The sequence below is a fragment of the Silurus meridionalis genome, chromosome 3 (genome assembly GCF_014805685.1).
Source record: "Silurus meridionalis isolate SWU-2019-XX chromosome 3, ASM1480568v1, whole genome shotgun sequence".
Taxonomy (NCBI): Eukaryota; Metazoa; Chordata; class Actinopteri; order Siluriformes; family Siluridae; genus Silurus; species Silurus meridionalis.
Window position 1 is genome coordinate 28,017,847 of NC_060886.1, and position 144,179 is coordinate 28,162,025.

The 144,179-nt window shown below is 38.5% G+C and overlaps 3 protein-coding genes across 3 annotated transcripts in view; 1 reads left to right on the plus strand and 2 right to left on the minus strand.

Annotated features, from left to right (window-relative positions):
* Positions 1 to 237: 237 nt before the first annotated feature.
* pth2ra (parathyroid hormone 2 receptor a) lies at positions 238 to 64,556 on the minus strand. Its single transcript, XM_046845993.1, has 13 exons — positions 64,066 to 64,556; positions 60,739 to 60,838; positions 51,076 to 51,186; positions 49,669 to 49,784; positions 49,475 to 49,572; positions 44,870 to 45,056; positions 26,500 to 26,653; positions 20,299 to 20,359; positions 15,976 to 16,042; positions 7,844 to 7,938; positions 6,247 to 6,385; positions 1,106 to 1,147; positions 238 to 964 (listed from the first exon to the last, which is right to left on the minus strand). Exons 1-13 carry the CDS (start codon positions 64,129 to 64,131, stop codon positions 572 to 574), a joined length of 1,629 nt encoding a protein of 542 aa, XP_046701949.1. The 5' UTR covers positions 64,132 to 64,556; the 3' UTR covers positions 238 to 571.
* A 19,055-nt stretch (positions 64,557 to 83,611) lies between these two features.
* Positions 83,612 to 86,551, plus strand: LOC124383151 (2-oxoglutarate receptor 1). Its single transcript, XM_046845561.1, has 2 exons — positions 83,612 to 83,737; positions 84,825 to 86,551. The coding sequence occupies exon 2, from the start codon at positions 84,843 to 84,845 to the stop codon at positions 85,794 to 85,796; it is 954 nt and encodes a 317-aa protein (XP_046701517.1). The 5' UTR covers positions 83,612 to 83,737; positions 84,825 to 84,842; the 3' UTR covers positions 85,797 to 86,551.
* Positions 86,552 to 91,910: 5,359 nt separating this feature from the next.
* The window catches only part of hs6st3b (heparan sulfate 6-O-sulfotransferase 3b), a 61,797-nt gene continuing 9,528 nt past the window's right edge, over positions 91,911 to 144,179 (minus strand). Inside the window, exon 2 of the mRNA XM_046841075.1 lies at positions 91,911 to 92,901. Within this exon, the coding sequence (XP_046697031.1) occupies positions 92,211 to 92,901 (691 nt within the window). The 3' untranslated portion in view covers positions 91,911 to 92,210. The remainder of the gene's footprint in view (positions 92,902 to 144,179) is intronic.

The following is a 144,179-nucleotide window of genomic DNA, read 5'->3' on the forward strand; positions in this document are numbered from 1 at the left end:
TTACTTTGCACTGTTGACCCCAGGTACCTGAACTCCTCCACCTTCACCACCTCTTCTCCCTGTTATATGAAGTATAACTAAAATTAACTAAATAACTAAAACTTCCCTGACTTTTTGATATCCATGTGTTAAATAGCATCATATGGGACTCATGTGAAGTCTAGTCTGTCAGAAGATTATTCAGAAACCTCAGAAGAAAAGGAACCTAAGAAGAAGTTAATACAGTGGTTCAGGTGTAGTCTTAATGCCAAACTCAATTTATTCAACACAGTGCTTTAAAAAGAAACCAACAATTCAAAGAAATAAAGTCACAGTCTGTCATAAAAGGAAGGATGTTGTTTCCAGATACAGTTTTATTTCTCATGCTTCTTAGAATTCAAAAAAAAAAGACATGATGATTGTGCAGTAGCCTGATTCTCCTTATCATCCATGATGGTTTGAAATCATCCAGCTGATTTTTTTAATGTGTTTCAATAGTAAGCTAAGAAGACAAAGCTTCTTTTGTAATGTCCTCTCATTAGATGAGTGGTGAAATGTTTTTGTCTTATGTCAAAGGTCCATATATTTCCGTCTACAAAGTCTCCTCGTCATCCTCAGGACCACTACTGAGACGAGCAGGCAGTGATTCTTTCAGCAGAATGTCATCTACTTGCTTTGCACTGTCCTCTGACTCCTCAGGAATGGATGGTGGTAGGCTGTCAGCGTCCGAGTTGCTGAGCACATAGCCTGGAAGGGCCATGTGGGCGCTGATGGAGGGGGCTCCTGTGCTACGATATACCCGGCTGGAGTAGAGTGTGGTGGAGCGTGTACCCGGTGCTCCTGTGGCTAGATGCGATTGGCTGCTGGTGCTGTTGTTGAGACCTGTTGGCACCGAGCCGTAGCGGTAAGAGCCACACATCACTGGACCCTTCCAGTCAAAGGCCAAGTTCCAACGTGTCCAGGTCTTTTTGATTTCGGTCTGGACCTGAGAACGATGGATAGATAGATGTAATGCTAGCATTTACCCAATCGCACTTACTAGTTCATCCATTATTCATTAAAAAAGAGAGGAAATTCTGGTTCAATATACAGGATTTGCAGACGATTTGGTTTGATTGGCACTCACCTCTCCGTTGCAGTAACAATAGATTATTGACACAAAGAAGCCCTGGATGAGAGAAAAAAAGGCAATAAGCCAACATCCTTGGTTTGTTATTTGTAACAATTAAATATGAACAAGTAAGCATTTCACAATCATTATATATCGTGCCTCATTATCAGTACTGCCTTGCTTTTGTATAAGGTTATAAACCACAGGTAGACATACTGTACTCTTCTCACTGGTTCGACTCATACTGCAATAAGGCAGAACCATTTCAGCCAATCAGTGTAGTAATGTGTAACCTATGCACCTATTTGTACAAACATCATCTCAAACGTAGCACATGTCATAATTCCTACATTTACTTTAGCAGACGCCCTTATCCAGAGCGACGTCTGTAGGCAAATCATATTTCATAGCTTTTATTAGATTACAGTGTGCTGAAAAGGTGAAGAAAAGAGTGCGGGCGGGGTGGAGTGGGTGGAGAAGAGTGACAGCAGGAGTGATTTGGGATAGAAGAGTATCTGTGAGAGTGAAAGGGAAAGTTTATAGGACTGTGGTGAGACCTGAGATGTTGTATGGATTAGAGACAGTGGCATTGAGTAAAAGACAGGAGGTGGAGCTGGAGGTAGCAGAGCTGAAGATGTTGAGGTTTTTTGTTGACGACGATGGACAGGATAAGAAATGAGTTTATTAGAGGGACAGCACATGTAGGACGTTTTGGGGACAAGGTGAGGGAGGTGAGATTGAGATGGTTTGGACATGTGCAGAGGAGGGACATGGGGTATATCAGTAGGAGAATGCTGAGGATGGAGCCACCAGGAAGGAGGAAAAGAGGAAGGCCAAGGAGGAGGTTTATGGATGTGGTGAGGGAAGACATGCAGGTAGTTGGTTTGAAAGAGGCAGATGTAGAGGACAGGGGGGTATGGAGACGGATGATCCGCTGTGGCGCCCCCTAACTGGGGAAGCTGAACAATGTGCTGAAAAGCGATTCACAGAAGTACTTGAAAGCCACGGAATGAAATCAGAGTAAACGTGCTAACAACAAAAGCAAGACGTGCAAACATACAAGCGTCTATAAACTCGAAATCCCTTTTTGTGCATGCGATTAAACAAATGTGTTGGGTAAAACGCCTGGGAAAACCTCTGTCTGTCAGTGATTAGCACAAAGTATTTGCTAAGGGGAAAAACCTCACAGACAAAACACACAGGACTCCTGATGGGGAAACAGACAAAACATAATTGGTTACAAATTAAGTTCTGTCTTTTTTTATTGATCAAGGTAAAGTACAGGGTAGAAATAAATAAATAAATTAGCACCTAATTCCTTCTTTCAGAACTAAAGAACCCAAATAAGAAAAATAACATTTTAAACATCTACAAATGATAATAATTGGACAGCTATAAGAAATACTTGACAATGGGGGAAAAAATAACACACCCATACTACTTCATATGTTTTTCATTATTCAATGTTGCCAGCTGTCAATTAGTTCTTGATATGTAGTACTTGGAGATGAGAGGGAGAGAGAGTGAGAGAAAGAAAAAGAGAGAGAGAAAAACAAAAAAGCATCATGTCTGTTATTGCAGATGACCAAAAAGCCTGTTTAAAATATGACTATTTTTTTTTCTTTGTTGTTTTTTTATTGAATTTCAATTCAATGTATTTTTGCAAATAATGAGTCAAAATAATAGAAATAGTCTGTCAGTTTGCTTGTTATTAAATGCGTGTGCTGTGGAAAAGTGATACGGAAGCATAATATGGTCAGGACCTGCCTGGGACTACTTTGGCTGTGCAATAACTTACATGCACATGTTTGAACATCAGTTAACCAATCAAAATAAAGTATTAAATAATACTAGCACTGCATTTTCCTTTCATTCAGCCAAAACTGTTCCATCATGACAATGAACCTGTGCACACAATGAGAGCTCAATGAAGATATGCTTTACAAAGGTTGGATCAGAACATCTTAAGTGGCCTGCTACAGAGATCTGATTTTAACCCTATTGAACACCTCTGGGATGAATTGGAACGCTGACTGTTCCCCAGACCTCCTTACTCTCTCTAACATCAGTACCTGACCTTACTAATGCCCATGTTGCTGAATGAGCACAAATCTACTCAAGTACAATCTAATGGAACATCCTCCCAGAAGAGTGGAGGTTATTATAACAGGGAATGGGCATTAAATGTGGAATGGGATGTTCATAAAGCACATACAAATCTCATAGTCAGGTGTCCACAAACTTTTGTCTAGTTTAGTTTTGTGCAGTTTAATGTAATTGTTGGATTTCTCGAGGATGGTGAGGTCATCTTTTGAGAGCAGGACTAAATAAGATACTGTGGCAGGGAAAGTGAGGCAAACACTTTGGAGACTTGGGGAGAAAATTGACTGATGAATGTTCTGTATGATTCACTGAAATGTAAACAAATGTTATACTTCAAAAAATGATCTTTATGAATTTTACTTCTACTCTATATAGACAAAATGTTTGTGGACTTCAGATCATACGATTTCTATGTGCTTTTTAAACATTCCATTCCAAAGGTGTTCAGTAGGGTTGAGATCAGAGCTCTATAGCAAGCCACTCAAGATCTTCCACTCCAACCCATAACTTCATGAAGCCGGCTTTGTGCTGCCATGCTGGAACAGGTTCGGGTCTGCTAGTTCAAGAAAAGGAAAAAAATTCAATACTACCTCATCCAAAGACATCTAATACAATTGCGTGCTTACAACTTTGTTGTAAAAATTGGGAAGAACCACATACGTCTGAAGTCCATATAGTAATTTTTACTAGAAATAAATGCTTCAAATGTGCACAATTATTTGCCACAATTATTTGGTTCTACTGGCAATTATTTGGCAGTAAAACCGTAAGCTTAAAAGATTAAAATGAGTACAAATGGGTAAAAATAGGTGAATTTTAATCTTCTCATTAAGCTCATTGAACATTTCTGAACCAATGCCAATGCTTTGTGTCCAACAAATTAGCAACCTGCCGTATGAACATAGACTTCAAATTGCAAATTGCATCATTAAGTAAACATTCCTTCATGTTTCAAACTGCACAAGCAAGTTGATTTCTTTTCAGCCCAGTGACATTTGAGGCACATCAACCCTCAGTTATCTGCAGAGTTTAATTATGATGGCAGACAAGTAGACACAAGCCATGGGTATCAAGTGTGCGGTCAGATTTCAGGTGGATTACAATTTCTATAAGGTATAAATTTTTGCTATGTGGAACCACGTACCATTTTCATGTTAATGGATGTAAAGTAATACAGAAAGTGAAGATTAGACTCTTCCCACTGCACCAGTTTCTCTCTCTCAGATCCAAAATGATCATCCATTATATGAGTACCCTTCTCCATTATTGTAATCATAATAATAATTTGTAACACAATCATTAAAAGGCACTTCATCATTATTCCATAATAAATAACCAACAATTATTTTTCTATATTTTTTTTTGTCAAATATCAAAATATCAATGCCTTAGAAGTCAATGAATAAGATGGCAATTATGAAAATTGTGAACAAAGCCCCTTATTAAATTAGGTAAAAAAGAAAAATACAGGACTAAGGGTCAATATTGCGTTTGAATAATTACACCAGGAGAGCGGAGCTCTGGAGTAGAGCAAGCTGTCATCATTTAAGTGCATGCTGTCATTTAATTTATGTAGATTGCTAATCATGTTAATTATGCATTAACAAAAAAAACCTTTAGTCAAGGTAAGTATATTTCATTAGCATTTAAACAGACCTCAAGTATTCATTCACTTTGTGTTTCAGGATGATGGAAATCTGGGGCATGTACAAGGAAGGAAAGAAAACGGTGCACTGAATATCAATATGAGAGATTTAATTTCAGCTGAGGTTGTGTGTGGGGACCTTAAATGGACTGCCTGGGTATTTAATTTATATGTACTCCTGCACTGAAGGCCTATATGAGATTGGGATTCCAATAACAAAGGGTTTTCAATAACTTCTGCATTCGATTTGCAGACCAATTTAAAGAAATTGAACCGGTGGATAGTTAGGGAGTATACGTTTCTGTTAAAACAGTTCTAGTTTTCTGCAGACGAACATGTGATGATTTCGAACGAGAAGAAGCTACCAGACGGTGCAAAATGCCCAAACTGCACATAGGATTTTCAGGCTAAACAGCAGCTGTCAGGCTGCACTTTAAAGTCCCTGACAGAAGAGTGTGAGGTCTGGGCAACCAGGAGCGCAGGCTTTGTCAAAACAGCAGGTAGATCTCATGAATAACATTTCAAAATGCATAAAACATGGATTTTAAAACCGGCACGGACGGATTTGTAAAATACTGCACAATTCTTGCGTTTTCGTTGTACACACTTATTGTGTTAACTGCAGCTTTCAAGAATACCACACACACTGAGTGCTGAATGGGAAGAGAACTTCTACTGAAATTATACCTTCATAATAAACATATAGGACTGTGGTGAGACCTGAGATGTTGTATGGTTTAGAGACAGTGACATTGAGTAAAAGACAGGAGGTGGAGCTGGAGGTAGCAGAGCTGAAGATGTTGAGGTTTTCGTTGGGAATGACGACGATGGACAGGATTAGAAATGAGTTTATTAGAGGGACAGATCATGTAGAACGTTTTGAAGACAAGGTGAGGGAGGTGAGATTGAGATGGTTTGGACATGTGCAGAGGAGGGACATGGGGTATATCAGTCCTTATAAAGCAAGCTACATAAGGATATTGTTTGCCACAGAACCCTTACCCCATCCTCACTGAACCTCTATGGGATAAATTACAATTCACAACATACCTCAGGCTTCCTTTACCTACAAAAATTCTTGTAGCTGAATTATCAAATTCCCAAAGAGAGAAGATTATTATAACAGCAAAGAGGAAATATATCTTGGAAGGAATGTTCAGGAAGCCCTGTGTGCCCTTACCATGAAAGTGCTGATCTGGAACCATAGTGTAAATTAGAACACATAATAAGTTACTAAATACTGGTTAGTTATTAGTTACACCTTGAATTCCCTCTGCAGATGCATACGATTCAATAATTATTATGTAGTTTATAATAGTCTAGCAAATCATTGCATCATTGAATGAAGATCACATGATATGTGATTGTCTGAGGTGTGCAAATTGCACCTTAGCTGATGAATAAGTACCTGGAAAGAGTTGAAGAAGAGCTCGCAGTACATGCGAACTTCCCAGCCGAGTCCCTCGAAGGTGTGTGGCATTCCCACAAACACAATGTAGTGCACACCAAAAACTAAGACCAACACCAGCGTGGATTTAGCCAGCTTCCTGTTTGCAGACACAAGAGGTCAGGTGATGAAGTCATTACGATGATATTTCAGAACACACAGCAGCATACAATGTACAAATTAGCCTACGAAACATGCGAGCAGAAATCATTCTTTATCTATGATAGATAACAGAGAAGTATTATTAAAAAGACAACACTGTACAGTACATAAATCCAACACTAGGATTAAAGAAGATCATTTATCTTTCTAAGACTTTATCCAGGTCAGAGCTGCAGTGGATTTGGGAACTACTCCCAAGACGATTGTTAAACAATGGTACACAACTGCTGGGGAAGCCAGAGGGCTGATTTATAGTAGCTAATCCACCCCTGGCAGTGTATCACAAAGCACCTGGACAGAATCCACACAGAAAACATCTGCAGTAACATGAACTCAGTGCCACCTCGCTGATGCAAGAACTTATATTTTGCACAAAGCTCTGAATTACCAGGAAATTTTACATACAAAATTCAAATAAATTCGGTGTGACGTTACAGGGCTCATATTGGAAACTTTTTAACGGGCAAAGACTAGAGAATACATCGGGTTTAAAGCTCCTCAATTGATCCACCAACAATCCACTAATCCACTCCCATTGAGGAATCGATGGCGTATAATAATGTTCTCTCTTACACACAAAAATCTAAAACTCGTTGGAAGTTGAATCGAATTAACAAAGTTTTGGGGAAAGTAGATCATTTCATCATATAGCCAGCGTTGTGATGTTTTATCGAAAACTCGTGTTCTTTTGAAAAGCACGATTTAAACGATGCGTGTCGACACCCTCTTTTATAATTTTGTAAACATAGGTGATGTGGCCTTGTTGGCAAAAGTGCCACCTGGTCAGACTGGCAGCTGTGATTATACTGCATATTTCAGTGGGATAGCTTTTCAAAAGAATTGATTACTGTTATTAACCGCACCAAATTGCATGCCTTTGCAGATTGCTTGCTTTCTGACTGCGTATATGGACAAATAGCTTTTGAACACTAGAAAGCAAAAGGTAGCAATTATCATCACTTCATGTGCATGATCTGGGCTTGTTTTTTTTTCACCCTTCTGCTATTTGCAGTAAAATAGTAAAATACACTGTTTTGTAAATGTATTAGACTTAAATCAGCAAACACGTAGGATCAAATAGAACAAGACGCCTGACTAGTGGAACAAAACCACAAAATACCAATACTGTGATCAGGATCATATAATGCTGCCTATAAGCAGGAGCACTACGGGATCTATTTCTTCCTTGACTCATATAATTCCTAGAGCATGCACTCTTGGCTGAAAAGACTCTACAACATTTGCCTGAAGCTCGTTTCTCATCTACAGCACCTTACTACCGCGGGGGCAGTTCACTCCAGGAATCCCAATGCCAGTGTTTCACTGAGAATTAAAACTGATACTGCGTGATCTCTAGATATGAAATGATTGAGGTGCACAAAAATGGTACACAAACCTGTACTGTTTTCTCGTGTCATATCTGCCTGCGTTGGTCTCCCGGATCTTGGTTGCCAGCACCCGAACAATATTCACAAATAGGATGAAGTTTAGCTGAGTAAAAGAGAATGGGGAAGGAAAAAAACAATCACTGAATCACTGAGGTGATGAATCGCTTACAGAAATGTACATAAGATATCGAGTTTCATTTTGTGCAATAAAGTCTCCTGCTGTAAGCTGAATCTAGTTATGCTCACTACACAGAAATGAAACAGATCTTAATTCCAAGACCTTCACACACTCTACTCTTTATATTGCTGCTTTTAGAATGATTTATAATCACACCCATAGAAAAGCCCCCAAAATCACTTATCTACTACCGTAGATTCAATGTAAAGTAAAAGAACGCAAGTCTATGTAAATGGCAGGTACTGACACGAGTTGTACGAGACCCGGAAGTCCATTCAGGCCGAACACAAAGCAGCGAATTCATTAGGCTTTTGACAGTTGCTGAGCTTACTAACCAGTTCATAGATATAATCACTCTCCATGAATCAAAGCCTGTCACTGCAAGCTGCTACCAGATGGCTATTTTTGAATCACGAGTGTTTTGTTTAGCGGTTGGAATGAGAATAATGGATTTTTTCCCATGCTGGTTAAGGAATTATTTGAAAACTGCTAACTGCTTGCTGAATGAGCACAGTTGGAAGTCTGTGAGTCAGATTTCTAGCATGGTTTAACAAGGCTTCTGAATTAGAAGAAAAACACACACACACAAAACAAACTCTGAATCTCATTCTTGTAGTTTAAAGAAATAAACAGACACACAAAATTACAAAAGAAAACCAACAATGTTAATTTGTGGTCTAATAAGACGCAGTCCTGTGTTGGTGTCATTGGAGTTTTATCACATTCGAACATTATTTATGAATTGACAAGAATTTTAATAGCAAATGTATGCACATGTATCAACATATGCAGTGACAGTGGTAAAGAGTGTTGTCTAACATGTTGCTCCAAATTCTCCAACAGGCGTTCAATTGGGGTTTAGATTTGGTAGGTGTTAAAGTATATGCTTTATGTCTTTTTCACCTTCGTCAGTCCATTCAGTAAGCACTTATGCTTTGGGGAATGGGGTGAGTATTATGTAGGAAGAAAACTTTCTCATTGGCACGAAAAGTCAGAAGGAACTTCATCGTTATTACCATTTTGATCCAAATGACAAATCGACACGTCTATGAATGCATTGGGAACCTAATGTGTCTTTTGTAGCAAATGTGAGCCACCAAACAGCTGGCAAAGTTCAAGCACAAGGCAGCGAAAGGAAAAAACAGAGATCGCCATCCTTCCTATAGAAGAAGAAAGAAATGTTGTGGGGGAACTTATATACTGTAATAAGGACTATGCCTGTTGCCCACAAGAATTTATTACATTAAGGCTGCCTTGCAGTTGTTGTTTTTGAAATTTCAAAGCATTCAAGACATTCTCCAGTTATGGAGGTGTGTGTTTTTATATGTGACAAGATCATAAAAAAAAGCAACAAATTAGAATTCCAATCTTTTTGCATTGCTGTACATTCTTGGTTAGTTTAAAAGATTTAATAAATAAAGTGTATACTCTGTGAATGAAACACTGGTTATCTTTAAAAGTGCTAGAATGAATTTCAATGGGAATTGTTTTTTCATACACTATTTAGGATACACATCCGTAAATAAAACTAGGTCAAGGTTAAAACCAGACCGAGCCCAGGAAAAGGGGAGGTGATGCAAGAAAATTAGCGTAAAGCTTAAACACTTAATGTGCATATCTCTATCTTTAGCCACTCTTTTCATAAAACCTTGTTTACAGTGTTCATAACACACCCTAAATAATATAAATGGACTTTTCCCCTATTTCCTGAAATTGCAGGTTATTTTTTTAATAGCAGTTCTAAACCATGTACAGTCTAAATATTATAAATAATATAATATAGTAATAATACAGTAATAATATACAAATTATTCCTGTTTCAAACAGTGGAGGTTATGTGATCCTACACAAAAACTACAAGATCGAAGCATGCTATATAGACAAAAGGGGTGCGTTCGGTGTTCCAGTAAATTCCAAATGTGTTGAATATTTTGAGATCTTCCATTCCAACCCATGTAAACCATCTTTTGAAGGAGCTGTCCAGTCCTAGTTCATGTAAAAGGAAAATTTTCGGCTAATGCAATGCTTCATACTACAATGTGACTTTGTCCATATAGTGCATACGCTCAATAGAATTAAATTTATATAGATGCCTTAGCAGTGAAATGAATAAAAGGATCCCCTATAAATGTATCCCTAATGAGTGAGCAATGCTGGTAATAATGGTATAAGGATGATGCCTTGAGAGGAACCAGACTCATCCAGGTGACACCTAAAATCCATTCATTATAGTTTATCATTCTTGAGTTGTACTGGATAGTGACCCGTTCACTGATAGGCACTTAAATGCAGATCAGTTCCTCCGAATCCATTTATGCGTGCATAGTATAACAGCGAAGTTTTCCTTAATGACATATGATTAGATTTCACATTTTTACAGGTGATTTAATAAAGAGTACCCCCTCTTGTTGAGTTGATTGTTGATTTAATCAGCACACTCTCAGCATGTCTTAAACAGATTGAGCTGTACTTTCCTTTCATGCGACTTTCTTTCCACGGTTAAGCAACATATCCTGTTCACGCATGACCGACTGCAGTCAGGGCCTGAATATTCAATCACTGTTTAAAGCTACAGGACGTCAAATGTTGAACATGCACATTGACCTGAAATAATGCTGTGCTGCCGTTTTTCCCAATTAGCAACCGAGGCGCACGCAACAATGCTGAAGCAGAACTTGCACACATTTAGCAGGTAGATTTGTGTGTGTTTGTGTATGTGAATGTGTGTGTGTGTGTGTGTGTGTGTGCTCTCTGGGGGATTTCCCTGCAAAATGTGATCGATTAAACATCTGTTTTTTTAATTTGCAACTTGCGTCATAATAATTATAGTCCTGTGTCCAAGTGCTTTATCTTGATCATTTGCTTCAAACCAGCTGAAAAAAAAAAATACAATTTTACATAATTTTATTTATGTTACTGATTGTGTTGGTTTTTGTGGTTGCCAAATAGAGCATTTATAATAATAATAGTAATAATAGCAATAATAATAATAATAATAATAGTAATAATAGCAATAATAATGATAATAATGATAATAATAATAATAATAATAATAATAATAATAATAATAATAATAATAATAATAATAATAATAATAATAATAATAATAATAATGATGCAAAACACGCAAAAATAGAACAAATGATATCAATCTGGCAACAATCAGAAGAGCATTACTTGTGGAGCTGAGCTTTTTGGGGAGGCCATGGATTGCAGCATCAAAATAGGTCAAGCAAGAGACAAAGCATTACTGTGAAAACTGAATTTGGAGAGATATGATCTAACCTGCTGTTGAGCCCAAAAACTGAAAGAGTATGCCATTTTTTTTAAAAGAACAGTGTTTCAAGCTATTATTATCCCTGTAATCTTTCATTCAACTTCAGTACCTGCTTTAGGGTCAGTGTGGAACTGGTGTCTAATCTCTAGAACCCTAGCTATGAGGCACTAGGTCATGATGGATCTGGAAGCTATCCCTGGATCCTTGCCTTTGTAAGCCTTTCTGTGACTACTACGATGAGATTGAGGAGAAAGAGCCAAAAAGAGCTGGAAAGAAATTCAAATTCATCACACACAGCAAATCTGCACACCCAGTTTTATCAACTATTTGTGTGGAAGAGCGAGAGCAAAAAGTAAACACAATAACACATCTCCTCTGGAAGTGTTTCCTTTTGCACTATAAGCATATGCTGTTTAAATGGGATTCACGTATGTATAAAATATGTGTAATTCTTTACACAGCACTACTAAAGGCCACGTTGGTCTACAGTGTGTCAAAAGCATCAACTACTAGACAGACACCAGTTGTGGCAAAAATAAGGGAACTGTTTAACAACAAATAAACAATCCATCATTCTAACATACATTATATGGACAAAAGTATCAGGACACCTGACTTTACCATTCATATAAGGTTCTTTCACAAACTGTTACCACAAAGTTGTATCCATCATCATCCATAAACCTCCTCCTTCCTCTTTTTGTCCTTCCTGGTGGCTCCATCCTCAGCATTCTCCTACTGATATACCCCATATCCCTCCTCTACACATGTCCAAACCATCTCAATCTAGCCTCTCTCGCTTTGTCTCCAAAATGTCCTACATGCGCTGTCCCTCTAATAAACTCATTTCAAATCCTGTCCATCGTCATCACTCCCAACAAAAACCTCAACATCTTCAGCTCTGCTACCTCCACCTCCACCTCCACCTCCTGTCTTTTACTCAATGCTACTGTCTCTAAAGCATACAACATCACAGGTCTCACCACAGTCCTATAAACTTTCCCTTTCACTCTCGCAGATACCCTTCTATCACAAATCTATCCTGCTATCACTCTTCTCCACCCACTCCACCCTGCCTGCACACTTTTCTTCATTTCTCTAACACAAACTCCATTATTTTTGCACTGTTAACCCCAGATACCTAAACTTATCTACCTTCACCACCTCTTCTCCCTGCAACCGCACCACTCCACTGCATTCCCTCTCATTCACACACATGTACTCTGTCTCACTCCTACTGGCTTTCATTCCACTTCTCTCCAGCATGTACCTCCATCTCTCCAGGCTCTTTTCAACCTGCTCCCTACTCTCACCACAAATCACAATATCATCCGCAAACATAATGGTCTACAGAGACTCCTGTCTGACCTCGTCCTTCAACCTGTCTATCACCACTGCAAACAGGAAAGGGCTCAGAGCCGATCCTTGATGCAGTCCAACTTCTACCTTTAACCATTCTGTCGTTCCTACTGCACACTTCACTGCTGTCACACTGTATATACTTCTCCATCAACATTCTCTAAGCAAATAATGCGTCTGTGGTGCTCTTCCTCGGCATGAAACCATAAAGTTGCTCACAGACGGTTATCTCTTCTCTCAGCCTGGCTTCCACTACTCTCTCCCATAACTTCATGGTGTGACTGATCAACTTTATTCCCATGTAGTTATCTCCCTTATTCTTCAAAATCGGTACCAGCACACTCTCCATTCCTCAGGCAACTTCTCACCTTTCAAAATCCTAATAAACAATCTGGTTAAAAACTCCACTGCCATCTCTCCTAAACATCTCCATGCTTCTTCTGGTAAGCCACCTGTTCCTACCGAATTTTCATTCTTCATCCTCGTAATCGCTGTTCTAACTTTCTCCTTACTAATCCTGTCCACTTCCTGCTTCACCTTCTCCACATCATCCACCCCTCTCTCTCTCATTTTCCATATTCATTGGCTGCTCAAAATACTTCTTCCACCTTCTCAACACACTCTCCTCACCAGTCAACACATTCCCATCTGCATCCTTAATTGCTCTAATTCGCAGCACATCCTTCCCAGCTCAGTCCCTCTGCCTCGGCAGTCGGTATAAATCCTTTTTTCCTTTCCAACTTTCAGTTTATACAAAGCCTAGTCTTCCTGTTTCATCTGTTCTCAAGATGAAAGAGGATGTACAGTGTCTGCATCAATATCACCAGTGCTGAACATAAAACGTATTCCCTAAACCTACCAGTGCTCTGTGCTTTTACTTTCCTAGCATTACACATGCACTCCAGTGCTCTAGGAAACCAGTAATAGACTCGACTCAAATTAAGGGAACATAATACCCCACTACAACGTAAATAGGCTATTTTGGAGAGAGAAATAAAGTTCACTATTTTCTCATTGCTTTATTGCACAAAGAGATACATTTGTGAAAGAATAATTGGCTCTCAGGAGCACAGTGAATTCCAGCGTGGTACCGTGATAGGATGCCACCTGTGCAATAAGTCCAGTCTTAAAAGTGGTAGGCCACGAAATATCACAGAGCGGGTCAGCGGATGCTGATACTTTCTGAAGAGTCAATAGCTACAGACCCCTAACTTGTGGCATTCAGATAAGCTCAAGGACAGTGCAAAGAGAACTTCATGGAATGAGTTTCCATGGTCGATCAGCTGCATCCAAGCCTGACATCACCAAGTGCAATGCAAAACATCAGATGCAGTGGTGTAAAGCACTTAAGGCACTGTCTGGCAATCCGATGGACGAGTCTGGGTTTGGTGGTTACCAGGAGAACGGTACTTGTCTGACTGATTATGATGTATTTGTAGTTGTTTTTCAGGAGTTGGGTTTGGCCCCTTAGTTCCAGTGAAAGGAACTTTAATGCTTCAGCATACCAAGACATTTTGGACAATTTTATGCTCCCAACTTCAACGTGACTGCACACCCATGCACAAACAAGGTCCATAAAGACATGTATAAGTGAGTTTAGTGTTTAAGATCTTGACTGGCCTGCAGTCCTGACCTCAACCTGACTGAACACCTTCGGGATGAATTAGAGTAGAGACTGCGATCCAGACCTTTTCATCCAACATCAGTGTTTGACCTCACAAATGTGCTTCTGGAAGAATGGTCAAACATTTTCATTAACACACTCTAAACCCTGTGGAAAGCCTTCCCAGAAGAGTTGAAGCTGTGATAGCTGCAAAGGGTGGGCCAACGACATATACTTTTGGCAATATAGTGTGTGTATATATATATATATATATATGATGTTAGCAGCAGATCCTTTAGATCCTGTAAGTTGTGAAGTGGGGTCTCCATGGAACGGACTTGTTTGTCCAGCACATCCCACAGACGCTTAATTGAATTGAGATCTGGGTAATTTGGAGGCCAAGTCAACACCTCAAATGTCTTGTTATGCTCCTTAAACTATTCCTAAACCACAGTCATCTGGGAATACATGGTCTGCAACAATGCTTAGGTAGGTGGTACGTGTCAAAGTAACATCCACATGGATGGCTGGACCCAAGGTTTCCCAGCAGAACATTGCCCAAAGCATCATACTGCCTCCGCCAGCTTGCCTTCTTCCCATAGTGCATCCTGGTACCATTTGTTCCACAGGTAAGCAACACATTGTTCCCCTTCAGGAACTGAGCTGCGTCGAACGCTATGGGAGGATTTTCAAGAGCGCTCCAAAAATCCTCCCATAGCGTTTCGACGCAGCTCGAGTTCCTGAAGGGGAACTAGGGTTACGTTCGTTACCTAGAGACGTTGTAAAGAAAACGTGATTTTTCAGACCAGGCCACCTTGGTCCACTGCTACGTGGTCTAGTTCTGGTTTCCGTGGTGGACAAGAGGCACCCTGACTGCTCTAAGGCTATACAGCACTATACACAACACAATATTTATTCAGACACCTTTCTATCAGAACCAGCATAAACTTTTGAGAAACAAAAGTTTATATGTAAACATTTTACTAAATAAAAACTCTTTTTATCTTTTAATTAACAATTTGCTAATTCTGCTGGGTGTATTTGCTCTTATTACACTTCACTCCTCTGGATAGATTTCAGAGTTTGCTCACAGAGATTTATGTTCAGATGTTGAAATGTCCAATGCAATACATATTTAATGACTTATCCAAAAAATATATATTGAAATTTACAAATATTATCTAAACTAAGCATTTACGGTGTGGTTGAGCATTAGAGACATAAAGCTTTGATCATTTTCTTTGGAAAAAGCACAGTGTCTTTTTCTAACACATAAATCTGAGCTGAACATGAAAACTCCTGTGATATGTAATTAGTTCCCTGTTGAGCTCAGCGGTTTTTTTTCTGTTAGTCTTGCTGTCTTTGCCTGTCATAGTCCTCACAAACTGCACAAATCAAGCCTGTGTTTGGTATAATGGTTCTGCTATGTGACTATATCTGTTCACTTGCTAATCCCGTTAATTGAAGGCGTAAATGTGAACGTGTCTCGCGATCAAACACACCTGAACACAATATGGAGTCTAATCTGTTTCCTGTCTGAATCACATTCACTCAGGGGCTTCAGACTCACAGTTGGGGGGGGGGATAATATTTGCGCAAAGGCAAGCAATTTCCTTCACCTTATGTGGAACCGCCTCAGTTTTTCAGCACTTGTTCAGACACACTCAGCCTCTTGAGAAGTGTTTATTGCATATGTGTGACATGGTTTTTTTTCCTCACTTACCCCAATGGCTGTCAGGATAGGGACTTGATAGATCCATTTGATGTTGCCTGCGCTTAGCTCCCAGCATCTACCGAGGAGACGAGAGATTTGAAAATCATGTAGGAAATAATGTAGGAAAAAGGGACCAAGACTGTGAGTAATAGTAAGAAGGAAGTGGGAAGACAGAGACAAAGGGCAGAATTTTTAAGATTATTAAGAACTATTGGCGGAAAAAACTGCAAAACCAGCTGTGTTCTAGTTCATCTTACATAAATAAATGTACTGCTTGGATACATTTCACATCTCATCTCAGTTGTTCCAGCCTCTCTAATCTGGGTATAAATGTTCACTCTGAGCTGCATCGTTGAGATCTGAGGATAATTATCCCTGTAAACATGATCATCAATGGAGCATTTCTGAAGGGTCTTTTTTATGTATACAAAACATATCACACCGCCTTAATCACCGGTTGCAATTAAGCACTCAAATACCACGGGCTAATCTTGTTCATCCTGGTTACTATGCTCCTTTAAATGCAATAAAGCTATGGAACCTAATAACAACATGCCAAGTATAGAAATTTTATACAATAGGATCTACATAACAAAAAGCTGCTTATTAGTAATATTAACAGCTCGATGGATTAATAGTTGAGATCATAAGATTATATATGCCTTGCAGAATTTCCTAATAAAACAAACAAACTAACGAATAAACTTTCTTTCGGCTTCTCCCATTAGGGGGCGCCACAGCAGATCATCCGCATGTTTGATTTGACACATGTTTTACGCTGGATGCCCTTCCCAACACAATCCTCCCCATTTATCCAGGCTTGGGTCCGGCACTAAGAGTGGCTGGGTTGGTTCCCTGACTAGGGATCGAACCCGGGCCGCAGCGGTAAGATCCTAACCACTAGACCACCAGGGGACCTTAACAAACAAATGAATAATATATGCAATTTAAATTTGCATTTCGTTTGTTATTTAGTGCTGCACACAAACATTCGAACATTTTTAGAGATTTGGGGGGCATTTCGGCAGGCAACCTAATCCAGAGCAGCTATAGGGTTAAGGGCCTTGTTTAGGGGCCCTGGGGTTGCAGCTTGGTGGGGATGGGATTTCAAGACTTTTTAGATCCAATACCTTAACCAATAAGCCATGACCTTCCAAATGAAAGGGCTTTTGAAAAGGGCTCACATATGCAGTAGTTTATGCAAGGCAAATATAAAAGAAAAATGAATTGACACATATGAGAGAACAAATGAATGGCGGAAACCTTAAACAAATCTATTACATATTTATAGACAAACACTACATAGTACAGAAGTTGGTGGACACCTGACAATCAGATTTGTATCTTCTTTTTGAACATCCCAGTCCACATTTGCTGTTCTAATAACTTCCACTCATTGAGAAGATGTTCCACTAGATTTTAAAATGGGTTGTGGATATTTGTGCTCATTCAGCGTTTCATGAAGTCAGTGTTCTAAGGGATGTTGCTTGGAACTTTTATGAATGAATTCTAGATTTATGCAATAAATGTATAACCTTTTTTAATACTAAAATTGACAATATTTATCAACAATTAACTCTTCGAACTAATATAGCGCTTGATCTGTTGTATCTGCTTTCCCATGATTCTCTTCTGTCTTCATTTTATAGCTTTGAACTTTTGACTGTTGATGAAATATCAAGTTTTATTCGGCAATCTAAGTCTTTCATCTGTTGGTTAGATCCTCTCTTCACTCACTTAGTCAAAGCCTGCTTATCTTCTCTATCTGGTATAGTAACTTTCTTTCGGCTTTTCCCATTAGGGGTCACCACAGTGGTTCCGCATGTTGGCACATGTTTTTACGCTGGATGCCCTTCCTTACTCAACCCTCCCTATTTATCCGGGCTTGGGACCAGTTCTAAGGCTTGTGCACCCCTAATGGCTGGGGTCGGTTCCCTGACCAGGGATCGAACCCGGGCCGCAGCGGTGAGAACACCGCATCCTAACCACTAGACCACCAGGGAACCATCTCTATCTGGTATAGTAAACAGATATAATACACTCTTCTTTAACCTCTGGTGTGGTTCCTTCAGCTTTTAAGGTTGCTGGAATAACTTTAAGATTAGGAAATTGACCAATGATACTAATTATTTTGCCGATTTTCCCACATTTTCCAATTTCCCCTTTGGAAATTTGGAAAGGTTGTTTCTTCTCAGGTTTATTCCCAATTTCTAATTTGTCCAACTTAAAATCTTCAGATCATACTCCTCATTTGTTACCGCTGGTGTTCCACAAGGCCCACTTTTATTTTTAATTGACTTATCACTTCTTAGTTATATTTTTTCAGGAAATATGGCATTCATTTTCATTGTTAAGCAGATGACACCAGCTCTATTTGTCCTCCCAACCAATTTGTAGTCGTCTTTTCTCCTCTCTTTTGAATTGTTTAGAAGAAATTTCTAGTGATCATTTTATAATCTCCGCATCTTCTCAGAGTCTTGGTGTCCTCCTTAATAGTACATTGTCCTTTGAAAAGCACATGAAAAATATTACTTGGTCTGTGTAATTCCATCTACAGAACATCAGTCCGTTCCTCGTATCCAATTTTACAGTCATTCTTGTACATGCTTCATGATTTGGTTTACTGTCAAATATCAAATCGAGTACTCGATTCTGCTTCTCACTTTTAGGGCTCTTCATAATCTTGCTCCCTCATATCTCTCTGACTTGCTTCATACTGACATCTCAAAGCATATCCTCAGATTTTCTTAATCTGTTTCCCTTGTTGTATCTTCTGTTTGTTAAGTTGGGCTGCTCCTCATCTTTGAAATTCTCTTCCACAATCTATACAAGAAAGTGTCTGTTTGACCACTTTTACATCATGCCTTTTTACATCTGTTCAGATTGGTCCATGTAATGTATCTACATCAAAGAAAAGAAATGACTATGCCAAGTACATTGAATTAAATGTATGTAAAAAATGCTGATGATGCTGATTTTAATTTAAAACTGTTCGGTCTTTATATGAGATATGAAAATGATATTTTGTTTAGCCAGTTTTTAAATAGACTTACAGACAATTATGTTTTAATCTATGTGTGTTTGCTAAGATGATGGATGTACTTTTATCTTTTCTTTAAAATTGATTGTTGATGGCTTTATTCTATTAATCCATGCCTAAACAATATTATTATTCGCATCCATATGATCGTTCTCTCGTACTGACCCAATTTCATTTTCTTTAAATTGTATTTTGCAGACATTATATATAAAAGCAAACAGTCTCATTTGAGTGGAATAACAGGCAAGTGGTCTCAGCTGCAGATGTTGGGGGTCCCACTGATTTCACCACTAAAGTAACACAACGCAGAGATGAAATGGATTACAGTTAACTTGCTAAACATATCAGTAAAGATTTTATTCAATACTTATTCTTCATTGATTGACAAATTATAAAGCTAGATTGAAATCTTGAACTCTGCTTGCCCTCAAGACGGAGAAACAATTAGCAGATTAACCTTTGAAGTTGAGATTTTATCACGGCAAATATGCAAATGGGAAAAATATACAAAAGCTTGTTGCAATTTCATTTGCATTGGTGTGTAAAATCGTCTGGACGTAACGGTTAGTAATGGTATAGGGTTTTTGGCAGCAAAATCTTATAATTCTTAATAAATAATATACTACATCCCAGGCAAATAAGGTCACAAAGTTAGTGAAACATCTTTAACACTAAAGCTTTTACATATATGATATTTACATGCTGAGAACGGATTCCATACACTTTTTACCACAAAGTTAGAGGCACTCAAATGTCCAGGATGTCTTAATTAACTGCTACTTACAAATCCAGGTCAACGTATAAACTGGAGTAGAAGATATTTAGTGTCCTGCTATAAAGCTTTCACCTCAGCCCAACTAAAAACCTTTGAGATGAATTGAAACACCAACTTCACCCTACATCAGTATCTTACTTTACTAACACACTTCAGGCTAAATGAGCAGAAAACTCCACAAGAACACACTTCAAAATCTAGTGGAAGATCTTCCCGAAAGAGTGGAGGTTATTATAAGAGTGAATTGGGATGAAATGTGGAATGGGATGTTCAAAAAGCGTATAGTCGGGTGTCCACAAAGTTTTATCCAAATAATGTATTAGCATCGAATTGTATGCTAAATTTTGTCTTCAGCCTGCATTTAAGGATTTCATGCTAAATTAGCATTAAGCTATAATACATTTGAAGTTAAATAAATAAATATGAAGGTACAATAAGCAAATGTTTTCATCATGCTAAATCTAGGCCCTTACATCACAGCTCAGTTTTCATTAGTGTGCATGCAAAAGCCCTTTACCTGGAATCTGCTACAGTTGCTCTTACGATTGCCCAGGCTGAGACAAAGAGAGCAGGAACACCTGAACTCAGAGTCGAAGAAAAAGACAGTAATCATTTACAATCAGCTCATGTTACAAGAAGCTCTCCAATGTCCCTGCCTTGAGTCTGTGCATTGTTATTTGCAATCAGTTTACAAGAGCCGTGCAGACAGTGTACATACAACTTTGCACTAACATTGTACACACTAATTAAGGCATAGATTTTATAGAATAATTGGGAAATTAATGAAGAATTTGAAAACGCTTTGTTTCTTTGCTTTGTTTTATTTTTGAAACAATTTTTTTTAATTATTATTATTATATTGTCTGCTTCTGTGTGCTGTCATTCTTTTATGGTGTGTACTGGAGCGTGCAGTCAGCAGTCAACCTGAAAAAAAAGGACTAGTTCTCTGAACAATGTAAAATATATATTTGCAAAATAATAGCTAATAAAAATATTAATTTTATTGGTTAATGTGATTTTTGCTTCTGAACCTCAAACATTTCCTTTTCTTGGATTTATCCATGGTTGGCCTTCCAGCGGACAAAAGCTCAACATGATCAAGATCAACAAGATCACCATAATCTTCAAATTTAGACTAACATGTAAAAAAAACCTCTAAACTAAACTAAAAAAAAATTCGAATTAAATTACCGGGAGCTGCAGGTTGCCCACCCCATAATTAGATATTAATTTATTTATTAATATCTAATTATGGGGTCGGCAACCTGCATCTCCCGGTAATTTAATTAGGTCACAGCGGTGTAGGAAAACTCCACTAATTTACAAAAAAAAAAAGAAATTTGAAAAAAAAAAATGTAATTTGAATTTATTCAATAATTTGAACAATGTATTAATTAATTTATTATTAGCTCCGGATAAATTAATTAGAATTGTTTTTATTTTACTTAAGAGTATTTTTACATGTTAGTCTAAATTTAAAAAAATGATGGTAATCTTGTTGATCTTGATCTTATTGAGCTTTTTGTCCGCTGGTAGACCAACCATGGATAAATCCAAGAAAAGGAAAGGTTTGAGGTTCAGAAGCAAAAATCACATAAACCAAATAGAATAAATATTTTATTTCGCTATTATTTTGCAATTATATTTTTTTAATTGTTCAGTGTAATTGTCTTTTTTTTTATTCAGGTTGACTGCTGACTGCACGCTCCAGTACACAAAATAAAAGAATGCCAGCACACAGAAGCAGACAGATTTTTGGTTTTGCAGCAGGTGGATAAATTCAATTTGGCTTTTTATTTCATCAAATTCGAAGGAGAACTCAAGTAGGCATTGGGTGTTTTATTTAAAAGTGACATTCAACCCACCGTCTTTTTTTCCGAAGTTGGGTCAAAAGGGTTTTGTGGCTCCCTGTGTTTCCTATTCTTTGGAAATCGGGTCCAAATGGCTCTTTGAGTGTTTAAGGTTGCCTGATATAATCTATCGATTATAATTATCAATTAATATCGAAAGGAAAAAAAAAAGGCAAAGCATTTCTTTTTGTGTAAAATATCTCTCACACAATAATCAAAATGACACTGTCTGTTGGATGTATGATTATTCACATAATAAGACCCCTGCGAATTTACTGTACGTATGTGAAAGCACTTTGTTTTGTGCTTTACATGTCACAAGTCTCTCACCATGTTTACAGCCCTCACCTACTCTACATCAGAGCAGTATTAAATCAAGACTGAAATACTCAGACTACACATTTCTACACTGACATTTTTGTATTTTCTTCCTGATTATGGTTTTACTAACATTGGTTTCCTACTCCTTATATTTTCTTCTCAGGAGAACAGCAAAACGAAAAGACTGAGTAGTTCTCGACGTCAAAGGAATTTAGTATTCTGCTGAATGAAAATAGATGGGACCTGGAAGAGCTAAACACTTTGTACCATGGTTTGTAAGTACTGGTTTGGGATTGGCATTTGGACCTTGTTTCATTGGTTATTCGCTTGGATCAGCACATTATGGAGAGACAATGATGTATTGCCTTCAGGAAAGAAACCTAGTTTTGCACCAAACATCAAACGTTCAATACCTCCAAGTGGTTTTAAGACATTTAACCATCGGCAAAATCGATATCACACCATGCTAGGAGCGGATAGCGAAAATAACCCGTATGAAACTAGTGGATCCAGTTTCCCGTCAAGCCAACCCTGGTTTAATAGAGTAACGTCGTTAGTATATCCAGCATTGTCAAGAGTATTTCATTGGCGATCCCAATAAACCTCAATTATCAGAATAACCCTATAAGAGAGACCATAATTCCACATTTAGTTGGGCGAAAGGGGTTTTGACAGGTATAAAGGCGCTACTTTCAGGAGAAACAAAGCAAAGTTATACTCTATGTATAAATGATTGTAGACAGCTCAACAAAAAATTGGTGTTTTTGAACATCCCATTCCACATTTAGTCCCTATTTGCTGTTATAATAACCTCCACGCATCTTTTTTATTGCTCCTTTGCACAACATTTTGTTTACATTTTTGTTAATTACAATGTTCGCTTTACTCTTTTACACACACGGGTTTACTGGCGGCGCTATTTTGTGTTTTTGTGTATTTGTCTTGCGCTGTCCTGTATTGTCTTGAACTGTCTTGAACACGATGCACTTTATGTGGGGAGGCTACTTATTAGTCCGTTGTTTTATGTAGCACCAGGGTTCAGGAGGAACGTTGTTTCATTTCACTGTGTACTACGTCAGCTATACATGGTTAAAATGACAATAAAAGCTTCTTGACTTGACCTCCATAATCTTCTTGGCAGATGTTGCACTAGATCTTGGAGTGTGCCTGTGGAGGTTTGTGCTCGTTCAGCTAAAAGGGTGTTAGTAAAGTCAGGTACTGATGTAAGTGATGTGAGATGTTCTGGGGTACAGTCAACATTCCAATTAATCTTGCTCAATAGGATTGAGATCAGAGCTCTATAGCAGCCACTTAAGATCTTTCACTCCAACCCATGTAGACCAAAAGTTCATGGCACACTTTTTGTTGATAATGCTGGAATTCGTGAAAACTTCAGTGCCCAAAACACTCTACTGTACTTTCGGTTTATCCCATTATGGGGCGCCACAGCCGGCCATCCGTCTCCAAACCCCCCTGTCCTCTACATCTGCCTCTTTCAAATCAACTACCTGTGTGTCTTCCCTCACCACATCCATTAACCTCCTCTTTGGCCTTCCTCTTTTCTCCATCCTCAGCATTGTCCTACCGATATACCTCATGTCCCTCCTCTGCACATGTCCAAAGCATCTCAATCCCGCCTCCTTCACCTTGTGTCCAAAACGTCCCACATGCGCTGTCCCTCTAATAAACTCATTTCTAATCCTGTCCATCGTCGTCACTCCCAACGAAAACCTCAACATCTTCAGCTCTGCTACCTCCAGCTCCACCTCCTGTCTTTTACTCAATGCCACAACAAAGTCTTCTGCAATATACATATAAGGGATATAAATACCACAATTTCTCCATTATATTTATTGGCCTACCAGAGTAAAATCTTTGGTATTGTCAGCGTTTATCTCAGTAATATGCTACTATTTATGACAACATAATGGTTTCGGGAAAACACATAATTATGCTGTCTAGGTGATACTGATGTATCTGGCGTACACTACAATACTGCAGATTTAGATAATTACATCTTTGATTAGGACCTAAGAACTAAACATGCGAAGATATTCGAAGATGCTTTCACTCTTTGTTCGGAAACACAAACAAATGAATGTCATATCTATTTCTCGTCTCATGCTTCGCGGTAAATGTACTCATTTAGTCCACTCGCATGGAGAGAAGTCGCATTGTGGAGCCTCGTTATCACCAAGCAATTATAATTCTGACTTGGCGAAATAAAATCCAGCATATTTCTTGTTATACAAGGTCAATTACACAGCGGGTCCAACTGACAATGTAGGTTTTTTTAGGAGGAATATGCTGATTAAGCCTATAAAGAACTTTTAAGCCCATAATAAAAACTGGTTCTGCATATCAAAGCTGTGTTCTTCCTCAGCCCTGTCGGGAGAAACACATCAAGTGCAATAGAAAAATAAATAAATTAATACAAGCCACTTAAAAGGGAAGCAAGTTATCCAAAAGAAAGCAGTGGATGTGTAGTTGAGAATGTGAAGTGCCGTATGGATACAATGTGTCCAAGTTGGAGGCACTGGGTGTCTTTGGATGCAGTCTTCTCTTGAACCAGGAGACCCAAACCTTTTCCAGAATGACAGTTCCCCTGTGCACAAAGCCAGCTCCATGAAGATATGGTTGACCTGGTTTCAAGTGGAATCTCTCTGCACTGAACTCAACCCTACTGAACACATTTGGGATTTATTGGAATGCTGACTGCACCCAAGGGCTCCTCAGGATTAAAACCTTTGTGGTTGAATTATCACATTTCTCCACAAACACACTACAAAATCTAGTTGAACATCATTCCAAAAGCACATGAGAATCTTATGTTCATGTGTCCACAAACTTTTGTTTGTATTTTTTTGTCTAATCATATTTCATCCTCTATGTGCTGCCATGTCAAACTAATCTGCCCAGGGCCTTCAAATTCAGTACTGCTGGCCTTCATAATCTGTTTCTTTAGCAATCAGATTTCAAATTCTCCTCACAGGGCAGCTAGCTATCCCAGAATAGCATCAGCATTTTTCCGTCCTCTGATTGGTCGGTCAGAGGCAAACTGCTACAGCCAAGTTCGACTGGCAAAACACGTGTGTAGCTCTGCACATATTAATACATCAGAGTTAGACTTTTTTATGCCTACGGAGGAAGAGAAATTGATTTGGTCTCGGACATACTTAAAAATACATTTTCAAGAAAAGCTAGACATCGTAAGGAGGTCGGCTAACCCCGAAGCTAGCTAGCGTGTCTCAGCCAGGAAAGGTTTTGTTTACCAATTCCAGACTAGTGAATACGAGCCGTACCACTGGATTACAGCCTCTGAGGAGCGGTGCACATTATGAGTCTCTGGTTAGTAGGTCGTATTTTATTCAAATTGTAATGTTTTTGTCATGTTATTAGACAAATATTGATTCTGAACTGCTTCAGATGATGTAGGTGGCACAGTTGTGGTTGTAGTGTAGAGGTTTGGAGTTGTCTTAACTGGGTTTCTTAAAAATCTCCAAAGTTTAGTTCATTACAAAGCTTCTTCACCATAGGTTTATCTCTTAAAAGTGACTTGCAAGTTCATTATTAAGTTAATGATGCATTAGATAAATAGATATATAGAGATTTAGGGATTCATATGTGTTTTTTAATCATTCCATTCCACATTTAGTCCCCATTTGCGCTCATGCTAACCTCCACTCATCTGGGAAAAAGTTCTACTAGATTTTCGATTGTCCCTGTGGAGATTTGTGCTCATTCAGGCACCACCATGCTAGTTTTTTCTTTTCTCAAACATTTTCTAAAGAGCATTTTAATTTCCTAACACAGTAAGTAGCTTTAACTTAATCTATCCCCAAATTAGTATTATTATTCAGTTATTTGTTTTTCGATCCATTCAGCTGTAAAAAGAATTTGATCCTTGGCTGGGTTGCAGCAGTAGAGGTGTGAATACACCCTGGAAGGAAAATCAGTTCATTACAGATCACAGTGCACACATTCTTACTCAGGGGAAATCTACAGTCCTCAATCTGCCTACTAGACTGTTTTATTGGAAGATACAAGGAAACAGGAGAGCCCTGAGGAAACAAATATGAACAATGGGAGAAAAAAGAAACCGCAGAGACACTAACCAAAGCTCCTGAAGCTCTGTACCACTCAACCATCTCATGACTACAGTGATATTAATAGGAGATGTATGAAGTTCCAGGAGCTGTTTACTTGCGATTGATTCCTGATTTCAAGGCGGTCGATTCATTTTGAAATGCGCTAAATGAGATTGTAGAATTCTGCACTTTTTTTTATAATAATATACTATAAAACTGAGTAGGGCACTTAAACAGAGAACAATGTTTTTTTTAGCAAAGCAGCATCATTGCAACTCTCTGACTGCATCTCCATCTTAGAGGATAAAGAAATTAGAGTATAATTAGAAGCACTTTAGAGGATTCTGGTGAAATGCAAAAAAAGCAGATGGCTATGTTCTTGTCTAAGTTTTCATAGATCAATACAACTCACCCTTACAGAACGACTGACTAAAAATTAATGCCCTGCTTCATACTCACCCCATCCGATCAAAGTGAAACCCCACAGGTACTTTGTGTCTGACAGGAAGGCCATGAAGATGAGGCTGTGCAGGTACAAGCCTTCAACAAGGATCCAGTAGTAGTTTGTTGCCAGAAAATAGATGAACAGAAGGACTGTCACCTTACAACCTATCTAGAAATGGAAAAAGCAACATCAATATCACAATTGAAAGGTGTAAAAATAGATTGCTGTGACACATTGACTTATTTTATCTCCTCACCAGGAAGTCGAATAGTAACCCTAAAACTGTGTTCTTCTGGCTTTTGTAGAATAAAAGCCAAATTGGTCACAATCAATAACAAAATGTCACTTTGTTTCATTGGGATGGTAATCAATCCAGAGCCTTGGTCACAGTGTGTGTGAATAACTTGGTCTACATGGCTTTCACATCCCAAGAACATGCCAGTGGCTAGATTGTTTCAGCATATCTCATGTTTTCATGGTGGGCTCCAGAAACCATCTATTTAACACATTATTCAAAAGATATATTGCAGGACAGAATTTCCAATAGTTTTTTATTTTAAATTACATTTCAGACATGTAACCCTCCAAGTCCTGACCAATGATCCCAAATAAAGTACCTGAGCCTGACAGAATGTTTCATGAATAAATATTGCAGATAAACCATACAGCTAGACTGGTTTATTGATTTTCACATATCATGTCAAGATTTCATCTTCAACAAGATTGCCTCTTCACACATGGTGGTCATGACAAGTCATTTGATTCTACTTCCTGCTTTCTTTCTTCCATAAAAAGCCTTTATATATTTTGAGGACACCACAAGAACTAGACTCATGAACTTAATTCATTTTTTCGAACGTACGCTCTAGTTTTGTTAATGATGTTAATACACCTAGATTTGTTTAAGCTTACTCCTGAAATGGTTTTGCAACTTTCTTGAAGGCTCTCCATTTTTTCAAGCAATCTGTCTCACTGTAAAAGAGTGTATTTCAAACTGCTTGGAGATAGCCTTAAACCCTTTCACGGATTGATGAGGTGCAATAATTACATTTCTGAGGCCATGGATGATGTCCTTTTTTCTTAGCATGGTTTCCTTATGAACTTACAAAACTGTTCTTAATGTTTAACTAATCTTCTGCGGTTCATTAGTAATACCTGGCTTATCATCTAGAGACGTACCAGCGCCATTTGGATCCCACTTCATGTGGAGTTTGGACATTGGACCTCTTTGTGTAAAGGCTCTGGCATGGAGAAACTGGTGTTGGATCTATGATGATCTCAAATGTTGAGCTATTTTATGAGTTGCTCAGCAACTCCTGGTTTCACAACCTCGAATGACTGTATAAGACTGCAGAAAGGACATTACTTATAATCTTACACTCCAGTGCTTATGTTAGTTCTCTCTCTCCAGTGTTCTGTATTGTTTAAAGACTATAATCACACTCTTGATGTCACCCAAATGAGGATGGGTTCCTTTTGAGTCTGGTTCCTCTCAAGGTTTCTTCCTCATAACATCTAATGGAGTTTTTCCTTGCCAAAGTCGCCATGGCAGGGATAAATACACACCATTCACCTTAACTGTTAAGTTCTATAAAGCTGCTTTGAGACAATGTCTGTTGTGAAAAGCGCCATAGAAATAAACTTGACTTGACATGTTGAGTGTATGGATTTTCATAAGATGCCTTCAAACTTCATATGAGCGCTTCTACTCATTGATGCGAAACAGCCCCAAAGTACTGAAGATCTGGGGTCAAACATTTGCAGGTTCTTTTTTCTTGTAGGAAACCCAAAAGTGTATGAGTGAAAAATGTTGCCTCAGTTTACCACAAGATGTAATTAAACTTGAGGTAAATGAACAGGCCCCTTTTTTTGTTCTTTTCTGGAAGGGTTTATTTTTTGCCAAACCTTTTATATCAGCATGTTATTGTGAGAGAAATTCAATGTACAATGTTAAACTGAAAACCTAAAGCTAAAACTTTTTTTTTACATATACAGTATACAGTATATATATATAATCTTGTTATACTCCATAAGGAAAGTATGTTTATGCATCTAATTCCAAGCCATAGTTGTGGTTTAAATGGTATTTTACTTCACAATTTATGCAATGTTTTACAATCAGTAACTCAGCATATCCCTAGCCAACTTATAAATGTACAAACTATAAATTTTATTGCAGATTGGTGCTTGGAGGTGATCAATGAGAATGTTATTTGACATATGTGCAACCTTTTCCTCCAAGAAAACAGGAAACAGCAACAACCCTGGTTGGAGACTGTGCAACTAAAGATTGGTTTTCTTTGCCATTTTGCAATTTGCATTTTACAAAATCTTTATGAATATCCATCCTTTAAAAGTCTGTTTTGTCCATGGACGGCCAATTCATTTTGCCAGACTGTTTTGCTGTTAATTGTACATATTTCTTTAATCATTTTGTACATTTTAATCCTGAACGTTCTGTCAGATTTTGTTTATTACAGCTAGTCTGATCAAGTGGTTCTTCTGTAATAAGTGTTTGCCGTAATCCGGGTCACTAAACTGTCAAGTGGTGCTCATATTAGATGTGCATTAGAAGAATTGAAAATGCTGCCTGCTGTCGTTGACCTAAATGCTGAAGAGGAACTCAAGTAATACATATACAAGTGTCACGAACAATCAATGCACTCATTTTCATAGCGTTCCATAGGTAGCTCGGAAGGACAATATACTCTTCTGAAAAATGTTTATCTTAACAGGGTAAAGCTAAGATGTGAATTATTCGAAGAAGATCTCAAGTAATCATTCCTCCTATTTAATTACTGTGAAAAGCCATGCCTCTGAAATTCTAATATCAGGCAGTAATTGATGGATGGATGAAGAGGAGATGGTTATACCTGAATTGTATTTGAACTCTTCACTTATATTCGTGAAGTGTTAATAACAATTGTTGATACGATAAATGTTAGAGGTTTTGCTACTTGGCAGAATCAGTTGGAGGTCAAAAAAACATCATTAGTGAGAACCTTTGGGAAGAGCTTTTTGTAGTCACATCACAGCCAGTTGGAGACTCCAGATCCAACAATCGGTGAGGGTTCCAAATATGGCAGCCCTGACCTACAACTCCGAAACCACACACACTTGCCGACTCTGCATCTTCAAGCTACCGATTGAGTACTAAATTATACCCCCCCCACACACACACACACACAAAATAAAAGAGACTCCATTCACAGACTCCCTGTACAGTAGCAGAGAAGTTCTCCATTGAATTACCACCCCTTATATTTCATGATTGATATCTCAGAAATATTCTGTCACCTGGTTTGCCTCTTGAATTCAGTTCACACATTACACAACTTCTGCTGGGTTCTGACTACGTTTTTGGATCGTTTTGGATTTGATTGCTTGGATCAATAAAGACTCTTTTTACTACACTTGCATCTAGTTGTGTGATCTTAATAACAGAAATGAGGGATCTTTTACAAACCATTTACTGAAAAGTTATTATAAGGAACCAAAAATAGCTCTTCTGTGTCATTGCTGTGAAAGTGTGGGAGGATAATATACTCTTATGATATAATTCCTCTTAACTGGGGGACAAAAGGTAAGATGTGAGCTGATTATAGTAGATCTAAAATGAACACATGTCTCTTATTCACTTACAAGGAAAAGCCATGCCACTGGAATACTAATAACAGGTCCTGATATAATGGAGATGGATGGAGAGGAAATTGTAGAGAATAATAAGGGTATTGCTATCTTCCTGGTCATTAGGAGGCACTTAGCATTTTTTCAATAATGCATCATGTCAAGGCTTGTTGAATATTTTATTCATATTCATTCACAGATATTAATAAAAGTATTAAGGACAATTGTTGATAAGATAAATGGAGGGTTTTGCTTCTTGTGGGAATCAATTCAAGTCATAAATGAATAAAGAGCGGTTCCACAATGATCCACTGGGAAGAGTTATTCATAAAAATAATAACCAAGTGGAACCATTTACTGAAAGGATATCTATATTGTTATTATGGAATCAAAAACTCAGCGTAGCGAGAGAAAAGAAAACCTAGTACTCATTGTAAATTCTGAACACTGGGGAAGGGAAAGATGTCCTTTTAACCTCAGTCCCAAAAGATTTTGGTAAAGCAGCAGCTCAAGCAGCAGCTGTACACATTTAATATTAGTATATGATTAATAGCATGCAAATAGCTGATATATCAAATTGATACAGAATGCAAATCTAACAGTTGACAGTCTAACAGTCAGATTAACACCAGGCCCACTGCCTACTGTATATAAAGTCTTTACTTTATCCATGACACCAAAATACACTCTGTGTACATTTCTATTTTTAATTATTTTAAAACATTCTGCATTTATCCCCTGTCCATCCATCTGTCCATATCCATATTTAGACTGTATATCCTACACAGTGTCATGAAGAGCCTGGAGTAGGTTAACTCAGGGTACATGACACCATAGACTGGGTGCCAACCAATCCAATTACAGGCAACATACAACACACTCCCACCCCCACACACAGATACACAGTATATCTGATGTATGATATCTGTCTGTGGGTTTTGGTGTGTGTGTGTGTGTGTGTGTGTGTGTGTTGGGCTGTAATTGGATTGGTTGGCACGCAGTCTACGCAAGACTACTGATGCTCTGGCAACCCATGTTTTACTGTATAAGCTTGCCTATTAATAGTACTGAGTGTGCTGTCAGTGCTGTCATTTATAAATCCAGGCCCATTTCATATTCTTAGAAAATTGAAATTGCTTTCATTAGTATCGTGAATGGCCTGTTATGGTCAATAAAGCCCTATGTTAAATCATAGAGTGCCTGTTTTTATTACTGTACAATGTACAACTACAAGGCACATTTACTCATAGCGTTAAAGCTCATTGTAAATGAAGATAATTCATATTAATATCTGGCAAGATGATTAAGCAGGACGAAGATCATTAGCTGTAATAGTTACCAACAAAAATCTTCGGTTCATGAAGGAAAACACTATAATGTAAAAACTTAAATGAATAGAAATTCATCCTTGCGGTGTCAGTTGGCAACTTTGGTCTGTAACAGGGGTCACCAACCTTTTTAAAACCGAGAGCTACTTCTTGGGTACCGATTAACGTGAAGGGCTACCAGTTTGATACACACTTCTGAAAAAACAAATTTGCTCAATTTACCGTTCATTATATGTTATGATTAATAATTAATGATATTTATCTATATCTAGTCATCTATATTTTAATATTGTCATTTTTAAATTCACACCAATGCAAGATTGATTCTGTCAGGGAACCACCAGCCACGCCTTCCTCCAAGGCTCTAACTCTCACTCAGACTCGCTCTGCTCTAATCACCTACACCTGTTCCTGATTACCTTTCTCCATTATAAGCTCCCGATTTCACCTTATTCACTGTCGGATCTACTCGTTGCCTTAAGAGATGTACTGGACTTCCTACCACTAGTATTTTCTGTACTTCCATGCTTCATGCTCCATGCTCCGCTTTGGAGGAAGCACTCAAGATAGGTTTGCCTTTAACGGTTTACATTGGCGATCATCCCTGGACTACCCAGCATTACGGATTCTACCCGCTCTTCAGTTCGTACTTCTCCTCAAGTCTTTGCCTTGTATATGTTCAACTAAATGACTCAGTCTTTCTGTGACAGATTTAAAAAATAATACTGGTAAGTGGCGCTATGGTGAGGTGAGGCCCGCGGGGGACTCGTGTGGTCCTTGGGGGCGACCTGGTGTCCGCAGGCTTTACACCTTATGACCCCTGGTCTATAAGGTGTAAAGGGTGTTTCTTCTGCTTAATATTAATGTTTAGTTTTTTTCAAAAGTTGATTGTTTAGCATCTATGAAAAAGGAAAGGACATATTTAATATGACACATTCCTGCATGAATGAATAAAGAAGTATTTCCCCAAAGCAAATAAACTGTTCTCCTGCGCAGATGTTTTTCTATAAAGAACAGATGTCCTAAAGAAAATGACAAAAATATATATTAAAGTGCTGCAGCTTCCTTGTAACAGTTTTGTGTGCCTTTATCAGTTTAAACATATGTTCCTAAAAATCTGGCAACCAATGCAAGTTCTGTAATTACAGTACACATTAAATATTTACTAATCCGGAGAACAAGGCAGAGAAAAGAACGTTTTATGTGAGAGGAGCACGAGGTGTACAATGAAAAGCTTTATAGAGTAGATACAACCTGCTATGCATAAAATAGGCTTTATCTGCAAAATAACGTACCTTTCTAAAACTTTATTTCAATAACACATTTCTGCTGTATTCTACAAATAGCATGTACACAATATGAAAAAATACTGAAACACCTGATTTTCAAGCCATATGAGGTTCTTCCCCAAACTGTTACCACAAAGTCAAAGGCACACAATTATATAGAATGTCTAAGAACTAGGAGAACCAAATCTGTTCCAGCATGACAATGCCCCTGTGCACAAGGCCAGCTCTGTAAAGATATTGTTTACATGGGTTGAAGCAGAAGATCTTGAGTGACCTCCAATACCATCTGACCTTAATCCTATTGAACATTTTTGGGATAAAGTGGAATGCTGACTGATCCCTAGGCCTCCACACCCTGCATCAGTATCTGACTTATAGTATTACTTAGTATACTAACTCCCTTGTGGTTGAATGAATGCAAATCTCAACGAGCACATTCCAAAATCTAGCAGAACATTTTCAAAAAGTGGAGTTTATTATAGCAGCAAATGTGGACTAAATATTGATTGAGATGTTCAAAAAAACACAATTTTATGATCAGGTGTCTACAAACCTCTGACTATATAGTGCACCTGAATTGTGTTTGAGTATTCTATGCACATTACTAGTATATAAAGGTCATCGTTTAGTCAAACGACTGCCACAGTTTGGCCATACTAATCCAATTTATTTATAAAATCTAGGATTTTTAAAATTGTATAGGTCCAAATTACAAATTGCATTTAAGAACCCAAGTACATATAATATATTACAGTCATGATCTAAACCTGCAGTTAATATAGCAGGTATATTTAAAAGACTGTGGAAACAGGTGAGGGTGACACAATTGTATTTCTCAACTACACACCTATTTAAAGTATGACAGTGAAATGAGTTTAATGGCAAAAAAAAGAAAAGTACATGGAAAAAATATGAAAAAACAATGAATGATTCCTGAATTTACAACATAAAAAAATACAGTTAATAAAAGTCAAATAGGATTTGCATATGAAGCAGCATTTATATACTTTAAAGTACCACAAAATGCTCATTTGGTGTAATTTAGTATCGTTTAAAAAGATAACTGGACCCTTTACCTATTAAACAAATTCATTAATCATTTTATACACAGATAAAAGTAAATTCATAAACAGTTACACAGAAATTCACCACTTTTATTTACATCCAATAGACAAATAGAGTAATAATTATTCATCTCTGAATGAGTTTAATGAGATCAGAGACATATTTCTGCATCTCCCTTCACACCTTCGTGTAATTAGCAGCAGCTACGGGAACGTAAATCTATAGGAGGGTCTTTTATTCACTGAGTTGCTGTACAGATGTAATGCATTTAATGGACTACTTGGATTTCCTTGGATGACGCATAGGTCCTATACTAGTGCAGCTTTGGCAATCGGGAGAAATATTTATATCGGGTCTTGACTGAGCAATACGTAGCATGTGTGGGTGGAATTCAGAATGAGTAGTGTATACAGTATGCCGTTTAATACGCTGCCACTCTCGTGCAGTCTCTCGTGAGTTATTATCTTGCTGCACTTACTGCTCAAGTGTGTCACGTGCCAAGCTAAATAAAATACAGCTCATGATACTTTTATCAAAATGGAAGAAATAGTTAAAAGACTTTTTTTCACTTACACATGTACATAGCCATGATACAGTGCTGATCAAACTTGTGACCTTAATGCTAATGATCATGACCTTTGGAACAGTAACCAAGAGCTGGGAAATGTGATCCTTCAAGACTTGCTTTAAATTATAATTATTTAATGTCATGTTACCTACAGTACAGACCAAAAGTTTGTACACACCTTCTCATTCAAAGAGTTTTCTTTATTTTCATGACTATGAAAATTGTAGATTCACACTGAAGGCATCAAAACTATGAATGAACACATGTGGAATTATATATGGAATTATATACATAACAAAAAAGTGTGAAACAACTGAAAAATGTCATATTCTAGGTTCTTCAAAGTAGCCACCTTTTGCTTTGATTACTGCTTTGCACACTTTTGGCATTCTCTTGATGAGCTTCAAGAGGTAGTCACCTGAAATGGTCTTCCAACAGTCTTGAAGGAGTTCCCCGAGAGATGCTTGGCACTTGTTGGCCCTTTTGCCTTCACTCAGCGGTCCAGCTCACCCCTAAACCATCTCGATTGGGTTCAGGTCCGGTGACTGTGGAGGCCAGGTCATCTGGTGCAGCAACCCATCACTCTCCTTCTTGGTCAAATAGCCCTTGATGCCTTCAGTGTGACTCTACAATTTTCATAGTCATGAAAATAAAGAAAACTCTTTAAATGAGAAGGTGTGTCCAAACTTTTGGTCTGTACTGTACGTAGAAATTTAAAGGTGTGATCTACTGAAACATACTGACATGCCTATATATGTCTAAAGGACTGCATCGTATACAATCATCCCTGCATTTTCCAGAAAAGTGTGAATTTCTTTGTTCAATTATAATAAGCCCCAGTTTAAAAACAGGGCATTGCGAGTGCATTCATTCATTAATTTCTCAATGACTGCGCCTGTTAGATGATCAGAAAGGAAGCATGCTTTAGCTAATGTACAGTGTCAATTGGAAAGTTTTATGAAAGATTATAATAATATATATTTCGAAATGCGCCATAATTATTCTGTCTATGTGAAGCAACCAGACTCCTAACATTCCAGGTCTTCCACAAATCATTTTCACAATACCAGCACAGAATAAAAGCTTGACACACTCTTTGCACCTGGACAGTTAGTTTCTAAATCCAATCAGCTAAAATGCTTTGCCATGCCTCTTATAAAATTAGCAAACGTGTTCTATGCTAGTCGGATATTCCTTTCTGACCTTGTGATCCAGTTCAGTCACCAGTTGACTGAGCTTAGATATATGATTCGGATCTCTGCCTGATGAAGTTGGTTCCCATTAGCTGCAGTCCAGACAGAATTGCATGGAGTTGTAGTATTAAAGGTTTGACATAGTGGTCTAGTTTTCCTTTCAACCAGTTTCCAACCTTCCCTGCTCCAAATCAACCCCAAACTATTAAAGGTTCTTAATGTATTAACACACCAACATTGGCCCTTTGTGGAAAACATTGGACACCCCTGATGTATGTCCACACATATACACCAATCAGGCATAACATTATGACATAAAATTATGACCAGTGAAGTGAATAACACTGATTATCTCTTTATCATGGCAGCTGTTAGTGAGTGTGATATATTATGCAGAAAAAAATGGGTACCGTAATTTCCGGACTATAAAGCGCATATATAAGCCGCACCCACTGAATTTGACAAAGATTTGTCTACATTGAAACTAATGAACTTTACACAGGCTTTAACGAAAGACAGTGACTGTTACACGGTGTAATAGGCTGCTGCCGCATTTTTCCGCTATTACCGCATGTGTGCAAGACCCAGGAATATGTCCTTATAATTTTCTGATGCTCATTTCTAAGTTTCTTTGACTAACCCGTAACGCTGTTGCCAAGAAAAAAAAAAAACACGAGTTTTAGAAACCTGTCTGTGCTTATATGATTTTTGTTGCAACTGGAGTTAGCGAGCTCTCCCTTCACCCAGACTCAACGCGCTACAACGGCTTGTATCTAAACAGTAGCCTACCAAGAAAGTCATTGTTCACTGTCTTCCCCTTCCTTTCACAACTATTTCTCTCGGGAGTTTATCTTTTGGCATCATCGTGCATTTGAAAAAAAGTTTTTTCACCCGATGGCGTGCAGCTCAGAACACAGGTGAGGTGCGTTTTTTTGTTTCCGTTCGGAAATTTCATTGGTCTAATGTTATAGGGTTCAGTTTTTTGGCTTGAAGTTTGTAAAACCGGGAAAAATTCATAAATTTCAAAAAATGTCCAAAAAATTCCAAAAATTCATAAATAAGCCGCTTCGCAGGGTACAAAACGTGGGAAAAAAGTAGCGGCGTATAGTCCAGAAAATACGGTAAGTGTAAGGATTTGAGTAAGGGGCAAATTGTGATTGCTAGAAGACTTAGTCAGAGCATCTCCAAAACTGCAGCTCTTGAGCTCTGCAGTGGTCAGTATCTATCTAAAGTGGTCCAAGGAAGGAACAGTGGTGAACCGGAGATAGGGTTATGGGTGGCCAGGGCTCATTGATGCACGTAGGGAGCGAAGGCTGGTCCGATCCAACATACGAGCTACTGTAGCTTAAATTGGGAACACATTGCATTTCTATTGAAATTCTTGGTAAGACTTGGTAACCTGCAAATTTTGAATGCCTGTCCAAAAGTTGTTTGACCTTGGGGGTTAATTTGTTTCTCTTTTTTGAATGTTGCAGTGTCTGTTTGGATAAAAAAAAATTCTAGAAGCAACCAGACACTGGGATAAGTTTATCCATAGAGTCAAGTTACTTCCACAATTAACTCCTAATTGTGACATCTGGATAATAAGGAACTTTAAAACTGTCCTTTTCATTTTTTTTTTCCAGATCAGCCTAAGTGATGCCATACTTCTAGATGAAGTTTTCTTCAATTGTAAATCCACTTGTGGTCCCACATTAACATTTTAAAGATCCATGAAGTTCCTTTCTGAGTCTGGTTTCTCTAAAGGTGTCTTCTTTATACCATCTTAGGGAGTTTTTCTTGCCACTGTCACCACTGGCTTGCTCATTAGAGTTAAAATTATAAGGATTAATTCATATATTTATATTTATAATCTATTTAATGCTGTAAAGCTGCTCTGGGACAATGCAATGTCTATTATACAAGCACTTTACAAATACAATTAAATTGTAAAATTAAAATGTTTAACCCACTGTTTTATAGTGAAATAATTCAGAATTGAACAGAGCACATACCCTAAAATGAACTTCTGGAAAGAAAAAACTCTTATGAAATCTGTGGAGAAGTGAAAAAAACAAAATGAAATATCTGATCACAGTGTACAGTATATAAATGTTTTTGGATTAAATGTATATTTTCTGATTATGATACGATCAAGTGAAACCAATGGTCACTCTGGAAAAAGGGATGCCGACAGAGGTTTGCATCTTTCCCTTATTACAGCACTCCAGGACCAGCTCGGGGGTTAATAAGCTCATTTACGAGCACAGCCAGGGCTTTGTATGTGAACAAGGACCTCATAACCTTCCATTACTAAAAGCAGCCAATTTCATACTGTCACAACTCCTCAATCAGAGCAGCGTATACCATTCATCTTTCCTTTACCTCTCAAGCAAACATAGTCTGCACATAGCATCAGAGTGACCAATGAACATTGTCTCAAAGCAGCTTTACACTAATAATTTGGTGATCAAAATGAATATGTTCTATATAAGTGTAAGTTTGTCCCTGATGAGTGAGCCGGTGGTGAATGTGGCAAGGAAAAACTCCCTGAGATGTCATAAGGAAGAAATTATGCCAAAATATTCTGTCAGTCATCCCAAATCATGTGGAAAATAATGGTACAAAATGTGTTATGGCACAAAGCCAATACCAAGGAACACTATATCAACAGTGAAGCTTGGTGGAGGTAGTATTACGATTTGGGGCTGCTTCTCTTCAACTGGGCCAGGAGCACTTGTCAAGATCGATAGAATGAATAGCCCCAAATACGATCCAAGATCGATAGGATGAATTTGGAGCTATTCATTCTATCGATCTTGACAAGTGCTCCTGGCCCAGTTGAAGAGAAGCAGCCCCCAAATCATAAGCTAAACTGTTGATATAGTGTTCCTTGGTATTAGCTTTGTGCCATAACACTTTTGGACCATTTTTCCCCACATGATTTGGGGTGACTGACAGCATCTTTTGGCACAATTCAGACGAGCTTGCATATATTGTAAGAAATTTCCCACAGCCCAGACTTGTGCAGAATAGAGGAGATAGTAGTCACACAAAAGGTGTGACTACGCCAGAAATTTCTATACTTCATGCAGTGTTGCTGTTGGCCTTTTGGTAACCTCCCTATTTAGTGTTTTCGTCTTCTCATCAACTTTGGTAGGTCATCCTAATCTTTCCAATGTCTCTGTGGTGCCACATGTTCATCACCTATTGATAATGGTTTTGACAGTTCCCCATTGAACATTTAGTGCCTTCAATATTCTTTCATATCCCTCTGCAAGTTTCCCAGTTTCTTTGGCAACTCTTGGTGGCCCATCGCAATTAGTAGAACCCCAGACATTCAAGCAGTTAGGTTAATTAGGTAAATACAAAAGCAGATGAACAACACATGACATATTGCACGGTCATTATTTATTTTTGCAAAATTTAAGCCGACAAGGATAAGCCATGTGTGAAAATTTTAGTACACCTTCTGATTCAATAGCTTGTAGAGCCACCTCCAGCATCAGGAAAACAGTAACTAGAAATAATCATGTTCTGTATGACTTAAATATTCTCTCACATCGCTGTGAAGAAACTTTGGCCCACTCCTCTTGACAATGCTGATTCAGTTCTTTGAGGCTGGCAGGCATTTATAAGTGCATCATGCACCACTTATGACCTTAAAAGGTCCTGACACAGTATTTTTCAGCCTTTCTAATAAAGACTTGCCAGTGTGCTTGGGATCATTGTCCTGTTGCATGACCCAATTTTGTCCTAATCTTTCTAACTGTAAAATGATGAGCTAAACATTGTTTGCTAATGGCCTTATTGCTCTTCCCAGATTGATGTGCAGCAGCAGTTTCTTTTCTGAATCACTGGTGATGTCTTTCTTCCTTGACATTGTGTTAACGCACACCTCAATGCTCCGTACCGGCAATCTGAGCAAAACTTGGGCTTTTATAGAGGTGATCACACTGATGATCAGTTAATCAAAGGGTGTACTTTCTTTTTCTCATGGCTGTATGTAAGGCTGCAAATTAAAAACCGGCAAAGAAATTCCACATCTGTTCAATTAACAGCCTATCCACTGTAATGCATCATAATAGATTTCAAATGAAACACAGCTTTCAATTACTCCAGCTCTTGCACTAATAGAGTTGAAAATACAGTGCAAACGGCGTGTCAAACATATGAAGTCGAAATCGACGCTATGACTCCAGGCATACAAAAACATTTCTAATTCAGGTTTGCAGCAGTGTCTCTGAACTGCATAAGTATGTACATGACTTTGTGCCAAGATTAAGCCCCAGCAACAGAACAAAACAACTGATCTCCGAAGACCATCCACCCTCAGACACTGGCTTCATTCCTGTATGAGCGAAAAAATAAAAAGCTGTGGGTTTCTCACAGTTCTCATGCTGGCTGTTGTAGACATGGTGAAAGTCTCAGCATGTGGGTTACAATATATAATTAAATCCTACCAAAATGGCAGCACTAGACTGGATAGGAGCACCATGTAGATTTAAAGGGGGTTAATGCTATAAAAATCATCACAATGCCAATAAAGACTTTGTATGGAGGGAATCGCTCTGAAATAATACACTGTGGCATATCGTACATATTTACAGCTCGCTGTCATTAAATGTGCTGACTTTCAGCCTTGTGGAGTATTTTGTGGAGAAATATTTCATTTATTCATCCACAATCAATGCCAACACAGAGACCTTTATGTCACTACGACAACACGTATTTATTGCTTCATTCATCCTGAATGATAACTGGGGAATCAGATATAGATGTCATGCATACCAGCCTAAGCCCAAAGTTGTAGTTGTATCTGAAAATGATCCGGACATTATTACCTACTATATACGTTTATTCACTACATTTTAATTCTTGCTTTTTCAATCCATTGCATTTCAGTAAACCTGCCAATGTTCGCATATGCATACCTGATCCCCATTCATTTCTCGTTTACTTGCTGTTTATATCTCTTTGTTCATTACCAAAGTCTTACCATTTTTTTTTTGCTGCATTTTCTAGTTCTGACACTTCTGTATTGTCACTGAAACCATTCTCCTGTTAATTTGCCAATTGCGCTTTTAGCCTTGTTCTGCATATATGTAAAGGTCAGCAGCTAAAATCCATTGATAAGACCTACATACATAAAAAGGGATTTTTCCAGAACTTTTTTAATTCATTCTAATATGTGGTTCAGCTTTTTTGACGCTGTCCTTGTATACAAAATATTCAAAATATTCACTTGTTTAACATTATGAATGTACACCACGAATTTTTAAAAAATTCTGTACATCTAAACATACATTCCACTTTTAGTCCCCGTTTGCTGTTAACCACCGCTCTCCTGAGATGTTTCAGAAGAATGTACCTAAATGAGTGTGGGCTCAGGGCCTGGGGTGCAGTCAGTGTTTCAAATGATCCCAATGGTGTTTAAGAGGGTTGAGAGCTCTATAGCAGGCCATTTGTTATTTTCCACTCAAACCCGTGTAGACCGCATCTTCATGGAGCTGGCTTTGTGCACAGGGGCATTGCGGTAGGCTGTTTGAACGGGTCTCCTTGTTTAAGTGGAGGGAAAATGTAATGCGATGGTGATAAAGACATCCTATTACAAATTTGTGGAGCAGCTTGGGAAAGAGCCCATATAGCTAGAAAAGTCAGGTAAATACTAGAGAAATTAGTAAAACAAACCTGAGCATGAAATCTGGAAAAAAACGTGCTGCTTACGTTCTACGCTACAGAAGCTAACTGAAATCACCAGCACTACATCACATCACTCTGCCTGTACTGGAACCTGAGGCTCTAGACTCTCTCTAGTGAGCTTTAGCTCTATCTTGAATTTACTCTCTTCTGGTAAGGTAGGATTCTAACTTTGTATATCTATTTAACTCAGTTGATTCTAGAGTGTTGGTCTGTGCTTATTAGCTTGGTCAGGTGATTAATCAAGAGTAGTTTCAGTCTCACTTGAGGTGTGAATTGTGGGCAGGGCTTACTCACTTATATTGAAGGCGTCTGTAGCGGTAGTAGGTAGTCCCCACAAGTAGGTAACCCCCTTAAAGTCAGTAACTCTTAGTGTATTTAGAAAGTCCTATTTATACTATTTCTTACTTTAAAAACATTGATCTCAAACTGGGAGATTAGTCATGTGCCTCAAACCCATCTCTGTAGTAATCTCTTACAGACACAGACGTTCCTATCCACAGAACAGATGTCACATCGTCAGTAACCTCATCTACCCTTCCCTGTTGTCTCAATCTCAAACAGCGGTGGTAGGTGGGCTCTGGAATTGTCAGTCTGCTGTAAGGAAAGCTGACTTCATCACAGGCTTGGCTTCCCACTACACATTTGACTTTCTGGCACTTACTGAGACCTGGATATCCCCACAGAACACTGCTACACCAGCTGCTCTGTCTTCTGCCTATGCTTTCTCTCATTCACCAAGAGAAACTGGTAGAGGTGGTGGTACAGGTCTACTTTTATCACGGAGATGGTGTTTCACACCTCTCCCTTTGTCTCATTTAACCATCTCTTCTTTTGAATTTCATGCAGTTTCAGTTACCTCTCCAATCAACCTTTTCATCATTGTCATCTACCGCCTCCTGGTCCCCTTGGGGACTTCCTAGAAGAGATGGACACGCTCCTCAGTACTTTCCCTCTGACGGCACCCTCTGACAGTTCTTGGTGACTTCAACCTCCCATCCGACAAACTTCAGTCATCTTGCCTCTTGCCTTTTCTGAATACCTTCTCCTTGACATTTAACAGCTGCCCTCCAACACACAAGGGAGGAAATGTCCTGGACCTGGTTTTCACCCGTCCTACTCCAGCTACAGACATGACTGCCACTCCACTTCCAATCTCTGATCATCACCTGGTTTCCTTTTTAATCACTCTTCCTATTCAACCTAAAAATAATTTACATGTCTCTCTTATCCGTCCTAACCTTCACTCTATCTCCCCTCCTCTGTAACTTCATGTACTCTTTCATCTCTTCCTGACCCGTCTCCTTTTCCTCTCTACCCTTAGACGTTGCTACGGACTCCTTCCTCTCATCTCTTTCCTCAACCATGGACCTCCTTTGTCCCTTGACTACAAGACCCAAGAAGACTTCTTGTCCCACACCGTGGCTGTCAGAAGTTTTGCGCAGTAATCGACGAGAACTCCGATCTGCAGAGAGGAAGTGGAAAAAATCACAGCTTGATGTAGACCTCTCATCTTACCGTGCACTCCTGACCAAATTTTCTTTGGAGGTGACTTCTGCCAAAACTGCCTTCTACAAGGAAAAGCTTGAGGCCTCTGCACAAGATCCTCGTAAGCTTCACAACATCTTCTCTTCTCTACTAAACCCCTGCTGCACCTGCTCCATCCTCCTGACTGCTAATGACTTTGCCTCCTTCTATGATGAGAAGATTAGGAAAATCTGCCAGACCTTCACTTCCTCTCCAACAATGATTACACAACACAGCCAACAATCCACTACGTCTCTGTCAAGCTTCTCAACCTTAACAGAAGATGAGATACTGCAAGTCATCCGATCCTGCAATCCCACCACCTGTCCTCTGGATCCAATCCCTTCAACTACGCTCCAGACCATCACGCAAGATCTCCTGCCCTTCATCTCCACAATCATCAATGGGTCATTAACATCTGGCTATGTACCAACTACCTTCAAGCAAGCAAGGGTCATTCCTATCTTGAAGAAACCGGCTCTGGATCCATCAGACATCAACAACTACAGACCGGTATCACTCCTTTCCTTTCTTTCTAAATCTCTGGAACGCACTGTTTTTAACCAACTGTCTGTCTATCTCTCACAGAACAACCTCCACGATCCGAACCAGTCTGGGTTCAAAGCGGCACATTCCACAGAGACGGCCCTATTGGCTGTTTCTGAGAAACTACATGCTGCTCGGTCAGCCAAGCTGTCATCTGTACTTATCTTTCTGGACCTTTCAGCAGCATTTGACACAGTCAACCACAAGACACTTTTGTCAACCCTCAAGAGCCTTGGTATCTGCGGAACAGCATGGGAATGGTTTGCTTCCTACCTGGAAGGTCGCTCATACCAGGTAACATGGAGGATCCACATCTGCCCGTGCAGACTCACCACTGGTGTCCCACAAGGCTCGGTACTTGGTCCCCTCCTTTTCTCCCTCTATACCCACTCCATTGGTGAAGTCATATCCTCACATGGGTTTTCTTATCACTGCTATGCAGATGACACTCAACTCATCTTTTCTTTCCTCCATCAGATACCACAGCTTCCGCTCGGATCTCAGCATGCTTGTCAGACATATCTTTATGGATGAGGGCTCACCAACTTAAACTCAACCCCAGCAAAACAGAACTGCTGGTCATCCCAGGTGATTCATCTCCAGGTCAAGATCTACAAATAACACTTCATGACTCTCTGCTCTCCCCTTCAGCCACTGCTCGTAACCTTGGGGTAACTATGGACAATGAACTGTCTTTTTTCCCACATATCGCTAATGTTGCTCGTTCTTGTCGATTTCTTCTCTATAACATCCGAAGGATTCGACCATTTCTGTCCATACAGGCTGCCCAGTTGCTTGTTCAGTCTCTTGTCATTTCAAGACTGGACTACTGCAACTCTCTGCTGGCAGGTCTTCCCCTGAACGCTATTCGTCCACTGCAAATGATCCAAAACGCAGCTGCACGACTTGTGTTCAATCAGCCCAAGTTTTCCACACCACCCCACTGCTGCGCTCCTTCACTGGCTTCCAGTAGCTGCACGTATCAGATTCAAAACACTGATGCTTGCCTACAAGGCCAAAATGGACCAGCACCATCTTACCTCAGTGACCTCATCACATCTCGCACTGCACCACGCTGTCTGAGATCCTCCAGCACTGCTCGACTGGTACCACCTTCTCTCAGAATGAGAGGTAAGTACAATTCAAGGCTCTTCTCTGTTCTGGCACCGAGGTGGTGGAATGAACTTCCCCTAGATGTCCGTACAGCAGAGTCCCTGATTATCTTTAAGCGACGACTGAAGACCTACCTCTTCCTGAAATACCTAAATTAGCACTTTCCAAGTTTGTAGAATTCGAGTTATATTTATATTGAGTTTGTATTCTTGCATACCAGTGTAGATTTATTCACTACTAGAGATTTAAAGCACGTTTGTACGTCGCTCTGGATAAGGGCGTCTGCTAAATGCCGCAAATGTAAATGTAAATGTAAATGTAGACTCTATGTTAAACCTACCATGGGGCAGTACCAAATCATGAAGTGCAATAGATGCGATGAAACCTGATGCGTTATGAAGTGATGGATCGAAGAAGTTAGCATTTCCACAGGACTCAAAATTACTCACATACTGAGAGGTGTTCACCGGTGCCACATCCACTGTGTTCGTGAGGTTGTTCATTAGCACAGCATCAAACTCCTGGAGCCCAGAGCTGGTGTGCACCACCCGGTCTTTCACAAAGATGCTTATAGCTCGCAGTATGAAGGACACAAACAGATGCATGTGGATGTAGTTCCTTGTGCAATGCAGCCGCCTATAGATGTCCAGAGGTAAGTTTGTACAGTGAAATATTCATGTTTCTTATAATAAAAAATAATATATTTGAATATTTTCATGATGGAACAGGTTTGGGTCTCCTAGTTCAAGTGAAGGAAAAATTTAATGCTACCTCCAACTTTCTGTGTGTGTTTATGTAGGTGTATACGTACATATATCCAGGATCTCACTGTGTACAAGTGAGTACACCACTTAAATTTCAGCAACCATTTTAGTACATATTGTAATGGGACAATTCTATAGAAATGTGGATATATTTTAGAGTAGTCAATGTGCAGCTTGTGTAGCAGTACAGATTTACTGTCCTCTGAAAACAACATACAGCTACTGCTGTCAAAGTAGTTAGTACTATTCATCATGTTCATGTTTTTGTCTGCTTGACAGAACCATACAAATTTGTGTTTCTTGTGTTAGAGCAGTTAAAATTTGGTGCTTTGGGTAAAATTCTCTCATACTGACCACTGGATGTTCAACATGGCAACTCATGGCAAAGACTTTAAATTGTTGCTCTCCACAAAAATGGCCTTGGCTATAAGAAAATCGGTAACACCCTGAAACTGAGTTACAGTACAGTGCCCAGGGTCATACAGAGGTTTTCCATGAAGGATTCCACTCAGAACAAGAGTAAGCTGAAGGTGAAGGTGAAGGTGACGGAGCCCTGGTGAATTCCATGCCCAGGAGACTCAAGGCAGTGCTAGATAACAATGGTGTTCATAAACATATATTTGCATAAAGCAGCCATTTTTGTTCAATGCCAATGTTGATTAGAGTATTAAACTTGAAAAGTATTCATTTAAGCTCATGACAATCTTGTAATTAATCTCAATAAATATAATTTAGTCGATTAAAAGCCCTTATTTAAAACTTGGCACATCAGTAAAACAAATGTTTAGTAATTTAAAAAAAAAAAATGTTGGTGAAGTTTATTATTATTTTTTTTTATATCTGAGTAAAGAATGGACATCAGGAATAAAATTGTGTTGTGTTTTATATATATATATATATATATATATATATATATATATATATATATATATATATATAGTGATATAGTATAGTATAGTCTCTTTTCATACCTTCAGTATAACATTAACCTACTACAGGATTAATACTTTTTTTTTTTTTCATCAAATTTAATTAGCCTAGGGTTTCAGTAATCCTGAGTGTAATTGCAAATGGACTAGGGCTCATCAATTTTAATCAAATGTGCTACCGGAATTTAAATACCTTTTATTTCCTTTTTCAAAAAACACTACAACCGTGTCTGATACATCTTTATAAATAGAATTTTTATTTTATTTTAATTCCTTTCAACTTTTGAGTCATTCTTGATCATTGTTTAAAATGTGTGTTCAAAACCGTGTTAAACAATTAATAAAACATCTATTCATCTTGTGCAGTTTGGAAATAAGAAATGTTTAACAATGATGAGAACAGCAGATTTCAGCTGAATGTCAATGTTCTATTAATATAATCCTGGCTTTAATTTTGTCTTCATACAAATATCGGGACAAATGTTGCGGTCTCATTAAATAGAAGTGTTTCATTCGTTCTCCATTTTCCTACAATTACTTTTGTCTTAGTTGGTAATTACTTATTGAGCCAGATGGGAAGCTAATGGACAAAACAATCTTTTTTATGAATTTGGTTTAACCTTTAAACTGCAGATAATTGTGTATAACATGCAGACATGTCTCCTGCCAAATAAAGAAATGTATTTTTTCCATTAAAGTATGCTAGCCACCAAGAAAACACTTATTGTCTATCCTCTGGAGCACATTATCTAGTAATTGATAATGTCTAAAATGACGTCATTAGCAAATAGCTGTCTGGCTACCTGCACAATAATTATGGTGAATCTATTTTTTGAATGCTGAGATACTTTCACATACACCAATCTTCCAAATCAACATTGCCATAAGGTGGTGTACCTCACAGCACTGCCCATTTTTTTTTTACTTTGAGAATTTGCTGTTATTGATGCCACTTCTCATGTGATTCTAATGTTATAGCTGCTGTACACTATATACACAAAAGGAACATTCCATTGCACATTTACACCTCGTTTGCTGTTATGACTACCTCCATTCTTCTGGGAAGACATTTCACTAGATTTTGAAGTGTGGTTGTAGAGATTTGTGCTCCTTTAGGCAACACAAGAGCTTCCAATCCAACCAATGTAAAGAAGATTCTCATTGAGCTGGTTTTTATACTGGAACAGGTTTGGGTCTAATAGTTTAAGTGGTAATGGTATCACATTTGAAGACATCCTAAACAATTGTGTACCTTCGATTTTGTGATAACGGTTTGGTCCAAAGAACCAAATATGGCTGGAAAAGGCGCAGTATTTTTGCTGATATAGTGTATTTGTGGGTAAACTACATGTACATGAATGGCCAGAATTTATAAATCGAATAATTTGATTTAATCATGGAATCATGTATTCCTGTCCAATGCTTTTTTCGTTTTTCAACACTCCTGGTTAACTTTTAACTGCCCAAAAATGTTAAAGATTGTTCATCGAGATATTCTGCAGAACTTTCTACTACAGAGCCTGCTGCAGGAGTGGGCAAGTTCAAAACCAAACCGGGCCTCATTCTCCACATCGCCATTCCTCCCTCCTAAAAGGGCTTGGAATAACTATGTTCAGAAAGATATGACGGCAAAAGATCTTCTGAGTGCGATGTACCCTAAAGGATTGTTCCATGACTCATTTCACACTTCAGTTACTGTACTGTCAGTGCTGCGCCTGTTCACTTGGCTTTGAAACGCTTTGAGCCTCGTTCGTCAAGTGTTCAGATACCTTTGCGCCTAAAATCTGTTTGAAACTTTTCAACTGTTGATTACTGAATATTTTCATTTTACATAAAATATAGCATGAAGTGAGTAACCACTTGAGCTCATATTGTACTCAGTGTAACTAATGCTTTTAGCCTATAGTTTTAATGGTGTTTAATGTGTTCGCTCGATTTGCTTTGAACACTCGTGCATGGACAATTTGGAAGCATTAAAGCTCATTAGCATAATTTATGCACAACCTGCTCCTGAATCTACAATTATGGTTTGTCTTTTGTATTATTTTCAATCTTTTTTGTTCTGTCCATAGTATTATACTCCAGAACATTAAGAACCAAATGTACAACGTGAGGTTGAGTTGACAACATAATCTTCTAAACCTTTATATTATCAGCTTTTGTCACTGTGTTGTGATCATCTTAGCTTTAATTGCTATTCTCTCTCTCTCTCTCTCTCTCTCTCTCTCTCTCTCGCTCTCTGCTTTTGTACACCACTATTTCTGCAGCTATTTGGCTTTCAATCTCAATTTCAGCTTATTTGCATATTGGCATTGAGCATGGTATTTGCAACATACAAGTTGAGAACAAAGTGGATGGATGGATAGATGGATGGATGGATGGATGGATGGATGGATGGATGGATGGATGGATGGGTGGATGGATGGATGGATGGGTGGGTGGATGGGTGGATGAATGGATGGATGGATGGGTGGATACCTGGATGGGTGGATACCTGGATGGATGGATGGATGGATGGGTGGATGGATGGATGGATGGGTGGATGGATGGATGGATGGATGAATGGGTGGATGGATGAATGGATGGATGGATGGGTGGATGGATGGATGGATGGGTGGATAGATGGATGCTTTGCTGATTGTACCCAAGGCCTTCTCACCTCTAAATGAGCACAAAATCTTCAAAATCTAGTGGAACCTTCTCTCAAAAAAGTGGAGGTTATTATACAGTAACAGCAAATGGGAACTAAATATGGATTGGGATGTTCAAAAAAGCACATACGAATCTACTGGTCAGGTGTCCACAAACTTTTGTCCATACAGTGTAAATGAAACAGCACATTAGTAAGGCTAATATCTAAAATCCTGTGGGATTGTTAAATTGTGAAACGGAGAACAGAGAATCTTGACAAAGGAAAATAATAAAATAGAAAAAAATCGAAAAAAAATTAAATAGAATTATTATATAGCAAATATAAACATATATAAAAAAAATGAAGTTTGTTTTATTCTATAGGCAAAAAAAATATTCATATTTACAATAATATATATACTTTCAAGCTTCAAATGAGTTAAATATTTTTTTAAATAGGTTTAAAAAAATCCTATATTTGATGTTTGATATCAAATAATTTAGATTCGCATTCTAGTGACATAAAAGCTTCTATTAATTCATTTTATAATTTAGAAAAATATGTATATTTACAATAATATATATACTTTCATAAGTCAAATATAATTTAAATAGGTTTAAAAAATCTTATATTTGATGTTTGTCGTACGTATTGTTGTGTCAATATGTATTAATGATTCAGTAAGCAACTTTGACAATAAAAAAATACACACATACTGTACAACCTTACCTAAAATATCCAATGATGAGGATGGCCACCAGAAGAGACCCAAAGGACACTGCATACCCCACAGTGTACATGATATAAAGCCTTTCAAAAAATTCTTCCTGCAAGTGTAAAGGTACAAATGAGTGTTTAATTCACACTGGGAATATCTCCATAAAAGGAAAATAAAAGCAGAACATTATTGGGCAATAGCTTACTCTCTCTCTGTTGGGCCCAGGAGATTTTATACACTCTGTGTAATTAGCCCATGTCTTATTCAAGCCCTCTCCAAGCACCCAGGAACTATTGGATTCACACCTTCTGTAGGCATAACCTGTAATGGTGAAAATATGTTAGCATACAGTATGTATTAACATATTTGTTGAGTGCATTCACAGTATTCAAGTATTCCAACCGTCATTTAATCTTCATTCAATCTTATTATATTTTTCCAAATCAATATACATTCCATACCCCAAGCAAATTTATTAAAGAAAAAAATATCCGGACTATAAGCCGCACCCACTGAATTTTACAAATATTTTTATTTTAAACATAAATAAGCCCCACCCGTCTATAAGCGGCACTGTCTACACTGAAACTAATGAACTTTACACAGGCTTTAACGAAAGACAGTGTCTGTTACACGGTGTAACAGGTGAAATATGTTGTGGCTCCTTTAAGAGCAGGGCGGCATTTTGGGAGTAGCCTGCCGCCGCATTTTTCCGGTATTAGTGCATGTGTGCAAGGCCGAGGAATATGTCCTTATAATTTTCTGATGCTCATTTCTAAGTTTCTTTGACTAACCCGTAACGCTGTTGCCAAGAAAAAAAAAAAAAAGCAGGAGTTTTGGAAACCTGTCTGTGCTTATATGATTTCTGTTGCAACTGGAGTTAGTGAGCTCTCCCTTCACCCAGACTCAACGCATTACAACGGCTTGTATCTAAACAGTAGCCGACCAAGTAAGTCATTGTTCACTGTCTTCATTGTTCATTGAACACAGGTGAGGTGCGTTTTTTCGTTTCCGTTCGGAAATTTCATTGGTCTAATGTTATGGGGTTCAGTTTTTTGGCTTGAAATTTGTGAAACCGGAAAAAACACAGGAAAAATCCATAAATAAGCCGCGGGGTTCAAAACGTGGGAAAAAAGTAGCGGCTTATAGTACGAAAAATGCGGTATATATATATTTTATTGATATAACTATTCAGACACTTTGCTATGAAGCAGCATGCTTCTCTGGATCATCATTTAGATGTTACTCATATGTCTACTATAATTGCAGTCCACCTTTTGGCATATTTCTTTGAATAGGCATTGTTTGGAAACATCTGTCGATATAAGGTCTAAAAGCTGAGCAAAAAACGTAGGTCGAAGCTGAGACACAGGACTGTTTTAAATCACAAATCCTGGAACGTTGCAAAAATCCTGCCTTATTAAAAGATCCCAAGAGTACAAACGGCCTCCATACATCTCAAAATGGAAGACGTTTAGAACAACTAGGACGGTTCCCTTTTGATATTATTCATACACCTTGACCTGTTTATACTAGTTTGAGGAAAATTCTTTGACAACAAATCAAGTCACTGTAGATCATTACAAAAATGCTGTAAATTTTAATAACATACCTGCATGGTTGAAATCGTAGATGTATCTAGGACAGGGCACTTTGGTTAAAAATCCAGGGGAACCTTGTGGCCAACAAATCAAACCGTCCCATTCTGGAGGGCACACATCCACTTTTTACCATGGAAAAAAAGGAAACAGAAAAAGGGTGATTCATAGCCAAAAACCCTCTAGATATATAATCCTCATGGAGGAATTTTCATCTCAGTGTAGAAAACTTGCTTTGTGAGATATATTTTTCTGGCTTTGGCAAACTTCTTTGTGTTTTGTGCCAACACTACCATATCAAAAATTATTAAGTATTGTACGTTCTATGTCTAGGTGGCAGATTGTCAATTTTTTTCTAATCACAGCGACTGTTACTATTGATTTATTTTTTGGATTATATCCATAAGTCTGACTTATTTTGAGATTTACTTCCAGTCTAATTACTGTACTTTATATAAAATGATAAAGACTCCAAGTTCTGATGTTGTTCACTATTAAGATTAAAACGTCAAATCAGGTTCAAATATGATTCCTGATTATGTAGGTTTTTTAGCACTGCCCAGAAGCATGTGTCAAATGGCATTAACCCATCCTCATTTGGGTGACATCAACAGTATGATTATAATCTTTAAGTAATGTCCTTTCTACAGTCTTATACAGTCATTTGAGGTTATGGAACCAGGAGCTACTGAGCAACTCATAAAATAGCTCAACATTTGTGATCATTATAGATCCAACACCAGCTTCTCCATGCCAGAGCCTTTAAACACTCAAAGAGGTCCAAACTCCACACATGCCAGTGTGCTGGGATCACCAACAGGTGCCAGATCTATCTGTGCCACTAAGACCCTTATCTCTGGTAGAGCATTCCAGTCTGATGGGTAAAGAGCAAGAAGGGGCTATCAATAGGTCTGACAGCGGGCAGATAAAAGATCTGTACAGCCTGAATGTCAGCATGGATTTTATACATAATGTGCAGCCTGGAGAAAGGCATGTGGTTTCAAAACACAAATCCATTAACATCTGCCCATCAACGTCTGCCTTTTCATAGGCGTTTTAGGTGAGCCACTTTTTGTCCAATCTTTAAACACAGGCATGCTTCTCGACCATAAATCCTCTGTCTAATTGCACTACCAATTGCCCAATGAGTAGGCAACTCTAGCAAATGTAAAACAACATCATAGCATTGTCTGTCTGCGCTAGTATGTGCGACACAGGTTTTTGAGTATGTTGATATGCCGATTTTAGAACCACATGCCATCTTTCTTTCAATAATAACTTCTGCCTCTCAGTCTGACTTAGTCACATATGCTTAGTTCATATTTCAAACCAAGAAAGCAGTGCCTTCTGAAACTGTGCCAAAGACCAAGCCAAGGCGCTAGTGGCCCGATGGCAAAAAGTGTTTTACCAGTCTCTTTAGTGGTATATATATATATATATATATATATATATATATATATATATATATATATATATATATATATAACAGAATATATATTATTATTTACCATAGCCCTGTTGCTATAGCTTCCTTAGTTTGAAATCCTGGCTGTAATTTTTCTGTGGTTACTACATCCCACATTAGGGGCTTCATCTCACTGAGGGGCAAGAGCAAAGGTGTTAGCAATCCGGTGTGCACGTCACACATATTGCAAACCAGTGTGTCGGCTCGTTATTACGTTTGTGATATTTAGGTCATTGTTCTCTCATTTGCAGCCTGTCGTTTCCACAGTCATCATGTGTTCTCTTTTACCTGGTCACGGATTTCTGACACTCTCAAGCAAATTACAAGCTCTTTTTTAAAACTGGTGGACTGTGCAATAGGATAGTGTTCATGGCACTAGCATCGAGCTCTAGTATTGCTTAGGTGTTCATCATACTGGCTTGTAGCCCATTATCCTCTGGAGTTACACTTTAGGTAGGTCGATATAGAAGCTTTCCTTGATGATCTATCAGAATGCCCCTCTTGGGTGGGCTACAACTTTATAGAATGAGATGGACCCACTGCAAAAACACTTCTGTCTCTACACACAAGGAAGCTATAATATGGCCCACCAAGTTCTACACATTTCACTGTGCTGTTGCATTATACTTCTAAAAGCTCTTGTTTGGCATGCTGTCACAGTAGAGTTTGTCTTCCTGTCCCACTGGTATCGGCGGGCTTTTCATCTTGTTTGACCAGAAAATGTCATGTTAAAATCTGCAGGTGTTTTGATCATGCTTGCAGAGCAGTACATCTTGCAGTTCTATTGTTGACTTTCTTTGCTGTATGGTCTATATAATATAATATTGGTATTATAAGTACAAAAGTACACACATCCTTTACTTAAGTAGAAGTTTAGATCCTCATGTTTTAAAATACTCGGGTAAAAGATGAAGTACTGATTATACTTTTTTACTCAAGTGAAAGTAAAGAAGTTTTGGCTCAGACATGTACTTAAGTAAAAAGTAGTTATTACTTCTACCTATTAAAGCTGTTAACTGGACCTCACATCATATTAGATAGATAGATAGATAGATAGATAGATAGATAGATAGATAGATAGATAGATAGATAGATAGATAGATAGATAGATAGATAGATAGATAGATAGATAGATGGATGGATGGATGGATGGATGGATGTGATAGCCTAGTGGGTTAATGTCAGGGTCCCCATGAGGATGAGTTTGAGAGTTTGATTCCTGGTCGAGCTGGTTGCTGAGTTGGTAAATAAAACTTCTGGACCTTGTCCACTCTGAAAACATTTCAATTCTGTTCTTACTGTGTTGGATTAATTTCTTGATTTCCTGGTCTTTAATGAAAGATAACAAAAAAAAGCACTTCTGTGGTAGCTCAGTGGGTTAAGGCTTGTACCTGAACATGGTCCTTAATATAGTCCACACTGGTGATAAGGTTTCAAAGCCAGTCCTACATGCCTTCTTTCTTACTGCGCTGGCATGAAACAAAGTATGAACCCTCCAAAAAGCACACATGCTTTTCAGCAGTGGTCGCTCAGTGGTTTAAGGCTTGTGCCTCATCTAAACATGCATCCCAGTCTGATCTCCTCCATGGTTCATCGGCTTAAGGCTGGTGCCTCGCTGATGGTAAGGATCAGGGTTTGAATCCTGCTAGTTGCGCTGTCGGTTATGTCCCTGCTTCCTAAATCTTTCTTTAGCTTTATATTCTTGTGTTGATGGTTTAAAGGTAGATAGACCTGCTTTAAACAACTTTCCAGGCCTGTGTTCTCTGATGGTTCAGTGGGTTAAATCAGGTGTCTTGCTTTTGGTGGGGTTCAGGGTTCGAATCCTGCTTTCTGCCTGCCAGTCACGATCAGGATTCACTTCCTGCGTTTTTCTTTAGCGATATATTTTTGTTTTTAATGGGTTGAAAAGAAAGATAGACCTGCTCTAAACAAGCTTCCTAGCCTGTCCTCACCGATGGTTCAATGGGTTAAGGTTGGTGTCTCGCTGGTGGTGGGGATCATGGTTCGAATCCTGCTTTATTCCTGCTATTTACAATGTGGGTTCAACTTGTGCTACTTACATCTGTATTCGCTTCCTACATCTTTCTTTAGCGTTAAAATCTTGTGTTGATGGTTTGAAAAGAAAGATAGACCTGCTCTAATCAAGCTTCCCATCCTGTTTTTTCCTGATGGCTTAGTGGGTTAAGGCTGGTACTTTGCTAATGTTGGTGATCAGGGTTCAAACCTGGCTTTCTGTCTGCTAGTCATGAGGTAGGTTAAATTCCTGATTCCTACATCTTCATATTCTTGTTTTGATGGGTTAAAAAGAAAGATAGACCTGCTCTAAACAAGCTTTCCAGCTTATCCTTCCTGATGGTTCAGTGGGTTAATGCTGGTGCCTTGCTAATGGTGTGAATCAGGGTTCGAATCCTGCTTTGTCCCTGCTAGTCATGTTATGGTTTTTCTTCCTAAGTCTGTCTTTAGCATTATAGTCTTGTGTTGATGGTTTGAAAGAAAAGATAGACCTGCTCTAAACAATCTTTGCAGCCTGTCCTTCCTGATGGTTCAGTGGGTTAAGACTGGTATTTCACTGTTGGTGGGGTTCAGGGTTCGAATCCTGCTTTCTGTGTTTCTGTCTGGTCTGAATTTCTTGCTTTGAAGCATGAAACGAAGGATAAACCCCCCAAAAAACAGAAGGTGAGTTGTGGGACTTGATGGCTTTGTGGTAAAAGCCTTGCCTCTGAGCTCAGAGGTTGCTGGTTCGAATCTGGCTTGTCCCCGCACTGGGTAAGCTGTGTGAAAAGTAGTGTGTGGTGAGCAGTAGAGTGGTTGACTGTGAACAAAGGCTGTGAAGACCTGCTGCTTCACAGCCTCAGAAAAAGTGAGGGTGATAGGTTTTTGGCAGAATTTTTCCCTATATATGCAAAACTAAGTCGATACTTTTTTGGACCTTTTTGCTTCATAACCCCTGTTTTCAGCTTCTCAGACACCAGGGGGGCAGATGCCCGGATATTGCCCCCCTGCTTCAGGATACAGCCTCCGAAACCGTCCACATCCAACCTTCCATGCAGCCATTCCCAGAACATTCCACACTCTTAACTTTGAGCCCTGGCCGGGGTTTGAACCAGCAACCTCTCAACCCAGAGGCAAAGCTCTTCCAATTGAGCCACAGGATCTCCTGCAAGAACCTGATTTTTAGGACCTTTTTTGGTTCTTTTTTTAAAACTTTTTAAACAATTTAAAGGAAAGCTTAGGGGTAGGAATTGAACCGGGTGAGTCAGATAGCAGCCACCACTTCACTGACCGTTACACCAACACAGGAGAGGCAAACAAGGCTTTGCTTATTGGACTCTTGGCTTTTCTATAGTTAGGAGACCACTGTTTTCTCTTAGATCATGATGGTAGAGGATCAAAACTTCTCCTTCCTGTACATTCTCTCAGTTACTCGAAGTCTATGAGAAGTGACTCAGGTACAAGAACCACATCTCCAACACCTGCACCACTGATATACCATGATTTACCAGCAAGCAATTTTAATGATCTTTCATTGTTCTGTTTTTAAAAACTTCTTATAATGTTCAATATGAAACTAGAGGTAAGAATCGAACCAGGAAAGTCTTTCATCATAGATCGCTAATGGCATTAAAACTCAAAACTTTGTTAGACATGTAAATAAGCATGAAAGACAGAGACAAAGACAAAGAGACACAGACACAGCTTTAGAAAGAGTAAGAAACAAATAGAGAGACAGCAAGAGAGAGACATATACAGTGAGACAGAGACATTTACTAAAAGAGACACAGAGACAATTAGATAGAGAAAATAGAGAGACAAAGATAGTGAGATATCGCCACTTCCTGTTGGAAGTGTTTATCCCGAGCGACTCTTAATGATACTAAATGAGCAGTAGTGAGTTAAGTGCTTGCTCAGGTGCCCAAAACTGGCAGCTTGTATTGTTTTTATCTGTACGATCAATAAAGACAGTAATTTAAGTTTGTGTCGACATTATGAGGGAAAAACCCACAAAACGCCATCTAGAGGGTAAATTGTGTAAAACATGGCGGATTTGGTGTTTGATTTGAGACTTGGTGCAGAAATAAAACAAAGGTTTACTGATTAAAAATATTTTTATCTGGAGTTTATTTATTTATTTTATATCTAAGAAAGGACGTTGTGGATAAACGTATTTTTTGCCGAAGGTTTTAATTGCGCCTTTTAATTGCTGTATTTACATTTTCTATAAAAATGGTGAAACAGAAATGCGCGCTGAATTGATAGCGCGTTAATAAAATTTAGTGCCGTTTACAATAATTGTAAAATATCTATCTAATTATAAAATATTAAATAAATATAAGATCACCCTAATAATGGTTTTAAAAAGAAATATGGAAAAACTATCTATATAACCTAAAAGAGCTACAGTTGGCTCTATTATTAGCACCCTTGGTAAAAAATGAAATTAAATGACTAAGAAATTACATTTCTTAATAAAAACCATTTGTCACAAATATTCCCATGCATTTATAACTGTACTACCTACAACACAACATTGAGTCCTTTCCTAAAATTCCTTATAAAATAGAAAAATAAAGAGCAAGAAATGTGCAACCGCTCTTTCATACCCATTCAAGTTCGTACATGTTTTCTTTTACTTTTTTACTAAGTATATTCATAGAATGTCACCCAGGAAGAAAGGTTTCAATATGTCATTATAAAAACAGACCTTGACCTTGTCACACATATTGTACATTCCTCTTTGTAAAAAAACAAAATGTAAGTGGAGATTTTCAAGTGATATGCTACAAAAACACTACATGTATTAGCTTCACGCTAAGGCGTTAGCTTCTTTGTATGTATGCTACACATGTGGGTAATATAAATATACAGTCCTGCAACCTAGCTAAAGGATGAGGTCTTTTGATAAAGCAATAAACTAGAGTTCATTGAATAACTTGAAATTTAAGTCGAGGACTGTTTCACCGCTGCTGGTTAAGTAACGATATGAAATAAAATTCAAAATAAAAGTGATAAAATGCCAACATTCTTTATGTTACATCTTCAGAAAAGGTGGATGATGTTAAAGTCTATTTATAAATTATATGATTGATAATTGCTGTATTAATTTAATATGCGCATCATCGTTTTGCATATTGTTGTTCATGTTGAATAATCATATATAAATGGAAAACACTAGATAGATAGATAGATAGATAGATAGATAGATAGATAGATAGATAGATAGATAGATAGATAGATAGATAGATAGATAGATAGATAGATTACATTGGCAAAAGTATTGGGACACCTAACATTTTCCGCTAGGTGTATACTGTGTCAATGAGATATGCTGTGTCTACATCTGTACAACATGTACCTCTGTTTGACTGCAATGTGTTTATCATTTACAAATTTGGATAGTTTTTTATCATTTTATTGCTTGTATGCTGTTTTTGAGATGCATGCATGTTCCTTTTGATTATAGGCAACAACTTCGATCAAAGACGAAGACACAACGCACACTGTCATTGAACAGCGAATGACAATGTTAGGACAGGAGAGAAAATGTTAGCAGACTGGTCCCCACCCACAGACAAACATAAAGGTGGAAGCTTAATGGTTTGGGTTTGTTTTGGAGCAGGGATGGTTGGAGACTTTTTCTGGGTGAAATAATTACTGACCCACCAATGCTTCCATTCCACAAGACTTTGAACTGAAGCATAAGTCCAAGCTCTAACAATCAGCTGGATATCTGTCATGCCTGGTCACTGCAATTAAATCCTATTAAACTGCTCTGGGAGGAACTGGATCGCAAGGTCAGAAATAAACATCCAACAAGTCAAGACGTTTTACAAGAGGCATGGTATTTCAGCTAAATGTTTGCACACTTCACTATTCAGACCACAGAATTATCTCTTGAGCTTCAGATTTCTTTTCAGACATCTGGGACAGATGTTACTGCATATAACAGAATGCAGTAAAATACAGAATAACATTTGGCATGAGCAGACAAATGAGTAGTTGTGAAAATAGTGCTGACATAGCTGTTTTAAAAGAGGTGTATTAAATGTAATTGGAAAAAAAGTCCTCCTTCAAGATCACTACTTAAGAAAAACCTGGCAACCTTATACAGTAGGTGTGAAGTGCACAGATGCGATTTTAATTATCTGTAAAGCCACGGTGAAAATAAAGCTGTCTCTCTCATAGCTACAAGTGTTCATATGAACAGCGTTTCCCATGTTTGTAATGTGATAAATGTTTGAACACAAATCTCTGAAGCAGTTTTCCATACATATAAGAAGTTCATTGATATTAATTTAGATTAGACTGCTTCTATTATTACTTTACATCCATAAATAATGAGAAATGTATCAAAATACTCACAATGACTGTCCTTTCTATCCTCCAAAGCTGACAATTTAACTTTGCTTATCAAATGAAACAGTAATATTGCTTGCAATCCTTGATGGCAGCCATTTTTTATTTCAGTGGCAATAAACAGGAAAACAGCCCAAAATCATTCACCACCATTTTTGACCATGGGCATGTTTTACTTTTCCATACGTCTACCTCTCTGTGTGCCAAACCCATCTCTGTTGTTTACTGCCTAAAAGCTCTATTTTGGTTCATCTGATCATAGAACTGGATCCTATTTTAAGTTCCAGTAGGGGTTCTCTCTTGAAACCCTTCCAAACATCTTGTTGTAATGTAAGCTGATTTACTCCTCTCACTCTTGTTTCCTCTTTCAATTTCTCTCTCTCTCTCTTACTCACTCATGTTCCTGGGTGTTAATTGCAATAAGTTAAGCTAAATATCACCATCTGTTACAAACTCCGAAATCTTTCTTTCAGCTTTTCCCACTAGGGGTCGCCACATCAGATAATCAGTATTCATGATCCGCATGTTTGATTTGGCACATTTTTACACTGGATGCCCTTCTAATCCAACCCTCCCCATAGATCCGGGCTTGGGACCGGCACTAAGAGTGCACTGGCTTGTGCAACCCTAATGGCTGGGGTCGGTTCCTTGACCGGGGATCAAACCCGGGCCGCAGTGGTGAAAGCGCCGCATCCTAACCACTAGACCACCAGGGAACCACTAAGAGTGCCCTGGCTTGTGCAACCCTAATGGCTGGGGTTGGTTCCCTGACCAGGAATCGATCATGGCCCCCAGCGGTGAGAGCGCCGCATCCTAACCACTAGACCACCAGGGAACCTACAAACTCCGAAATCTAAAATGTTGAAATGATGAGATCTTTACTGCGGTGCTACACAGCGGGAAAACGTGCTTTCTAAATAGCTGAGACTTGGAGATCAGATACATCAAATAGCAGCACATTGAAAAAGTCCAGTCTGGGAAACAGTCCGGACATTGAGAGAGTTGAATATAATACAATATGAAAGACTGAAGTCGGTTGGTCTTTCTTGCTGAAATCCTTTAGCGGAAGTAGAGCTGCCAGACGTTTTCCAGCAGTGTCTTATCTGCTGTTTTTAAACTCAAGTATTTAACGCCTGGATTAAAAAAGAGGGAAAAAAAAAATCAGGTAAAAGGATTTTAGCTTTTAGCTTTGTTGTCTAATTAGTTAATTATAGGCACAATTTATTATAGCCACAAAATGCTCAATTGTGCAATCAAAATGTGAGTCATACCGTATCATGCTTTAATGTGCTATTTTCGGATTTCCTTATTTTTTACATTCTTTTTTTTTACAACTGTATCCATACAAACAATGTAACCCTTATTCTGAGAAAGAGGAGGCCTCCAGCTATGTTCGACATATGAAGAAAACACTTAGCAATTTCAAAGTTTAAAATAATAATATATGATTAACAACACGACATAATAACGGGTTTTATATGGGAATGTTTTTGAAAGTTATATCTATGTTCAGGAAACAACACAAGATCGATGGGGGATGTGGTGTTTTTTCATGCAATTATATTTGAAATTATTTTATGCAAATCACAGAATTCTGACTCGACTCGTTGCTTTTGCACTCTACTGAAAGTAATGTTCGATTGTGTGAAAAGATAGAATTGGAGAAGGGTGTAATTTCCTTTTCCCCATGACTGTACATCCATCTTTCTGCCAAAGAAGCAAGTGGGTTTGCCAAAAAAGACAAAAGAAAAATGTGCATGTTTGTGCTCAATATCAGACCAGCTACAACTTTTTTGTACAAAAGCAGCAATTCCAGATTTAATCTATCTCAGAAAACCATCGTGGTGATTCTCCTTACCTGCCAGATCGTGAGCTGAGACGGAGTGGAGGCACTGGAGTTTGGCATCCAGAAGCATCTGCACTTGCTCTTCTGCTGTGATCTCCCCATCTGGACCAGCCTGTGTAAACAAACCAACACACTGAGACAACCTCAAAATATATATTGATCCATAAGACATAAACTGTACAAAGATATATTTTTTTTTCCACCTAGGCGGGGTCCATCACTTAGTCCTCCCTACTTTCTCTATTTTTCCTGCCGTCTATTGCCTTGCTGCCCTGTGGCTAATCACACCTAGCATGGTTGAGTTGCTGCTCTTACAGCCTGGTATTTTTTACTGAGGTAAATTGCTGGCACAAGAACAAAAGATGAGGAGGTCAGTCTTCCTCCACTTCCTCCATTCCCTCCTCATTCCCCCACCAGTCAGTTTCTCCCTTTACATTTTTTTTCCTCTCAATGTTTTTCCTATATCCGCCACCATCTGGAGAGCTCATATGGCAGCATATTGCTAGTGTGTTTCAATCTTTTTTCCCACAGCACGACGTGATTCTCTTAGTTTACCTTGTGATTAATCAAGCCAGGGCATTATTCGATCAATTATTGACATTACTCACTTAGATTCAGCAGTCTATTATGTCATGTCTTCTGCTGAGAATGCTGACAGCAGCTGTAACGGAGGTTAATTGGCATTTGCTGGAACTAAAACCTAGAAGTGGGTAGTCAGCCTATGGATAGACCTGAATAAAACCAACAGATGTTCATGCCTCAGTTGCTTAGGGGCAGCATAATGCCACTGTGGCACAGAGATCAGTGTATATATATGAATCAACTCTAATTGAAATTGGCGCTAATGGCCTAGCATTTTTACCACATTGCCCCATGTTAGCCTGCTCCAACTTTTAAAGTCAGACACCATTATCAAGATGGCATGACCAATGCAAGATCCACTTATTGCCATCTGTAGGTCAAGCTAGTGGAATCCGAGCACAGCCCTCTGGAACAGGATGCCATGACCATGACACCACTGACCCCTTCTATCCTCCATACACATTCAGTTTCTACCAGTAATTAATCCCATGTTGTTCAGAATTCAGCAATTAGGCTACAGAGTTTTATTTGCGGTTCCAACATGTACACACAACCCTCTCGGAGCAGATCTGCCATTCTGAATGAAGTGACGAACCGCAACGGAAGTCTCATCATTAGTTTTGTTTACTACTCTCTCTCTTTGGATAGTATTGACTTGAATAATGAATAGTTATGAAACAGAATTTATACTTATGGTCAGTCATAGTTGAGTCTGATAGAGATTTAGTGATGTGTTTGTGGAAAAATAAGTTCTTAGTACTGAACATTGAGTCATGGTTTCAAGTGATGTTTGGTAGTTCACTTTAGGAGGAGGAGGAGGAGGAGGCACTTGACTTCATCGGGCAGCTCTATGCCATTGGTAGAGAATGGGTAAATAAAATCTGGAGAACTGGAAGTAAACAGGATGTGCATTATTATGAAGAAAAGAAGTCTGTGGGCACGTCATAACCTCAATCAGATATTCTCAATCAACTATTGTAATAACCTCCATTCTTTGGAAGGCTTTGCACTAGATTGTGGCACTCATGGACTTTCAGGTCCAGCAATTTGTAAGGATGAAAGGGGACTAAGATGATGTTGGTGAGGCTCTTGTAAATCCATAATTAGCTCTTCCAGATACGTCAATTTAACTCACTGGAGAAAAAATGTATGGACATATGATGACCGATGAGCAGGATGTAGTGTCGATTTCAGCACAATTCGTGGTGCAATTCATTTAGTCTGTCTCTGTAAAAAAAAAAACTGCAGGCCTGCTGAAAGAGCACAAAAAAGCAAGTTTCTGTTTGTTTCACTATATGCGTCATATTCACAAAAAATAATAAAACATACACACGCGTAGGTGGATTAAACCATTTTCAACACCGTAGGTCACGTCACCTGAAATGATTGTATTTATTTCACCTTTATAGATGGACTTGAATACACAGAGTAGGTGTTAATTCAAAGCTGGAGTATTTGTTGTTTTATTTCTCTCTTACCTCCGCCACTGCTAAACCCTAAAGATCAGCACATGCAGTAATGTGCAAAAAAAAGGGAGAAGAATCAGTAATTGGGGGGATGAGAGAAACCAGGAAAAGTGCAGTGTATGCCAGTAATGCTGTTGGGGAAAAAAATTGTTCATAAAGCAATGTGCAATATCACAGCAACAAGGTACAGACCTATTCTATGTGCCATAGACAGAATAATTAAAAGAAACTCTGACTATATACAAAAAAACATAAATAAAGCAATGAGCATTATAGAGGGAAAAAGACTCTTTTTTTTATAATTAAGAATGAATTTTTTTATTAATAAATTAATGCTAATTTCATTGTTCCAATCACTGTACATGAGGCAATAATACACTCTGGATGGTGGGTTTGATGGAGCTTCTTTGGTACCATCCACAGTATATACATAGGTTTGTGCATTTAGACTGAGGTGTAAATAATAAAGCATTAATTTTTTTTATATAATAATAATAACAATATATGTAATTATAATTCAGCTATTATCTTGTTAAACAACCCCCCCAAAGCCCTAATCTACTCTATATGGATGGTGGCATTTAAGTGGTTCTATCTGGTTTTTGCCATAAGTTAATGTCATAGAATTTGTTATTGAGATTCATGAGGTTTTATAACAAAATATGTATTAATTGTACTTAACTGGCAACTTACAGGCAGTGACAGTAAAGTATATACAATAGAAGGGAAAGTTTTTTAGAACTTAACTACAGTGCATGAAAAGAATTAGTACATGCCTTACATAGTTACTAAATAGAAATGTACATAAAAATCATTAACTTTTTTTTTTTCTGATTTTCACCCCTAAAACAAAAACAATCCATATTCCACTATGCATTGTGTTTCCTGGTAATATACTTTAAACCTATGCTCTAATTGCATATCAGTATGTTGTTTCTCTGTCAAATAAATATTTTTTTACATAAATTAAAAATATATAATTTTTTTTTTTTTTTTTACTTTTTTTTTACTTCAATGTGTAAAAACTTTAATATAAAAATAGAAAAAATTAACAAAATAAATAAATATCTTTACCTCCATTAATCATTTGAACCATGAATTATTTTAGATTTTTTAAATATTATTTATAAGTTGATTTTTTTTGTCTGGTGCACATCCACACGCACGCACGCACGCACGCGCACGCACGCAAATAGGCATAGTCGTGCAGAATTCTTTTTAACAAAGTCTTGGCAGCAAATTATGGAAACAAGGAAACATCATAGGGGTGATATAATGGTTGCTGACTTACTTGTGCATGCACCAGCCTCCAGAAAGCGACCAATCTCGCCAAGTTCCACCAAAGTGTGTGTGTCATGTCGCCAGAAATATCCAAAATCTCGCTGTGATGTTAGGAGTACATCCCCATTTCCCAAAGCCCACGTCCCACACATGTACTACTAACACACGCAGGTACACGCATCCCTCCTTCTCTCCATCACTCGTGCACCAGCAACCCTAAAGTGGCGCGCACGCGCTCACTTTCTGCAATCTCGCCCGGGCGATTCACGTGGGAGACACGCGGCCTGAGTGGGATCGTGGAGGGTTTGAAACTTGTGTCGGCTCGCCGCGTGTCATAACCTCCAACGTAGATCTCCTGGAAGTCTGGAGGAGCTCCGTTACGCGACTTGCTCCAGCGCCCGTGCGCGCAAGCGCGTGTGTGTGCGCGCGTAGTAGAGCGTAAATGAAGGGGAGGAGAGATGCGTGCCCACGCGGGGGACCGAATGTCCACCAGGGTTTGGATCTAAACCCGTGTGGATATGCTTGACACGCGCATTTAGGACACGTGCTGCTTTGTGATGAGCTCGAGCTTATTTACTCCAAGCATCTGGCAATCAGGCCATCACTCAGCATGAATCAATACTGGTTTATTTAATAAAATATATTAAAAAATCAGATGTGTCACAAAAACATCAGATATCATGCATAATAAATGTGCCAAGCCCAAAATAGCAAACTATAACCCACTTAAATAAAAATAATTGTTCAGAAAATTAGCACAAATTAAACCAATGCACTGCTGAGACTTTTTTTTTTGTACTGGAAACGTGGACATGCATTCATGCATTCATTTTTTGACCACTATACTCAAACCCTGCTTTGTTTCTACCACATAAAGGGGGTAGAACCATACATGCTGGGGAATTAGTTTTTTTTTGACTTTTTTAAATTTTAATACATTTTTTATTTTTTTTATTTTTAATTTTAATTTAATGCACGACTTTTCTGTCAAAGCTTTCCAGTAGATTTTTGGGTCGTGACTTTGGGGATTTGTGTTCATTTTAGTTAAAAGAGCATTAATGAGATTAGGTACTGATGTTGTGTGAGAAGGTGTGGTGCACAGTCAACTATCTAGATGTGCAGCCAGATAAAGGTCATAGATCTGTGTAGGACATTCTTCTACTTCAACCTTGGAAAGCCATGTTATTGTGAAGCTCGAATTTGGGTGCCGGGGCATTTTAATGAAAAGAAATGTTATCATACAATGTCTGCGGAGATAACAAGGCAAAATTCACGTCATCATCCAGAGTAAGAGACAAAGACCCCAGAAATCTTGAGGCATAAAAAATGACCTTGGGTTTTTTCCACAAGGTTATTTAATAGACATATTGATTACAGCAAGTTATTCATTATATACAAGCAGTTGGTTTAGATGTTGATGCCCAGATGTAGGTGAAGGTTTAGCTCAGTTCATACAGTCTTAAACCAAAAAGTGGCAAGAAGAAAAATGAAGGTTGGATGAAGCATTATTAAAAGGATGAAGGAAATTATCCAAAATGCAGTGTTCAATCAGCCCAAGTTTTCCCACACCACCCCACTGCTGCGCTCCCTTCACTGGCTTCCAGTAGCTGCACGTATCAGATTCAAAACACTGATGTTTGCCTACAAGGCCAAAATGGACCAGCACCATCTTACCTCAGAGACCTCATCATCTACTGCACCACGCTGTCTGAGATCCTCCAGCACTGCTCGACTGGTACCACCTTCTTTCAGAATGAGAGGTAAGTACACGTCAACGTTCTTCTCTGTTCTGGCACCGAGGTGGTGAAACGAACTTCAAGCGACGACTGAAGACCTACCTCTTCCTGAAATACTTAAATTAGCACTTACCAAGTTTGTAGAATTCGAGTTATATTTATATTAAGTTTGTGATCTGGTGTGCAGTGTAGATTTATTCATTACTAGAGACTCGAAGCACTTTTGCACCATTTTACAGTACTTGAAGTTCTCCAATCGGCACAGTTTTGCTGACACATCAACTTTCTATAATGTTAGCATTAGCCCATGTAGTTAAGACTAATGAATGCTTGTATCAATCAGAAGCTGCCAACATTCTTTTCTATTTCTGTAAATAAATGACAGAATGCCATCTGTTTGATTTGTGTCTCCTAATGCTGATTGATCTTCTCTGCAGAACCTTTCATTTCAAACACATATAGAAGAAATTCTTAACAAGGCACATTGCTTTCTTCTGTAGCTACAGTACAGAACCTGTCAAAAGTTTGGAAACACCATGCATTTGCCTTTCTTTTATATTCAACAAACAAGGTAAAAGACAAAAATCACACAAGAATGGGACAGTGATTGACTGAGGGAAAGTTCTGAGGACAGATGGGTAGACATTTTTGGCTCTAACAGAAAAACTTATGTAAGATGTAGAACAGGAGAGAAGATGTTAGCAGACTGTCTCACACCCCCAGTCAAACATGGAGGTGAAAGCTTAATGGTTTGCACCTTTGGCAAGTTTTTTAAAAGAGGCATGGCAAAGTATTTCAGCTGAATGGTTGGAGAAATGAACCATTGCATCTCTCAGAAACTTGGTGTTTCCAAGCTTTTGACATGCACTGTATAGATACAGTAATCCCCCGTTTATCGCTGTGGTTACGTCCCAAAACCGCCGCGATATAAACGTAAAACCGCAATAAAACAGACGCCACCCCAACAAATGCTATTTTCAAAATACAGTACTGTATTAACATTTTGCATCATTTTATAAATAATAATTATATTTTTATTCATTTAACATAAATAAAATTCACTATAAGTTTTTTTGGTCTATTGTGCTATCCGTGAGAGACCGAGAAAATCAGACAAACTAATTAGTTTTGTGGAAAATGCAATTCCGCTATGAACCAGGGGAGGCGCTGTAAGCCAGGGAATTTTTTTTTTTTTTTTAATTCTTAGAATAATATAATTTTTTTTTAAATTGCTCATTTTTAATTGGTATTTTAAGAAATGTCTGTTCATTGGATTTTAGAATATGTATATAATATGCCGTCATTTCCTAAATGTGTTTACGTGATCCTAGAATATTTATTGTAAATTCCATATTTCTCAAATTTCATTTTAAATCTTGTTTTTGTCCTTATGGTTTATTAATGTAACAAATACGTTTGCTTTAAATGAATAACATTTTAAATCCATGCTTTGTTTTTCCCACAATAACCAAATAAAAGTTTGAGACAAAAGAGTTACAGGAATTGTCATGCTTCTTTAGAAAAAGATATATGAAATAAATATAATTTCTTGACATTGCTAATCTTAATATTCTGAGGATCGCAAAAATGTGGCGATATTTTATTCTCTCAATGACCAGAACTTTTTTTTTCAGAAAATATATCAAAATGCCAAGTCCAAGACAAAACTATGTTAAATTTGAACTTTAATAATTAATAATGAATTATTATTTTCTGCGAGATTGATCAATGTTTTCATCAAGTTGTAATTGTGCAGTGATGTAACAGCAACAATATAGAATATAGTACATGTCCTTTAATCCCTTCTCGGTGTTTAGTATATTGATTACTGGGGTAGCGATTGAAGTCCATGATGTATAATTTCAATTTTATTTTGTTACAGCGGAAAAAAATAACACCTTCTAAAATTATATGTAATGTATCGAGCAATTAATTTAAAAGTAATTTACTTCCTATTTTGGGAAATTCCACTTACCTATATAACAACAGCCTTTGATGTTCATTGATTCTTTTTTGTAGGTTACATTGAAAATATATGAATTATTTATTTACCATTAGCTGTGCTGTGGTAAATGTATTTCATCAGGCGCTCCTATCAGGCATGTCATTTACAAATCCACCCTGGCATCAGAAATACATTTCAAAACATTTTTTCTTCTAACTTGATTAATAATTGGTCTTGCTGTGAATTACATTTAGTCCTTTTTTCCCCCACACACACCTGGAAATGCTTTCAATGATAGTTAGATAGACAATCTGTGCTGCAATAGTTTGAACTGCAAACCCAGGTCTACTCTAATCTGCATATCCTTGAAGTTCTTGGCTTTGATTTCTTTTCTTGTTGTTTTCCTGTTTTTTCCTGTTTTCCTGGTCTTCATACGATGCTAGCGTTTGCAGGCTCCCAGTGCGTTCATGATGGATTCTTCGAGTTGCTGAGTGCACAGAACGATACGAGCGTGTGAGAGAAAATAATGCACAGTTAATAGTACTCTAATGGATAGTCGGGTGCTAAAATGCTGGACTTAAACAAAGACAGCTAATCCGCCCTGCATGAAAATATCAAGTGGGCAGAAACGCTGTTGTTTCAGCCACAATGACCTTTTTCAAGTCTTTCAACCTGGTGATGTGGCAGGATGACACTGAAACCGTGGGCTGGAGCGTAGGCTACATTGAACACGGGCAACATGAATTAGAGCATTTAACACATTAAACCTTGGAAAGTAAGTCGAGAGGACAGACTTTTTTTTATTCCACTAACGATCAATGAGGCCTTGCAAATGCTTTCGCAAGCGCTTCGCAATGTAACCGATATATTTACATTGGATCATTTGCATTGTGAGCAGTGGAAGACAGTAACAGATAGTTTTACTTTCTTACTGAACTTTAGCACATTCTTCAAATATCTACTATAATCAGAGTTTTTTTTTTAAACGTTCACGAATATCTTACTTTTTACTCCGCTGCGTTTTAGAAAAACATGTCATTCCTCGCTACGGAAAAGCAAACATGCATAAATTGCGCTTGAGGAGAATCTCTCAGGAGACCACAATACAGATCTGCCAAGAGTGTGTGTGGAGTAAGGGTCTCACTGTGTGTATGCAACAAAAGAATCTGGTGAGCAGGAGAATGGAACATGCATAAATGATTCAAATAATGTTCTTATAAATCCCTACTTTACAGCATGTGAGGGAGGTGGGGGTTCAGTGGTTAAGGCACCTTTTACTGATGGAAGGTCAGGAAGAGCCTCATTATCACCAAGCTGCCAATCTTGGGCTCTTTAACAAGGCCCTTAACCCTCTGTGCTCCTGTATTATGCCTGACTCTGCACTCTGATCCCCAGCTTTCTAACATTGCTGCTATATGTGAAGAAAGAATTTCACTGTGCTGTAATGTACAAGTGAAAAAAAAATCTATTTGCAGATCAATAGAATGATTAGAAAATTTCTCTTTGATGTAAATTATATTATATGAGATTGGATTCGATTATATAACTCAAATTATACTCATTATCTTTCACACTTGGAATGACCACCAAAAATAATATCTGACAAAAAATATTTTTTTCTTGGTTTGGTTTGGTTTTGGATCTTCTAATGTCATTTCCTGTGTTTGGTGTTAAGCATCTTTTGTGTGCATGTTCTCTAAGTGCTGGATTGAAGTGTTCTTTGGCAGGCTTTTCAAAGAGCACCAATTAATTAAGCGCAAATGCGGTATTGAAGTTCGACACACCAGTCAAATGTCACTACTGCTTCACGTCCTTGAAATGGTTTTGTGCGTTGTTTTTTAACACACGTTAATTTCCACCTGGAAACCATTTCGGAGTTACTGCTGGTGAAATTTATTAATAATCTACAATCTACGTGTAGAAGAAAACTGCTGATTTTACCTATCTATCTATCTATCTATCTATCTATCTATCTATCTATCTATCTATCTATCTATCTATCTATCTAGCTTTCTATCTAACAAAAGTAATAGGTATAGTAAAAGCTATATCTCTATATCATTTTATTTAATTGATATTTAATATTATTATCTTTTTCAGTATTATTATTTCTTAATTACCATTATATTACATTATCAAGCACCCCCACACACACACACACACACACACACACACACATAATTTCTGCTGAAGAAAAGCATAATATAATGATGATAATAATAATAATAATAATAACCATAAAAGGAAAACAAACGAATGAAATGGTTTATCTATTGGCTTTACATGTAATTTTATTTCTAAGCAACACTAAATATAACACCTTTAATTGCATTGAAACTAATTCGCCTTATTTAATAAATCTATATGCAATTATGAGGGAGATTCTTCATTTTCATAAAATGTGTATTCGTGGGTTTCTAGTTCCTTCAAAAAGGTTTTGAAGTGTTCATAAATGTACACGTATATGCATCAAGCATTATCACATGTTTCTAGAACAGTCTCTGTGTTACAAACGCATACTTAACTGTGTTTACCAACCAAATGCAAAATATATTACATGAATATTTAAACAAGCATTCTAAAAAAACAGTAAGTGTCTACATAAACTTTAAATCACAAGTGTTTAACGTTAGCCGTTTGGGCGCTAATCGCAAGTAGCTCTCTACATAACATATCAGAAACTATCAATATCAAGAATATTACTAACTATTAATACTAACTCTTATTGTTTAATACTTTATATCTTCATCAAAGCATGAAGCGATTAATATTTATTCCTCATCGCTTAGTGTGCAATCAAATTTCTTACCATCAATCATGAACGTAGATGTGCGATTACAGAAGCTACGACAGAGGAGCAAAATACTCAATGGAGATCCTCAAAATCAAAAGTATGAACATTTTTTTTTCTTCCCACATATTTCACTGGAAAATAAGTTAAAACCATGTTTCACTTCTCTTCTAATCTCGTATTTAGGCTTTAAATCAACATGCTCTGCTCTCGTTTGTAAAAACCGATGCTCCTTCTTTCTTAGGCGCTTCACTTGTCACAAAGAAACGGGGGTTATTAGTAAAATAAGATTTTGCTTACCAATTTTGAAAATGATTACAGATCACACCTCCATATTGGAGCCTTTGGCAGTTCATCCTGGACCAAGGTGCTACTCCTTACCCTACATCAGTACCTAACCTTACTAATGCTTATAAGGCTAATGTCCTTGAGCACAGATCTTCATGAGCACACTCAAAAATCTAGTGGAACATCTTCCCAGAAGAATGGAGTCTATTATAACAGCATATGAAGACTGTAGATTGAAAACACGTACAAATCTTATGTTCAATTGTCCAAAAACCTTTATATAATGTGCTGTGTGAGCAAAATCTGCCTTTTCTAATCGATCACACTCTTTTCCTACATTACAATACGTATTTTAACGTTTAGATTTTAAATAAATAGTGTGATTAAGAAACTTGTGTAAGACTGAGGTAGGTGTGTTTACTTTTGGTTTGTTTTAGACAGTCTGCTCAAAAGGTCAAAGAGCATCTGGTTGAAATTAGAGGTGCTAAGAGGTTTTTACTTCATGTGAAGCAGACCACCAAAGAGCATGCAATACATTTAAAGTATTCATTTATCCAACTGTAGAAACTGCCTGGTCTGGGTCATGGGGGTTCACATTAATGGATAATGGATTGTTTATATTTTGAGAAGCATAAATAGCTAAATTAGCAGGAAAGTATCACAGGCAGGTCGCAACATAAATCAAAACTGGGTGGACAAAATGACAAAGACGGTCCTGCCCGCATCCTAAGTGAAGATCTGGTAGGAACAGCACCAGTGTTCATACACCACGGCTGTCATTTCTACATCTTCCTCCTCAGAGAGCTTAAGAAGCTGAGTTTTTTTCATTAGATACAGATGCTGGCATTGTGCTAAACCTTGACTTGAGAGAACCTTTAATGGTCATTCGGTGGTTAAGATCTAATACTTTATTCTAAACAATATCCTTCACAAATCACCACACACGAGGAAACAAAACACCCACTGTATCTCCACCACTTCACCAAGCAGAACTGTGCTAAAACCAGCACATGATCCCATGAGTGCAACAAGGAAAAAACTCATTAAAGTAACCGCATGCATTTTTCTCTTCGGTGCACTTTCAATGCCCATTGTCTTCTCCAAGGCTGTCTGTGTGGACCTCATTGTGACCCTAAACACACACACAAACACATACACACATACACAAACTGTCAAGTTAGTACTATAGGTGACACCATGGTAACACTTTTATCCACAAACACACTGTTTAAAAATTGCATTTCCTCTCTTTGGTTTTCTCTGCCCACTTACTATCTGCAGTATCCAAAATCACTGTGATCACCTTCTCAGCTCATTATTAACACGTTTTATCCAAATCTTATGTATTCCAGCTGGAGGATTGCATTATATTTTATGTCACAATGATTGCAGTTTCTTAGTAATCATTCTTATTTTTGAGCATAGGGTTCATCAAGTATGAACTTAATCATGTTCGATATGGAAAGACTTGGGACTTTTAACAATGAACATTGTCTCAAAGCAGCTTTACACAGATAATGTGGTGATCAAAAATGAATATTTTCTTTATAAGTGTAAGTTTGTCCCTGATGAGTGAGCCGGTGGCGACTGTGGTGAAGGAAAAACTCCCCGAGATGGCATAAGGAAGAAACCTTGAGAGGAACCAGACTCAAGAGGGAACCCATCCTCATCTGGGTTGCACCGAATGTCCATTTATTACAGATATAAGATGTTGCGGGGTGCAGTGATGGTGATCAGAAGCAAATCAAAGGTGAGCAAATCAAAGGTGATCAAGACATGAAAAGAATTTTCCTTGAAAGAAAGAAAAATCGGAGTGATCTTTCAAAGGGTCCTCACTTTCACTGAGCATAGCAGTAATTTTTTGACAGGAGGAGGTCGATATAAGGCAGAAATGAAGAAATAATTTGTATGTGCATTTGGTGGTATGTAAGTTTTGCAAAAAAAAAAACAATATCTATAATTTTTTTTAAACATGGTCATAATGTAATTGGGCTCAACATACAACATTTATTTGCCATTGGATTTTTTTACTCCCCCAGTTTTGTGGTCTGTATTCAAGTCTGATTTGAGAACTCTGCATTCGACTCCATTCTAAGTGCAGTCACAATAGACCTTTTTTCTTCAGGGACTTGCTTCAAATATTCCAATGTTAGAAAAATGTACTATGCAAAAGCTATGTTGCATAAAACAGGACGCTCAATCCCTCTATAATCAGCCCTGAAGCCATCTTGTATTTTCTGAAGCAGTCATGCTAAGACGTCGATTTTTTTCCAGTTCAAATTCGTAGGTCAAACTTGAACCTTCTTTTTTTGGGGGGTCTCCCTTTTTTGCAAGTGGAAGCCAGTGAAAGGAAAAGTGAATCGTGACTGCCATGTTTGTACTTTCTGAGAAAGAATAAATGAAAAAATATGATAAAATAAATGAATTGATTCCAGTTCAGACCAGTACAAACCAATGTGATTCTTTCACAATAGATGCTCCAATTCTCATTATATAGTGTTACCGTTATTCAGAAGAACATCATTTTATGTTATGCTATCGAGACAATTTTCACCTAGAGACCCTAAACTATTTGTATCTTGCAGAACAAAACGTGGGGAAACGAAAAAAGGAAGTGGTAGGTTACTTAATGGTCAAGGATTTGGGCTTCCGAATGAAAGGTTGTCCTGGACCCATGAGCAAGCCGTGTAACCCTCGACTGCTCAGTTGTATAAATAAGATACCAAGGTCCAAATAAACAGGTAAAGAACTACAATTGTATTGTCATTGCATACACACCAAATGATGTAGCCTTTAGCATCTACCAGAAATGCACTGGGCAAATTAACGAAATGCGGTTAAATATGTAAATAAATAGGCTATGAGTCGTAAACATGTGCACAAGCTATTGAGCCAATCAGCATACCCCTTTGAAATAGTTTACTTTGCACAACTAGATTTCTATGTAGAATTGCTCAAGTTCAGTCAGATTCTGTGGTAAACATCAATGGAATGATATCTTCAAGTGCATCCACAGATCTTTCTATCTGATTTAAGTTAGGGTTCTGACTTGACCATTCACGTTTTTATCCTTAAGCCACTGCATTGTTCTTTCGGTTGTCATGTACAGTAGGAAGGGGAATGACCTGACCATCTTCAGCTGTCTAGGGATGCAGGTTTTCCTCAAGAATTTGGATGTACTAGGCAACATCAATATTCTCTTCAATCCTGACCAATCGCTCAGTCCCCACTAAAGAGAAATGCTACACGTTAGGTCTGGTGAGTTTTGGGTGGTGTGTTTGCAATTTCCCAATCAAAACGCTTGGAGTTCAGTCCAAAAATTTGGTTTTATCAGACCCTAGCAACTTTTGCCTTTCTTCCAGGTTTTTGCCATCCTGCTATACAGGCCAGCTAAAGCTTGTGAGAGGTACCACATGCCCAGACCAATATGTCCCAGTCACAAAGCCTTGTGGGTCTTTCAGGGTTACCTTTGGCCTACTGGTAGCCTGATCAATGTCCTCTTAGCTTAGTTATACAGTTTAGTATGATGTGTTGGTGTTACCATGAATGGTCCACTACTTAACCTGAAGCTCTAAACCTGATGCTCTGAAGAGGACTTACTTCAAAATCTTTTCTTTCCTTTCCATATGCCTTTCTACAACTTTATCTACAACGCCTTTTAAGCATGTTAGTGCAAACATATTGTTAATACAAAGAAAATTTGCAGAAAGAAAAGCAAGCCATTTGTTTTTCCACGCTTTGAATCTATTCAAATTGGGAATGCTTCGTGATGTGGGTCTAAATCCCGTTCGAATAATTTACCATCGACAATTTAATGTTGATGTTGCCGTTTTCAGTTGTAATTGTATACTGTCAGACCCACACTGTTGTACAATTAATCAGATATTCATAGCATTTTATCTCGCTTCAGATTGGGGAAAAAATATAAAAGCCATTTTCCTGATAACTACTGTAGTTCTCAAAATGATCGTTTTCCTTCCTGTCATTTGTAGAAGTCACCTTTCGGATAAAGTCTAAATGTATGCGTATTATTATTTGTCAATAATACAATTTTTGGGGAGTTGTTTCTTTCGTGCTACCTGCCTGATTATGTTTCCCTTTTCATTTCCTTTGGCCCTGATTAACCTGTTAAGCAATCTCAGAAGAGACAGTCGTGTTTTGTTGGCAATTAAGACTGCTCTGCTGCTAGTGACTCATATAATCACAGTTCCCTATTCACAGTCGAGTCAAGCTCATGCGAGGTGTTAATACTGAGATTTTACATATTGTTATTCAGACCTCAGAATGACTCACAGAGGTTCAGCTCAGTTATCCTTCATTCCAAACTTGATTGAGGAGCTGGAACTGGAAGGTGGTAAAGGTTAAGATATCGATGGAAGATTCTCGACTTGAGTCGTGAGTTCAAATCTCAGACCTGCCAAGCTGCCACTGCTGGGCCCTTGAGCAAGCCCCTTAACCCTCAACTTCTCAGGTGTAAATGTGATCATTGTAATTAACTTGGATTAGTGGACATCTGCCAAATGACATCAAGGACTCCATTGTCTGAAACGCAGGCAGGGACAGGGCCAGATTATACTTTCTGAGAGTAAAAGAGAATTACCATCTTTGATGAAAGTAAAAGGAAGGGAAAAACACAGACCGAAAAACAGTCCAAATATTAGGCACGACAAACTGAGCAATGAGGGTTAGAGAAAAAACAAAATCCAAAAAACATTCCAAAAATCCAAGAGCCTGCAAACTGAGAGCAAAAACACAAACCAAAAACCAGAGGGAGGGTGGAGTGGATGGAGAAGAGTGGCAGGAGTGATTTGTGATAGAAGGGTATCTGCAAGAGTGAAAGTGGCATTGAGTAAAAGACAGGAGGTGGAGCTGGAGGTAGCAGAGCTGAAGATGTTGCGGTTTTCGTTGGGAGTGACGACGATGGACAGGATTAGAAATGAGTTTATCAGAGGAACAGTGCATGTAGGACGTTTTGTAGACAAGGTGAGGGAAGCGAGATTGAGATGGTTTGGACATGTGCAGAGGAGGGACATATTGGTAGGAGAATGCTGAGAATGGAGACACCAGGAAGGAGGAAAAGAGGAAGACCAAGGAGGAGGTTTATGGATGTGGTGCAGGTAGTTGGTTTGAATGAGGCAGCTGTAGATGAAGAAGAAGATTAAATGTTATCTACACTCAGCTACAAGATTTGCTGTTCTAATTAAGTCTGCTCATCTGGCAAGATGCTTAGTGGAACATATGGTGTGTGGCTGAAGAGATTCGCGCTCATTCAGTCACAAGGGTGTTGGTGAGGAGGCCTGGGATGCAATCAGCATTCCAGTTCCTCCCAATGGTATTCAATAGGGTTGATTTCCAAGCTCTATAGCAGGCCACTCAAGATCTTTCACTTCAACCTACAGTATGTAAACCACATTTTTATAAAGCTGTAGTGGCTTAAAGAAAAAGAGAAAATATTAATGCAATCGAATCCAAAAACATTCACAGTTCAGTGCCTCTGATTTTGTGGTAACAGTTTGGGAAAGAACCATTTATATCTGGAAAAATCAGGTGTTCCATCCTTTTTCTTCCCCCATGTAGTGACTTCATTTTCCAACACGAATCTAAGAAATAATACACCTGTTCTTTAGTGGTACAACAGGTATTATTGAAATAACCCCCTAAAATTGTCATATTGTTTATAAAAAAAAACACAGGTCCCTTTATTATATGATAAACAATACTTAAACCGACATACATCGCCTCATGTTTTCACAGCCTGACACCCAGAGCTGCTATTAGATGTATTTTTATGGGATTATACACACACACACACACACACACACACACACACAGGCAGAAACCGAAATCATAAATGGCAACCGAGCTGTTTACTACAGTGCTTGAGCACATCCTTAATATTCCGTGTCACAAAGCAGTCACACCACCGCTATCACACTCGGTGCACTTCTTCGTCATTAAAAAGATCCATTTGCCACGACGAACAGGCCGCAGCCAACGTACACGGGACTCATGCCGAGCTGTGCTCCATTCACCCATTTCATGCTCATTTGTCCGTTAATTATTGTTATTGAAACATTGTACTTTCGTGTCATTCACACCGAAGAAACGGGCACGGGGGGGTGACTGACTGTTCTCCAGTCATTACGCTGGGTGAGTCATTTCAATGTTCGGTCTTTGCGAATAATCCGCTGCTGAGAAAAAAACAGGAGGAGATGATAAACAAGTGGCCCCAGGAAAGTAATCGAACCGAATTTTCCCAGAGATGATTTACTGAATAACCTGTAAACTAACAACAGGATATTCCATTGAAAAAAGAAAAACGTTGCACGACGGAGATGTACATATACGACGACACGAATTGATATCATATTGAAGATAAAATCTAAACTCTAAAAGGCCCCCCCCAAAAAAAGTCTTACTCAAGCAAAGTTCGTTCGTTTCCTTTGACTTGCTTTAATTGCCGATGTGTCTTTTTGGTCTGCGCGATAATTGCAACACTGGATTCGTTCCTGTTGCTGTAGCAACATGCCATTAATCAGAAAGTGTGAGATGCTGGAAGACTTTGCACTGTGCACCAGCAATTAGCAGAGTAGAGGTCTAATACCCATGCTTAAAAATGCTCGGGAAGATTCGCACGTTGGATAAAATCGCAGCGTCGACGTTATCCGTGCGCGAAAAAAGTTAGCGTCTATATTTGCAATCGAGGATTTCTCATCACGCTCGTCATCTTTGAAGTATGTCAAGTTTCATAATAACCCGCTAATCAGTTCCTTCAGTTGCTAATGGAGAGTCTTGTCTTGCCAGGTTGCATTAATCCCAGCAGGAAATGATGTCATTGAAACAGTCAGAGCTTTGAACATGAATCAGTGTCACAATGGCAGTGATTATTAGTGTTGTCCTGATTAGCAATAACGTGTGTGTGTGTGTGTGTGTGTGTATGTTGTTATGTATGCTACGTTGTTCCTACATCTATCTTGCCCTCATCAATTGGTTGAAACGTGGTGCCTTGTTTTAATCTCCCTGCTTCAGCTAAATTTCTCCTCAGAAAGTGCTGAGTTGACCTGATATCACAATCAGAAAAAGCGAAGCGTTAGCAGCGTTTTGCTGACAGAAGCGATTTTTTTTAAATATTGTAGCTTGAACAAATATTAGTTGTTCCAGTACCATGTCACCATGTCTATGATTCCATATATCTATATATGTATATAAACCATTAAAGAATACCTATAAGACCACTCAAAGCTAATAACACATTCAAATTGCTATTAACGACAAGACCCTTGTGTTTATCGCTTTAGCTTAGTCATCTCATCCTCTCAACTAAGCAGGTAAGAGCCGTGTCTGCTTCAAGAGGTGATTCAGCACATCTCATACATCTCTAAAAAGTCCCATAGGTTTACATTAGAACAATATTTTCTAATAATCTACAAACCCACTGCAACACGAGGGCCGAGAGCGGCGCAGGAGGCAAATCTTGTGATGTGCATTTCCTGGCATCATCGCCTCCCACGACTCTCAGATCAATAGAGTATCGGCAGAAAAGTCCGCACAGGCTTACACAGCACTAATTGTTGTGTTCAGGAGTCTAGTGCGAGGTAAAGGAGAATAAGTTCGAACAAGAAATGGCTTATACACTATGAGTAAAAAGCTCATGAGGTAATTTTATCTAATCAGTGATGAATCTTTGCTTCATTGCATTCTAACTTTTTTTTGTTGATGCTGTTTTTTTTTGGCTTGAGAATATCCCAGGTGTAGTTTAATAAGTAAAGAACAGATGCCACAGTCTGATGTGAATCTTATATACACTCATATACACACAGCAGAATTAAAGATGAGCTTGATTGAGATGAAAAATGGTCCATTTCTGCCATCTGGTGGCCGATCTAGACACTGACCAGACAATGAAGATCTAACACATTACATGAGGCCATGAGCTCCTTACTTTGACCTTAACTTTGCGTGCTGCAATACATTATATAATTATAAATAGTATAATTTTAAATAGTTTAATTATCAACTTGTGATGTGTGACATACTGTATACTAGATGGTGTATAATGTGTTGGAGCTGAGCAACAATGTGGACATCTGTGGGGGGGCAAAGGTTTCTATGAAGCTCATGATTTTCCATGATAGAGATTAGTGAGCAGAGCATCATTTTAAAAACTAGCATGCCTCTATAGGCCAAAAACTTTACCTCATAAGGATATTAGCATCTCATGGCTTGGATTTGCATACTTTGCTTGGGTCAATAAGTGAGGTTTAAAGTTCTGTGCTACAAGTAAAAGGCCATAGACATGCTGAAAATGAAGAGCTGAGCATTCAAGCTCACTAATGTGCAGGGGAAACCAGGTGACAAAAGGGCTGGTGCTTTTTTCATCCACTAGAGGACAGCAGAGAGCTGGACAAATGCTGCTAAAACATTAACTGCTATTTAAACTTTAAAAAGCCATACACTACTGAGAAAGACCCTGCAGTGAGTGAGTGAGTGAATAAATAAATGAATGAATAAAAAATAAGTGATTGGGAGAGTAAATAAGTCAGTAAGTGGGAGAATGAGTGAATAGATACATGAATAAAGGGGGCAAATGAATGAATAAATGAATGAACGTGTGAGTGAGTTGGTGAGTAAGTGAGTGAGTGAGTGAGCGAGTTGGTGGGTGAATGAGTAAGTGAGAGAGTGAGTGAGTGAGTGAGTGAAAGAGGGAGTGAAAGAGGGAGTGAATGTGTGAGTGAATGAGTGAGTGACTAAGTGAGTGACTGTGTGAAAGAGGGAGTGAGAGAGTAAAGGAGTGAGTTGGTGAATGAATGAATGAATGAGTGAGTTGGTTGGTGAATGAATGAATGAATGAATGAATGAGTGTGTGAATGAGTGAGTTGGTTGGTGAATGAATGAATGAATGAGTGTGTGAATGAGTGAGTTGGTTGGTGAATGAATGAATGAATGTGAATGGGTGAGTTGGTTGGTGAATGAATGAATGAGTGTGTGAATGGGTGAGTTGGTTGGTGAATGAATGAATGAATGAATGAATGAATGAGTGTGTGAATGGGTGAGTTGGTTGGTGAATGAATGAATGAATGAATGAATGAATGAATGAATGAGTGAGTTGGTTGGTGAATGAATGAATGAGTGTGTGAATGGGTGAGTTGGTTGGTGAATGAATGAATGAATGAATGAGTGTGAATGGGTGAGTTGGTTGGTGAATGAATGAATGAATGAATGAATGAATGAATGAGTGTGAATGAGTGAGTTGGTTGGTAAATGAATGAATGAATGAGTGTGTGAATGAGTGAGTTGGTTGGTGAATGAGTGAATGAATGAGTGTGTGAATAAGTGAGTGAGTGAGAAAGTGATTGAGTAAGTTGGTGGGTAAATGAATAAGAAGTGTGTGAAAGAGTGAGTGAGAGAGTGAGTGAGTAAATGAGTGAGTAAGTCAGTGAATGAATGAGTGTGTGAATGAGTGAGTGAGTTGGTTGGGGATGAGTGAGTGAGTGAGTGAGTGAGTGAGTGAGTGAGTGAGTGAGTGAAAAATAAGTGAGTGAATGAGTGAGAGAGTAACTGAGTTAGTGAGTCAGTGGATGAATGAATGAGTGAGTGAGTAAATGAGAAAATGAGTGAGTGAATGAGTGAGTGAGTGAGTGAGTGAGTTGGTTGGTGAATGAATGAGCGAGTGAGTGAGTGATTGAGTTGGTGGATGAGTGAGTGAGTAAGAAATCCTCTGCCTAATAGACACTTGCACAATATATCAGACACAATATTGACAATAGAAGAAAAGATTATATATTGTAATATATATTAGAATAACCTACACTCTTCTGGGAAGATGTTCCACTAGATTCTAGCGTGTGTTTGTGGAGATGTGTACTCATTCATCCACAAGGGCTTTAGTAAAGTCATGTAGGTTGATGGGACCTGTGGTGCAGTCAACATTCCAATTCATTTGATTTAGTGTTTGATCAAATTGAGGCGTCTTCTATTGTAGCTTAAATGCTTTGAACCGTTCAGGAGAAAACCACATATTGATGGAGAAGTCAACCGTCCCAATACTTTTGTCACAATTCTTATATTTTCCCAATATTCTCTAAGACTTCTTTTTTTAATGCATTCATATTTACTCACACTCTCAAACCATCTTCAATAAACGTCTGTGTTCTTATGTTTTGAATTGACATAAAACTTCACTCAAAAGAATAATCACATGATCTAGCTAAACTATTCTCCATATTTAAGCTCGAGAAAAGTCTCAAATATAGCACTGTATTCTATTTTCCCTTTTTGACTTAACCTGTTGGACGTTAGAGTAAAAATGGTATCAGAATGATATCTCCAGGCCATTAAATCAAAGGATTGTTCATTTCATCTCATCACAGATTATGATTCGGGTTGTAATTATAGTTACTGGATGTGGCAACTGCATTCTCCTGGACTAATTGTCTCTTTGTGGGTAAGAAGATTTAGCTGAAAAGACTCGCTCTAATGAAAGGGACGTACCTGGTTGGGTAATGATGTTTGATTTTCTTCAGCATTTTACTGTCACTCTATTTTTACCACAGTTCCCATTATGTACCCAAGATTACATCATCATCCTACATCGCTGACATACTGCATCGTGCATGCATGGATTTGTGTTTTTCTCTTACTCGACTCATGAAATACGAAGCACATCCGAGCCACTGTTGCTTTTTTATTTGGGTTTCAGCATGGGATTTTAGTTGCCTTGTCATCTTAAAGACATCTGTTGATATACAATTTGTGTTGTCTTTCAGTTTATGCCTTATTTTCCACCACTGTCCCATAATGCAAGGGATGTTTTTGAAGTGGGTGAACATCTTAGATATACAGTAAGAAATCCACTGCTGAGAGGGATTCTGCTGGTCTTGAAAATCCCAGCAGGGTGTCAATTCTGAACGTGCTCAAAGAGGCACAACTGGAGGCTACAGTCAATCCTTGCTTAAAAGCACATGAAAGTTTAAAAAGTCCTTCTTTCAGCATTGCAGTTTATATAAGGTTGAGCTAAAGCCAGATGAATGCCCGACTGTGACCAGGCGTCTAGACAGCCATCCAATCAGTGTATAATAGGTGGAAAGAGTTTATTGTAGCTGTAGCATTATTCCTATTTGTGTGTTTTTGTAGGTTTTATTTAAATATCTTGCGATCGCATATGTATTGTCTATAAAATGCCAGCAAAAAGTCTTGAGGAAGTTGATTAAAAGTCACTGGTATGCTAATCTTACATCTTCTTCTTCTTCCTCTTCTTCTGGCTGTTCCCATTGGGATCATCCGTCTCCATACTACTCTGTCCTCTACATTTGTTCAATGTTCAATTCTCCTGCACATTAAACTTTTTAATTATAAAGATGTCTGTGCAGATACTTAAAGTACCATAACAAAGTAAAAATATTCATATTGCATGGACACAGAACACAGAGTGCATTGGGACCACAGTTTAAATATATATACAGTTTGTCTAATCTAAATATATAAATATATATAAACATAAGGTAGGTTTCCCTAATGGGTATGAGATATGACTGTGCACATATATTCGTATTTAGTTTGGGCGGCACTAAGATTTATGACACATGTAGACTTTTGCACAATGCACCTCAGAGAACAGTAACTCGAGTGGTCTTGTCATGTATGTTCATGGAGCTCACTTTGTGAACAGGGGCATTGTTATGTTGAACAGGTTTGGGTTTTCTAGTTCGAGCGAAGGGGAAATTGAATGCTGGCACATCCAAGGACATCAAATACAAGTGTTTGGGGGAAAACTCACTGCTGGACAAGTCAAGTGTCCGAATACTTTAGTCACAATCCTTATATTCTCCCAATACAAATTTTGTTATCAATGAATTCAAATTTCCTCACACTCTGGTAACACTACAAAAACGGTACATAATTAAGCATGTAAAGTAAATGTTAATTACAGACTAATAATTATGAACCAACAGTTACCTTAATTACATGTTAGTACAAAGTAGTAAAAATTCACTATTTAAAATGCAAACACCGTTGGATTAGATGGTGCCGAATTGTCCTCCTCATGAAACACACAAACGCACAATAACAAACACCTGGGGTTACGGTGGCCTGGGCCCCCAATGCACTGCTCCATTGTCCTCATTGGTAAAGTAGCACATTAACATGTATTCATGAAGCAGACGTTTCCAAACTACAAATCAGCTTTAGCCTACAGAGGATGGTTTTCTCTGTCTTTAATCACATGACCTACAGTAGTATTTCCGAAGTAACGATATCAAAATCAGAACCAGGTTTATTGGCCAAGTGTGTTGACACACACAAGGACTTTGCTTCCAACTGTTGGTGACTCTCAAAAGTACAGACATTAATACTTATTATTACATACAACATCTATATTTAATGTATAGAACAGTAGCTTCCCAAATATAGCACTGTATTCTGTTCAACCTGTTGGACTTTAGAGTAAACATGGTATCAGAAGCATTCTACAAGCCATGATATCTCCAAGCCATGATTGTTCATGTCATCTCAATGAGCAGGTGGCTGCATTATCCTGGCCAGGATCAGGATCAGGAATATAAAGGCATATTTATCCTTTTTAGCCTGATATATACTATATATAGTATATATTAGTAGTAGATGTTCCTTAGAATGGAGCTGTATAAGATATTGTAAAAAAAATATCACTTGATTGGTTACAGGAAGTACTTTTTAAATGGGTAAAGATTAACTCTGAAAAAAATATCAAGACTTTGTTGGCCGGACTTCCCAGCATGAGTCACTATTTAAGCATTAGCCATAAGTTGGAGGACATGTAGGATACCAGACTGGGAGTGTGTATTCATTACAGTCACAACAACCTGCAGTTTGAGAAGAAGAATTAAAAGGATAATGTGAAAGTAAGAGACATTTCTGGGAACTTGAGAACTGATAAATACAGGTAAGCACTCCTACACTTCTAGACCAAAAGCACTGAGAAAATACTGCTTATACAAAGTATGATGATGTACATAATTATATCAGTATTGATATGAATTTATATGTTTAACATTAATTACTAGTCCAAATTTTAAACCCATTAGCTCATAGCATGGTTTTCCTTATGTTGACTTTTTTCTATGATTTTTACAACACTGTAAACACTGTGGAATGAGATATAAAGAGTTGTTGATTGGCCAAGAAGAATGTTAAAACCCCTCAAAACCTGTTCAAGTTTTATGTCGCATTGTTCATGAGGGAACCTCACCCTCGATGCAATTTGTTCTACATGAATATTGTACTGTCAGTTATAATTAACCCCTTGTGAAACCTGAAATATGAAACAACAGAAAATTATCTTTTTTTGGAAACAAAATGAAATAAAAACAAATCTATTCCATTTACAATTTTTTTTTATCTTATTTGAAACTCTGGGCATTTATGGCAATGTACTGATTACAACAATGTTAATTTTATAATAAAAACTGGTTATTGTATTTGGAATGTTCACTCCTCCTCATCATCATTTTCATCTTGGTCTAAATGCACAATGTCGCTTGAATATTTGAATCACAAATATTTCATTTCCACTAGTATGGAATCAGTTACAATTTTTAAGATGACAATTTAATTTGTAATTAGTTTAATAAACATCATGAATTGCAATACATTGACCACTAAGCTAAATGACCTTATAAACCTGCTGTATCATGTTTGATACACATATTTTCATATAGCATTCTTTTAAAAAAAATACATATTCATAAAAATACATTACATATTCATAACTTTAAAAAAATCTGTGACAACATAAACTTTTTGTTTTTCAAACTTCAGTTTCCTTTTTCAAGTTAATGAAGGCAGCCATATTGGAAAAACCTGATTTATGCCTGCAATTGACTGCAAAGCATAGATAGATCCAATAGGGGGCAGAAGACAAGTCAAAGTATTGTTAATGCTGGTGGTGCAGAGGTTTTAGAAACTAGTGTATCAAACATCAAACATTCTTGAAATCAAAATAAATTAACCATCTACAAATGTGTTTTTAGGTTTCGAATTAGCTGACAATGGAAGTGCATGGGAATACGTCTGCTATCTGTTCTTCTGATAACATATATATAAAACATTACTATCTTCCAGTTATGTATGGGATTATATTTTTGGTTGGATTCACTGGAAATATCACAGCCATCATAATCTACGTGGTCAAGCTGAGGCCTTGGAAGAGTGGGAGCATCATTATGATGAATCTCGCAGTGGCTGATTTGCTGTACGCTCTCAGTTTACCTTTCTTGGTCAATTTCTACATCACCAGGAACTGGACGCTTGGCGAGTTTATGTGTCGTTTTCTCCGCTTCTGCTTCCACTTCAACCTGTATGGCAGCATCCTCTTCCTTACTTGTCTTAGTGTCTTCCGTTATGTGGTGGTGGTGCACCCACTTCGAGCGGCTCAAGTCCAAAAGGCGTCCTGGGGTGTGTCTGCCTGCTTGATCACCTGGGCCATCTCTCTGCTGGAGATTAGCCCAATGGTCACTATGATCACGACCCAGAAGGTTGGTAACACCACAGACTGTTTAGATTTTGCCAGTAATGATCCAAAGATGGTGTGGTGGTATGGCTGGCTGCTGAGCATTCTGGGGTACTTGCTGCCCTTGTTTGTTGTGTGTTGGTGTTACACACATATCAGGGTTGCCCTGGGAAGAAGCCTTTCAGCATCAAGGCCCAGCCGGGTGCGAGCCCACAGACTCACAGTGATGATCTTGGCCGTGTTTGTCATGTGTTTTCTGCCTTATCACATCCTGAGGGTTCTAAGAGTGGACAGTCTGAGGAGCAACATGACATCCTGTGCAGACAAGAAAACCATCAATGATGTCTACATGCTGTCACGGCCCCTGGCAGGCCTTAACACCTTCTTCAATCTGGCCCTCTTCACCTTGGCTGGAGACAAGTTTCAACAAGCTTTCTATAGCCTGATTCCCAGGAGGAAACCTGAGATCAGCATGGTGGCTGTGATCTGCTGAAGATCTGAAAATCTTTTTTTTTGACTCGATCTACTTGACATAACTTTATATATGAATTGCATTAACAGCGTAGATAGCGAAAACACATTTATTTTACTTGAGTTGCTAATGCTGGATAGAATACATGACCGTTTTTTTAATACAAAAGATGGTGTTGCAAGTGTTAAAGAGCTGTTAGCGCCATCATTAAGCATTTAGCATATTGTTGTACAAGCACTTTACCCTTAAAATCAAGCACAGGATGCAAGAAATTTAGGTACAGCAAAGTGAGGTAACTCACAAACGTGTGCTAAGTGCCTTAAGTAGAGAGGAAGTAATTTACAGTGAATGAATGCAAAGTACACCATCTTCCTAGCCTGGATTTGTTTTTCTGTTGTGTTTAGCTAGTAAGAACTTTTGTCTTGTTTTCTTTTGCTTGTTATTTTCACATTAGCAATTAGCAATTTTGTCATTGCTAGCATACATAATAGGAATTCAATGCTCAGAAAGAGGGCCATGCTTTTTTAAAGATATATATATAGCTAACTATATAGTTTCTTTCTCCACCAATGTTTATCCAATAAATAAATATATATTCTCAAGCAGAGTTTTTTTTTAAAGGCTTCATTTCCTTCACATTTCAACGGCAATTTCGTTTAATGGCCGAGTCTGTGCGAACGAGCAGCCCGAATGAGCAGGTATTTCAGCAGAGTTCTTCACAGTAGATGTATCACACCACCTGATGAGCTACAACACATTTGCTACGTTTATTTAGAACGATGCATCAGGACTAAGTACAGTTTCCTGCAGAGGCCTCTGGCACACAATTCAAATCAATATGTGTTCGCTCAATGTACTTATTATTGCCAGCTTACTACCAGACAATAAAGGTGGATTCCCGCTGACATGAATGACTTCTCATTTTAACATTAAAACAGTGAGAATGACTTCATGCTGCTTCACTGCTAAGGTAAGAAATGTATCTCTAGTAGGAGCCATGATAAAGCCTTTGGGAAATCATTAACAGCAATTAAAAGAACAACAAATTAAGGAATGCACATCAGCCTGGCATGTTTTTTATCCACACTGCAAGAAGTTTCTTCTGTTTTTTTTCTGGGAGAGCAATTCAAAATCTCACTTTTGTCTAGACATTAGTTATTTGCTAAATATGCAACAACAAGAGGGTCCCTAAAAATGTTGATGATGAAGAAGAACACAAGGCAAAGCTTTAGGCATCAAAGTTGATGGCCAGAGTGCGTAAGATATGGACATTTTAGTGACCATTCATTCATTTGTTTATTAGCCTTCCTGTTCAAGTCAATACTTTTTTAGGGCTTTACGTTGCCTCCTATCCAATTCAGTAACTCACAAATGGGAGATGTGCCACATAGTCCAGCACTGTGCTCTTCAACGTTCACACACTCCATCCAGAAAGAGCAAAAAATAGATGTTAGTTTGGTGGATTAATTCAAAAGTATTCATACAGTCGATATTGGTGATTGTATTGCAAGAATGAACTGTCACATTAAATATCAATCCTCCAGGATTTTATTATTATTTTTAAACAAATGAGTTTAATATTTATTGAACATAAATAGAAGATTTATTCTTCTGTTGTGCTGCATACGAACACATCAGCATTGACACATATATTGCCATATATCTTGGGATCACCGCGTCATCTAAACAGAATTTATCAGAAAGTTGATCAGTCAAGAAAGAACAGGCTCGAGGGACATGCTCTTGTTTTCTCACTATAAAGGGGAAGGAATATGAAAACATCATGTGACATTTTTAATATTCTTTTTGACAGAAAACCAACATTAATAATGATGTCTTTTAAATACAATAACATTTGTTTAAATGTGAATAAAGGGCCATCTAGCAGGCTTCTAATAACGTCTGCATTGGATGTCGGAGAACGCACTAGTCAGAGCTCTCAAACCCGAATCTGTAGCAAACTGCACATGTTGTTATATATATATTTGTGTTATATATTATGTGGCTGACAGTGGAGAAGAAAATGATTTCGTTGCAGATACACTAATACATTTGTAAGACAGCCTTTTCATGAAAAGTTGGACATCATAAGGAAAGGTCAACCAAATCCAGTAAAAGGAGATTTGTTAAATTGTGGTCATTGGGTTTTATGCCTTAGTAATTCATTTACACTTTATGAGATACCTCTCTGTGATGCCACGCTCTGTTCTGCTCTGTTGTATATAATATGAATGTTTTTAATAGCCATGGGATCTTAATGGTGGTACTAAGAGGTGGATTGGTTCAAGCAGGACACCACTGAAGACCTGGGTGTGAACGACCTGGGCACTCCCAATAGTTCTGTTTCCAAATAACAAATTCTGTACCGCCGACTCTTCGGAAGATCGTTTTTAATTCTTGAACGTATCACCCCCAAATGATGGCATGATATTTCCAAAATATTTTCCTCACTCGGTTCATGTATTGCACTTAAGTGACCTAAACAATTCAAATACCCAAAAGAGACAGCGTAATTTCCATTATACCCACACACACACACACACAATCTGTCTTATATTTACACATGCATACACACTCACACTAAAAGACACAGATAGACATCTTGAACATCTCTTTCTTTTCACACGTGAAGAAAATTACAAAAACAAAAATTTATTCGAGGAATGGAATCATTCAACTTTGTACTATTTTCCATCCTTTACGGAGACTATATTACTAAATCAACAAACAAATAAAGAAATAATTGAGTCACACTTGTGTAAGTGAATGCGGAGCTAAAAACGTAGGGTGTGATCCTGTTCTGTATGTGACTGTATGACTGGAAGATTTTCCATCACTGATAATTCGCTCATCACGGTCCTCATTGTCTTGGTAAATCTGTAAACTCAGTAAGTGATAGACGAGAGAAGGTGGGAGAAATCTACTTTCTATCTCTTATTCACGCTCATTCAGCTTCTCAGCTATGATTTAAAACAACATACAAGGAAGTCCGGAGTTTGGATTCATTAAACACCTGCAAGAAAGGTGTGTTTTGTTGTGTACAGTTAATTTAGCATCCTGTGAACAGAACTCAAAAGCATGAATTTCACCTGCAGAAAAATGTGGGTTTCATTTGGAAGAACGTTTGTTGTACTTAGAGAATATTACTATCTTTAAGCATACGCTACATCTATATTATCGTCTATATAAATGTCACTTTAGAAACCAATTTTACTTTCTATTCTTTTCATTCGATGGTGTCTGACAGTGTATTGTATTTATCTTATATATATATATATATATATATATATATATATATATATATATATATATATATATATATATATATAAAATATATATATAAAAACTCATTTCAAAAACATCACCAACCCTAAAATTATGAACCCCTCTGGAAAATGCAAGTAATGAGCCACATCGACTAATGGGGTAAAAAAAAAACAATGCATTATGGGATTTTTGGAACAATCCTTCATGTGTAATTGTTCTTTACATTTTTTTATTTATGCAAAAGCATCCAATTTCTATTAAAAACCACAGATTTATTGTAGTTGTGTATAAATCCAGGGAAAATACTGCAACCAATTGTGTGGAAATTTGGATGCATGCTTGAGAAATGATCCATCTATGTCCATGTCCTGAGAGAAGCGAGCAGGTTTTAATCTATCTGGTGCTTAGGAGGAGGACTCAGGAAGTCATTAATCTTTACATGAGAACCTGTTCACCCTCGATCACCAGTGATACACAAGCAGATTTTAAACACTGTATTCGTTTTTCGATGAATAAAACCAAAACTTTTTATTTATATATAAATAAATCTTCCATGAATTTTGTAATGGTGAAGAATTTGATCTTCACCATTACACACACTCAGGTGATTACTGTAAGTAAACAGTGTTTGATAGCAAAAGCTTTTCTCTCGCTGCGTCATGCCATCAAATCTGCCATCAAATATTCATATAAATTTCCCTGTGAGCTCCCAGATGAAGGTTAGTTTTAAAGTAACCAACAGTTTAAGGTCTAATAGTTTGTGAAAGACTCATAATTGTATCCTAATGTAGTTACTTGGTGTTTGGTAATGAAAGGCTACTTTGCATTAGCAACACTGCTTCAATGACAAACAAGTCAATCTTAAGAAAATATTATATATTTTGGGTCAGGCAGTCATTCATGCATTGGTATGCCAAATCATGATTCTACTAAACAGCTGCTTTAATTAGGGTTCACTATTCTGCAATTAAATATTTACTTATCAATCATTGGACTATTATTTAAAAGCTGTCCTCCTGCATGTTTCTTAACTTTACCACCTTCTTCCATATGGATCAGTTTTACTGATCTCAACAAGTCTGGGCGAACTAGTGAGTAGGCACCAATCAGAGGCCGCGTTTTTATGATGTCATCATGTCGACTTCTTACAAAGTATTTGACAGTATTTGAAAATGACAAAGATACAAAACACTAAAGTGTTTTGATGGAAAATATAAAGCCATTTTCATTAACCCTATTTTATATTTGAAATACTGCCCATCCTTGCTTAAACAGTATCTCAAAAGTAAGTACACCCCTCACATTTTAGAAACCATTTTAGTAGATCTTCTCAAAGGAACAGAACTATGGAAAGTAAACTTAGATATAGTTTAGAGTAGTCAATGTGCAGCTTGTATAGCAGTACAGATTTACTGTCCTCTGAAAATATCTCAACATACAGCCATTATTGTCAAAATATCTGGCAACAGAAGTAAGTACACCCTAAGTGAACAAGAGACTTCCTTCTGGGATGACAGCTGTGTAAACTCGACTTGTTGCAGCATGAGGCGTATCGTCTGAGCACTGACAATCAGACCTTTTGCTTCTGCAGTCTCTTAAGCAATGTTGCAGCACTCATGCGTCTGTTTTTTTGAAGCAACTTCTGCACCTGACGCCCCACACGAGGACTCAAATTCTTTGACCCTTCTGAGTGGACCCCTTCTTGGAAAACCTCTGTATGACCCTGGCCACTGTACTGTAACTCAGTTTCAGGGTGTTCCTGATTTTCTTATAGCCTGGGACATCTTTGTGAAGAGCAACAATTCTAATTCTCAAATCCTCAGAGAGTCTTTGCCACGGTTGCCATGTTGAACATCCAGTGGTCGGTATAAGAGAATTGTACTCAAAGAATTACATTTTAACTGCTCTAATATGATATACACAAATTTGTATGGTTCTGTCATGCACATTAAAACATGAACATGATGAACATGATGGCTTTGCATGATTACATGACATACAGCTGTTATCACTTAGGGTGTACTCACTTTTGTTTCCAGCTGTTTAGACAATAATAGCTGTAAGTTCTGTTTTATTGACTACTCTAAAATATATCCATGTTTCATTTCTATGGTACTCACTGAAATGTGAGGGGTGTACTCACTTCTTTTGAGATTCTGTATATATGTACTTATACACGAACACACAATATTTGGAGGTTGCATTCAAATGTTCCTTCACTTGAACTAGGAGACCCAAACCTGTTCCAGCTTGAAAATATCCCTGTACACAAAACAAACTCCACCAAAACATGGCTAACATGATAACAAATCTTGACTTGCCTTCTATAGACCTCTGACCAAAATACTATTGAACACCTTTGGTATGAACTGGAACGCTTACCGCACCTCACCCTAGATGAGGCCTCCTCACCCTACATCAGTACCTCACTTTACTAACACCCTTGTGGATGAATGAAGGCAAATCTCCAACAAGTACACTCCAAAATCTAGTGCAACATCTTCCAGAAGTGTGGAGATTATCATAACAGTGAATGAAGAATAAAAGTGGAATTGAATGTTCAAAAAAGCAGAAGGGAATCTTGTGGGCAGGTGTCCTCAAACTTTGTCTGTATAGAGTATATGAGATTATGAGTTGAGGATGAGAAAGTAGTTCCTCTTGAGGAGAATGTTTGGGGTCATTGTGTTTGGTTAATTATGAATTTATGTGTGCATATTTTTTGTTCATTTTGCAAAAATGATTTTCAAGTATAAAACTTTTACTAATTGTAAAACCTACCCATGAATGCACATACAGAGACACCAGTAGAGTCTACTGTAATCAGTCGAACAGAAAGCATAGACACAGAAAAGAAGAACCCTTCAGAAGTATTGATTCCCCATAGCTTTTATTTAGCATATCATGATTTGTGATGCTATGTTTAAGAACATTTGAAGGGTAGAGCCAGTGCTATACCCATCTACTGACGTTGCATTTCATATATTCTTTGTGAGCATGTTTAAGATTCTCAGACTTCACTGTCTAACGAAACATTCCCAAGTCCGTTGACTTACAACAGCGTCTCAAACCAAAAAAAATGTTTAATGAGAGAGAAGAGTGAATGAAGAGCTGAAAATATGGCCACCCCATGTACATCTTGGCTCAGTGTTTGTTTTTATGTAAGAAGCATCACCAGCGTGCCACTTGGCTGGCGTAGTCCTCTGTGGTGGCGGGCTGTGACTGATTTTCTTCCGACTGCCTTTTACTCTGGTGGTCCTTCTGCTCGTGCTGCCAGCGCCGCTCCTGCCTCTCCTGTTGGCGCGCAAACTGCACACGCTGCAGGAAGAGCTCCTTGGCGAACTTGTAAAGTTGCACATCCAGAAAGTTGAGGCGCTCGATGCGCTCGTGTACGTCTTGCCGCAACTCCACGCCGGCGGCCCGTGTACTGTTGAGCTGCGTAAACTCTGCGATGAAGTGCAGCTGAAATGTACGCTCAAACAGGTACTGTGTTTTACGCTGGAACTCGGTCAGGCCGTAGAAGGCCATGTTTTTTAGATTGCTCATGGCGCTGGCGAGCAAAATAGCACCACGCTCACGCTCTCCCATGGACGAGAGGTTGTAGCAGCCGACCAGGCTCAGGTCGGCTAGCATGCGCACCTGCCGGTTGTTAGCCAGGTTGTGTGGGCACGCCATGAACTCTCCCAGCGTCACACCCGACCAGTCATCGCCACCGTAACACGAAGGGAGCTCGGCCTGGGTGGGGGCGCGGCCGTCACACATGTGGAGCGACGTTTTCCAAGTGGCACCGCGTTGCACGTGCTTCCACTCACTTAGATAGCGTGACACCGGGTCCCTCAGCATGGTGATGTAATAGAAGTTCCTGCAATGGACAAAACCAAGAAGGTCAAAAGAGGATATGAGTTTTATTTCAAAAATGTTTTAATTGCATTAGTACAAATTATACATGCAGATCAAGTTTTTCTTTTTTTGCACATTAGTTCAGAAGTTAGAAATTCTGGTTTGACAGGAACAATATGAATTCTGAATTCAATCAACAATAACTTCTGGGCATAAAATTTTTTTTCAGGGATTGAGCCATCAGTTTACCATAATCTTAATTTCCTTTTTTTCCTTCAACATTCCCTGACAGCAGGCTGAATGCTTAATAACTGTGATCAGGTTGTTCATGCATCAACCATCCACAAAATTCAGTCCAGAAAACAGCGTAATTCACAGGACGCTTTTGGGAGAGCAGCTGTTACATGAAACATATTTTACACGCATCAGTGCTTCTCCAGAGACGGACTCTCTGCTTAATTCTTCTGAATCTCGGAATGGCCACTGAGCACAGGGCGGTAAAACGAGAACTTTAATTTTAAGGCTGTAATCCTTCAGAGCAAACAAAGACAGCAGAGGACATAATGCAAGATAAAAAAGTCCTAAATTGACGTTTTTTATTATCAAATTAAAAATGGTGTATTAAATATAAAAAATGCGTGCATGAGTATATAATTTACACTAGCACTTATTATGGAATTGATACACAATGGTGTCTGATACATGGGAAGACAGAAATAAACGAATACATCAAAAACGCCGATTATTTCCGACCGAATAGAACTTCGCCTAAACCTCTGAAAACGGGTCCAACTGAATCCCAAAAAGCCCCTACAGGGACAAGTCAAAAGACCTACACCTGCAGTTATTTTCTGCAATGAGCTCCTGAGAAGCAGTATTTCATTCTCTAAGGACAGATATCCTCTGAGCTGAGGAGAGTGCGGACTGAAAGCAGCACTGCTCTGATGTTTCCCCAGAGAGGAGATGATGGTTGGAAGAAAGTTTCCCCTATTCATCTTCTTCTCCCTCAGGGAAAGGTGGACATGACATATTCACTGCACTTTCCAACAGCACATTTCTGCCTTTGAGTGAGATGGGATTGGCCCAAAACCAGAGCTCTTCTTTGGCTGCTTTTTTATCCTTTTCCAAGGTCAAGACAGGAAACGGTGTGTGTGTGTGTGTGTGTGTGTGTGTGTGTGTGTGTGTGTGTGTGTGTGTGTGTGTGTGTGTTTGGGGGGGGGCTGGTAACCGTAGAATGAACATTTTATGTGCAATAAAATAATAAAAAGTACTTGAGATGCTGTCAAAACAAAACACAAAAACATACTCTATGAGCTGAACAGCTACACAGTGGAATTTGCAAGTATTTATATGTCAGTCAAAGAGATGGGGAAAATGAGCTCGCAAATTTTACAGCTGCCATCAAATTGTCCAAAGTGAAAAATAACGCTTGTGTAAACTGTCGTCCTTATAAGCAAACAGTCCAAACTGAAATCCAGCTTTACATTAACCCAGTTCAAAAACATTAACGTTAACTGTTCTGGACTTATGAGACATAATTCATTCTCAACCGCCACTTAATCGAGACCATTTTCACCACAACGATGATGGTGAGCAGAAGGGACGCAGGGTGCGAGAGTAATACGTATGCACGACAGACATGTCAGCCGCTAGCCTGTGATTAGTACAGTGCTTTTGGCAGCTTTAAGCTCTTGCTCCTAGAGTTCCTGAAATGCAGACACACTCTCATTAGACTGTCTCCGGCCCAAAAACACATGCAGCTCGTATTGTTGGAGCAAGCCAACTGTGAGGGGGAAAGAACACCAGTGCTGAACACCATCAGTGTCATGCTGCATTAAACTCATTTCAGTCCCGCCGTCTGCATTATATGCAAATGATATAGTTTTCGATATCTTGAAGACGGGAAGACGTCCAATATTTTGACAGTGGATATTTTCACAGGTAGCATTTGTCTTTCTAATTGTAGGACCGCGATGAAGCATTGCTAAGCTCAATAATAATTAAAAAAAGGCATGCTCAGAACGATGATTTCATGACTGTGCTGCCACACAAAGTCAAAGATCCTTCGCAGCATAATACCTACAAATTTCACATAAATATAACGTAAAAACAACGTTGTTCACAAGTAGGATATACAGTATACAGAATACATGAGATCCAGACTACTTTGGAAGTTTATCCCTGTTTTTCCATCAAAAGATTGAACCTATATTTTTTTGCTGTCCTAATGTACCCATGCCATTAGTATGCATGCTAGTATGAAATTAGCATTTGCTAATTCTGAGCTGAAAGCTCATAAAAAAAAAATCAGGAAATGCAACCAATGACAGTCATATATTTTTAAATAAATAAATAATATGTGATTAATTGGTTTTAAACCCAAATCCTTGCTCCAGCGTTCACGATTACGAACTTTCCCGATCGCGACGCGCTTCGGCGTTCAGTTTCGCAGAACGGCATTAAATCATGTGGCAGTAATTAATGCAACACACACTGATCTCAGCAGGTTCCAGTTTGTTCATTAAAAGCAACAGCAGATCTCGACAGGAGACGTCCTTAAATATAATATAACGCAGGGCTGCTGGATACGGTGGTTTGTTGTGGAAACGTGTGAAATCATCAGAAAGTGAAATTCAAATAGCTCTTGGGTTTGAACTCTTTCTCTATTACGCTTTTTTAGAATAGGGAAGAGAATGGGTGATATTATGCATATATTAAATAAACCAAGGCAAAACTCCAAGGCAAATTAATTGGGGGGTCATAAAGTGGAGGTGGTCGCTTAGCGGTTAAGGCTCTGGGTTACTGATCAGAAGGTCGGGGATTCAAGCCCCGGTATTGCCATGCTGCCATTCTTGGTACCCTTGAGCAAATCTCTGAACCCTCTGTGCTCCAGGGGGCTGACCCTTAGCTTTCTAACATCACTGGGGTATGTAAAGTGCATGAGAGAAGTATAAAGCACCTATTCCTTTCTTTCAAAATAATGAATTAGGCAAAAAACAAGCAAGAATGAAACATTCTGAGACTCAACAGTCGCTCCATTTACCCATCACCTGTTATGTGTTCTCTCTAATTAGCACCCCTACTTAGCGTCTGGTTTATATATATGTCTCATTGTCAAGCCTTTTATAAGCCATTCTCATTGTCTTTGTTTTTGTGCAGTCACGTCTTTTTATTGTCCACAGCCTTGTCTATGATATGCTCGTTCTTGTTTTTGCATATTGGATTGTTTTAAATCTGCATTTGCATCTGCCATCTCCTGCACCACAAATTTATTTTGAACCCTTCACAATATTAACTCTCCTATATAACGTTTTGAAGAAACCAGGTTAATGGTAGCGCAGGGGTTACGACTTCTGAGAGGAATTAGGATTTAAATCCCAGCACTACCAAGCTTTTTCATTGCTGGGTTCTTGAGCAAGACCCTTACCCCTAAACTGCTTTGTTGTATAAATAAATCCACTGTGAGTCACTCTGAACAACAACTTAAAACCATTAAAAGCTTTATAGTTTGCCATTTTTAAACCTGGGTGGGGGTTTTTTCTCTCTTTTTTTGGTGCACAGGAAGGTAATAACTTGTTTGTTCATTAGCACAGCAATATTGAGAAAACCTGCTATTTTAACCTGACAAGTGGTTCGGATTCAGCACTTATACAGCTGGCAGTCTGAGCTTGCAGAATGTCTGTATGTGTGTGAAAACTCAATTTATACCTTTTAATGTGTAATGTGTGTCCCTATTCATGGCTGGTAGGTAGACTTGATCTGCCACAGATGCATACAGTATTGGTTTTATTATTTTTATATGCTATGACTGTCCGATATGATGGAGACATGGCACCTATATTTATAACTATGGCATGCTGTAGAGTCCAAACTATGTAAAAATGACAGTAAAACAGGAACAAGAGGAAAAGCGTCAACATCTCATGTTAGTTTTTGAGCATATTGAATTTTATATATCAGTAAAGTACAAAAGATGTGTCTGATTTATGTTGCCAAATGTCACTTATTCTCATTATCCATCTTCAAACGTATATATAACCATATACACTGTATAGAAAAAAGTCTGTGTACATCTAACCACAAGTTTGGTATATGCTTTTGAACATTTAGCACTATTTAGTCCACATTCGCTGTTATAATAACATCCACTCTTCTGGAAAGATGTTCTACGAGATCATTCAGCTACAAGGGTGTTAGGTTCTGATGTAGGTGAGGTGAGGAGGTCTAGGGTGCAGTCATTGTTCAAATTTATCCAAAAAGTGTTCATTAGGGTTGATGTCAGAGCTCTATAGCGGACCACCCAAGATCTCGTACTTCTACAGTAGGTAAACCATATCTTTATAAAGCTGGATTTGTGCACAGGGGCATTGTCATGCTGGAACATATTTGGGAATCCTGGTTTAAGTGAAGTAAAAATTCTATACAATTGCACGCCTCTAACTGTAGTAACAGTTTGCCGAAGAATCCCATACAACAGTATGGCCGATCATGAATCCCATTACTTTTCTCCATATAGTTTATGTTGATGAATTCGGCTATGTGTGACCTGACTGTGACCTGATGAGCTGAACTTGTATTCACAAAACTGTTGCATCTGTGGTTTTGCAAAGCATTTTCTGTTTAAGGGACACGACTGAGGTTTACACGATGAACCCATTCCTTTCTCCATATCTTGAGATTCTGCTTACCATCTGGTGTACGTGACAAGGTGAAGACAGCAGCCAGAGATTCTTAATTCAAAATTAGCAGGATAAACCATACTTAGATATACAAGCTTTGTGCATTCAGCTGATTACTCTGTAACCGTCTCTTGGGTAAAACAAAGCAAGATATGGTTCATCAGATCTTTATCTCGCCAATAGAATTTCATTTCGACACCAATTCATTTTATTTTTTCATTCATGTTTAGGAAAATCTTTATTATAATCTTTTGGGAGGTGATAAGAAACCAGAGAACATGGAGGAAACCCCTGTGGAAACAGTTAGAATATACAAAAACATTATACTAAATTGTATTTGGATTGATTTTGTCTATAATTCATTTAACATCATATTTGCATTTCTTGGTTTTTGCAGTCCGAAAGCTAGTTCTCCTTTATGATCAGTGGCAAGGGAATATGTGGAGGAACCTCCTGCCTGGTCCCTGATGCAATGCTAGCTCAGATGTGTGTCAGTCTTTCATCTCTTAGCTAGCCAGAGCTCAAAGATGCACAGCATCATATGTTTTTTACCTGCTGCTTTTTCATGGATATAAATAATGGTGCAGTTAATTAATGCCTTCACCTGACCAAACCCTAATCAAAACCTTAACCACAGCATTAGCAACTTGCAGGAATTTCAACTGTCTGTACAATGCAAATGCAAAAATTGTACATTCACAATTTCTTCCATTTTAAAATGCAGACACGGTTATAATATATACAATAATACAGCATTGGAATATACTGTATAGTCTACAGTACACATTATGCAGTTTATACTACAAAGTTACAAATATCCTGCAGCTTCCTGAGGGGCAACCAAAGTAACTGTTCACTAGAAGAAAATCAGGACTGGGAATATGATATTTGGCCTGGAGAAATTCTTCAAGAATTCATTCTACAAACATAGTCTGACCAAAGAAGAATGTTCTGTCTAACAAAATGGCACCGTAATTACTGCTACACTATCATTATTTAAAACATTGTCAATTTCATTCGTTCATCTTCAGGAGTCTTTTTTTTTTAGTTCTGTGTTACAGCAGCTCAAGATCCCCAGAGTGTGAGGAAGGAATACACACTGGATGGGATCCCAGACCATCTCAGGGTAACACAAATTTATACCGTTCACACAAACACACATTCATACCTAGGGGCAGTTTAGCATAGCTTGTTTCCCTAATGAGATGCACTGAAACTCAAAAACAGAAGCCTGAATTCAGAATCGGACCAGGGGAATCTGGAGCTGTGTGGCAGCAATGTTACCTGCCATGCCAATGTGCCTTCCTGCCACATTTCTTTTTTTAAAAAAGCCATATTTGGGTGCACAGTCAATAAAACAATCTAGCTTCATTTTGTGACTATAACCACTGCTTTTTGGTGGCTTCATTCATGTTTGAAGAATTTGTGTAGATGCCAGGAAAAAAATATTCCCTGGTCAATATACTGCATACTAAATGCTCTCACACGATGCAGTATGTCTAGGCTATCAAACGATATCCATGCATTGTGTGCTTACTGTACGGTTTAGGAAACACACATGTCCAAATGCACAATGTAGATGAAGGAATAACCCGCACTTAACATAGATATGACAGTGAATAGATCATCGAAGTCATTCAGACGTTCACAATCACATTCAGAACGTGGTTAGAGGTGAAATCTGTTTCACTATAGAAGCTATAGTTGAATCACATGTGCATTTGTAGCAGTCAGGAGAAACAGTATATTGAAAAAAGGCATCTTGACACTCATTCTACGTCTTGCAGGCACCATTTTTACCTCAGGAACCCAGAGTTTCTCTTGAAAAGTTGAACGATGAACTCATTAGCAAGGCTACTGTATAGTTCAAATCAGACAGATCATTTACAGTACATTTAAACCCTTGCGCAAACGCTCTTATCCAGAGCGACTTATATAGAAGTGAGCTGTTGAGGGTTAAGGGTCTTGCTCAGAGGGCCCACAGTGGCAGCATGATGGTGCTGGGATTTGGATTTGATCTTTTCAATCCAAAGTCCTTATTCATTGAGGTGTAGTACCACTATCCCATTAAGGTCTACCATTACAATGATCTATTTGAATCAATTCGACACACTATTTCCGATCTCCACCCTAAATGTTGCTAATGATGCTAATATGTGATGCTAACGATGAAAATGATGCTAATATCACACCATGATCACATGATTTTAGGCATCAAAAGTACGTCTTCGAAATGACATTTAGCTAAAATTTGCTAGTGCTCATGTTAACGACTATTTATTCCATATATTGCATGTGTTTCTTTGGAAATCAGTCGAAGGAAGAGTATATTGCCAGTTCCTATCAACACATGGCGAGGCAATCAGCACCTCCGGAATCAGAAATAAAACATGTGAAGTAACACATGCACACACTGAATCTCTGTGAGATTCACAAAGCTATCCGAAGATATTCCGCCAGGCTTTACCTTTACATACCTACAAACACACTATAGCACATAGTGGATGCAGCTTATTTACATCTCTCTTCACAATCTGTACAAACTATGTGTGGACATGTGCCTCATACCTCTGACTGTGCTGCATGGACCCAGGGGTCTCTGTACTCCTGCTCACACTTGCTTGATGTTGGTTTTGGATTAGCAAATGTTTGATAATCATTTGAGTAAAATTATGGGCAAAACAAAAATGTGCAGTTCTTAGGCGTGTCAAAAAAAATTCAGAGGTTAAATTATTGTATGGTACATTCAACAATAAAGGTTTTATTCGGGTGCATTATATAGACAAAAGTATTTGGAGACCTGGCCTTTCCAGCCATTTGTGGTTCTTCCCCAAATTGTTATAGCAAAGTTGGTGGCACACAAGTGCAAGCTGAAGATATGATTTACATGGAAGGTCTTGAGTGGCCTGCAATAGACCTCTGACCTCAACTGACCATCTTTGATGAATAAATTAAGGAAAATGTCCTCACCCTACATCAGTACCTGACTTTCTCAAAACCCTTGTGGCTGAATGCGCACAAATCTCCACTCCAAAATCTAGTGGAACATCTTCCCAGATGAGTGGAGGTTATTATAACAGCAAATAGGAACTAAATGTGGAATGGGATGATCAAAAAATGCGAATCTTATCATGTTATGATTTCCTTTTGTTTATATCTGTATCATGACATGTTTCAAGATTATGGACAGGACCCATGTTTTAAACAAGCCACTGCAAGTCATGTGTCACGTCTCAACTGCTATGTATTGTAATGTCGGTTAAAATGTTAGCATATGTGTACAGTAAGATGTGTGAGCAGAAACACTTCAAAAACACTTTGTGTGTGAATTGGCCTTTAGATCAGAGGCTTGTTCACTTCATATATGTGTGTGTGAGAGTGTGTGCTGTGTTTTCTAAGCTCGCAGAGGATATATATGACAAAGCATGAATCCTAGACAGTAAAATTCGCTAAATACATGCTTAGAAATTGGAATTATTTATTTTATTAAACGTTTAAATCTCAATTCTACTTAGTCAAAACGAAAACCACTATTTAAGCGTATAAAAGCAGCCGAGCTCATTCATTACGCACACATAAATATCTCCAAGCTTATTGACTTTTAACGACCAAAACTAAATTATGTGAAGTTTGCTATTAAGTTTCAAGATCATTACAGCAGTAAAGCATTATTTCCCTCTCAGAATTAGTGCCAGTTAAGATTGAATATCGAAAATGGTTTCATTAGCCATCTGCTACTCGAAACTTATGAAAACGAATCTGATCGCTAATGATAGGCCGAGTTCTCTCGACTTTCTTTTTTAATTATAGGGTTAGAAAGAGTAGTCAATTTCAGATATTGTTTAAATTAAAAAAGAAACTAGGGTTAATATTTAATTAGATGTAATTAATGTTATAAATGTCAAGGCATATCACTAAAGCTCAGTCTCAGGCTTTTATGATATTAAACAAGCATTTTTGCTTTATGAGCTCTAACTCTTATTAAAAGCAGCCGACAGTGTTGAAGTGAGACAATGAAATATTGCATTTTATTCAATATTTCAAAAAATAGTTAACATGAAAAAAATAATGTATATACTGCTACTTATTCTACTGCCACTAATAAAAATAAATTAATAATAATACTATTAATAATAAAATTAATAATACCACTACTAATAATAATAATTATTATTATCATTATTACAGTTATTATTGTTATCATCATTAATAATAATAATAACAATAAAAACAGTACTGATAATAATAATAATAATAATAATAATAATAATAATAATACATTAAATTATTATTAATAATATTATTATTATTACTACTTTTATTATTATTATTAATAATAATAATAATAATAATAATAATGATGATGATAATAATAATAAAAACAGTACTGACAATAATAATAATAAAAAATTAAATTAATAATAATAATTATTATTATTATTACTTTTATTATTATTATTATTAATAATAATAATAATAATAATAATAATGATAATTATTATTATTATTATTACAGTATTATTGTTATCATCATTAATAATAATAATAATAATAATAATAAATTAAATTAAATTAATAATAATAATTACTATTATTATTACTTTTATTATCATTATTATTATTATTATTAATAATGATGATGATAATGATGATGATGATGATTATTATTATTATTACTGTTATTATCGTTGTTATTATTATTAATTATAATAATGATGATGATGATGATGATGATGATGATTGAACACAACAGGATTGATATAAAACCTTTAATGCAACCAATAGCCATCAATAGCCAATGTATTCAAAGCATACACATTATGCACTTGTGGAAATCAGGGGTCTACTTGTTAAGTAATACATCAGAAGATACTAAAGATACTTCAGCTCAGCATGAAACATATGTCTCTGCTTCATCTCCTTGATAAGATCTTATCCCCTAATAGTGCCCTCTAGTAAACCTTAATGGAGAGCCCGTATGCATCTTGGTCTCTCTTTAAAGGTGACGGAATGAGGACGTTGTGTCACCTGGGAAGAGATATCAGAAATGATGAGACAGTCTTTGTGTTGTCAGCGAGCTGGTGTGAGTCCATGCATGCTAGAAAAGGCTTGTTCTGGTGACAAAGTGAATCAGTGCTGTTCACAATGGACATTTTTTCAAAGCAGCTTTACAGAGCTTAAGAAGTAAATTATGTGTTTTTATCCCTGATGAGCATAGGAAACTAAAAACTCCCTTAGATGAATGAGGAAGAAACCTTGAGAGGAACCAGACTCAAAAGGGAACCCATCCTCATTTAGGTGATATCAAGATTGTGATTATAAATCTTAAAACAATACAAAACACAGGTGAGTAAGAACTAACACGAGCACCGGAGTGTGTGTGATGTGTTATGAGTAATGTCCTTTCTACAGTCTAATACAGTCAGTTGACATTGTGGATCCAGGAGCTCCTGAGCAACTCATAAAATAGCTCCACATTTGAGAACATCATAGATCCAACACCAACTTCTTCATGCCAGAGCCTTAAAAAACTATCATGCTGTGTTCTCCTGTTCTACAAACCACAAAGGTGTTCACAACTGGATTCAGATCCCGTGACCAGGATGCCCTCTGAAGAACATTGGAACCCTTTATTGTGTTCATGCACCCAGTTTGAGGTGACTTTTGGCCCACTAGTCTGTGAGATACAATATGAGTAGTGATTGATGCGTATCCATACACAATTAGCTGAACTAAATCTTCTACACACATCTTGCACTAATATAATTTTATCTTCCTCTTCTTCTTCTTTCAGCTTCTCCCATTAGGGGTCACCACAGTGGATCATCCGTCTCCATACCCCCCTGTCCTCTGCGTCTGTCTCTTTCAAACATGTCTTCCCTCACCACATCCATAAACCTCCTCTTTGGCCTTCATCTTTTTCTCCATCATGGTGGCTCCATCCTCAGCATTCAGGCATTCAGTGAGCCTCACCAATTGAAAAATTCAGACACATTTCCAACTTCTTTCTTTTCTTTTATTCTTTCTTTCACTGTATATTCGCACCATTTGTTGTGTGTGAAAATCCCGGGAGATTAGCAGTTACTGAAATACACAAACCTACCCGTCTGGCAGTAGCAATCATGCCACAGTCAAAAACACTGAGATCAAATTTTCTTCCACAGTGATGGTTGATGTCAATGTTACCCACAATTACTGGCCTGCATCTAGATAATTCTATGCAGCGCACCGCTGCCACACGATTGGCTGAATAGATCTGAAAATTACATTAATAAGGAGAAGTTCAGAAGCTCCTGAGTCTAGTGAGTACTACCCCACCATACATTGGGTAAAATCTGGGCTGTTGTAATTCACCTCACCTTTAATCCATAGTCCTTCCATAGTCCTACAGAATCACCTAATAAAGTATTCAGTGAGTGTATGTCCAGTTAAAAAAGGAATCCTCGAATATATGTTTTTAGCTTATTCTGATTTTTTTATTGGTAAAACATATCAAAAAGACATACATAAAGTCTCTACGTAACAGTCTGTGGAATAGAACAGGCCACAAATGGCCACTCCATCCCCATTAAATTCTTTAATGCATAACTTTAACACAATTACTCCTCTGCTCGTTTGAGATCATTGAGGCTGGCGCATCGTTTGTTAAGAAAATGAAGCTGGCACCTTGCCAAGTGCTCAGAGCCCTTGGTCTCAGTTGGCTCTTCTTCCAACATCGCTTGGCATCCATACACAGAATTCACATTTTCTTTATAAGGCCTTAAACAGGTGGCATGTCTGTGTGAAGTCAGCGGTCAGCCTTTATACTGCCTATTAGAGAAGCCTGCTTGGGAGCTGTGCTCTTGTCAAGCCATCAGTTTGGGCTGTTAGAGCAGAGCTGGTAATAAAACCGATGAGTGTGTGTGTGTGTCAGTAAGTAGCAAATCTCAGACGTGCGGTCAGGCTGTAGGGTTCTCTTATTGTAGCCTTGAAGAGCTGAGGAGCTGCAAAAAAATGTTGACGGGCTGGAGTAGGTGATGAGTGTGTTGGGTGGGGGCAGGGGTGTAGGGTAAGTGCCTTCGCAATCATCTGCCAACTCCCTTTTCTCATTTCTTTACTCACACAATTTTCTTCATGCTTTCTTCACAGAGATATACAAAGACACACACACACATGCATAGGCTTCACACATCGACAACCCATGGTTTGGACACACACAGTCACCAGTAACAGAAAACATCAATGCCAGTGGTATTATTGGTGATAATTGACCAGATCACTCAGAACTCTGCATATCCAAGTATTCCAAGTATGATATCCAAATACTCACATCATTTACCGTAATTTCCGGACTAGAATTTTATTTTGAACATAAATAAGCTGCACCTGTGTATAAGCCGCAGTGTCTACACTAAAACTAATGAACTTTATACAGGCTTTAACGAAAGACAGTGTCTGTTACAGGGCTGAAATATGTTGCGCTTCCTTTAAGAGCAGAGCGGTATTTTGGAAATAGCATTCCGCCGCATTTTTCCGCTAATACTGCATGTGTGCAAGACTGAGGAATATGTCCTTATTTTTTTCTGATGGTCTTTTCTAAGTTTCTTTCTGTTGCAACTGGAGTTAGCGAGCTCTCCCTTCACCCAGACTCAACGCGCTACAACGGCTTGTATCTAAACAGTAGCCGACCAAGAAAGTCATCGTTCACTGTCTTCCTCCTTCCTTTCACAACTATTTCTCTCGGGAGTTTATCTTTTGGCATCGTCGTGCGTTTAAAAAAAAAGTTTTTTCTCCCGATGCCGTGCAGCTCAGAACACAGGTGAGGTGCGTTTTTTTTGTTTCCGTCCGGAAATTTCATTGGTCTAATGTTATGGGGTTCAGTTTTTTGGCTTGAAGTTTGTGAAACCGGGAAAAATTAGCCACTTCGTTGTTTATCAACGAAGCGGCTAATTTGTTATTGATTTCTGATTTGTTATTGACTGATTAACAAATAAGTCAATAAACAATATAATTTTGCACTTGTTAAGGTAGCTAATTACGTCAGCGGTTACTGCACAATCATTGGAATAGTGAACAGTGTTAAGAGTTAAATTTTTTTTTTTAGTAAAATCTCTTCTTACCCTGAAAAATTAATCCATTATCAAAAAAAAATTTTTTTGTTTCACCTAGATTACCTGATTTGACACCTAAAGATAAAAGACACTGAAACAAAATAAAAGTGGTGTAGGACATACAACCCTAATACATGCTTTAAAATTCCAGTCTGCAAATGACTTTTCTTCCATTCTGAATGAAAGCATGAAGTATTAGAGTCTCTTGCTTAACGTCCCCACCCGATGAACCTTTACACCTGGAACTGTAATCTACAAACACGATTCCGAAAAAGTTGGGATACTGTACAAATTGTGAATAAAATATAAGTTTATGAGATTTGTAAATTATTGCATTCCTTTTTTATTCACAATTTGTACAGTGAAAAAACCCTGTTCCTGGAAAACCTGAGACAACATACACAATAGCACCTGTATGGAAAACAACAGGAAGGCAATAGGTTGCACTTCCATAACCAGAGTTGGCCATTCAATAAAAGTCAATGACAGGCTAGGGATGAGATTCATCAGAGAAGTAACCAAGAGACCAATGATAACTGTAACTCAAAATGAATTTCATATACAACATTTGCTTACAGTAGCATCTTGGTGGTGCTGGGAATTTTACTCATAACCTTACGAGCCAGCACTCTATACCTTAACCTCTTTAACCTCTTAACCATCTCACAATGGAGAAGGACATTCTCAGGACCAGCATAGTGCAGACACTCAGACACAAAGCATTATATTCACCAAAAATCTGAGCAATCCAAGAAAATCTACGCTAGTTTCCAAGAGCTATGATACTAAGGTGGATGCTGAACTTTCACAGAGACCATGACCCTAAGAATAATGAAAGAAAATCTACATTGATGAATCAGCCCATGAATCAGTTTTAGAACGGCCCAATCAAAGCCAAAATCTCAATTGAGAATTCAGGGCAGAGTTTGCTATCTTTATGAACAGGATTCAATAAAAGAAATAATGCCCACTGTTAGACACATTCACTAAATAAACAAGGCTGAAATACATCAAATTGCTAACAATTCAAATAAGCGTCGTTTATGAAAAGACCAATCCCACAACATGTTGCGGTTGATGGTTTTTTATTATACGCAGCCAGACAATCAGATGACTTTTTTTCTATTTCAATACACTTTGTATTGGGATAAACCCACAGGACCACTTTTACCACTGATGTGATAAGTGTGTTAATAATACATAAGTGCCTGTTCCTCTGATATGGAAACACATGCAGTGAACAATATTTACTAGTCAATAAAAATGTGCTTGTTCTCTGGTAGAGGCAAAGAGTCTTTGTGCTTCTGTAACAGTGATTCTGTTGGACTCAGCGGTGAGACCCCTGTGATGTCCTTGTTATTGCTGTTGTCTAATGTGGAAAAAGTGTCTGACACACAATCAATGCCAGTGAGGCATGATGATAAATATGACCACTAAGGTACTTCTCATACAGTATGAACTGGTTCAAAGGATGAAGAGTGGGGAAACCCCCCGTGGATATATAAAGACAATTTACAATAATGGCATTTGGTAGACGCCTTATCCAGAGCAACTTATCTTAATTATACAACCTAGAATTTGAGGGGTAAGAGCCTTGCTCAAGGGCCCAACAGTGGCAACTTGGCGGTGGTGGAATTTGAACTCATGACCTTTGAAGACTTTTGATCAGACGTTCAACATCATAACCACTGAGCCGCCCCTGAGATGTTCAAACTTTGTAGAAATGTACCTTTGATCATCCCATTTAACATTTAGTCCTCATTTTCTGCCATAATAGCCTCCACTTATCTGGCAAGATGTTCCACTAGATTTTGACATCTGCTTGTGGGCAAAATCAGGTATTGATGTATGATGAGGAGGCCTGGGGTTTTTTACTGTTAAGACGCAGTACCCCAGAAACAGTTGTCCCAATACTTACTTACTTTCTCTCTCTCTCTCTCTCTCTCTCTCTCTCTCTCTCTCTCTCTTTCTCTCATCATTAGCACCTGCTTGGTATAACTGGTTAATCATACACCTGACTCTGATCCTAGGGAAAAAAATGTGCAAACAAGAATTGAAAGTCAAAGGGTAGTCACACCAAATATTGATTTGGCTTCTGTTCTGTTTCTTACAATCAATTTGTTACATTCCAAATGATAAAAACTAATTATTAACACTTTTATTTACAAAAAATAAAATACCATACCCCCCTGTCCTCTACATCTGCCTCTTTCAAACCTACTACCTGCATGTCTCCCTCACCACATCCATAAACCTCCTTCTTGGTCTTCCTCTTTTCCTTCTTCCTGGTGTCTCCATCCTCAGCATTCTCCTACTGATATACCCCATGTCCCTCCTCTGCACATGTCCAAACAATCTCAATCTCACCTCCCTCACCTTGTCTCCAAAACGTCCCACATGCTCTGTCCCTCTAATAAACTCATTTCTAATCCTGTCCATCGTCGCCACTCACAACGAGAACCTCAACATCTTCAGCTCTGCTACCTCCAGCTCCACCTCCTGTCTTTTACTCAATGCCGCTGTCTCTAAACCATACAACATCTCAGGTCTCACCACAGTCCTATAAACTCTTCACTCTTGCAGATACCCTTCAATCACAGTTACCCAGGAAGCATGTTAATGTGCTTAAACAAGACGATTATAATTTAACCAAAATAATAGTTATAGATCACTTTTTAATATTGGAGCTACTGTAAGCGAGCTGATACACACTTTACTGAGGCAACAGAACCTTTTAATCATTAGCTCAAGAATGCACTAATAAACTACAAATCCTTTTGTGCCTTGTAATAGGAATTCAGTATAAATGAACAACTGCAACTCCCCTTAGAGAAGGTCATGCACCAAACGTGAGTGATTGGGTAAGCAAAGGGTAACGCTCAAGAAGCTAGAGAGGTCCATAGCTGAGAAAAGGAAATTGTTTACAGTAACCATACACAAGACTTGCCAGAAAGCTGGACATTAGGAAATCCTCTGTAAAACTAGCCAAAAGAAATAAGAGTGCTTCTAGCATAATACTGACCATGCCCTTGGAGTCGTTGGTCAGTTTATTCTGACTAATAGTCAACATTTTTTGGAGAGTCTGCTCTATTCTTTAATATGAGTGTGTCAAACCATGGCTTTTAACTTTGCAGGTATATGCAAAACTCTTTTTATATAACTTATATAAACTTATATAACTATATATAACTTTATACCAATGCAAGTGTCATTTAAAAAAAATGGCATGAAAAAAATTGATGAAGCTCACTGCAAAGTGGCGCTATGGTAAAATATTTTTAGAAAAGGCCCCCGGGCGACTCATGTGGTCCTTTCAGGCGACCTGATCCTCGCAGGCAGCATGTTGGTGACCCCTGTGCTAACGCATTAAAAATTTCCTATTGAAGTGTGTACCTCCAAATGTGCGTAACAATTTGGGGAAGAACTACACATGTCTGGGAAAGTCAGGTGTCCCAATACTTTTGTACGTACAGTGTACACGGATGCTAAATCAGTGTTTGCTGAGGATGAATAAATCTAGGTATGTTTTAATGTTAAGAAGTAGTACCCCAGGAACAGTTGTTCCAATACTCACTTTCTCTCTCTCTCGGTATAACTGTTTAATCATACTCCTGACTCTAACCCTAGGAAAAAAAATGTGCAAACATTAGAATTGAAAGCCAAAGGGTATCAGTCTCTATCTCTCTATGTATACAGTATACATAGAGCCATCTTCTGCACCTGACACACCGCACGAGAACTCAATTTTTTTGATCGACCCTTATGTGGTTTGTTCTGAAATGGACCCCTTCTAGGAAAACCTCTTTATAACCCTGGCAACTGTAACTCAGTTTCAGTGTGTTACTGATCTTCTTATAGCCTCCGCCATCTTTGTGAAGAGGAACAATTCCAATTCTCAAATCTTCAGAGAGTTCTTTGGCATGACTTGCCATGTTCATCATCCAGTGGTCAGTATGAGAGAAATGTACCTAAAGCAGACATGCTGACCAGCAGACACAAACATGAACATGATGAATAGTACGTGTGGCTTTGCACGGCTTCACGTCGTACAGCTGTTATCACTGAGGGTGTACTCACGTCTGGTTTTAGTTATTTAGACAATAATGGCTGTATGTTGAGTTATTTTTAGAGGACAGTAATCTATACTGCTGCACAAGCTGCACATTGACTCCTCTAAAATATATCCAAGTTTGATTTCTATAGTACTGTCCTTTGAGAAGTAATCACTTTTGTTAGATATTGTATACCGTATTTTCCGGACTATATGCCGCTACTTTTTTCCCACGTTTTGAACCCCGCAGCTTAAACAACGAAGCGGCTAATTTATGGATTTTTCCTGGGTTTTTCTCGGTTTCACAAACTTTAAGCCAAAAAACTGAACCCCATAACATTAGACCAATGAAATTGCCAAACGTGTTCAGGTGAACCAATGAAATTCTTTATATTAAATCAGATGCGCTCCCACTGAATCGGGCCGCACCACATCATAAATATGGATGATGTTCCTCTGACGTTTGACCTGCCGCTCACTCGGACTGTCTACAGGAAAAGCGAATCATTCGTCACGCTGAAAACAACCGGGCATGAAAAAACACACTTCACCTGTGTTCTGAGCTGCACGGCATCGGGAGAAAAGCTTCACCGATGGTGATTTTTAAATGCACGACGATGCCAAAAGATAAACTCTCGAGAGAAATTGTTGTGAAAGGAAGGAGGAAGACAGTGAACAATGACTTTCTTGGTAGGCTACTGTTTAGATACAAGCCGTGTAACAGACACTGTCTTTCATTAAAGCCTGTGTAAAGTTCATTAGTTTCAGTGTAGACACTTATAGGCTTATAGACAGGTGCGGCTTATAGACAGGTGCGGCGTATTTATGTTCAAAATACAAATCTTTGTAAAATTCAGTGGGTGCGGCTTATATTTGGGTGCGCTTAATAGTCCGGAAATTACGGTATATAGTATAAAATACACAAAAAAAACAATACAATATATACAGCATAAAATATGATGTTTTTTTCCTGCAAATTCTTGCTACATAATTCTTATTAAATCCATTTCAAAAACTATGAAGTGTAGAAAATAATGTTAAACAATACAATACATTTTATCCGTCTCCATTTTTTATGCTTTTTTATACTTTAAGCCTAGTTTAGAAATGAATACATTTGGGAAATTTGTAATCATTGTAAACCATGTGCCATTAACTGTTATTATATTATTAATATGAGGCTTACTGATGCAGCACAACACTTACACAGCTCTGTAAGCACAATTTTAATGTGGTCAAAAAAAAATGTAATGGGGTAATATAAACGCTGTTAATATTTCCTGATGGCGTCTAACAACTAGAATCAATAAATATGCATGGAATTTAAAGCATGCTAGCAAAACCTTTTTCTGGAGTCATCATTTTAAAAGAATCCATCGAAATAATTATCACAAAATTCATTTGTGTTGCTCGTTTAGCAAAGTGACCTGCATGATTTGCATGGTCGTGACAAACAACTGCTAGAGTTTCTTCAGGAACGTACCAAAGAAGCTAAATTAGGGGTGGCTTAGCTTTTTGGCTAAGATGGCAGAAGAAGTGATTTTAAATTCCAGAACCACCAAGCTGCGATTCGCCTGAGCACCGCCCCTCACCAGCTCAGTTGTATAAATGAGATAATTAGAAGTCACTCAAAAATGATATAGATGGTATGCACATCTTTGTTAAACTTTTTGATTAGCTAATTCATTTTGCTAATTATTTAGAATGAGAATGAGCATTTTTTATGACAACCTGAAATGATTTTATTTTATAATGATACCTGAAATTAGTAAATCACCAACCTACATTACATAAACGACATTATTTACTGAGGGCTACAACTCCCAAATGTTCTCTTACTCTGACTGGACCATCGCAACACCTTGATTTTGTTCTCTTTCAGCCTCTCTGTTGTAGATTTGCTGGTGTGCTTGGGATCACTGTGCTGCTGTGCGAACCGATTTTCAGCCAAGCTTTTGGCTTTTTTTTTTGCCAGATACTGTAGATGGCCTCAAATTTGTCTCTAGAATACTTTTATACAACAATACAACCATTTTTGTTGTCAGACTTCATTGATTTTCGACCTGTAAATGTTTATCCCCAAACACAACTAGTTATCTAACCATAAATGATTCTATTTATATACAGTAGCATGTCTCTAAAACTCTTCAACCACCCATTTTTGAGGAGACAACGATCGTATCTTGGCATGTCGATCACGTTTTGTTAGAGTTTGTGTTTGACAGTTGGTCGAATGCCCAGACTTGCATATGAAACCTTTGGCCATAGTTCAAAGCATCTGGATGGAAAGCTATCGGGATAGATTGAAGTTACACATCATAACCGTAACCCAATTAATAGTTCACCACAGAGGTACCAATTGATGTTATTCCAGGTTTAAAAAGAGCATACTCGTCACCAATCAAACGCATTCATTTCATTTCATTAAAACAAGACTGCAGGCCTGCTGGTATCCTTTATACCGGATGGCATACTGCCTTTAAGGCATACAGACCTGAATCTCAATCCTGCTATCCAAATTGCGCACTTCAGAAACAGTCAAACACTTCAAAGCTCTGCCCTGCGGAGAGTCAGCAGTTGCAATTACAATTTATTTATTCGTCCTATGTTCAAAACGCCACTGTCTTATCTTATTTGTGAACCGGCTAAAGAATGGTGACAACCCATGTTGCTTTTAAAGCTATTAGTGTAAGGTCATACTGTGATGAAACAGTGTGCAGTGCTTCATTATACACAATTGTATGTCTTTTTTGTATTTAATGAGTGCAGTAAAGACAGAGCTCCCCACCCAGCTCAATAGAGTGCATCACATCTGCTTCATGTATGTCTGGCATCAAACCCCATACTATTATTAAAGTCTGTATTAAAAAGCTTTACCTTGGATTTGGTTACTGCAGCTGTATATCTGGCTGGGAACAAGGTCTTGATTGAGTGGGGACCTCTTCTATCCATTCATGCGTCAAATATTTGCATTATTGTTTACCAACAATGCCAACAATTTACCAATGTTTTTAGTGTCCAAGTCACCGTACTTTTGTTAGGAACACGTGTCCAGAAGAATAAGGACACCTGACACTTCCAGCCATTTGTAGTTCTTCCAGAAACTTTTAAATTTTAAAGTAGCAGTAGTAGATCTAGTAGCAATAATCTCCCCTTTCACTTAAACTAGGTGATGCAAACTCAGCATGGCAATGCCCCTGTGCACAAAGCGTTAGAAAATAATAAAGCTTTAGTCTATAACAATAGCATTGTATTTGACTCCTTCCATGTAGATGTTCTGCCACTAGTCACTGATCTTACACACACACACACACACACAATGTGATGTGTAAAACGTCGTTTTTTAATATATTTATACATTTTAATATAAGATAAACTCAATTATGTGAAAATAGATAGATAGATAGATAGATAGATAGATAGATAGATAGATAGATAGATAGATAGATAGATAGATAGATAGATAGATAGATGGATGGATGGATGGATGGATGGATGGATGGATGGATGGATGGATGGGCAGACACAGACAGACAGACGGACAGACGGACAGACAGACAGACAGATAGATAGATGGGTGTATGGATAAATGGATGGATGGGCAGACGGACACAGACAGACAGACAGACAGACAGACAGACAGACAGAGTGTGGAAGTGGGAAATTTCCATTCATTCACATATGCCCTTTTTATTGACCACTATTTTTATGAATTTGTTTGTTTGTTTGTTTGTTTACACATTTATTTATTTGTTTACTTATACTTCATTCATTTTCTGCAATAGGTTCATCCTTACCATAGTTTATGTACCAGAAACAAAATGCAAAATCAAGCAAATCAAAATAAAATCAGTATCCCACTTCTATCTATTTCACTTCCTCTTCTTCCCATCAGTTACTTTTACTAATGTGCGTCTTTGCCTTCCATCCTCTTAACCTTGATCCCATTTTTAACTCAAACCTTCAGTGCTTTTCAGTGCGATTTGAACTAAAGGCTGTCGTGCTTTTCAACATACTAATCATACCGTTCTTTAATGAGCCGGTTCAGTTGCGCTTGACTGTAAAATTACAGTGATATGTCCAGGAAATTACAGCATGTCATATCTGATCCTCTACACACTAACCTTTACTTTTATGAAGCGGCTCTTGTTTCTATCAACGCACCACACTGAGACCTGCCTGGTTAAGGTAATGGATCATTTTCTACTGTTTCATCTGACAATCACTAGAGTTCAATGTGGTTCTTGAAATTTCCACTTGTATTAGATACGTTTATAAAGGCTTTCTTTTCACTGTTTAGTCATCGAGTTCTGCTTGATTTCACTACACACCAAGGTTCTGCTTACAGTCAATGATCATAAATTCATTCATCCTCAGCAACCATATGGGGTTCTTCCCCAAATTCTTCCACATTTCAAGGCACACACTTGTATAGGCAGTTTTTAATGCATTTACATGACATTTTCTCTTCACTTGAACTAAAAACCCAAACCTGTTCCAGCATGACAATGCACAAAGCCAATTCTATGAAGATATGGTTTACATGGTTTGAAGTGTAAGTGGTCTGCTATAGAGTCCTGAATTTACCAAACATCTAAAGGATAAAATGGAACATTGACTGCACCCCAGACCTTCCCTTGAGTCCCTTCCTTATCCTCATGAATACTTGACTATTACAGGTACAGCACAAATCTCTATGAGCACACTAAAATCTAGTGGAACAGAAGAAAGATGGAGGATATTATAACAGGATATGGGGACTAAATGTGAAATGGGCTGTTTAGACACTTTGTCTAAGACAGGACATACAACAGAATGGAAAAGCGAAAATAGTAACTAGTAAAAGTTATTCGTTACTTCATTTAAAAAGTAACTGAATATATCACAAGGATTTCTGAAATAAATAACAAAACCAAGCTGAATAATATATTCACAATCAAAAACTAAAGTGGCTTCTGCATCATAAAAGCTGTTGTGTTGAGCTCTTAAAAATGTTCCTTTCACAGCTTAAGTATGAAAACTATCAACAATGTAGAACAGAACACCGGGTTAGCTTCTAGCTTCTAGCATGGAGTTTCTGGAGGAGCTTTAACATATTGGAGTTGTAGATACGAGCTTCGAACCAGAAAGACACAGCTTACATTTGACTAAAAGTCTTTATACTCAACTAAAGTGAAATAATGAGCATATTTCCACTTTGAGAAACTCGTCTTGCTCTCGCCTCAACTCGCCGTTACTGCCGCACAGACCTGAATAAACGAAGACACGCCCACAGTGCGTCTTCTTTGTGTTTACAGTGGTTCATCCACCAATCCTACAATGCGTCCTGCTGTAAACAGGTTAGACTGTAGTCTACACTTCAGCCGAAATGAATTCATTTTATAAAAGTAACGGGTAACGCAAAATACGGTAACGGTAACGGAGTTACTTTATTTAAAAAAGTAACGCGTTACAGTATTAGTTACTGTCAAAAGTAACATCGTTACAGTAACGCATTACTTCCCAACACTGAAAGCAAGTGTAATGGTGATATATTGATTTAATGGTGATAATGATTATATGTATGACACATTCAACTTGCTGTCTAGTGCACACACTGATATTATGTTATGATACTTCTTGGCTTCAATAGTATTATATATGCAATGTATGCATACAGTACAAATGTATGCAAAATTACATGAACGAAATCAATGCATTAATCAAAGATGAAAAATAAAGCTGCTCGGAGCATGAGGATGTCGTAGACACGTAGTATCTTTACAAGAGACAGACTTAAATAAATAGACAAATGTTTAAGAAAATCAAAAAAGTCAAGGCTCAGTGTTTAGGGTTTAGGGCCAGGTCTCTGAGCCAAAATCTTTCTGATCTCCACAAAACCTTTTACCTCCTACACTCTGTCCCATATTAAAAATGAATACGGCTCATCTGTTTATTCATTTGTTAGCCAAGAACTAGTAGTGGGTCTTTGATGTCTCCTAATACCGCTCTGTGGAAGATCATAGATAAAATTATAGAGGCTTTGCCACATTATCGTCTTGTTTTTAGGAGATTACTGAGAATGCAGTTGAATGATCTTTTTCATTCGACTTTGCACAAACAGGATTACCACACTCTGCTTTTTCCCTCCTACACCAGCAAAAAAAATCTGAACTACCTTTGATTTCATATGACAGGTTTAAACTTACTATAGCCTTTGAAGAAGAATGGAGATAAGGGAGTCATGGTAATGCTGTTTTAAAGATCAAGCCAAATATTGTGGCAAGGAAGCTGATATGCTGAATAAGTCTAACGTCCAACAGACATTTTGATCTAATTCAGTTCATGTTTTCTTGAGCTTGCATGATCCTGTGACAGCATTCATTTCTACTAACATTTAGTTCGTACACATTTTTGAGATTAGAAAGTGATGGTTAGTATGACGTAGACTATCAAAACTACAGCGTCCGTGCACCCACAGCATGCTGACTTAAAAAAACACTGATTTAAGAATAGCTATTTCTGGTCTTCTCACTTGATTTGACACCTTCCTCTATAATGATGCGGACAGATGCAAGTGAGTAAAAGTTTTATTAAATATAAAACATTTAATATAAAAAATATAAACGGAATAGAGACAAAACGTGAACAGGGCAAGACAAGGGCGAAACAAGAGGCTAAAATAATGAAGGAATGAAATGATTTTCAGATGTAATATGAAAACAAAAGGGGTATATATTAAACCCGGAAGTGGAAAGACCCGTGAACACCTGAAGACAAGAACCAGAAATGGAAAAGTAATGAAGAAATGACGTGCAAACACAAGGAAATTGTGACGAGGAACAAGAAAGACCTGAAGAATAGGGTTGAAACGATTCCTAAGTATCGTAATTTGAATGCAAAAATGCATCGAGGCAAATAATTTGCTTTGTTTTGTCCATTTAGAGCATTGTGTTTCCCTGTGGACCATTATTACTGACGCACCATCCGCTAAATATATAAAATCATCCCTTAACATAACCCCCCCACCACAACCACCACCCAAAAGGCCCCTTCACGATGGTTTGGATGCCCACACTAGATTCTGGACATTGAGGCAGGTGTGGGGGGTCGTGCCCCTGACGTGCAATCACAGAACTTTATTGATCACACCTCTTACCATCACTATCAATTCATCTACATTGCAGCAAATATTCTCAGGAGCCAAATATCATAGAAAAAAATGCTGTGAAATTTGAATTCATATTTGAACAGCTTCTGCTGCAAGATATCTCCACAGGTCTCCTCTATTGCTTGAACAAGATATTTTTGGTTGTAAGGCTTGTGATCATATACTGTACTTTCCATCTCCAAGAGGAGAATAACTTCTTCAGCTGGATTCACGAAAGAAGTCTGTTGTGGGAAGAACACCATCCTGAAAGATGTCTAGAACCAGCACTAAATAATGAAATCCTTAACAACTGCAACATTTCTTGTTCTTTGTCTTTTTTGTCTTTTCCCACGTGTTGTAATTGTGATAGCTGTGTTAACAATTAAGAAATTAGCATTTTCTGTGTTGTGTGTATTACTAACTCAGCAGAAAGTGAGAATGTACCATGTGTGAAACCATTACTTTGGAAGAACAACAAGCATAAGAGACTTGCTTGGGGCAAGAAAGACAAGGAATGGACATAAAAAGAACTGTCCTTTGTCTGCTTAGTCTGAAATGTTTATGTTTTACTTCTGACAGCAGTGCCTTTGTTAGTCTTAAAGAGGGTAAACAAATGGTTCCTAAATATGTGGTTCCCACTGTAAAGCAAGGATGAGGAGGTGTGTTGGGATGGGGTGCATTGCTGGTGACACCAAAATGTAGGGCACATTTAACCAGCTTGGCCACCACAGCATTTTGCAGAATCCTGACATATCATCTGGTGGTTCCCTGGTGGTCTAGTGATTAGGATGTGGCGCTCTTACGGCTGCGGCCCGGGTTTGATCCCCGGTCAGGGAACCAACCCCAGCCATTAGGGTTGCACAAGCCAGTGCACTCTTAGTGCCGGTCCCAAGCCCGGATAAATGGGGAGGTTTACGTTAGGAAGGGCATCCAGCATAAAAACATGTGCCAAATCAAACATGCGGATCATGAATACGGATGATCCGCTGTGGCGACCCCTAATGGGAGAAGGCGAAAGAAAGTTCATGCCATATCATCTGGTTTGTGCCAAAGCCAGCAAGCTCACTACAGTGTACAACAGTACATACACATATAGAGTTTGATTTAAGATCTATTATGGGTCTCTCTCAAAAAGAGGCGTCAAGATTGCCACTCTGCATTTACTCTTTTAAATATTTCCCATTTGTCACCAACTAGGCAAATGGCAGTTGGGGTTACCCCGAAACTCAGTTCTTCACAGCGCTCACAAGTGGACCTCGCAGAGGAGTTGAGACAGGCTCGTCCCTTTGCCCCTCACTTGCCCGGTCCAGCGCCCGATTGCAAGGTTCAGAAGCACGCCTCTCAGCGGTTTCTTCCCTTTATCGAAGAGAGTGATCAGCTCTCTTCCTTTGAGGTGAAAATGGAGGTCTCCGAGCCCCCTGAGACTACCCCTCAGGCAGTCCTCTGCGAAAAACTCTTAAACGTAGTGACCCGTGCCGTCGCCAAGCTCAAAATCGATTGGCCAGCGAATCAGCAGAAGGCTCGTCCACCTAGCGCTTCCTGCAACCCACGTCACTGCCTCCGCACTGATGTGTCCAAGTCGTGGGCTAGACCTTAGTCTTCTTGCCCTTACAATCTCAGAGTGTCACTATATTTGAATATAGTCGGACTGAGACAGTGTGGCTATGGGGTGATGCCCCAGACCGAAGTGACGCTGGCTAGTTATCTCTCCTCAGGCAATGCGTCGTCCCTCAAAGCCCCAGCGCTGCCCACCAAGCCCCTTAGAACCATCTCAACGCTGGTGGGCAAAGCCTATGCCTCAGCGGGTCCGTCTTCACACCATGTCTGTGCTCCAGCCCTAAAAATGCTGCTGGTTTCACTCCATGACGTCACCCTGCCGGTGATGCTGCGCTTTCCATTGGACTGATCATACACGTGATTCAGAGCGGAGGGGTTCCTAAAGCGCAATTTGATGAAAACCTGTTTTATTCTTATCACAGAAATGATTCATACCTCTAGATTCTTCTACCCCTGAATAAGACAACACATGATTTAAATAGTTACAGCTATTCTTAAAAATTTTAAAAATTATATAATATTTTCAGAATATGTTTGCTGGTTTGTTTGCTGAGAGAGCACTGGGGTAGTGGCCCTGGGCACCTCACTGCAAAGTACAGCTGCACTGTGCTGCTGATATTTCTGCTACATTCTGAAGAGCTGACAGATCTTTATCAGAGAGCTAGAGTATGGTGGAATACACACGAGCGCACACAGAACATTCACGAATATACTCGTGTACTATACACAAACCCACACACAGACTATGAGAGTGACACATGCAGTATACAACACACATATAAGACCCATATAACCTGACACTAATGCACTACATACATGCCCTAATACATACATACTTACATACATACATACATACATACTGTATGTACCTCTACACCACCCACACAGATCACGTAAACCAGGATAAAGTGTCACTTGCCAAATGAGAGCATGACGCATGGCACTAATGCTTCTGTATGTGGTGTCTGTTCTGATTTCGATCCCCCACCACAGTGTGACAGCCTGAGCCTTATGAGCAGTGAGTGTGTGTGTGCTTAAAGCCCACTAGGACACTTTCCTATTCTGCACCGGTTCCTCCTTATCTCATTAAACAAATCCATCCCATAGCTAACAGCCTCCACTCTCATGACGACATGACAAGTCATGGAAGAATTTCCTCATTCTCAGTGCCTGTTCTCTCTCTATGCAACAATGATTCCAGTAAATACGGGGACGACTAAAGATCATCAGAGAAGTAGCTCTAAATGAGAGGCATCAGATTCCACTTTCAGTGGTCCTGTAATAAATATGAAATACAACTCTGAACTGATTCATGAGGTCCCGTAACTGCATGCCCTAGAAAAAAAAAAATTAATAAAAATTTCGCACATCCTGGGCAAGTTGGAAATCCTATCCAGCTGAGCTGAAGCATCTCAAGCCTGAACGCGATCGATAGCTCACGGTGTAGACAAAAGAATAAACCGCAGAAATGACTAGGCCTGGCCCACCAAAATGAATATGACCCAGAACAGCTCCAAAAATCAATAGATAGCTGGCTTTCTAATGCTTTTAGACTGAAGCTCAGGACAGCTGAGAGAAAATGGTGTGAGTCTAAAGACCCTAGAGAGCTGAATTAATACCGCATCCATCTTTTCGCTTTCCTATCATATTATAATTGCTAAAATAAGATATATCAGAACAAGATTAGCAACCATATAAACAAATTGCTCTCCACTTCCACATGCCTTCTCAACCTTCAACTACCACCCACATCTCTGACTGCTGAGATATTTATATTTATCCCTTTGACTTATGTTTGATCCAAAATGACTTACTACTGAGACAATTCAAATTTACAGTAAAGCGGTGGGAGGCTGAAAGTAGTGCTGGGCAATAAAAGGATCTTGGGGATTTTAAATACAATAAAGTTTCATTTCTACTCTACAATTGAACTTACACCAAAATAACCACAGGCAGGGTATAAGGTTGGCATAAAAACAGTACAGCCCAGCTATTCAGGCTCAATTTCCATGCCTACTTGCTACCATCAATTGAACTAAGCTATGGAAAGATGGTAAGCTTTACTCAAAATGCATAAAGTTGTTATCCAGTGCTGGCAAATCTGAAAAAATGCCCCCTAGTTGACTACACACAGCAGGGGTAGACAAATCACTACCCAAGCACCTGGGATAAGCAGATTATGTGTCTAGGCAATTTTTTAGTTGCCCAGTGCACAAGCTGACTCACAATGCTGCTGATGAAGCAGTCAGCAAAGTTTTTTATTCTCTCAACCAACACCCATAGAAACCATGGCCAATGATTGCTGACTCTTTTTAAAGACTGAAAAAAAGGAAATATTTTTAGTCAAGGATTGTAATTGCTTCATTTGTTTCTCTTAGACATTATTAGCTATTCCAGCTGGTAGACTCTCAGCCAATCTCGAGCTTGGACTATTGGGTTATGTCCATATGTTTTATTTAAGTTCTCCAGTTTTATCCCAATTCCCAAATACATGCATGCATCTGGATTGACTATGGTAAATTGCCCCTGGATTTAAACTCCCGTGCAAATAAATTACACCAAATCCAAAACATATTAGCTTTTAATTGGCATAACAAACAATAACTGGCGAAAAAAGCTCAAATCATGATCATAATAATTCATTTGTTTGATGTACCCACAACATTTTAATAGAGCAAAAGCCTTGACCACTGATTTGTTGTTAAGACCATTAAAAGCGTCATATTTTGCCAATTTGGGATTGGCCCATTTTTATTTTGCCCAGCAGTGTATGTATGAGCCCAGCAATAAACTGCTCTTCTATAAAAGATGTATTCCTTACTCATATCTATTGTTCCCAGGGTTGGACTCTGGCTCTGAGCAGGATAAAGCTCAGCCACTGAAATTAAATGAATGAACGAATGTACATTACATCACATTAGAGCATGCACTTGTCAGGAGGGCATTTTATTTTTAAAGCATATATTTATGTGTTGCCATGTAGTTATAGTGCTTTTGGTTTGGACAATTTTTCTTTATCTTCTGATTAGCACAGTGCTTTATCTACTTTGCTAGCAGCCGCCAGTATACACAGTAAATACTAGCCTAGTCAGTTCACTTCCTGTCCTCTGGATCTACCACATTACTCCAAATGGGCAAAGTTTCCCTACTATGATCCAGAGACATCTCAAAATTGATGAAAAAATACTCCGTTTTTCTCACTGTTACTACAAGCACAAGTTTCACGATTAAGCAATTGAAAAACATTCATGTTTGCTTTATATAACACCCAGACAATCACACCATATCTACTGGACTATGTGGGGGAAGTGGTAGCTGAGCAGTTAAGACCTTCAACACTGGAATTATGATTGGGGGGTTGCGAGTTTGAATCCCAGCACCACCAAGCTGCCACTGCCGAAGCCTTGATTAAAGCCCTTAACCTTCTACTTCTCAGTTGTAAAAAAGGAGATAGTGTATAAATTAGAGAATTCTAAGTTGTTCTGCACAAGGGCACCTTTCATATGCTGTAAATGGTATTTTTCAGACAGCTTCCACAGCTCAGTGCTGGTATCAGTACTGGTGGATTGGTAGATTAGTGGTTAATGTACTAGACTTTAGATCCAACGCTAGAAAGCTACCACTTCTCGCCTTAACCCAATCAGTTGTATGAATTAGATTAAAAATGTATATTGCTCTGGATTAGAACATTGGCCAAACGTCAATTTAAACCACGACATATGCTTGCACTAGTTCTTCTACAATGGCAGAATGATTATCTATGTTTTTATTATCCGCTAAGTACTGGGCTATAAACTGTCATTGGAGATGCATCTGTACTCTCTTATCCTTGGAGAAGGAAAGAAAAACATGCCATGGCAGGTCTCCTCATTGTGTGTATTCAAAAATCAGCATTACCAGCACAAAGCTGCAACAATTACACTGAATTCTTGTCTCAAGACAATGCACTAATTCAGTGTGATAATGAAACCAGTGGAGCTGAACAATGGTTGATTACTGACAGGATCCTCTGACCTGGGCTTCGCTTCTTGCGATCAACACAACAAATAACAGGTCAACGTGTAGCTCAATGAGAGTACAAAAGAAAAGGAATGAGTAAAGAGAAAAGATTTTTATAGGCCAACAATTGGCACAGGTGATATCAGTCATTGGAATAGTGGTAAGATAGTGTTTGAGCTTTTGCTCTAGTGACCGGAGGGTAAAATATTAAAACCCTAGGTTTTCTACAGAATTCAAGATGCTACTGCTCTTAGTACACTTAAAAAAAAAAACATGTCTGGAAGTAAAATAAATGTTAAATGTTAGACCAGGGGGGATTGAAATCTATTTGTCTGTAAATGTAGTCTTTATGTTGCAGGTTTTAGAGTTATGTGCACTAAATTAACATGCTGCGCTTTACCCATCAAAACAGATGGACACCCAGATGGATTCCACAGTGTTTACCGGGCCCTTAAGCTAGCATTCTGGCTAGTGTGTCAGACTAAAATCTGTTATTCCTCTGATTTAAAGAGCCTGGGGCTACAATTAGGTGATTGCTGGTCCTGAAAGAACAGATTTCCTGTGCTACGTAACAGATGAAAGCCAAGAAATATGGATGAACAAGTCTTTATTTCATCTCATCATTGGCAAGCTCTCAAAACTGGGCCTATTTGCATGCTAGCTGAGACAAGCATCGAGCCCTTCTCTTACTGTACTTTAAGCTAAACCGATCAGACGGAATATTTTTGTGTTACACATCAACAGATAGCTAAGACCTGTGTCTAAAAGAAATGAGAACAGCCAAAACTCAGAGGCATTCTGTGTCTGAGCAACAGCTCCAAAATTCATTAGCAACCCACTACATCAGTTCACAACGTGGAGAGAATAAGACGGAAATAGCCGGACATTGAGATGTTCTCGATTTACAGTGACCATTAACACATCTCTCTTATCTTGCTGTATTACAGCTGATCTCCAGTGTCTTAATGCTGTCTAGCCAATGGCTTTGAGTGCACCTAGTTAGATCATGTTTCATTCCAGGATGAGGTCTGGGATACATTGGTTGTAATCTGACCTAAAGGAAATGGACTTTTTATAGATCCCTTTAAGTGCAGCCAGTCACACATGGTTAAACCTGAATTAATGGAGGGAGATGGGCAAAGGAAAAAGTGTTGCAATTATTGTCTAGCTCATAGAGGAAGTGCTTTAAGTCACTGCTTGTGAACAGCAGGTTTGTGCCTGACAAATAAAGCACCTTACCTCAGTATATTTTAGTATCTATTATTAGTAGTAGTGGTAGCATTTATTCATACATTAATAGCTAACTATACATCCACTAGATAATATCCAAATGGGAAAAAATATGAAATTGGTTATAAATCTTAGACAAAGACTTCAACAAACACATTAATTTATTTAGAAATATTTAATAAAAAGAGATCCTTCCAGCCACACAAATTATCCAGTTTATAAAAAGATTACATGTAGTTACCACCAGTTTAGCAAAATAAACGACACAGTTGCCAAAGCAAGCATATTACATTACAAATAGTTCACAATCCTATTATAACTCTTATTAGCTTTTCAATTTGGATCCGTGCAAATAATTTGCCTCAATTGTCTGCGCCCGAATGCGAAGCAAACAATCCGACTGCCCTTTCTGTCAGGATTGTTTACCTAACCTCTGATTTTAGCACTACCCCGAACTAAGCCTCGGAAAAGACTTGAACAAATCTCGTTTTGAATCTCATCAGTGCAAGGATCTTCCACTTCACCTGGCTCACCTAGCAAATTTTTCACTAAAACCGCTCTGTTCTTCCCAACTTACGATTATCTGTCTCTAGCTTTTATCAGGTCAGATATTTTCTCAAGAGCCTTCCTGTTACACGGCTTAGAGGTCAGTCTAAAACGCTGCACATATGCTAGCCATCGAGGTAAATGAGAGCATTACATTACACGAAACAGAGGTGCGCCCTCCTCTTCTTTTGTTTTTTTTTCTTGGCAATTGACGAGCGATGAGTCTCACTCGCTCGACACAAACAGCAAACAGATAGCTCGTCCGGGCGTGAAATTGATTTTGTAATAACAACCGAGAAGAATTCTCGTCCCATAGTGTTAATCAAATTATTTCAAGCGCCGAGGGTGGAGTATGAAAGCGAAACCGTTAAACTGCTAACAGTGAATCACACTCGCCAGACAACCTGTTGTCCTATTAACCCTGAAAACCTGCTCAATAGCTAATTAAGGCAATTACTTTCAGAATGACATGCCACTTCATCAGGAGTGACTGGGTCATCCGTAGCGGTGGCTTCGTTATCGGTGCCGACTCACACTTTTACACTGAATCTGTTGAACATATTACTCGGATTACTCGGGATCACTTACGGACTTAAATCGAAGCCAGAAGTCAGTTATTGTGAGATTTACACAAAAGAAGACAACCATGTGTAGCACATTTGTCAATATTTACAATGGTCATAGCAGAGCCTGATTTCACCATTACTGAACATGATTACCTCCAATCCTGCCTCTTTTTGGAGTTAGTGCTCTCTGTATCTCTCTTTATACCTCAGCAGTAAGCAGTTCCTGAGGCAATACACCCTGGACCCAGAAATATGGTGTTGGTACACAGAGATGATGAATATTTAATGTTTTAACAGAGATCTTTGATTATGTTGGATGGAGACTTGTTTGTGTTACTTCTCCCAAAGACATGCCAATAGGTGGCTTGGTAACACTAAATTGCCCCTGGCAATTTGCGAATGTGTTTGCGAATCCTGTTTTAGAATGTACTTCGCTTCCCTTAGCTATATCCGAAGATAAAGACGACTTCATTTCAGCTGTTTTAGGATTATCAATGTATTTGCCGTCTGGCTCATGTGACTTGTATGTAGATTTTTGATCCTCGAATTTAGTAAAAATTATACTTATACTCATTACAGCAGGATATAATGTAGGAATTTGTGGAGCAATGGAAATGTTCTATAAATTGCTTACATCCAGCATTAGACACTGTTTCTCACAGCGTTCTGTTCGCTGTGCTTTTTGGAATTGCGACCGCTCCATATCCCCACCCTTTTCTCACTGTTAAATGTCACTCTTCCCTTTCATGCCTGGCATCAATAAAAACAGCATGCACAACAGGACACTGCTCTCACTCGCTCCATGTCCATCTGCACTGCCGAATTAAAATCCGCCGAAGACCTGCTCAACTCACAGGCGGGGTAATTTGGAGCTGAGCTCCGTCCCTGCTGCGCTGACACCTCAAAGTGTGCAACGGCCGTGCATGAGTGAGGTACAGCATGTTTCCACTCCAACGAGCCAGTCGTGACAAAAGACGGAACAAAAGCCAGGGTGAAGGTTAGCGTGAAAGGCCTGACGTTGATCCGCTTTGGTTAAACGGGAGCAAATGAGACGCAGTAGTTCGGAAAAAAACAGGATAAAAACCCGAATGCACAAACTGTGCAGCTGATTAGAAGCTTAGATGTATGGACTGTAAGGAAACATTCTAAGAAATAATCCAGGAATACGTGCTAACAATCTCGGTCGCTTGCAAGATGATAGCTAATTAGCATGGTGGCATTTTAACACAAAGCAAAATATTATCTGTGGTAGAATAGACAAAATGTTTTAATATTATTTGTGGTAGGCAAAACAAGACAAGTATATCATTAGCATGATTAGCCGTAACAAATTGATATTCAGCAGGCTGCTAAGTTAGCAAACACCCGTGTATTTTTACGTTTAATCATATTCACATGAGAAAAAAATGTGTTCACAAAAATTCCGTGATTTCTTAAAAAACTTTTAAGCGTGTGCAAATTTACACCTGAGAAAACTCATGTAAACAAGTCAAGTCAAGTTTATTTCTATAGCGCAGACATTGTCTCAGTTTTACAGAAATCAACAGTCAAGGTGAACGGTGTGTATTTATCCCTGATGAGCAGCCATGGTGACTTTGGCAAGGAAAAACTCCCTTAGATGTTATGAGGAAGAAACCTTGAGAGGAACCAGACTCAAAAGGGGAACCCATCTTCATCTAATGAAAACCTCAACTGACCGGCTTTAACTTATATAAATGGTGGAGTTACTACACATTTATATATTCATTGCAATGCCAATTTTATGTAATTTAATTAGACTAGTGGTTAAGACTTTGTACATCTGATCGGAAGGTTCTGTGTTCAAATCCCAGCACCACCAAGCTGTCAATGCTGGGCCCTTGAGCAAGGCTCTTAATCCTCAACTACTCAGTTGTATACTGAGATGTACAGTAAAGTCAAGTACTGAAATCCACTCTGAATCAGGGCATCTGCCAAATGTTGGCAGATTATACAGGACGTCTTTAGCTCTGATCTCATCCCTACTGAACACCTTTGGGATGACCTGAAATGCTGACCGCACCCCAGGTCTCCTCACCTACATCAGTACCTGCCTTTTGTAACACCCTTGTGGCTGATGAACACAAATATCCACAAACATGCTCCAAAATCTAGTGGAACATCTTCCCAGAAGAGTGGAAAGTATTATAAAAGTAAACTAGGACTGAATGTGGGATGCAATGCTCAAAAATCACATACTTATGACCAGGGTGACCCAATACTTTTGGAAATATAGTGTACAGTGGTGCAAAGCATCAAATTTCTAGTCTTTGTCACTTAGTTTCACCAGAGAGCAACAGCATTTTTTTTAAATAGGGTCTGATTTAGAGAGAATTTAAAACCAACAGCTACGGGTTATATTCATCGGTCATGTGGTAAATGCTCAAGATTTCACCATTGTGTCTTTGACAATGTCGAACACCGATCACTAATCGTGAAGAGTTATACCCGCCATCCTGGGTGCCTTATTCAAATCGAGCAAAAAGATTTCCTCTTGATTAAAACCACTACCACTTTTCACATGACTGGCCACATAATCAGTAAAGTGGCTTTTAGATTGGACCCCTGGAGCTGAGAAGACAAACTCCCATTGCAGCACTTGTGACACACTGTGGGCAGCAGAAGTAGCAGCACATAAGACACCCATGTACTATTCAATAAGCACAAATAAAATATTCAATAACCACTGAAAAAAATAATGATGTAATGTTGGGCATGATTGCAACACAGTTCACTTTTTTCTTTTCTTTTCATGCTGTAAATCTCAATGGTGTTCTATTGGAATTGGATCCAGTGACTGGGAAGGCCATTGAAGGACATTGGCATGTGTATGAAGCCAGTTTGAGATGACCTTTACTTTGTTACATGGTGCACTGTCATGCTGGAAATAGCTATTAAAAGAGGGTAATGAAGGGATTCACCAGATCACAATAAATTCTTCAAATAGTCTGTAAAGTTCAAGTGAAGACTGATTGGTATTAACGAGCCCAAAAATGTACCACCATTATTCACCACACTAGCGCCACCATTTGCAGACACCCTTATCCAGAGTGACACTACAATGGTATTATTAATATAACTGAGTAGTGGAGGGTTAAAAACTTTGCTCAAGGGCCCAACAGAGAGCTTGGTAGAGCTGGGATTTGAATTCACAACCTTCTGATCCAGTCCAATGCTTAACCATTGAACTCTTACTTCCTGCCATGTTGAGCCTGAGATTCACCACAAAACAATGTGCATTGTGAGTGATTATCTTAGTTACTGTAGCCTTTCTGTCAGCTCAACCACTGATATCTCATTAAAATGGGTACAAACACTGTATAAATCAACTAAATACAGTAAATAAATAAATGTATATATTGTAATTATAGTCTATTTTAACAAAGAAAATACATCAAAGCTTGAATGATATCCAATTTTGAAATAAATGCCATGACATTTCAGTCACTGAAGGTGTTTACTTTCAGACACAAATTTTTCACACCTTGTTTTAAAAAGCTCTGACATGAATAATACAAAAGAACGACCGAGGCAAGCTACTGGAAGACATATGATGCTGATAGAATAAGTAGTGGTGGTCCATCACAAAACATGCCTCTGGTCAATATCTGAACTCTAGGGACCATTACTCAGCCCGGCATGCTGTACGGCTGCCAGGATCATTCTCTCTCTCTCTCTCTCTCTCTCTCTCTCTCTCTCTCTCATACACACACCCTCCAACTGAAAGCACATGAAGTATGATGAAACCATGCTTGTAAATAAGTTCCAAACCAGAGAGTGTCAAATGCAGGGTGTGAAACCCTGACCTGCTTTTAGTCATCTTAGAAACATCAGAGGAGATGCTGAAATTGTCTGACATTTAAAACTAGTACATGATGAACCAGTGTCACAAAAGGTTGAGGCTTTATAGTTCTACTAAGTGACATAATCTAATAATGGACATTAACATGTTGAATAAGATCGAAGTCATATGTACCTTGGAGCATTACTTTGATACCTCGAATGTCCTAAATGTAAAAAAAAAATCAACCGATCCCAGAACCAATGAACATTCTGGAACAGCGAGGTGAAACACCAAAATAGACACTCACAAATCCGGCTGAAATACACAGCTAGTCAGTGAAAGAGTGGGCGAAAAATTGACAGGGACTATTACAAGACACCGGTGGCATCATTACCTGATAGGGTTGGTGCAGTTACTAAAGCAAGAGGTGGTGTATCCAGGAAGGAATATACACATGAAACTAATTTTTAGTACAGCAAGCTTACATGATAAAGCAAGGTAATGGAGGTTTATTTATATGACAATTTCACATACAAGGATTTTTTTTTTAAATATTCAAGATAGGGTAGGGTGTGGTATGGTATGGTACGGTATACACACCTGGAAAATATATGAAGCACAAATGTATCAAATAAACTTCTTAGACTTTCATTCCCCTTCTCTCCAGCGTGTACCTCCACCTCTCCAGGCTCTTTTCAACCTGCTCCCTACTCTTACCACGAATCACAATATCATCCGCAAACATCATAGTCCACGGAGACTCGTGTCTGACCTCGTCCGTCATCCTGTCCATCACCATTGCAAACAGGAATGGGCTCAGAGCCGATCCTTGATGCAGTCCAAACAAAATACAGTAGTGTTGAATGGTATAGAATAGTATAGAACAGTATATAGTGTAGTATAGTACAATATATTGTAGTATAGTATTGTATAGTATAGTATTGTATTGTATAGTATTGTATAGCTTATTGTAGTGCTTAATGGTATAGACAAGTCAAGAGGCTTTTATTGTCATTTCTACTATACACAGTGGTACCCAGTACACAGTAAAAACGAGACAATGTTCCTCCAGAACCCTGGTGCTACACTAAACAACCTAGAGCTACAACACAACACAAAGCTAGTATAGAACAGTATAGTGTAGTATAGTATAGTATAGTATAGTATAGAACAGTATAGTACAGTAGATTGATGTTCAGCAATCTTGTAAACAAAGATGCAGAGTAATATCATAGTGATAGTAAAGGAAAGCTGAAATGCTCTTCAACCTGAAGACAGAATCCCTGCTTTAATGAGCTTAAATAACTTTTTTTATTCTAATAAGATAATATGGCTAAGCAGGATGCCTGGGGTTTCTTAAAAAAAAAAAAAAGAGCTATGAGCTGATTCACTAAGCAATGGAACGCATAACTCTTTTTATTGACGTAGGTGAGAAGCTAAGCTTCCTCTCAGCGATAAGCAGCGTGTCAATGTAGCTGAATAACAACATTGGCTACAGTGATTTCATTGCTATATGCATCGTTTAAACATCTAACAAATCATTCAAAGAGTGCAACAGTGAAAATCTTACCCTATTGTGGGACTGAGACAATGCCATGACCATCTTTGGCTAGGAGTCAAAGAGGGTATACAGGAATTGGTCCTGCCTGTTAGTTGTCGGCTGCTGCTTGGTGGGAGATAGGGAAACTGGGTGGATGCAATGACTAAACTGGAGCTATTTATTTTTTTATTTTTTTTATGGCTAGCATGAATTGAGCTATTTTCTCTTGATTGCACTCTTTTTATTATCAGTCGGTTTTCCTTTTTTTCATCTATATACACATTTTTTTATTGCTGAAATCATTAAAAATGAAATAGCAATAATGCAATAGCAAACGATTGAGCTAGTACAATCTTGCAACTCGGTGCTATCTTTTTAAAAATGCACAAATATTAAAGGAAAATTGAAGCAGTACAAAAAAAAAAACTGAGGCCTCTATTTATAAACACATGGGATGAAGAAGCAATCTGGCCTGCCGTCTATTCGCCAAGATTGTGCTCGCTGCTTCAGCATTCAGTCCTCATCCTACCAAAAAGCACTTCAACCCTTCAAAAGATTTCGATATGTACATCCTGAAGGAAAAATGCCGATAAACAGCGTTTCAGCGAGTGATGAATCGGTAAGCAGATGTATAATACAGAGTGCGGCGATGGTCTTGAAATGCGAGTTCTGCTCGGCTTGTGCTGACACGTGTCAATCAGTGTCCCCGGGTTGGTGTTCGGTTCCAGAAAAAAACCCGAGGCAGAACTGCGGATTGATGGTATGACGTGAATTTTTAAACCGAAGTCAGGCAACGGGGCAAAACAATAACAGTGAACAATACAGTGCCAAGACAGGCAGGAGGCTTCTGGTCCTGCTGAGGAGATTAGGCTTCATGGAGGTGAAGCTGCTGGGTCCTCGCTGCATGATACCCTGCCTGCCTGCTACATAACTTACCTGTCAGCCGGCCTTAGCCAAATAAGGAAATATGACATTTCACTGTGTGGCCACGATGAATCATGCCCAGAGTGACTTATTTGATACATAGATAGCTTTAGTTAGGCCAAAAAAAAATGCTCACAGTTGAAAAATAACAGACAGCAAGCTTCTGAGCTGGCATTTTCCCTGTCACAGTGTGATCTTTCAATCCATCAAATAAATACAGGAGCTCTGGAGAGCTAAAGAGAGAGAGAGAAAGAGTCAAGTGAAGTTGCATTTATTGTCATCTCAACCGTATATACCTGAGGCAGTACACAGCGAAATGAGACGACGTTTCTCCAGAAACCTGGTGCTACAGTCCATAAAAAACCATAGAGTGACATGTTCATGTTTCATGTTCACACACGCAAAAAAGACGAAGTTCCAAAACTGTACCTATCAGTACAGAAACGTTTTTATTTTTCCCTTCAACGTTGTAAAGCAGATTACTCAGGTAAACACAGGGTTTTAATTCTCCTGCAATTATGCAGGATTTTTTAAAAAAGGCAGATCTTGAGAGGCATTAATTTTTCAACCCATCAGACGATACTTTTGTTTTCAATGTGATTAGAAGCAATTACTATATTACTGCAGTGACCCATGAGCATTCGGGTTCTGTCTAGAAAACCACAAATGGATAACTTTCGATAACTTTTCATGTTTAAAATGATTCAATGGCCTGCTGGCTTTATGTCCATGCGAATGCACGCGCTTGTATTCGAGTCACAGCACAATGAAATCATCAAGAGAAAAGTGTTCTGTCAGCCAGCTGGTTATTTGTACCATTAAAAATCCACGCCACTGCAGGAAAAAAAATACTTGCAGCTTTCAATGGTCTTAGCAACGCATTATTGTGCGGGAAATAAGCACATATTAAACAAACGCACTCCTGAGATCTCCTGTAGAAACACTTTATTTACTTTTGCTTTGGTAAAGTGACTGGGGAAAATCTATTTACCAATCTATTTTGTACATACAATATAAAATATATAGAAATCAGGATAAGCATTAAAATATTTGGTGTAGAATTTGGTATAGGGGAGCTTTTTTTAGCTTCGGGTACTGTTAAGTTGTTCACTTTGAAAATCAACTGATGCTTTGGAATATGCAGAGGAGCAAATTAGACAACGTATGCGAATCTAGGTGTCCTAACAGTGGATTGAGAACTATTGCTAACTGCATGAGAGACCAACTGACAATTGCAAGACCTTTTAATCGTGGGAATTATGTTCTATCTATTTAGGCTCCTTGAACGTGTGCAGATTTGATTAGTGTAGCATGATTTAGTAGTTTAAGATAATTGCATGTTCACGCGCTGGTTGAAAAGGCGATATATATGTCGATACTATGGGCCGTGATCAGCAACTGGAACTGAAACTGGCTGGTTGATGGTACAATGGCCAATGAACACAGCTTTTTTACCAATGCAGAAGAAGAATTACTGCTTAAATGTTATGCAGATTTCACAAAGAATTTAAATGCTCCCTGTGTTATGTTTTTTTTTGTAGTTTTTTTCTGTTAAATATTTCTTGACATATTACTTTCTTAATGTCAGACACCACAGCTGTTTTACTACTTATACTGTGCTTGACGAGTTTTTAATACGAGAGTCCAACAAATGAAATATTTCCTTTTGGGAAAAAACAAAAAACAAAAACAAAGAAACTCATCCCACGTTATGTGTTGAATACGAAAGGCTCTCTGTATTGTTCTGGCACATTTCACAACAGGTAGTGCTCATAAAAATGTAGAGGACATGGCTGCAACAGGCTATATAGCCCTTGCTTATAAAGGCCTTAATTAAAATCCTGTTTTCATGAAATAACCCTGATCCCAAGCAAGTCTGAGCTTACGGAAGAGTTGCTATGACAACAATTCCAGGACGAGCTTTATACAAAACCAAACAATCCTGGATCAAATCATCAGCTATAAAATCCAACTATTCGAATATCCACTTAGGAAGAAAAGGAAATATGTATAAGTATTTTCACATTAAACGCAGACTAACAGGAAAACATTTTTCAGCACTTCATCAACTGTTTAAAGGTCTTAAACATTGGAACAAATCTCACACATCAATCTGTAAAAAAAACCCTGTCTGTAAATTTACCCACAATGCCAAAACATTAAAAAAACTCAAAAGAAATCGAAGGCTACTTTATTCATTTGTTCAGACCATTAAAAGCATTATGCATTGCCATTTTGGTCATTAAAGGGATTGAGAGTAGCTTCTACCACACCTAAGTATTACAGTAGTACTTTGCCAATGTTTTTTTGCCAGAAAAAAAAAAAAAAAGAGATTTTTTATTATAAAATGCTTCAACCTTATAATTTACACAGTATTACAGGTACAAACATTTAATCCAAATAGGAAAAAACGAAACCGGTAACATTTTCTTCGCAGCAGAGCGTCTCTAGGTTGTGTATGCGACCCTAGTTCACTGAGGGAACAAGTCACTGCGTGGGAACGCAACTGCGTTGTCCATGCTCTGAGTAATGAGTCCAATCAGTTCCCTCAGGGAACTAGGGTTACATACCTAGAGATGTTCCCTTTCAGAAACTAAAACTGTGTCAGAACGCTTTGGGAACGACAGTCCAATAACACCACACTGACCAGTCCCTCACTAGTGTGAATGAGCACAACTGAGTCAAAGGACAGAGTTGTCAGGAGTGGTACAGAGATCACGGGTGTAAAACCTCGTAAAGGTGAGCGGGGTGGACCACCCCGCAGGGTCACAGACGTCTTGGAGGGACAATGCAGAGGACCAAGCCTTAGAGGCTGCCACACTCCGGTTCGAGCGAGCTCTGACCCCGAATGGAGCAGGGAGACCTGAGGACCCATAAGAAGACACGATAGCATCAATAACCTGCTAAACATCTGCTTATGAGCAGGAAGGCCTCTCCTCAGAGGGCCGTAGCAGATGAAAAGTTGTTCCGACTTTCTCCAGGGCCGGGCACAGATCTGGGGTCAGGAATGGAAGAGGGTTGAATGCCTGGAGCCTGACAGGTCGTGGGATGGCCGAGGCACCTTGGGGATGTAACCCGCTCTAGGTCTGTACCACCTCGTTGGAGAGACAGGGCTACCAGGTGGAGACGGACTCCGTCCCAGCGAATTCCCTCCAAAACTCCCGGAAGAAGCGTGATGGGGGGGAAGGCGTCAAGACACAGTCTTGGCCACGGTTGTGCCACAGCATCCAGTCCCAACAGGGCTGGTGGATATAGGGAGAACCATTGGGCTTTTGCCGAGATCTCCAAAAACCACTTCACCACCTGGGGGGTGGAGGCGCCACTCCCCGGGCTTGGACCCCTGTCTCGACAGGGTGTTTCCTGCCTCATTCAAGTGGCCTGGGATATAAGCTGCTCTAAAGGAGAGGAGCTTCCCCTGGGCCCACAGGAGGATCTGGCGCACCAGCCTGTACAATGGCTTTAGCAGTTTCCTTTGTGGCCCGTAGGGCCAGAGCCGCTGTATGGTAGATTTCAGAAAACTGTCCGCCCAAAGGATTTCCCAGATCCAGCTCCCACAGCAGGTCGGTTTGGAATATCTGCAGTACCAACATGGTGTATAAAAACCCAGCGGCCTGACCTGCTAGGGCGTAAGCCTTACCCACCAGCGCCGAGGGGCACAGGGGCTTGGTGAGTAATGTCGGGGGTTTTAGGGAAAATGCCACACCCGGGGAGAAATAGTGTGCTAGCATCTCATGCTCACCGGCCAGCCAAGCTATATCGAGCTTCTGAACAGCACGTGTCACAACCTCCAGGAGCTCCTCTCTATCGGGTTCGTAAGAACGTCTCTCGAGACCCAAAATTGCATGCTCCGCTCCCAAACAAGCCACACACACTGTGATTATCCCTTCCAGAAATGAAGCAAAGACAGGGAGAAGCAAACGGCCGAAACGTGTGCTTGGTTTTCTTAAATGCCTTCATTTTTTTTTTTTTTACACCCAGACAGACAGACATTACATTTCACACAGAGCGCTTCATGAACAAAACAGAAGCTGAAGCAGTCTTCTCTTCAGGTGAGCTTTATACTCCCTGGTCGTGACGTCACCCTGCCGGTGACAGCCTGTCTTCAATTTTGACTGATTAGTCTCATTATTTAGAGCATGGATAACGCAGTCGAGTTCCCAAAGCGTTCCGACACAGCTCGAGTTCCTGAAAGGGAACTACAATTATTTCATTGGTCACCCATCTGTAACTCTTAGCATTGATTCCGAGGAAAATTACGCTATTTTATGGCCGTCGCAGTCACCAGATCACATCCACAGTGAACACCTGAGGGAGATTTTGAAGCAACATGTTAGACAACAACTACTAAGGGATTATATTAGGTCGATTGGTTTTCGACCCTTGCAGTGCAGGACCAGCAGTTTCCACAGCATGGGGCAGGTCATTGATTAAAAATAAAAGAAACTGCGGGAAGGGCTTATGTCATGTCACTGATAGTAGTTTTACAAATAATAGACAAATATACTGTAGCTGCCTTTTATTTATTTATTTTTGCCTCACAAAGCGAAGTGCTGCATTCCTCCTCTTTTATGAACACAATCAATAATGCCACTTTGGCTTAGCCCAGTTTTACACTTATTGCTATCTGGCTTAGCTCAAGGCAACTGTGGCTGATTGGAGTCACTGATACATATTTAGAGCTAATATCATCTTGCAGCTTTATCTCTAGTGCTCATGGCTGTAACCGAGGACCATGTTTTGTTTTTTAACCTCTCATGTTGATAATCTCCTATTGTTAAATTCGCTATGAAAACAGCAATGTTCTGATAATGTGTTGGCAAAATATTATGAGGAAACCAAGGGCCAGTCAGCAGTGACAAGAGGCTAAACTGTGCTCCAAACTTTTCTTTAATATACACTGACTATATACACTGACCAGGGATAAATTTATGGCCAACAGTCAGGCCTAATCTGTTGGGCCAGTCTTCGCTCCCTATGTGCATCAATGAGCCTTGGTGGCCCATGACCCTGTCGCTGGTTCACCACTGTTCCTTCCTTGGACAACTTTTAATAGAGGTGGGAAACAGCCCACAAGAGCTACAGTTTTTACAGTCATCTAGCCATCAGTATTTTGCCATCGTCAAACTCGCTCAATCCTTACGTTTGCTCATTTTTTCAGGTTCTAACACATCAGCTTCGAGAACAAAATGATTACTTGCTGCCTAATATATCTTAAATACTAACAGGTGCTATGATGAACAGACAATCAGTGTTATTCCCTTCACGGCTCATAATGTTATGTCATTATGTTATGCCTAGTCGGTTTATACTCTACAGTATGTATACACTATTTGAATAAAAACGGTGTCATTTCCAGTCATTTGTGGTCCTTCATCAAACTGTTTGCAAAATGTTGGGGACATTAAATAAGATGTCTTTGTCTAGCATTACATTTTCCCTTCACTTCAGATCCAAACCTGTTACACCATGACAATCCCCCTGTGCACAAAGGTTATAGTCTACACGGGTTGAAGGGGAAGATATCGAGTGGCATACTACAGAGGTCTGACCTTAACCATACTGAATAGGTTTTGAGATGAATTGGAACGCTGACTGCACTCCAGGTCTCCTCACCCTACATCAGTACCTGACTTTACAAATGCGGACTAAATGTGGAAGGAGATGTTCAAAAACATATAGAATCTTAGGCTCAGGTGAGGTGTCCACAAATTTTATTTAAAATCGTTTAGGAAAGAATGGAAGCATAAAGAGATTAGAAAGTAACGAATGATATAGTATAGCCATATATTAAAGCAGCATGGTGATGCACTGCCTCTGAAGTGCCATGGTCCCAAGTCTGAATCTGAGCTCAGGCTTCTGTCTGAGAGGATTATCTGTGCACCTTCTGTGTGAGTTTCCTCCCACCTCCCAAAAACAAGCGAGGAGGTGGACTGGTTCAGATAAAATGCCTGTAGGTGTGAATGAATATATGAATGTGTGAGTGTGTGTGTGTGTGATGGAATGCAATGTACTGGCTTTCCATTAAGGTGTGTATCCTGCCCCATGTCTAGCTTTCCCAGGATCTGCTCCAAATCTACTGTGACCTCAACAAGGATAGAATAGTTACTCTGGTATGCTTTCCAATGAACTGGACAAAATTTCTTTAATGTGGACCTCAATTAAATTCAGTTTGCATGGCGCTCTTAAAAATGGACAAAGGAGCTTTATAGAAATCTAAATAAAATATGAATACATTTTTATCATTTAATATTAAATGAGTGCCTACATTGAATCCATAATTTACAAGCAAGAAAAACTCTGAGAGTGTATGAGAAAACCAGGGTTAAAAAGGGAACCGTCCTCATCTGGGTGACACCAAATGTCCATTTATTATCATTTCATCACTGTTAAGGTTATCAGCTTTTCAATGATGTGCACTTGGGTGCAAAACTGTTTGTGGCAATTGCAGCCCTGAGCTATTGTAGCAAACTATATTTATATTAAATATATCCAAATCCATCTCCATGGTTCTAAAGTGTAATGCTCCACAGTAACCTCATGGGTAATATCACATGACCTTTCTATCCTGGTTGAGGACCTGCTAGTATGCTAATCAATCAATCAATAATGTAGTGTGATACTATTGAACAATGCCATAGGATATTGATTATTACTATAAGGCAACTGTTATATGCATATGCCAAATGAATGACATAATATATTGTACCTCTGACTGTAGTTGTCTCACAACATATCAATACTCATAGAGACATAGTCGTACAATTCTTCTTTTATAATGAATGTTTTTATGTTCACTTACAATTAAATATGTTAATACTATTGTATTAACTAAATATTGTTAAATACTATTTTCAATTGTCCCTTTTTTACTCTTTTGGCTTGTACTTCAAAAAGAAGTGCTGCATTTGCATGTGCCTCTACTACAATGTAAAATTGGTTTTATTTAGCCACATTTAGCTAAAAACAGATATAATGTATGGACAAAAGTGTTGGGATGCTTGAATTTTCTACCTGTAAGTGGTTCTTTCCCGAACTTTTACCACAAAAAGGAGAACACAACTTACGATATCTTAGTATAGGATGCTTTTGGATGCTGTAGGTTAAAATTTTACCTTCACTTGAACCAGGAAAGCTAAACATGTTCCATTATGCACAAAGTAAGCTCCATGAACATGGTTTATATGGGCTGGACTGGAAGATCTTGACTGGCCTGCTACACAGATCCGACCTCAACTTTATTGCACACCTAATCCAAAAGACTAAACAATGCAATAATTCTAATAAAATTGTTTGGTTTCCATTTAAATAGATTAAACGTGTTAGAAAAGCTATGATCTGTAATTGTCTCTCATCTAAATCCTAATCATTAATCAAATTCCTGTTGCGTTGTGTCCTTCTTGACATAAACTGTATATGTACAGCTATGAAGATATTAAATGGCTGCCATTCAAATATTACTATACTATTTCAGTATACCAGTGGAGAGCCTGACTGATATATTTTTGTCCATGAATATGTATTAAATAATTCCCAATAGTCTATTATCTTCAATTTATAGCATTTCTCTTGGGTGCGCTCCTGCAGAAGCGTCTGTTTACATTGAAGTTACTATTCAATCAGATTTCAGCTGTCACATGTTGCAAGAGTCAAAGGTATCTGCGTTGAAGGCTTTCGATATGAACGCTGCAGGACCTGCAGCATGCAGTATATTCTGCTTATAGCTGTTGCTTTAATCAGACTGCAAGCTGGAAACACTAAGGTATCTAGAAGGCGTTTAAATCACGTCGCCATCTTTTACGTTCTTTGATTTGATGGTCGGAGAGAGTACTAGTCAGAGCTCACAACATGCATCTGTAGCGAACTTCACAAGCTCATATATATTGTGTAGATTTAATAACTGTTTTATTTTTAACTGTTTAATAGTTGACAAAGGAGAAGAAGAAGGTCATGCATACAAGGACATTTACATGACAGACTTTTCAAGAAAAGCTGAGGAAAGTGAGGAAAGTTCGACCAGTTCGAAACAGTTAGTAAGCTTTTTTTATTAACCATGTACGCTTTTGCATTTTATTTCCGATATCATTTGCACAAAAACACACAACTTGCCTTTATTTCAATTCCTCAGGAAAACTGTAATGCACAGAAAAAATGCACAGAAAAGCACAAAGAATGCAAGTGCTCTTCTCTGTTCTGGCACCGAGGTGGTGGAATGAACTTCCCCTAGATGTCCGTACAGCAGAGTCCCTGACTATCTTCAAACGACGACTGAAGACCTACCTCTTCCTGAAATACCTACATTAGCACTTTCCAAGTTTGTAGAATTTGAGTTAAATTTATATTAAGTTTGTAATCTTGCGTACCAGTGTAGATTTATTCATTACTAGAGACTCAAAGCACTTTTGTACGTCGCTCTGGATAAGGGCGTCTGCTAAATGCCACAAATGTAAATGTAAATGTACCTTTCCAGAAGAGAGTAGATTCAAGATAGAGCTAAAGCACACTTTATAGCTGTGGCGCCATGATGGTATTAAGAGGTGGATTGACTTAGGCAGGACACCACTGCTATACTATGTCAAGCGTACCAGACACCAAGCATGAAGGGCATCTGCTAAATGCTGTAAATGTACATATAAATACCACCAAATTACCAAATGAAAATAAATTCAATAAAGGTGTCTAAATGTGTTCTGAAATGTAAACTGAACTGGAAGGCAGGCTCTTAAAACCATAGTCAACTTTAGACCTGATTGAAAAATAGTAGTGTTCTTCCTAAGTTTAATTAGTTTTATAGACTTTATTTGCTGAGAACTAAATCTCGCTATGAACTATGATCACCAATCAAGCCAAGTAAAACTGCAATGAAAGCTAAAGCTCAAACTGAATCAGATTATTAAAAGATATCTGCCAGACCAGCAAATCTTGACAATGGTGTCAGAAGTGCTGTGTGAAAGCTCTGGCAAGCTCTGCATCATTAGTCTGAGTGGCTTTCTCAATGTGAGCCTTATTTTATGAAGTTTTTTTTTTTTCATCTTAAGAAAAATGAGATCAGCAAGTTTTTTTTTTAAATATATATTAAAAAATGTAACCTAATTTGGTCTTTGCGTAATGACAGGAGAGAAGATTGCTGGTGAATAAAGTTCATAGTTGTCGGATGTTCCACAACCAAACTAGCATTTCCATAAAACTGAACATCCCCTGGGGAAAAAATATGTCACCAATGTCAAACAGACTGCAAACAAAAGTATTACTCAGTGGCGAACATGCCATAAGAAGAAATATTCACTTCACCGGTAGCAAAATAATGAGCCAAAATAGAATCAGCTCATTTAGTTAAATGAATAGTTTTCTCACAAAAGTCACTCTCCTTTTGCTCACAAAACGAAATGAAATTCACTCTTTTTTTCACATATTAAGCCCCCACTGACTTCCTTTGTTAGGATGCGAACAATTGTTTGAGCGATGTAGCAACACTCCCTCGCAGGTAGCACTTAATTATCACGCCAACTGGATAACGGCTTTGCCACAGCGGCAATGACGAGCTGGATTAATGATACATGAAAAGCAATCTCTAGACCCCCACTGCATCCAGCCCACAAGGGCATACTCAGCCCCGACACCTAATAAGGATCTTATAATGTTGAAATACCGTAGGGGTTCAGCCGAGGCCTTGCGGCTGTAAATCCCTCACATTAAACTCCTGCACCTGAGGTGTGGAACCTGCTGTAGCTCTGTTTATGATCTCCTCCATTTCGATCGATCAGTACGAGTGAATGAAAAACGCCTGTATTTGAAAATGTAAGCACTTCATATCTAGCGATGAGGGGAATTAAGAAAAGCACGACGAGGTGAAGGATGACGATGGAGAGAAAGATGCAAGAGAAAATCAAACGAAATTAGACTGTGAATGCGGTTGAAATTACAGCCTCATCCACAAAGTCATAAAAGGGTGGGGGGGATGTGGGGAGGGTGGGGTAAAGGGAAGGCACTGAAGCTGCGAGGACATTTCATAACTGGGAATGAAATAAAGAGGACAGCCTGCAATCTGATCGAAGCCCACACAGACTTTAGAGCCAGACAGTAATTGCAGAGGTCTCTGTGTTGAGTATAATGAATAAATATGATGCAGGGGTATTACTATGCCAGGAGAATGTCATCACTCGCTCAATAAGAGTAATAATGGGCCATGGCTTCTGTGGAAGGTTGCTCATTACTCTGATTGTCTGAAATAGGGAGCTTGTGGCTTTTCTTGTGTTCTGATTGTATGGGTTAGATGAGGCCAACGCAGAGTTGGCGGGTGCAAAAACAGTTTGCGCTTTAGACCGGGGAAACCGAATGCTGAGCACATAGACAGAAGAAGTTTGATTTCTATGAGCTGTAGTGTGGCTAGCACAGATGTAATACGTTTTAATGTAGAGGAAGGCTAATATTTTGACTCTATCCAGTGACTATTCGCTTTGCCAATCGACAAAACTGGTTATCATACATAACATATAAAACTTTCTTTCGGCTTCTCCCATTAGGGGGCGCCACAGCAGATCATCCGCATGTTTGATTTGGCTGTTTTTACGCTGGATGCCCTTCCTAAAGCAACCCTCCCCATATATCCGGGCTTGGGACCAGTACTAAGAGTGGCTGGGGTTGGTGAGAACCCGGGCCGCAGCAGTGAGAGCGCCGCATCTTAACCACTAGACCACCAGGGGACCTACATAACATATGCAAATAACGTATAAAAAACACATCACACTAGTCCTTTTTCATACAGAATGCTGTCTATATAACCAATGACACAACATTTAAGCACAATCTACATTACAATCAGCTTCACCGATTGTCGAATTTACTTATTTTCACGAAACCCTGCATATGAAACACCCCATTTTACCCCCACATACATCTCATTTACATAAAACATTCCCTCATTTATGCAGGGGTTATGAAAAAAAGGATTAAGTTGCTGTAAGATGTTCTTTTTTTATATCCTGAAGAAAAACAGAACTACAAAAAGTTTGAATTAATTTCATTTTCTATTTCAAAAGAAGAAAGAAAAGGGATAGTTAAAAAAAATGATGCAGAAGATTAGAAAATGGAACTTTAACTGTTTGTTGAAGCCATTTCTATGGAAGTAATAATATTTTGAGCTTATTTTGTCAAATCTGAGGAAAACCTGTGTTGTAAATGAAACGTAGAAATTGAAATGTAAACAGTAAGCCAGTGATCTAGTATAATGTAATTTGATTGGCTGTTAGATTTAGTAGGAAAGAAATACAACCCTGCGAAACAGTCAGAAGCCACTGGACTTTGGAGCAACACAGTCTTTTGACCTACTACACAGTAATTTGTTTAGAAAAGTTAAGGTCCTAAGTTTTTATTTTTTTTATGTTTTGAGATTCATAATTAAACAGTCAAACGAAGAACTTTGGATTTAAGACTTTTATTCACTGGCGTTTTGTGTTGAGTAAAAAAGAAGTCCTAAGCTACTGAGTCAGCTTGTTGCACTCACAACTGTTTAAGGCCAAATTTAGTGACCTGCAAACAGTAATCCATTCCACCATCTGTAGGACATGCTGGACAAACTAGGCCCACAAGGCCTACCTCATATTGATAAGCCAAAACACAGCTCCCTACAACAGTGCAAAAATTGTTCAGAAATGGTTTGAGAAACAGAAAAGAGATCAAGTTGTTGACTTGGTCTTCAAATTCACAATCTTAATCTAAGTTTGATCCAAGTTTGAATCTTAACACTAAGTTTTGTGGACACCTCACCAGAAGGATTGAATGTGCATTTCGAATACAGGTAGTCATTGACTTACGACCTATGCAACTTAAGACCATTCGACTTTACGACCACAATCGCTAACCGCGGCGTACCAGCTTTTTACCAGCTTCCGGCATAATTTCACAGTACTGTACATATAGCCTACTCTACTATGACCAAATCGTGTTATGACTGTTGTACGCCGTCGCTACGCCGCTAGCCACAGCGTACGACAGTGCGTACCTGCTTCCGGGATCATTTCACAGTACTATACATATAGCCTACTCTACTTACGACCAAATCGTGTTACGGCCGATCTGTTGGTCCCAATCGTGGTCGTAATTCGACGACTACCTGTGTCCCATTCCACATTTGATCCCCATTTCCTGCTTTAAAAACCTAATAATCTGCTCCACTAGATTTTGGAATGAGGTTATAGAGATTTATGCTCATTCAGCCACAACGGTGTTAGTAAAATCAGGTACTAATGTAGGGTGAGAAGGTTTGGGGTGCAGTCAGCTTTCCAATTCATCCCAAAGATTTTCAGTAGGGTTGAGGTCAGAGCTCTTCAATCAGTGTAAACCAGGGCTCACTAACTTTTTGAAACCGAGAGCTACTTCTTGGGCACCGATTAATGTGAAGGGCTACCAGTTTGATGCACACTTCTGAAATAACAAATTTGCTAAATTTACCTTTAACTATATGTTATTAATAATAATTAATGATATTCATCTTTATCTATTCATCTATATTTTAATATTGTCATTTTTAAATCCACACCAATGCAAGGGTGATTTTGTCAGGGAACCACCAGCCACGCCTCCCTCCCAGACTCTAACTCTCACTCAGACTCTCCCTGCTCTAATCACCTACACCTGTTTCCTATTACCTTTCCCCTATATAAGCTCCCGATTCCGCCTCAATCACGGTCGAATCTACTCATTGCCATGAGAGATCTACCGGACTTCCTGGCGATCATCCCTGGATTACCCACATTATGGATTCTACCCGCATTGCGGCTTATACCCGCTCTCTGGTTCGTACTTCTCCTCAAGCCTCTGCCTTGTATATGTTTAGACTAAATAAAGACAAGGTGTTTAACCATACTCCGGTTTCAGACTCTTGGTCTATCTGTGACAGATATTAAAAAAGAATAGCAACAAAAAATTAGATGCAGCTCACTGGTAAGTGGTGCTATGGTGAGCTATTATTAAAAAGGCCCACAGGCGACTCATGTTGGTGACCCCTGAAGTAAACCATATGTTCATAGAGCTTGCTTTGTGCACAGGGGCGTAGTCATGCTGGAACATGCTCAAGTTAAAGGAAAATGTAATGCTTCCACATCCAAAGGGATCTTATACAATTTGGTGCCTCCAACTTTGACAAAAAACTGAGTAAAAATTATGACATGGCTTAAAAAAAAAAGGAGGTT

Bases quoted from the DNA above. Each gene is read 5' to 3' on its own strand.
- pth2ra (XM_046845993.1), bottom strand. From the start codon at position 64,131: ATGACACACACACTTTGGTGGAACTTGGCGAGATTGGTCGCTTTCTGG. The intron at 49,573-49,668 runs GTAAGCTATTGC...TTACACTTGCAG, and splicing joins CTGGGCCCAACAGAGAGAGA to GAAGAATTTTTTGAAAGGCT. The intron at 26,654-44,869 runs GTGAGTAATTTT...TTCCATTTCTAG, and splicing joins CGGTGAACACCTCTCAGTAT to ATAGGTTGTAAGGTGACAGT.
- LOC124383151 (XM_046845561.1), top strand. From the start codon at position 84,843: ATGGAAGTGCATGGGAATACGTCTGCTATCTGTTCTTCTGATAACATA.